The sequence below is a fragment of the Mustela erminea genome, chromosome 10 (genome assembly GCF_009829155.1).
Source record: "Mustela erminea isolate mMusErm1 chromosome 10, mMusErm1.Pri, whole genome shotgun sequence".
Lineage (NCBI taxonomy): Eukaryota > Metazoa > Chordata > Mammalia > Carnivora > Mustelidae > Mustela > Mustela erminea.
Window position 1 is genome coordinate 15,951,180 of NC_045623.1, and position 131,824 is coordinate 16,083,003.

Here is a 131,824-nt window from a genome sequence, read left to right on the forward strand (position 1 = left end):
GACGCTTCCTTGTGAAGTCAGCGATGACACACAGCATAGTCTGCCTGCGGTCCCCTGCCTGGGACGTCACCCCTTCCAGTTCTGTAACTAATGGGACACCTGACTAAAATACAAGACTCCACCTGGAGCCTTAAATCCCCCAGACACGATGATGGGTGTGGAACCCCCACCAACCACCCTACAAGACACGGCCCACTCTCACCATCCAGCAGAAGGAAAGCAGAGGCCCAGGTGGCTTCAGCGGCCACCTCAGGCTCCCGGGCTCCCAGGTGGGAAGGGCTGGAGGGCAGCTGGCTCTCTTGCCAGGGCTGGGCTCCTCCTGCTGGCCTCTTTCCTCCCCTGCCCTCCAGCAGACCCTGTCCCTTCCAGATCACAGACATCCCCCAGTTGCAGAGGGAACTTCCTGGCTTCTCAGGGTTCGCCACACAGGGAACCCCAGCAGAACAGAGGCCTCAGAATGTGCCCATGCAGCCTGCAGGGGAGGCCAGACCTCACCCAGTGACTCAGCAAAACCTGTATGAAGGGGGAGAGGCTGGGAGCATGAAGTCAGGCCAGGCCACACTCTCAATTACTCCTCTTAAAGGTGAAGGTCCAACTGACTGGCCTGACTGAACCCAATGTCATGGGCACCAACTACCTCGTCCCCCGTCCTGTTGCAGCCAGTGGGGCATGTGGCTCTCAGGGGTGTCTGAGCACCATCGTCCCAGCACACCATAAGCCCAGTGAATTCTAAAGTGTTTGAAGATCCTGGCACTGCCTAGACCCAGGGGCCACAGAGTGTAGCCCACAGCCATCCTCTGTCCCTCCTGCTAGCTATTCCTGGAGCTTTGGCATCAAGCCCAAGGCCAGTCACCCAGAGAAGAACCAGCCCAAAAAGCGCATCTCTTGCTGAGGAATGCAGAAGACAAACATACTGCAGGCTGAAACTCCCGTTGGACAAATGCCTCCGGCCCCACATCGCTCACAAAGCACAGTCTGCTGCCCTCCAACGAGGAACGAAGGGACCAGTGCCATCAGCTGAGGTCCAGCCCCTGCTCCTTCAGCACCCACCCAGCCCCACACACCACACATGGCTGGGTGTTCCTTGAGTTCTCTGTGTGCTCTGAGCCCCGGAACGGTGGTTCCAGGCCCGGGTCGCCTGGCGTCCCCACTGTGCCGGACACAGAGGCTCACACCCGGGAGAAGATCTGATCGGCCAACAGGACTGGAAAGAAATGGCCTGCCCCATCCCTGACCCAGGATCTCAGCTCATGGGAAAGAAGGGCATGGACACAGGGAGGTAAGGAAGGGGCCCGGCACAGAAGCCTCAAGACAGACTCCCTCCATAGGGGCCCCACCTAGACACTCACAGCCGAGGACCAACAACATTCCTGGGGATGTCAGGGCATCCCCAAACGGGGATCGGACTGCTGAAAGCTTCCCGGGGATACCTAGGAAATGCCTTCTGTGCCCTTCTATGTACTGTCATCCCTACCACAGCTCTGCTCTCCTAATGCCAGCTCCACGCACAACCCTGAGCATTGGCTACGTCCCTAGGGTCCTGATCTCTGTGACCCAGACCTGAATGGACCCATGGTGTACAGGTCCAGGAAAGGGAGAGCCGCTCTCTGGTGTCTACAGCAAGCAGTCACTACCGGGGAGCCCAGGATAGCCGGCCCTGCCTCTGCGACCCTGACACATGACTTCTCCTTTCTGCCTCAGTGCTCTAATCTGTACTGTACGGCAGGTAACATATCTGCTGTGTAAGAATGCCATCAAGATTTCACTTCACACACTCTATGTCAGCTGTGAGCCAGATCCTGGTGTAAGCAAACCCTCAGTAAATGCTACTTGGTGTGGGGCATCTGGGAGCTCAGGAGGCTTGGCGTCCAGACTCTGCTTCACTGGAGGGTCTGCTTGAGGCTTTAATATCCCTCTCGCTCAGCCCCCTGTACCCCTCTATCTCTCTCAAATAAATAAATCTTCTTTAACGTGCTACTTATTCTTTGTTTTCGCTGTAAGGTAGGAAAGTATTAGAGAAAAGAGAGGACGGAAGACCTGTCATCAGTGAGGAGGCTCAGGGAATCACCTCAACTCGGGCCATGAACTCCTTCAGGTTCGGGAATGCTTCCAATGACTTCGGCTCAAATATTCGGTGCAGGTCAAGGATGTCATAAGCCAGGAAATCCACATAAGTGAGCTAAAGAAAAGCAAAGAACAGTGAGCACCTAACCTTGAACCTGGGGAAAACCATAGCTTCCCACCCCCCCAAAGCCTTCCCCTTACCTTCTCCCCAGCAAACCAAGGCCTCGTCCCCAGAAACTGTGAGTAGAGCTTCATCTTGTCAGGGAGGCCCTCCAGGTACCCAGGCTTCAGTTTCTCCTGAGGCACAGAACAGCCATCACCACCCTCAGACTCAGACTCCCATGGCAGAGAGGCAGGTGTCCCCCGGGTTGTGCCTGACCCCCAGCTGCCAGAGGTGAGCGGCCCTGGCCCCCCTCTGGAGGGGGCATCATTGCCCAGGTGATGATTTCTCCAAACTGTGTTCAGCAGATCCTACTGAGTCCCACCTCCCACCTGTGGGAGGCTGTGGGAAGGCAGAGAACCCCACCTTGCTGTCCCTAGATCTGTCACCACTCATCTCCAAGAGGCAATGAAGTAATCAGTTGAAATGGCCTGGGGAAACAAGTCCCCAGTTCTGCCTGCTGTGGGGCAGATAGGAGCGGCCCTTGAACAGTCCCTGGAAAGGTGTGGAGTTTGAGAGACAGAGAAGAGGGAGGTACAAAGCCATATCTCCCTGCTCTGCTTGCTGGCCAGTTGTGCTCAGGCCCGGGGCTGTCAGGAAGACAGCGCTGAGCGAACAAGCAACTGTCCAGTAACTGAATTTCCAACCAAGCTGGAATGCTTCCAGAGATTTGGGCTCCAATACGGGGAGCAGTTGGACTCTTCTTAAGATTAGCAAGAACTGAGGCAGAGTTTCATCCCATGCATTGTCACTGCAGTGACAGTATAGGGACTGGCTTGGGGGAAAAGTAGCTGCACGGGGTTCAAATGGCAAATAGATACAAAGTTGAGGGGACACAAGAGTCCAGTGTCCTGTCCAAAGCCTGTCCATCCCAGCTCCCAGGGATGGGACTCACAAAGTCAGGGCTATAGCAGACCCTGGCCAGCTCATTGGAGGTGTCCATAGCTTGGTTCTCCAAAATGTCCACACGAATCTTCTCCTCTTCTGTCTCCCCACCTACAGCCAACACAACAGACACTCACTCTCAGCATCCCAGCCAGGCAGGCCCAGGGGCACCCCACCTTTCCCCGCATCCCCACCCCAGCCCACTCACATAGGTTGTGTTTGCGGGCAATGTAGCGAAGGATGGCGTTGCTCTGGGTGATCTTGTGAGCCCCATCAATTAAGTAGGGCAGCTATAAGGACAACACGGGCAGGTGGGTAGGCCACGGGCTCCCCGGCACCCCCTCCCTTAAGAAAGGGGAGACACGAAACCTGGCACTCACACGGCCTGCCCGTGCTAGCCGCTTAATCAATCCATTGTAAAATGGAGGAATGAGCTGGAACAGAGACCATGGGGGACAGGCAGGGACAAGAACCAGGAAGCAGAGAAGCTAGCAGAAGCCGGTAAATCGGGTCACCTCGGAGCTGGGAAAGCAGGCAGTGTAGACACCCTTCTCACTTGCCCCACATCGTCACCACCCCCTGCACCTACATTGGGGAAGTCCAGGCCCAGCTTGAATTTTTCATTCAGCCACTGGCTTCTGTCATAGTCCGGAGCTGTGGTGGAGAAGATGGAGTGAAACAAACCCCCCCAGAGCCCACTCTCATTGGGCCTGGGGAGGGGGTTGGGGGTTGGAGGCCGCCCACCAAGGATAGTGGTCAAGCTCTCCAAAAGGGGAATCTGAGACACTAAATCTCACAGTCTGGGTTTGGGGGCAAAGAAGGCTTAAAAGGCTCTGGAACCTGCGTGAGTAAGCTTACAGAATGTTTATGCAAGCCCTAAAAGGAACCCATCCCAAACCCCATACAGGGGGTCCAGCAATGCCCTCTCATGTCCTGCCTCTTAAGGCCAGCTGCACCTGGAAGGAGTTAGGGAAAGGGCAGGCCCTGCTCCAGCTGGGGGAGGGCGGCAGAGGGAGCTGCAGGTGGCCAGGGCATGGGGTTCAGGGGACCAGAACAGCAGGAATAGGGCAAAAGTCAGACTGCAAGGTGGATGCTATTACCGTCCCCCATGGTGTACTTCTTCTCCTCGTAGGGTGAGTCTGTGTACTCCAGGAGCAGGCGGATCGCGTGAGCAAGCTGCCAGAGATGCCCAAGGTCAGAGATGGAAGTCCTGACTCGGTGCCTTTAACAGCTGCAGGTACCCTCCCAGACGCCAGGGCCCCCACCCGCGAGCATGCGCACATACATTCATCCGCACCGCCTCCTCATCTCCCTGCTGCCTTCCCCCACCCCACGCCCCCCCCACCCCCTCCACCCCCCCACCCCGCCACACACACACAGGGGATTCAGAAACTGGCCCACCTGAGAAGGACAGACCGCTGGAAAGGACTGAACTGCAGCCAGTCCTGAGCAGGAACATTCTGGTTGTATTGGTGTCTACCGCACAGCACTTCCTGCCCCCGTTCATCTCCTTCCCACCCAGCCCCGCGGCTCCCTCGCTCACCCCGCGGATGTCCCAATAACCCAAGATCACGGCCATGGTCTGCAAGCGCTTGGCGGTCTCAGCGTAATGCCTAGGCCGAACTAGGCTGGAATTTCATCGGGGGCGGGGCCTAGTTGCGCCCCTAAGCCCCGCCTGTGCCGTGCCCCGCCCCGGCCAGCCTCCACCACCCGAGGCTCTGGGCGCAAGAGCTGTGCCAAGAGACACGCTCCATCCGCCGCCACCGGGCGGATGCAGGAGGGGCGTAGTGAGGAATGACCTCCTGGCCTCGGGCGCCCCGGATTACCCGACAGCCCGCGGCTCCCTGTCCTGTACGAAGCTCTCTCTCCAGGTCTGGGAGCTGGCGGGGCGCTCGGAGGCGAGCCTGAATCACAGAAAGCGCACACTCTTCTCCCTGGGCATCACTCCGCCTCGCCCCTATGCTGCCCAGATCTCAGGGATGAGGGGAGCCTCTGGCTGCCAAAATAAAGCCAAAGAGTGGTGTCCTTCAAACCGGGAGTATAAAGCAGCGCCTGTCCCGGGAAGCACAGGTCTCAGGCCAGTCTGAAAATTCCTCCCAGGATGAGCCCCAGAGAACACACTATCGGTGGTGGGTGGGAACTACCGCCCAGGATGAGGGCCAGAGAAATGGAACCCTGGTCTCAGTGTTTCCTTCGGGGCCTGCGGAGCCTCAGCCCTTCGGTCACATGGCTGAGACCCTTTAGCTCAAGCGGAAATGAATCAATGACCCTTGAGACTGAAGTTGTGAATGGAAATCCAGAACCAGTCCTAGCCAAGGGCAGGGTTAGGAGGTGCAGTCCCAGAGATGCCCTGCCAGTCAGCAGGATGTCCCTACATGGCCAGGACAGTGACACGGAGTTGATGGTGTCACACACAGAATGTGACTGAAGGGGAAAGGGGATTCCTCTGCCTGGCCAGTCACCCATCCTGCCACAGAGGGGGGTGGCCTGCAGGAGGGTGGAGGTCTCCCCACAGGATCACAGTCTGGCTGGCCCCCAGCAGACCCTCAGTCCTCTAGTGCACGCATTCTGGCCTGACCCTCGCTTCCCATCCATGTGTGCTTTTCTGTGGCTCAGGGAGGCTCAGGTGGCCTCTCAGGTTCTTCTGTGATCTGTGATCTGTGACAACAATGTCCTACTGGCCAACTTTCTTCCCTGAAGGCAGGAGACTATTTCAAACTAGGCGAGTAGGGCAGAGCTTGGCCCGTGGTTCATTTCCCTTTGTATAAAGGATATTGCAAGGCTTCGTGGATGTGTGAAAACATCCACACAGGCTTGGATGGGAGGGTTCTCTAGAATCTTAAAAGGATTTAGGTGAGGGAGGTCTATCCCAGAGAGGTTGGGCTGCACGGATCCAGGCCCCTCCTGTTAGGTAAACAGGTTGCTATGCTCTTGATTTGCCCCTTTGTTGAAAGTCCTAACCCTGCTAGCTCTTCACTCAACAAACATTTCAGTACCTCTACATGCTGGACTCTATGTTTGATTCTGAGAATGAAAGAAAAAATTCCAACCCTCAAGAACCTGTGCTTTAGAACCGTGCTAGGCATGGGTTATCTACCAACCACATGTGGGCAACTGGTGCAACTGACAAACTCAGCTTTTCATTTCATTTCATTTTAATGAGTTTAATTTTTAAAACTGATACTCTGGGGCTTCTGGGTGGCTCATAGGGTTAAGCCTCTGTCTTTGGCTCAGGTCATGATCTCAGGTCCTATGATCAAGGCCCTCACTGGGCTCTCTACTCAGCAGGGAACCACTCCCCGACCCCACCCCACCCCCTGCCTGCCTCTCTGCCTACTTGTGATCTGTCACATAAATAAATAAAATCTTTAAAAATAAAATAAAATAAAACTGATGCTCCATTTGGGTATAAAAAGCATTAAGGTGTGTTTGGGACATGCTGGGTATGTGAATCAATTTTTTTCAAGTGTAAATATTTTGAAATCTAGACACAGGTCAAATATTTCCAGTGAAAATTTAGGGTCCAATTTGAGATATGCTCTAAGTATAAAGTAGACATCACATTTCAAAGACTTAAGGGTGGGGGGAGGGGAGAAGCTTGTAAAATATTTCATTAATGATTTTTAAATTGATTTACATGTAGAAATTATAATATTTTGGATATATAGGGTTAAACAAAATATAATACTAAAGTTACTTTTTTTTCTCTTTGTACTTGTTAATGTGGCTATTAGAACACTTAAAATTACACAGATAGCCAGAATATTTCCACTAGATGGTGTTGGTCTAGAGCAAGAGGAGGTCGACAAGGAGCCACCTGGTATGGCAGTGCTGGGAGGTGGTCCTGGATCCCACAAAAAGGATTTTCCTCAGGGTCTCCCGACACAGCAGGCGGGTATCAAATGCCAAAGCTCAGCTCTGTTAAAGCCATCCTCTGAGGGGCCCCAAAAGTGTAGTCTGGGTTCAGAAGGAGAATTTCATGTCATGTGTACCTTACCACAACTTTTTAAGTGTGGTCTGAAGACTCGCTCTCTGAAAGGCAGTTTTTGTTTGCTTTTTTTTTAATGTATCTTCTTTTTTTTTTTTTTTAAGATTTGTTATTTATTTATTTGACAGAGAGATTACAAGTAGGCAGAGAGAGAGGCGGAAGCAGGCTCCCTTTTGTGGGACTTGACCCCTGAGGCTCTCGGACATCTCTACAAACAGAACCAGCAGAAGGGATTAAGACCCCCTGGCTTGGGGTGGCTTAATCCCCCTGGGTGGCTCAGTCGGTTGAGTAGATCAGGTCATGGTCCCAGGGTCCTGGGATGGAGCCCTGTAAAGGGCTCCCTGCTCAACGGAGAGCCTGGTTTTCCCTCTCCCTCTGCCTGCCTGTGCTCTCTATCTCTCTGTCAAACGGATAAAGAAAAAATAAATAAATAAATAAAGACACACACACACACACACACACACACACACACACACCGCTACTACAGATGGCTCTTACAAAAGGAATTCAAATACCTGTGTGTCCCTTCCCAGAGTATTTATTATAGATCTTTTTTTTAAAAAAAGATTTTATTTATTTATTTGACAGAGAGAGATTACAAGTAGGCAGAGAGAGAGGAGGAAGCAGGCTCCAGAGCCCGATGCGGGACTCAATCCCAGGACCCTGAGATCATGACCTGAGCCGAAGGCAGCGGCTTAACCCACTGAGCCACCCAGGCGCCCTATTATAGATCTTTGACAAAGAAAGAACTTCAGGTATTTTCAGTCCCCTTGCTTTTGGGGGCTCCCATCAGAGAAGCAGGAGAAAGCTATGGGTCTGGGGCAGGAAGAAGGAAGGGAATCTTGACTGGCTGTCACCTACAGGTGACACAGGGCCCATCCTGAGGAAGGGACTAGGTCCTCTGCCTCAGCCAGCTGCCCACGGGGTTCCAGGGAGGCCTGGAAAGAGATAACTGGCATTCCTCAAAGCCCTGCGGATGGATGGAGCCAGCCGCGGATTGCCCATGCGCATGAAGAATGGCTTCTTGGCGGGGGTGGGGGGGTGGGGGGGGTGGGGGGGTGGGGGGGTGGGGGGGTGGGGTGGTGTCAGCAGGGCAGAGCGGCCAGTGAAGGGTGGCAGTCCTTATTGCAGTGGATCCTAAAACCCTTCCTTAGAAGGATGTTGCAAAGGATAGTGCCTTGAAACATGTCATTGGATTTTTCCCTTGTGGATATGTTTGGTATTCGTTACATTTCGTGGGAGCAGGAAACGTTCTTCTAAGGGGTTATTCCTGGAACAGGTGGCTTTCCCCAAGCCACTGGTTCACTTTTTCACTTTTATTTTTTCCAGGCACAGAATTACCCAGCAAATTGTACTTCACTCTCGCCCTGAGTTCTAGGCAAGTCATAGCCAAATTCTGTCATCTGGAAAGAAAACAGGATCTCATGATGTTCATTCTGGGTAAATTTGGGCCCTGACTCACTGCTGTTTCTTGTCTCTTTACTTCATTTTTCCCCCGATTCACTCACTTTCTACAATTTTGTATATCTTTTTATAAGACTCTTGAGGGAAAAAAAAAAAAAAGAATGAGAGAGAGCAAGACCAGAGTAGGAGAGAGACAGTCATGGGCATCTGAGAAGTGTACTTATTGTAAAAGAAAGCAACGGCCTGAACAGTCACCATCAGACACAGCATTGCTTTACTATCTGGGCCGAGAATTTTATTTTTTATTTTTTGTAAGGATTTTATTTATTTATTTGACAGACAGAGATCACAAGTAGGCAGAGAGACAGGCAGAAGCAGGCTCCTTGCTGAGCAGAAAGCCCAATGCGGGGGCTGGATCCCAGGACCCTAAATTCATGACCTGAGTGGAAGGCAGAGGCTTAACCCACTGAGCCACCCAGGCACCCCAAGGGCTGAGAATTTTAAATGACCATGATGGACACTGTCACTGCCCTCCAACAAAAGACCATGAGAAATGCAGAGAAGTAGGAAGTTGGCTTTATTGGTCCTTGAAGCCAAGGAGAACGCGCAGAAAACCAGAGTATCTCAAGAAGAGAGTGTGAGAAGAACCTCATCAGAAGATCTGGGTTCTGCTTGGATGATGTGAGGAAGGGTCCCAGGAAGCGGGGTGGTGGGGGGCTGTCAGAGAGTTGGGGAGAGTTCTATGGTTGGGTGTCTTGTCACAGTGCACTTTTGTTTGTGATTAGGTAAAATCATAAAGTGGTCTTGTTTTGTTTTTTTGTGGTCTCAGAGTAACTGGGATGACTTGTCCAGTAGAGGAATAGAATGAAGAGGTACAAATTCCAGGTATCAAAAAATATGTCACGGAAATAAAAAGTACAGTATAGGGAATACGGTCAGGAACGTTGTAATAATGTATGGTGACGATTGGTACCTATGCTTCTCATGCTGAGCATTTCCCGATGTATATTAAATGTCAGGTCACTATGTTGTATGACTGAGAGTAATGTAATATTGTATGTGGACTATACTTTAATTTTTAAAAATAAATAAGCAAACAAGAGAAGAACAGGCTCCTATTGGATCTGAGCAGCTTGCAACGACACCGAGGTCTACTATTGGATCTGAGCAGCTTGCAACGACACCGAGGTCTACACTCCATGCACACTCTTCTGAGATAGCAGGGGCTACTTTCTTTGTTTCTCAGTTTCCCACCCCACCTTTGGGCCAATGACAAAGTCAGACCCCAAGACATTAATTTATGAAATCCAGATTTCTCCCAATGCTGACATTTTCCTAAGGTCAGAAGAGTGTGCATGGAGCATGGTTTATAGTTAAACCAGAGCTCATTTTTTCCTTCTCCCTCAATTATAGGATGAGTGGTTGAACTGTCAGTGTGACAGTGGCTGTGCAGTAGCATTGAAGGGCATGAGGCATTGGACAACTGTAAAATCAGCTATTAACAGAAACAAAATGACTATTGGTCCTAACAATAGGTCTCCAAGCCAAAAGGCACAGTGCTGATTTCCTTTTCAAGGAAGCAAAGGAATTAAGTTATCCTCTTTTTAATAGGATTGATGTGATTCGGTTTTGAATTGACATAATGTTAATCTCGATCCAAAGTCTTGAGCAGAAGCTGTCCACTTCTGAATCAGCATCTTCTAGAAGGTTCCTAAGAATCTCAGTTTAAGATTTCCAATAGAATGGACGTGCAGTCCTCAGGAGGAAGTGTTGTCTATCTTTTGAGCTGGTAAATATTAACCTGAGGATCAATACTTTGCAATTCTGATGTTGGGTCAGTTAATAGGATACTAAGATCCTCGAAGCTCAAGGGCAGTTTAACTCAGGTGTCTTTTCCAGAACAGGAAATCTCCTGCTGTTGATCACAGGTGAGTGGTTTGGAAAGGTAGCTCAGACCTGTTAATGATAAAGCTAGAGGTATTGTCTGAGTCCCTTGTAGAACAGAATCGTGTTTCAATCAAATCCTGTAATAGGCTAGAATCTGAGATTGGTGGGGCTGGATTTTCAAACACATGAACCAACCTTTTATTGATTTATAAGAGTATAACCTTGAGTCCCAGTGGGGGTTGATCTTATACACATTAAAACTAATGGTAGTATTTTAGGCCGTGGAATTTAAGGAAACTTTGTTAAGTTCAGCTTTTAGGATTCCATTAGTTCTATTTTTCCTAGGACTATGGATGACAAGAATAGCAAAAGTTTTGAGATAAAAGGCAAACTTTATAGAGTTTCTTAATACCAGTACCAGTAAAATGAGTTTGTCATTACTAGAGAGACAAATGGAAATTTCCCGGGGTGGGAGACAAAATCAAGCAAAAAAAAAAAAAAAAAAAAAAAAAAAAAAAAATTTGTTTTTTCTCCAGTTAGTATCATAGCTCCCTGGTAAGAAAAATCTGTAATCTTCTGTGAGAAGAAAATAGAAAATAACCCAAACATATTTATAATCCATTGCTAGAGGAACTATACAAAGTCCATCTGCAAGTATGAAGGGCTCTCAAGACTTCGGTTCTTGTCCACATCCTACCTTGACATGATATTTTAAGACATTGTCAGCAGTGTGACATGTCTTAAAAATATCCTTGGCAATACTTTATAGTACGCCACTGATGTTGGTTTAACATTGTTGCTGGTGTATTTCTGCTATTATGAATAATACTGTGAAGCATCTTTACAAAACTCCAAGGTGGCTCACTTGTTAAGCATCTGCCTTTGGCTCAGGTCATGATCCCAGGGTCTTGAGATCAAGCCCTGCATCGGGCTCCCTGCTCAGCAGGAAGCCTTCTTCTCCCTCTCCCACTCCCCGTGCTTCTGTTCCCTCTCTTGCTGTGTCTCTCTCCGTCAAATAAATAAATCACATCTTAAAAAATATATATTTGGTGCTACACAACAGCCATTGCAAGAGCACAAAATTCATCACTATGCAACTTTTCCCACTTCTGAATTTTTCCATTTTCCAATTTTCCAAATCAGGGATTTATCTATGACAGTAAAAAATAGCCCCTTTGTTGGGGCGTCTGGGTGGTTCAGTCAGTGGAACATCTGACTCTTGATCTCAGCTCAGGTCTTGATCTCAGGGTTGTGAGTTCAAGCCCCACACTGGGTTCCATACTGGGTGTGGAACCTACTTGAATAAAAAAAATTTTTTTTTTAATCACTGAGAGAGTGGATCTTAAATGTCACCAGGGGACACCTAGATGCCTCAGTCAGTTAAGTGTCTAACTCTTGATTTGGGCTCAGGTCATGATCTCAGGGTCATGAGATTAAGCCCCATGTCAGGCTCCACTCTCAGCATGAAGACTGCTTCTCCTTCTCCTTCCCATCCTCCCCTTCTCTCTCTTTCTCTCTCTCTCTCTCTCACACTTGCTCTCAAATTTAAAAAAAAGTTCTCAGCACACACAGAAGAAATGGTAGCTCTGTGAGATGATGGAGGTGTTCATTTCCCTTATTGTGGCAACTGTTTCACAATCTATATCTGTATCAAACCGTCAGGTTGTACACCTTAAAGTCCCACAATGCTATACACCTGTTTTATCTCAGTGAAGCTGGAGGGAAGGATCACAAGAAGGTCTCAGAACCATGGGCAGGAGGAAGAGGGGGAATCTGGAGGCAGCTTCTTACCCTGGCCTGAGTTCAAATCCTGACTTTGCCCTTTACCATCTGGGGCATCTGGGGCGAGTTACTAAATCTCCATGCACCTGCATCTCCTCTTCAGAGTACCGTAGTACTTGCATGTCTCATACAGTTTGTTCATTCTCCAGATTTTTACCGAGCATCTAATTAATGTGCTCGGTACTCTTGTGAAATTCAACAGTGACCAAAACAGACAAAAGTTCAGATTTGACAGAGCTTTCATTCAATGGGAGTTGTTCGGGAGATTAAATCTGCTAAGACACAAGAAGCCCTTAGAAGCAGCGCCTTGTACGCAGTAAATGTTCAATAAATGGGCACCACCTTCGCCCATGCCTGGCTCTGCTGGCCTCTAGCTGCGGGGCTCCCAGCAGCTGTCAGCATATTTGGTCGTATGGGTTCCCATCCAAGGTCCCTCAAGACTCTGTTGTTCTTTGAGAACTGATCCCACATTTGGCTGTGGACCTTCCACCTAATATCTCTGAGAACAACACAGCCTCTGCCCTAACCAAGGGCTCAACTCCTCAAACCCGCAAAGGCTGGAAATGGTCTTATTCCTGCTTTTTGCCTGAGGGCACAGAAACCTAGCACCGCTCCTCAGCACCCTCCTTCCCCTGGCCTCTGCTCCTGGACACCTTGAGGAGTGATAACTTCCCAGCAGCCAATTTAAGTGTGACCAAGTTGTTTAGGAAAGGGCACTGTCCCTCTTGAAAGAAGGGGCCCGTTTGCATTTACTAATAATCCCAGCCGACAGTTCTTGAATGCCCGTCACATGTCTACTATACACACTTTCTCACTGAACTTTCTTTGAATGACATATTTCTTCCCCCATTTTATGGGTGAGGAAGCTGAGGCCCAGAGAAATGAACTAACCTGCCTAAGGACACACAGTAAGTCACCAAGGAACTTCTGGGACTGGCTTTACTCAGGACATCACACTGCCTACCAAAGGTTGCAGGGTGAAACGACGGGACAGAGGATCCAACGACGATCCAAGGCTGCTTCCAAACCCAGTGGGAGCTGACACTAGGCAGACTTGGCAAATAACCTAAGAGGCCCTCATATGCCCAGCACAGCAGATGTTTCTTAGATGGCTTTGTGCCTTTGTATTCATTATCGGCAAGAATCTCAACTTCTCCGGGGTGCCTGGGTGGCTCGGTTAAGCCTCTGCTTTTGGCTCTGGTCATGATCTCAGGGTCCTGGGATCAAGCCCCACATCAGGCTACCTGCTCAGTGGGGAGCCTGCTTCCCCCTCTCTCTCTGCCTGCCTCTCTGTCTACTTGTGATCTCTCTCTCTGTCAATAAATAAACAAAATCTTTAAGAAAAAAAAAAAAAAAGAAACTCAACTTCCCAAGGCCAGATCTTATAAACACTTCAAGTGGTGTAAGCATAGCAACAGTTGTGTCAGAGAGAGAGACCATAAGTCAGAATGAATGTGCTGGAAAGCTTCAGAGCAGTGCACCAGGGGTCAAAAACTTCACTGAGTTGCAAGAGGCCCCTTGCATTAAACCTCTGGGCTTTTGGACAACATGAGAAGATCAGTGGCATTCTGAATACAAACAAATACAAAGCAAGTATGCAGAGGAAGGATGGGACCAGGCACGCAAGGTAATGAGCTGGGTCTGGCAGGAGCACAAAGCAGGATATAGGCTGGGCCAGGACGCTGGCCATGTTCTTGCATGCATTCAGGAGGTCTGACCAGGAGCAGGGGAGAAGCAGTGGTCTCCAGGCAGCAATGCTGGTTGTGGTGCCAGTGGTGTGGTTCAGGATGCTCTGTCCCTGGTGGAGCATCAGGGGTTGGGGACCACCCCAGAGGAGGGGCTGAGAGAGAGCTTGGGTCTCATTGGGCAAACTGAGACTCCAGGCTGACCGCAGCCTGGCTGAGAAGAGCCCTATAAACACGGCGGCTCATGCCAAAGAGGTTGGGAGGGAAGGAAAAGCTGTGGCTTCCTGGCATGGAGGGGTCAGGACACCTCTCCCACCCCCAGGTGGAACCTTCAGCTAGGAGGCCAACCCCCACCCACCACCTGCTGGGTGGGAACCTTCTCAGGTGGGGCCTGCCTCTCGCACTGGCGGACTCTGAAGGCAGAGGCAAGGCTACTGGTGCCGTAGCTGGGGGTGGCTGGGCCCAGAAATGTCTGCTCTCCCGTCTGAGCTCACCTCCTTCACCACAGAAGATGCAGTAACCCCTTTACTCTGGAGGGGGTGCAGGCTAGAGAAGGACAGGAGAGGATCCGGGGTGTGTGGGGGGGGGTCGTCTGGCTTCGGGTAAACTACGCAAGATGGCTGGGGAAGCCTGACACATCCCACGTTTAGTAGGCGGCGCGGTTACCAGGAGGATGCAAGTTTAAGTCAGTCCTCTGGAAGACCCAAGTCGTCTCCCCTTTCCTGGGCAGGACGGCTCCCAGCAGCGCCCCCTGGTGGCCGAACGTGCAGCTTCCCGGCGGGGAAAGGCCCCGCTTCAGCCCTGCAGACCGGGAACCCGGCAGGCCCAGCACTGACAGCCCCGCCTCTCTGTTCTCCGCGCCCCGACCTGCGGCACCGCTCTATGAAGGGGCGCACCTGGGTCCGCACGACGGGGACAGCCCTTTAGGCGTCACCTCGAGACTGCCACTCTTTAGGTTTTCGAGTTCTCTACTCAGGTCCGTAAGCCTCACCATCGCCCCCCAACCCCGCACCCCGGGGTTGGCTCGGAGACGCGGCCTCCCTGGTGAGACCCTAGTAAGTGGCATTAGAAAGACAGTGGCTGTCCTTTATTGACTAGCTGAAGGCGAGCCCCTCCACTCATGTTCAGCTCCCATGAGACGGAGAGTAGCACCAGCCTTTTTTCACCCGTAAGAAAACGGAGACTGCTTGTTTGTCCTGGCTTGTTTTCTGTTGAGGTGAAATTCTAATAAGGTCACATTAAACATTGCAAAGCGTGCAATTCAGTGGCTGTCAATGCATGCACTGTGTTGTGCAAACATCTCTAGTTCCAAAACATTATTATCACCCCAAAAGGACCGCCATACCCATTAAGCAGTGAGCCGTCCCCCATCATTCCCCTTCCTCAGACCCTGGCAGCCCCCAGCCTGCACTTTGTCTCTTTGAATTTACGCATTCTGGTAATTTCACATAAACAGAGTCATCTCGCTGACCTTTTGTGTTCAGCTTCTTGCCCTTGGTGTTAACCCACGGTGTGGTCTGTGTGAGACCTTCCTTTTGTGGCAAATGATGTTCCATTGTATGGTTATACTGCATTTTATCCATTCATCTGTTGATGGGCACTTGGGATCTTTTCACTTTTATGTTATTGTAAACAGGGCTGCTATGAACAGCATACCTGTTTATTTATTTATTTGAATAACAATTCTCAATTCTTTGGGCTCTATCTTAGGAGTGGTATTGTGGGCTCAGGTGGTAATTCTATGTCTCACTTTTTAAATTTTATTTTATTTTATTTATTTGACAGAGAGAGAGATCACAAGTAGACAGAGAGGCAGGCACAGTGGGGGAGAGAAGCAGGCTCCCTGCCAAGCAGAGAGCCCGATGTGGGGCTGGATCGCAGGACCCTGAGATCATGACCTGAGCTGAAGGCAGAGGCTTAACCAACTAAGCCACCTAGGCACCCCTATGTCTCATTTCTTGAGAAGCCATTGAACCGTTGTCCACAGTGGCTGCCCCATTTCACGTTCCCACCAGCAGTGGATAATAAGGGTTGCAATTTCTCCATGTCCTTGCTGACCCTTGTTATTTTTTCTGTATCTTTTTTTTTTTTTAATTATAGCCATCTGAGTGTTTGTGAAGCTGTACTGAGGCTGATTTTTTTTAAGTGAATCGACTTAATATTTAAAGATTTTATTTATTTATTTATTTATTTATTTATTTGACAGAGATCACAAATAGGCAGAGAGGCAGGCAGAGAGAGAGGAGGAAGTAGGCTCCCTGCTGAGCAGAGAGCCCGACACGGGGCTTGATCCCAGGATCCTGGGATCATGACCTGAGCCGAAGGCAGAGGCTTTAACCCACTGAGCCAAACAGGCACCCCAAATCGACTTAATATTTAAAGAAAACTACTGGGGTACTTGGGTGGCTCAGTCGGTTAAGCATCTGCCTTTGGCTCAGGTCATGGTCGCAGGGTCCTGGGATCAAGCTCCACATCAGCTCCCTACTCAGCAAGGAGTGTGCTTCGCCCTCTGCCCCTCCCCCTTGGCTTGTGCTCTCTCTCTCTCTCTCTCATTCACTCTCTTTCTCTCAAATAAGTAAATATTTTTTGTTAAAAAGATCCTTTAAAAATAAAATAAAACAAAGGAAACTATTAAGAAGAATAATAGCATGGCATATGTGGAGAGGACAGCTAAGACTGGCAAACACAAAGCCTGTGGTTTGGAGGTATAAAAACAAATGCATGCCAATGTGTCACTCTTCTGTGGCCCACATTGCCTCCCCTCCAGCAACCAAAACCAGACCCAACCCTGATTCTGCAAGAGGTGAGCCTCAAGGTGAGCAGGTTGAGGCAAATCTCTTCTAGGTCAGAGAGCCTTCCTTGTGTCTCCCATCCTAAACCTGCCAAGCCCATACCATCTCCACAGGCTCTGCTACGGTCCTGTGCACCGGAACACCCAGATTTGGGTCCCTGGCACTCCCAGGTCAGGTCTGTGGGCTAGCCCCACGCTGACCTCTCCCCACAATTTTGGTTTCTAATGTCTTACTAGAATAGAGAGTACAGAAGTTCAAAGTCTGCAACTTGATATATTTTCACAAATTCAACACTCTGGACAACCACCTCCCAGACAGAAACAGAACATTATCAATACCCCTCCTCCCCCAGACATCCCCAGAGGTTTGTACTAGGCTTAACCCACCAAGCCACCCAGGCGCCCCTGATCTGAGGATTAAATCAGGTCTTATCTGCATATGTAATTTCTCAATAAATGTTAGCTGTTGTTACTACCCTTCATGGCTCAATTCAGGGCCCCAAACTCCCTGCCAGTGCCATTCCCTGACCATCCATGGGGAGCAAAGTGGAGTGGGGCTCAGGATCTTGAATAGTAAAACCGAAGGGCCAGAGTGTACGCCTCCAGCCTTGTCCAGAAGAAACCATGTCCACATCAGCTGGCCCCTGAGCAGCTCTCCTGCAGGAGTCCTGGCTTAGCCTAAACCATAGCTTTCACTAGGAAGATTCATACGTGAGCCAGCCTGTCTACTGGGTTGGCAGAGTGGGGCCCCACAGGTGCCCACCGCATGAGTTAGTGGGTGTGGGTGTCTGGAGAGGGTGCCCCAGACCCAGAAGCTTCAGAATGCAGAAGCCAAAGCTGTCCTCACGGAGGTCTCACTACCACCACCCCATGGACAAATTGATACTGCAAAGGGCTACCAGTCAGGAGCAAGTTCAAGAAGCTGAAATCCAGCCTATATTCTGCTCACCAAGGATCTGGTCCTGGCTCAGCTACAACCACCGGAGGGAAGGACGACCTTTTTCCTACCCAAACATACCAGCAGTTCTGTGAGCTGTCAGGGTTATGTCTGCCCAGAGGGTCCACGGTTTCCTTACTCAAAGGCAACACTTGGGTGAGCATCCATCCTGGATTTCTGCATGACCCTGGTGCCCAAGCAGTCACGCAAGCTGCCTGGTGCAAAGCGACAGGACATGGCACAGGGGGAGGGAGAGAGCCATGCACCTGGATTATTCATGGCGGGGGCTCCAACGCCCGGCAGGCCACCCTCGGGGAGCCTTGGCATGATACGGCCACTCCCACAGCAGTACTGAGCCCCCGGACAACTCTGTGGGCCCTGAGCCCAGTTCCGCTACAGAACAGGATTGGGGTGACGCGGAGGGAACTGTAGCTTCTCCTAATGTATAAGCTTCTGCGGGATGCTGCTGGGAATCCCAGGCCCAACTCGGGGACCTCCTCTACGGGCAGGGGCAAGTGCCAGTGGCCTCGATGGAAACACAGCTGTATGCACAGCCTCAGGCTGCTGGTGCCCAGGGACTTGAGGACCAGGCTGCCACCTCTGTCAGGCAGGATATGCACTGATAAGAGCCCCTGCATGATCAGGGAGCGAAAGTAGACTGTTCTCTGCTCACCGAGCTGTGCTCCCCCGCATGAGGCTGTGTTGACCCAAGGAAGGGGCATCTTGTTCTAAACACACAAAGGCACCCTATAAGCCAGAATGTCTCTCCCTGGGGCACAAGGAGAGGGTGCAGCGCCAACCAGGGTGTTCAAAATCCTGGTTCCAAGTCACTGCTCGCTGACCTTTGGAAAAAAATCCTATGCTTGGTGCTTTGATTCCCCTATCACAAGCTGGAAAGTAGCTTTCCTGGTCCGGGGTACATCTTCTGTGAGCTGAGTTAGTGGAAGTCTGTTCCTGGGGACTGGTTATCTCTGGACGCTGTGACAGATTCAGCATCTGAGCTGCAGGACCACCCGCCCCCGGCAGCCTCTTGAACCCCATCTCCATCTTGACCTCTGCTATCCTCCCACAGCCCTTGGTGAGGACTGCAGAGGAGTCTCCCCTCCCTTCTCCACCCCTTTTCCCACCCTGCCTGGGCACCAGCCTCCCTCCCAAGCAAATGTCTTTCCAGACTCTGCGATATGAGGATAATGGATAATCTCCATTATCCACCATGGATATCTAACTTTTTAGAAAATTTCTGCTTGGACTCCATTTTATTTCAAAATAATTTTGGGCTGCTGGCAGGAGTAAGCATACCCCTGTCTAACTCATAAGACTCTTGCAAAAATTAAAACATGGAAAATAATCAAACACAATACAGGTGGGATGTTGTTGCTGTTTCTCTCCAAAAGGACTTAGCCCATGCGTCTCTGGCGCCCCAATGGTAACTCTTTAACTTTCCAAGTCCTCCGGGCTGAACTCAGGTATGATGTATGATTGTCTCCTCCCCCACTGGCTTCCACTGTGGCTTTGAAAGTTCCACCAATGCACGGAGGGTTTTCTATGTGCTGGTCAAGTCTGCTAAGAGTTTTAAATGCAGTATTGCATATCAACTCAGTAGACCCTTGTGTCCCTATTTTTTTTTTAAGATTTTATTTATTTGAGAGAGAGTATGTGTGCATGAGCGGGGAGAAGGGCAGAGGGAGAGATCAGACTCCCCACTGAGCAGGGGGCTCCATCCCAGGACCCCTAGATCATGACCTGAGCCACCCAGAAGCCCCACACCCATTGCGTAGATAAGAGAACTGAAGCTCAGAATCCCTGTAATTTATCCAAGATCTCACAGGTAACGAGTGAAAGAGCTGTAACCCGAAATGGTGATTTTTATCCCAGGGAACACGGACTCAGAGGCCTCGCTGGCAGTGTGTGGATTGGGTTAGGGGTAAGGCTTGTGGCAACTGGAGAGCACCCCACCACCTGGGGGCATTCACGTTGCCAAGCTTCTGCCACCCTTGGATCAAGCACTAGTCCTTACTGCCTCCCCGCAAAAGCTGCTCTCCAGGCCCACTGCAACCGCTCAGGGCCTCATCACCCACACCTGGGAGGCTGGAGGAGCCTTCTCCATGGCCTTTCTGCCTCCAGCCTCTGCTCCCCAGAGCCAGACCCCATCCTTTCCCGGAGACCCCAATCCTACAGAGTCCCAGGACTTTGCACCCAGACGGTTCTGGGTTCAGATGTCAGCTCTGCTATTTGCTAGTTTGGTCCGCTGGGGCAAGGCGCTTCACCTCCTCGGCCCTAGGTCTTCTCTAGGAGGAGCTCCATGATGAGGGCCAGCGGGCGGCCCACAGGTACACTAAATGCATGTGTAATTGTGAAGAGTTCAGCCCCGTGGCAGCCCAGCAACTGTTTGCCTCGCTGGTGGACACACAAAGCAGCAGACAGCTTGGTACTCTCTCCCTTTCCTATGTCGCTGCCAAAGCTGGGAAGTCAGGGAGGACTGGGGGACCTGCCCAGCTCGTAAATGGAACACGCAGGTTCCAAACCCAGGGCGGTTTCTTGTCTGCAAGATGCAGATGGAAACTCCAGCTGCACGTGGTCTGGCGTCTCCCTGGAGAAGACAGGTGGCAGGAGCAGGTGCTGGGACACCGTGCGGCCTAACTGGGAGGCAGGAAGGCCAAGGGGCCTTCAGCGGAAGTCAAGCTCCTCCCCAGACCCCAAGCAGGCCTTCGAGGTAGGGATGTTCTCAGCCCTTTACAGACCCTGCATCTGATTCTCAGACCCACCCCCCACCCATCACAGCAAACTAAAATGCACCCGAATCCCTCATCAGATAGAATACTTCTTTGCTTTTTTTTTTAATTATTATTTTTTTAATTATTTTTTATAAACATATATTTTTACCCCAGGTCTATGAATCGCCAGGTTTACACACTTCACAGCACTCACCATAGCACATACCCTCCCCAATGTCCATAACCCCAACTCCCTCCCCCCTACTTCTTTGCTTTAAAAGTAAAAGGGCTTTTATAAATTTACTTTTGAAAATACTTCTTGACTATGAGTAAGTCATTTAATTTACTCTTGGCTGTGATTTCTCTTCAATCATCCTGCATCTCCTGGAACTCTTGCCAAAAATCCAACTTACAGATTGTTTTCAAATATAATGACATATATATGGATACCAAACTTAAGCGATATTAAAATTGACATGCTACTTTCTGAAAGAATTTGAATAAACCTTCACCATGCAGTCTACTTAATATTTTGTAGCCCCCAAATCTTTTCTTTCAGGGCTCTAGACATTTCCCAGGCCTTGGCAAGCCCGCCCGGGGCCCTGGGGAGGATGGCTTTGCTCTCCGAGCAGAGCAGGCACAGTTGGAGCCCTCCAGACCAGCAGGCTGCCCCCACAGGAATACCCACCCTTGACTGTTCAGGACATCCTAATCTGGACAACCTTATTCTCATCTTGATAACAAAATAATTAGCCAAACGTTCGGTTAAATGTGATTTAATACTTAAACCGTCATTGGCGTTTCAGAGAAATGAATTTACAAATGAGGCAATACTTTGATGGGGCAAATGTTGTGACGTTGTTGTTGGAAATTAGGATGACTGTCATCCTAACCAAACCCTACCACTTCCCTCTCCTGTGGGGGGTATAGCCAGGACCCTTCCCTCCTCCCACAACCCCCACCCACCCACCCAGAAAGGGCCACTGGGAAAGTGAAAGCTTTGTGACAGACCAGGAACAGCCCCCCAGTGTAGACGTCATTGAGGACTGGCCCTGCAAGGCAGACTGGATGACATGGGTATTGCACTCTGGGACTTTTATCATCATCATCATCATCATCATCATCATCATCATTACTTTGGTGGGGGCCTTTTAAAGCAGACCAGTTTTTCAGTTTTGTTTTTTATATGCCCATGATGCAGCTCAAACTCATGACCCCGAGACCAAGAGTTGCATGGTCTACTGGCTTAGCCAGCCAGGGGCACCTAAAGCAGATCAGTTGTTTGTGTTTCAAGATTTATTTATTTATTTAAGAGCAAGAGAGTGCCCCTGCACCTATGCATGCACAGGCGGTGGGGGTGGGGTGGAGGGAGAGACAGAATCTTAAGCAGATTCTCCTCTCAGAGAATGTCCTCTCACTGCGGAGGAGCGGCGGGTGCCTCCCTCACAGAGGCGTCCGCACACACCTGTGAAGCAGGGTCTGAGGACAGGCAGGACATGACTCCAAGAAAAGGGAAGAGGGGAAGGAGGTGGCAGAACCACATGGGAGGCTTTGGGGAGGTAGAGGGCAAGGAAAGGACTTTAAGCTCGGTTTATAGATTTTCATTCATTTCTATTGATAAGCAATAAAATATATATATAAAATGTTTTATTATATATATATATATATATATATATATATATATATATACACACATATAATATATCTTGGACATGGTCATCTCATTCATGGGTATCTAGACTGGGGGAATATCCATAAAGCCTGTAAAGATAATACTAGCTACTACGTATTGAGCACTTATTATCTTATATCCAGAGATAGGATTGACTGAATGAATCCAAAATCATCCCATGAGGACAGTGCTATTATTATCCCCATGAAATGGGTGAAGACCTAGAGAGAGGCAGGGAAAGGGGAAGTAACTCAACCAATGTCACACAGCCAGAGAGCAGTGAAGCCAAAATGCAACCCCTGGCAGTCTGATTCCAGAGTGCACCATTAGCCATGACATTAGGCCAAGGCCATTCTTAACAAAGAGTCATGATGGTAAATGATGGTGAGGCTTACCATGGAACAGCATACAGTAATTAAAACGTATACAGGCATACCTCATTTTATTGTGTTTTGCTTTATCGCACATGTAAAAATACTGGGTTTTTTAACAAACTAAAGGTTTGTGGTGACCCTGCCTCAAGCAAGTCTATCTGTGCCGTTTTCCCAAAAGCTTTTGCTCACTTGTGTCTCTGTGTCACACTTTGGTACCTCTCACAAATTTTCGAACTTTTTTTTTGAGAGAGAAAGAGAGAGAGCAAGCACAGCAGTTTGCGGGGGTGGGCAGAGGGGTAGGGTGGGAGAATCTTCAGCAGGCTCTATGCTCACTATGGAGCCCAACACGGGGCTTGATCTCATGACCCCAAGATCACAACCTGAGCTGAAATTAAGAGTTGGATACTTACCCGATTGCACCACCCAGGCGCCCCTAAATTTTTTCATTATTTGTCACAGGGCTCTGTGACCAGGGATCTTTTCTGTCACTGTTGTAACTGCTTGGGGGCTTCCTAAACCACACCCATAGAAGATGGCAAACTTAACATGTGTTCGGACTCCTCCAACCACCAGGCTTTCCCATTGCTCTTCCTTTCCCTGAGACACAACAATAGTGAAATCAGCCAGTTAACACCCCTACCTACAAGAGCCTCTAAATGTTCAAGTGAAAGGAAGAGCTGCATGTCTCACACTTTAAATCAAAAAGCTAGAAATGATTAAGTTTAGTGAGCAGGCGTGTCCAAAGCCAAGACAGGCCGAAAGCTAGGCCTCTTAGGCCAACTAGCAAGTTGTGTGTGCAAAGGAAAGTTCCTGAAGGAAATAAAGACTGCTGCTACAGTGAGCCCATGAATGATGAGAACAAAATGGCCTTAAGAAAAAAGAAAAAAAAAAAAAGCAAGCGAGCAAGCAAAACAGGCTTATTGCCAATATGGAAAAATTTTTAGTGATCTGGATAGAAAGATCAAACCAGCCACAACATTCCCTTCAGCCAAAGGGTCTTCTTTGGGGCTCATGCAGCTGGTGACTTCCCCTGGAAGCCAATGCTCATTTCTCATTCCAAAGGCCCTAGGGACCTTGAGAATAAGGCGTAATCCACTCTGCCTGTGCTCTATCAGTGGAACAACAAAGCCTGGATGATAGCACATCTGTTTACAACATGGTTTACTGAATATTTTAAGCCCACTGTTGAGACCTGCTGCTCAGGGGAAAAAGGGGGATTCCTTTCATATGACTGCTCACTGACAATGCACTTGCTCACCCAGGAGCTCTTATGGAGACAAGCACAGAGATTCAAGCAGTCTTCACACCTGCTGACCCAGGGACAGGGCAGTCATTTCCATCATCAAATCCTACTATTTAAGAATTGCATCTCATAAGGCTGTAGCTGCCGTAGCCAGTGATTCCCCTGATGGACCTGCACAAAGTACACTGAGAAGCTTCTGGAAAGGACTCCCTCTTCTAGAGGCCGTGAAGACTATTTGTGAATTATGGGAAGAGGTCAAAATAACCACATGAACAGGAGTCTGGAAGAAGCTGAATCCAGCCCTCATGGATGACTTTGAGGGGTTCTGGACTTCAGTGGGGGAAGCAACGGCAGATGCGGTGGAAACGGCAAGGGGGCTGGAATCAGAAGTGGAGCCCGAAGATCAGCCTGAATGGCTGCGATTGCGTGATCAGACACGAAGAGCGGCTGCTTAGGAATGAGCAAAGAAAGTGGTTTCTTGAGATGGAATCTACTCCGATGAAGATGCTGTGAAGACTGTTGAACTGACAACAGAGGATTTAGAATAGCACAAAAACTTAGTTGATAAAGGAGCAGCCGGGGAAGGGGGCCTGGGTGGCTGAGCTAAGCGACCAACTCTTAGTATTGGCTCAGGTCATGATCTCACAGTTGTGAGATCAAGCCTTGCATGGGACTCCAGGCTCCGTGTGGAATTGCCTGGAGATTCTCTCCCTCTCTGCCCCTGCCCCTGCTCGCACTCTTTCTCTCAATAAATAAATAAATAAAATCTTTTTTAGGGGCACCTAGGTGGCTCAGTCAGTTAAGCTCTGCCTCCAGCTCAGGTTGTGATCCCAGGGTCCTGGGATTTAGTCCCACATCAGCTCCCTGCTCAGCAGAGCATCTTCTTCTCCCTTTCCCTCTCCCTGTCTCCCTGTTTGTGCTTTCTCTGTCAAATAAATAAAATCTTTAAAAGAAATAAAATACTTTTTAAAAAAGCAGCAAGGGGTGCTTGGGTGGTTCAGTGGGTTAGGCCTCTGACTTTTAGCTCAGGTCATGATCTCGGAGGTCCTGAGATCGAGCCCCGCATCGGGCTCTTGCTCAGCAGGAAGCCTGCTTTTCCCTCAATCTCTGCCTGCCTGTCTGCCTACTTGTGATCTCTCTCTCTGTGTCAAATAAATAAATACAATCTTTAAAAAAAATTTAAAAATACAAAATAAAAAATCAGCAAGGTTTGAGAGGACTGACTCCCAATTCTGAGAGATGTTCACCTGGGGGTATAATGCTATCAAACAGTAGTCTTGCTACAAAGACATGGAGAGAAACTGAGGCGCCTGGGTGGCTCAGTGGGTTAAAGCCTCTGCCTTCAGCTCAGGTCATGATCCCAGAGTCCTGGGATCGAGCCCCACATCGGGCTCTCTGCTCAGCAGGGAGCCTGCTTTCTCCTCTCTCTGCCTCCCTCTCTGCCTACTTGTGAACTCTGTCAAATACATAAATAAAATCTTAAAAAAAAAAGTGGGAGAAATTGTTTGTGAAAGGGCGTCAATTAATGTGGCAAACTTCATTGTTGTCTTAGCCAAAGAAATTGCCACAGCCACCCAAGCCTACAGCGGCTACCATCCTGATGGGTCAGCAACCACCACGTCCAGGCAAGACCCTCCACACGTCCAGGCAACACCCTCCACCAACAAAAAGATTACAACTTGCTGAGAAGTTCAGGTAATGGTAAGCATTTTTTAGCAATGAAGGTTTCTTTTTTTAATTAAGGTATGCATCGTTTTTTTATATATATACCATTTTATTTTTTACATATTTTATACATAGGCTACATTTTAGAGAGAACGCTATTGCACACTGGAGAGACTGTGGTGTAGTGTAAACGTAAGTTTTATACATACTGGGAAACCAAAAATTAATTCTACTCACTTTATCGTGATATTCGCTTCCTTGCAGTAGTCTGGAATCTCCCTGAGATATGCCTGTATTTATAAAGGATATATATTTTTAAAAGATTTTATTTATTTATTTGACAGACAGAGATCACTAGTAGGTAGAGAGGCAAGCAGAGGGGGTGGGGAGAAGCAGGCTCCCTGCCGAGCAGAAAGCCCAATGCAGGGCTCAATCCCGGGACCCTGAGATCATGACCAGAGCCAAAGGTGGAGACTTAACCAACTGAGCCACCCAGGTGACCCTATAAAGGTTATTTTAATGAAACGTGGAAGGACTTACATTAAAGTATTTTAGGAACATGAAGTTATACATATATGATCTCAACTCAAAAATGCCCTCTTAGAAAAGAGCTGAAAGGAATATATACATATGTATTTAATATATACATATATATATAAAGGGGCACCTGGGTGGCTTAGTCAGAAGACTCTTGATTTCATCTCAGGTCATGATCTCAGGGTCATGAGACCGAGCCCGTCAGGCTCCACACCAGGCATGGAGCCTGCTTAAGATTCTCTCCCTTTCCCATTTTGACAGGATCCCTACATGTGCTCTTTCTCTAAAGATCCACACATGTGCTCTTTCTCTAAAGAAAAAATATATAAATAAAAATAAAATAAAATATGTAAACATATTGCAGACATGCCAATGATCAGCAAATAGTTGTTGAAACTGGTAGACTGTGAGCGGGCTTTTTTCTTCTTCCCATTTTTCTATAGTTTCCAAATTCCTCTAAATGAAAGTTATTTTCTTTTCAGATAGGAAAAACTATTATGGCCTTACTGTTGTAAAATTATTTGCTCTCAGTAAATGTTTAAAAGAGCAATTCTTGAGAAACTAAAAAACCAGAAACAAGTCATTTTTTAAGAAGAGAGAGAAGTTGCTAAGGAACTCTTCAACATTGGTCCTATTCTGAGGGTTAGGCCTCAGCACACACTGAGAATGTTACAAAGCATGAGAACATGTTATATGGAAAAGTCACATTCCTTGAGCAGACAAGGCCTGGGGTTGGGGTGGGGAGCCCAGGGCCCTGAGCCCCCGCCTTCTGCTCCAGGACAGCCAGCATGGGACAATCTCTGGCTAGGCATTCTGCTCTCATGTGCAGCTTTATCATCTGGAAATGGCTAGAACGAATTAATAAATGAGGCCTTCTGGAGCAGGCCAGAGCCCTGGTTCCTGGTTCTGGCCAGGCACAAGCCTGGTGGCTGGTGGCCGGTGGCCCTCAGGAGGCAGGGGTAGCAGGAGAGCTTCTGCCCAGAGACGCCTGGTGAGTCTGCCAGGGAGAGACGGGGCTGGGGCCCAGCAAGCTGACGGGAGGAGAGGAAGCCAGCCTCCTGCTCCCTCACTGGGCCCTCGGTTACTCCCACTCCTGTCCCAGGGCTGAGTGCTTCTGAAGCGCCAGCCCTTCTAGCTCTCACTCAGCTGCTGTAGACTTCTCTGTCACCGACCCGAGACCCTGCTCGGCACAGTCCACATTCCACTTTCCCCCTTACTTGGGCAGCACATTCCAGCAACCTCTGTGCCCACTCAAGGAGGTAACCCGGAGACTGCACGTAAAATGTGGACTGGAGCCAAGTCATTTAAGCCTGGATCCCAAAGACAGAGGCCTGCTCCCACCCCTGTAAGATCATGTGCGGGGGAGCCCGCAGATGGCCACGCCACACCTTCCCCCTGAGGAATCAGCATCCCTGAGGGTAGGACCTGGGAACGGCATTTTAAACAAGTCCCCCAGAAGAGCCTCCTGTCCCAAGTTTGAGAACCACTGGCCTCAAGTCTGCTTGTGAGTGCGGATTCCCACATTGACCCCGTGGTCCCGAGAGGCTGGAAGTAAGAAGTAGGAGACGGAGGGGATACCAGTCCTCCAACTGGAATGACAGGAATGTGCCCCAGACCCGGAACCAAGTGCCCACTTCAGAGGGGGCAGGCTGGACGAAGGCCTGGGGCAGCAGCTGTGTCCCCAGTAGGCCTCACCTGCCACCCAGCTTCCTTAGTCCGTTTCCATGGGCACACACACACACACCAGTCAGCACAGTCGCTCCCCTTGGGACCTGCCGTCTCTGGATCCATGATGCTCCTGGATCCTCCCTCCGCCACCATGCCCAGGGCTCTCCCTCTCTGAACAGAGATCCCACCTGCCTCATTACTTAAATAATCTTTATTTCTCATGCACTAGGAAAGATGGGATTGTATGAAACACTGCATTTCACAGCAAAGGCCTCGGTCCAAAACACAATGCAGAGGGCCAGGTGGATTCAGATCTGGTCAAAAACTCTGGGGACTGTCGTGGGACTCCCACCCCCAGGGCTGGTGACAGATGCAGGACCCTCCACCTGCAGTGGCCCCAGAGACAACAGAGGGCAGCTGCCCCCTCCCACAGAGGCACAGGAAGCTGACACCAGAGGAGCATGTGGACCAGAGAAAGGACAGAAAAGACTGCTAGGCAGTGACGTGGGGGAGGTGGTGGTCCAGTGCCTCCGAGGCCCCAGTCCAGGCTGCCAGGGGTGTGACTGAGACTTCCGCCCAGCCGTGCTCGCTAGAGCTGCCTGAGCGCCACAGATGCCCTGGCAGATCTGCTCGGGCCCCACCCGCCTGGCTCTTCAGCCACACACATGAGACAACATCTGCCCAGGAGGGACCCCAAAGGCTGGAGGGGCCAGCCCCCTCAACCATCCCAAGCCCCTGTGGACACCGAGACGCCCACAGGACAGCCAGGCTTCAGAAGTTCCTGGGACAGGGCCACGGGCAGGGCAGCCAGCAAACCTGGGCCATCAAGTCCCATCTGAGTCAAAACAAGGGCAAAGCAGACTCTGTGCCCCACCTTCCCGGAGGTGGCACAGGGACACACACAGGTTGGAGACATGCAGGACAGAACAAAAAAGAACAGACACATGCAGACACAACAGCGGGGAGAGAGGGGAAGAGAAAACGTGGTTGAGGTGCTGAGAAGTGGGGGACACGGCAGGCTGGGCTCACTGAGGCCCTGGGCTTGTCGTGACCCCGCTCTCCTCGGGGATGGTCTCCAGCATCTCACTCTGGACTGCCTGTGTGATGAGCGCCAACTCCTGGCACAGAGTCTCATAGCGGTAGCCCACTCGGATGTCCGGCACGTTGGTGCGGCGGATATCATTGCCCTCAGGGCCCTCCTTGGTATAGTTGGGTCCCAGCCAGTGGCTCTTCACCTGCAGTGGGCAGGGCTGTCAGGCAGGGCCACAGCCCCGAACCACCCCAGGGCCAGCCCCCCAGGGACCTTCCCAAGCGCACAGGGGAGGAAAGGGCCGGCACCAGGCTCCAGGTGGGGGGGGTAGTACCTTGTGGGAGAAGCCGCTCATGAGCACGCTGTTCCGGGCCAGCTCACACATGTCGCAGGAGCTGAGCTTCCACACCTGGGTGGCGATGCTGTACTCTTCCATCAGTGGCTCCTGCGCAGGCCAGGTGCCCTCAGGAGGGTGCAGCCGGGCCTGCCACCCAGTCCCCGCCCACCTGTCCTTGCACCACCCCCTTCTGGGCCGGATCCGCCACAGCCACAAGATGTGCCACACTCCACCAGCGGGGGGCAGCACCAGCCCCCAGACCCAGGGACCCGCGTGCCCTTAGCATCCAACTGACCACCTCCCAGGCTCTGACCTTGGTGAAGTGGAACTGCAGGGGATCATCGGTGGACAGAGAGACCATGAGACCACGGGACAGGTACTCGGGTAGCGGGTTCCGGTGGTAGCTGAGGAAAAGACTGTTGTTGCTGAGTGGAGACATGGCGATGCCAATCTGGGCCAGGTAATACAGGTACTGCAGCACTGGGGCCTGGGCAGGCAATAGTGGGGGAGGGTCCGTCAGGCGGCCTCAGGTGGGCAGGACACTGGTTCTGGAGGGTACAGGCTGCAGGAGGAGGGGTTGGGGAGCCTGGGCTGGGCCTGACGTGTAGAGGGTCATTTACAGCCAAGATCTGAACAAGGCCCACGGTTTAGAAGCTGGGGTGTGCAGGGGGCCAAACTGGGGGTTTGGCGAGGAGGAAGATCAGTTGCTCTGTTCAAGAGACTTGAAGGGTTGAAAGGAAGGTGAGTGACCGGGAGGAGAGGCTGGGGGAGCAGACCCTGACCTTGCGCAGAAGCAGCCCGTGAGAAATGTTCTCGGCCAGCATGAAGGCCGACACCAGGTGGTGGATGGGCCCAGCTTCCCCACAGTGTGGCCTCAGCACAAACGTGTGAAAGCCCCTCTGCCTGGGGGTTAGAGAAAGCGTGTTAGTGCCCAAGCCCAGGTTCCCAGGCCCCAACCCGGTGACCCTGTGGACCTGGGACAAAGGGCCAGGGGCAGATTCTAGGCTGTGAGGGCTGAGACCGGAAAGAACTCACTGGGTCCAGGAGTGGGGGCATGGGTGGGTCAGGGCTCCGGTGGCCCCAGGGCAGGGGGAGCAGATGCCGCACTGGCAGGACGGGCACCTGCGCAGGTGGTTCAGCGTGGCCATGTTGGCAAAGGTGTAGTACAGGTAGTAGGCGTAGGGTGGGTTGTCCTCCTCCACCCACGCTTCGGGGAGAGGGCTCTCCAGGTTGAAGACGTGATTCTCGGGCTTAGACTCATCATCCACGCTGTCAAAGCCATCCACCTGGCATGGGAGCCGGGGGTCAGGCCCAGAACTGCAGCTCCCCCAACCGAGGCAGGCCCCCTTCCTCTCCCCTGACCCGTGCAGCCCCCTCACGTGCTCCAAGAACAGGTGCAGCTCCGGGTGGCTGGCAGGGTGCACGGTGGCCTCGAAGAGCGGCAGGAAGATGTTCTCCAGCATCTCCTGGAAGTTGGCCAGCTGGCCCTTGGTACGGTACACGTCACTGCAGGCAAGACAGATGCATGCAGGATGTGTGGGTCAGTCAGCATGGGAGCCTGGCCTGCACTCACAGAAGCACTTCCGCACAACACCAGGTGGGCCAGGCTGGGCGGACCACGAGCGGAACCAGGGGGCTCCCCTTCCACTCTGATGTGGCTTGGCAGGGAGGCCCTGCCATCCCAGGCAGGCAGGAGGCAAGTGCCATCCCCCTGAACTCTGCCTCCGCATGCTCCCTCCCGCCCCAAAGGACACTCACAAGAGGCGGGGCACTTGCACGAGCCAGCGCACGTTGGGAGAGTGGACTCGGTGCTTCACAGCCCAGCATGCCAGCTTGTCCCACTCATCCCTCGAGCGCCCATAGATGGAGAGCCGCAGCTCTGCGTTCTGGTATTTGCTCTCCTCCAGATCTGACATCACCTCCTGAAAGACATGCAGGGGATAAGGAAAAACCGCCCCGCTTATCCACTCATGACACCGGGCTGCTGTGCAGTCAGGTGAAGGGCTGCCCAAGTCTCATGCTGCCCCTGCCCACGGGCCTGGGCGGTCCCTCCTCCTCACCTTGATAATGTGGGCAAAGTACTTTCCAGAAACCCTGTTGTCGGTCTTGATGAAGATCTCTCGGAGGACAGACTCCCCAATGGGGTTGTATTTGGCATTGAACTTGTCAAATCGATGGAAGGTGTTCCTGTCCTGGGGAAGAGGGGCAGGCCCAGGTCACCCGTGCCCCCTGGCCACACTCTGACCCAGCCCCTCAGCCCTGGGCCACCAGGACAGACCGCGTGCATGTCCAGCGTGTCCACACTCAGGTCATATGCAGTGAGATTCATGCTCTCAAAGACCTCCCGCAGCGTCTGCTCTCGGCCCTGCTCCACGTGCACGATCTCCTCCAGATGTCGCTTCATCGCACGCTTGATGAAACGCAGCAGGTGCTTCTGGTTCATGCAGGACGAGGCATGGATGTGTGTGTCCACCTGGGGTGCAACAGCGGGGGGATGGCCACTGGGTTCCCTGGAGTCCAGTCTACCAAGGGAGGCCGGGTGGGGGTGCAGGACCAGGCCTGCGGGGGAGGCCCCACCTTGCGGATGTTGTAGAAATCCCGGTGTGGCACCTTCTTCTGGGCGGCCAGCTCCTTCATCTCATTGAGCAGCACATGCATCTGGAACTTGGAGCTCAGGTATTGGAGCCGGCGATAGCAGAAGGACTTTCTGGGGAGGGACAGAATGCAGCTGAGGCTCTGGGCCACGTATGGCAGGGGAGAGGGTGGGGAGAGCACTGAGGCTGCGCACGGGGCAATGGGTGGGGGGAAAGTCTGGGTTGGTAACTGGGAAAGGGTGTGAGGGGACGGCAGGTGTGTGCGGCAGGGCTGGGGTGGTACGGTCCAGGCTAGAAGGAAGCGGAGAGTCTGGGCCTGGCAGGAACTCACATGGGGCCATTGATGATCAGAGCCATAAGCACATTGACGTCTGCCACAAATTCCTGCAGGTCAGGGTACGGCAGCTCCACCTCCAGGCAGCTGGCAGGTGTGGGGAGCTCGGGTGAGGGAGCAAGTTGTGCCCTGTGGGCCCTCCCCAGCCAGTGCAGCCCCCACACAGCTCCCCCCCAGCACTCCCCACACCCGCTTACTGCTCATCGGGTTCCCTGCGGGTGTAGACATGCACCACGCCCTGCACCATGCGCAGACCCAAGCCCAGGTCCCCAGGCATGGTGCTTGGCTCACAGTACTCATAGGGGTGCTGCTCCAGCGCGGGGGGGTGCACCGGGGCATCTGCGGGGCAGGGAGGGAAGAGTTAGGGCTCTTCCGGGCCATCAGCTGCCCTGCCCAGAGGCCCCATAGAGCGGGAGATCTCCTGCCCCTGCCTCCACCCACCGGGAGCCAAGAGGCTGGCATGAGCCTGGTGGGAGGGCAGGGAGTGAGAAGCAGGCGGGGTGGAGTTTCCCAGGGAGTTGGGGACATAGGGGTGCTTGGAGCAGGGCAGGGAGGGGGGCTCCCACCAGCGGACACAGGAGTGTCGGGGCCCTGCTCATAGGTCCGTGTCTCCAGAGGCTTCTCAGCCAGCTGCTGCAGGTACCGGCGGGTGGTGGGGCAGAAACTCTGCAGCGAGAGGGCCATGTACTTCTCCCGGATGAAAAGAGCCCGCACCACGCTCTTGGCTGCATCCAGCAGGTCTGTGAATGGCACCTAGAGACAAGGACCCTGTGGTCACTCTCCCTGCTCTCAGACTCAGACCAGGCTCACCCTTGCCTCCTCCCCGAAGCCTTGACCCTGGAAAAGAGTGCATCCGCTAGCTCCCAGCCACAGACCGCTCGCCCCTCCTGCTTTTGGGAAGAGAAATGCCCTCTCTGAGCCACACCCAGCTCCGAGGCTGGGGCAGCCCACTGGGACACATGGGGATGACAGGGGTAGAGAGACCCAAGGCCCTGCCCACACTGACCCCACACTTCTCCTCGCCGGAGATGGTGACCCGCTGAAATTCCCGCTCTAGCACCACCTCTCGCTCTCGCAGGCCCCGGTCACCTTGCCCCTCACCCTGCTCCTTGTAGAGCCTAAAGGGGTGAGCACAAAGGAGGGGGGCTAGAGCCCGCAGCAGGAGAGGCCCCAGCCCCACATCCCCACATCCCTCTGCGCCCCTCCACCCTCCTCACTGGAAGTCTGAAGTACTATCTGTCTTCAGGAAATCTTGCTTGGCCCGAAGAAGGATGTCTGGCTCCAGCCTAAAAGGGAGAGGCACAAGAGGTCAGGCCAATGACAAGGGATGCCCTGGCTCTCAGGTCCCTGCCCGGTGCTGGCTGCTGTGCACGTGTTGTTCCTCAAGGCTCCCACGTTATAAACGAGAAAGCACACCCCAAAACTGAGTGACATGTTCTAGGCCACACAGGTGGGTACCACACAGAACCAGGACCCAAGAGCTGTACTCCAAAGCCTGTGCTTCAGACCACTGCTCTATGCTCCCTCCTTAGTGGGTCCCTGAGGGAGGACAGAGTGGGAAAGGGACAGGAGTAGGAAAGGGACAGAGACGGGGCTCTGAAGGTGTCCCAGTGGAGACAGAGGGACACTGGGCAGACTTCCCTCCATGCCATGGCTGCCTGCCGGACTGTAGGGCTGGGGCCTTACTTGACATCCTGGCTGATCTGCCTCTCCAGGCGCTGCCTCCGCTCCTCCAGCTGCTCAATGGGGCTCTCCTCCGGAAACTCGTATGGGGCGCTGCGGAGCTCACTCTCAGCCAGGGAGCGGCTGAACAGCTCCTGGTGGGAGGGAAGGCAGGGTCAGTATGCCAGGCCCTCCCTTGCAGCATCTAGGGCTGGGGTGAGCGCAGCAGGAGCTGGAGGCACCTGGGGGAGGCTAGGGGTCAGGGCACAGCCAAGCGTGGAGTAAGGGGATGGCTGAGATGGAGGGGGGTGGGGAGCAGAGACAGGACACGGGGACAGCAGTGGAGGGACATAGGGTGCGGTGCCAGGTGATACCTCGGCGATCTCCTTGCATTTGCCATCCATGGACGTGCGCAGGTCAAGTGGGAAGTGCTTGAGGCAGGGGGCAGGGCCTGGCAGGGATCGGGCCGACTGCAGCGGAGGGGCCCCCAGCCCACCCCGAGCCTCTGTGGAGACATCGATGCCAGGGTCAAAGGGTGGAGGGCAGGGCCTGGGTACACCAGAAGCCCAGGGCCCCCATGCACCCCAGGCCTTTCCCAGAGAGAGGCCAGAGCCTGCAAAGTGGGCCGTGCCTCCTCAGAGGCCGAGGAGTGAGCCTGCCTGTGGCTCCCAGAGGACCTCACCTTCACCTTCTGGCACGGGGCCCCTCACCCATTCCAGGCTCAGGCATGGGGGTTCCTGAGGCAGCCTCTAGAGCTAGAGGATTCACTCACTCCGGGAGTAAGAATCCGAATTCTGCACTACGAAGTGCTGCCTCAGTGAGCAGGCGACCTCCTACAGGTAGGCACACACGTACACGTATGCAAACGCATACACACACACACACACACACACTCCCCACGTGCTCATGAAGGACCCAGTGGCTGAGCCAGCAGTCCCCAGTCCACAGCTCCCAGGGCAGGCAGGCAGGCCGGCCCTGATCAGACCTGCTTCTGGACCCAGTGACCCTCCTCCCAGAAACCCAGGGTCCAGTGCCCGACATCCCAGACCTTCAGAGCATAGGCAACATACAGCTGCCACTCAGCTCTGACCTGGGCACCAGAACCCAAGGGAAGAGGACAGGAAGCGGAGGGCCTGGATGGCAGCAGGAACCCTACCTCCTCCCCAGGGGCGTGCCCTCTCCCCCAGGACCCTGGGGCTGCCAAGATGCAGCCTGGCCCCAGCTGGCCCCTCCCACTGCTGGCTGCCCCTCCAAAGGGAGCTGCCACAAACAGTCTGCGCCACTCAGAGGCCCCAGGATCTGGGCCGGAGGCCCCAGGGAGGGCCCGGGGAAGGGAGGATCAGAAGCCAGGGCCTCTCCACAAGGAAGGCTGAACTCCTCAGCTGTACCACCAGGACGCAGGCACTAAAGGCCCTGAAGCTGCTAGTCTGGGGGCTGCCTGAGCTCCCAGGCAACTCAGACCTTCCCTGGGCTATCAGCCCACCCTCCCTACCCCCGCAAAGCTCTCCACACCAAACTCGGCTCTCCCAGCCTGCTCGGAAGGGGACTGCCTTCCAGCACCCTCCTTTCCCCATCTTAGGGATGGACTGGAGGTTCTGCCCAGGTAGCGTGCCTTTAAGTCTGTGGGCTCACTTCACGATCCTCCAGAGTTGGGTCCAGAGGCTGGACAAAGGGAAGCAGAGGTGCCTGCCCTAGAACCAGGACCCAGCCCCCGCTCTCCCTGGTGCCAGCCTGGGTCCTACCTACAGAGTTCGGGCAGCTCCAGCCAGCAGCCCTGGGCCCCTCGCCCGCCCGCCGCCTTGCTGAGTGGAGCAGTAGCCAGTCCCCCAGGACAGCTCAGGGGCCGGCACGGGCTGTACCAAGTGCTGCTGCATGCAGGGGAGACCCTAGGATGACAGAGAGCAGGGGGCTAGGGAGGCCCAGGGGAACCAGAAATCAAGGGAAGGAGCATCAGAGTTGGGAAATAAAAACCAGCTCAGAAAGGAACGGCTTTAACCTGTAAGATAAAAAGGCCCAGTAAAAAGGCCTGGCCTACAGGGGAGCCCCCAGGGGGGCGCAGCAGGATAGGCTGATACAGGGAGGGTCAGGGCTGAGCCTCCCACCCTCTGGAACAGTGAGCAGGTAGGGTCAGGGTGGCCCAGGGGTAGGGGGGGAGAAGGGGAGGTCAGCAGCCCTCATCTCTGCACATAACAGCCCCAGGCCAGCCTTGTTTTGCTCACCAATGTCCCCTGTGTCCCTGTCTGTGGGGTCCCTGGGGACAGACAAAGCCTCTTCCAGGGAGAGAAGCTGGCAGGCAGTGAGGGAAGTGACTCAATAGAGGTAGGGACCAGGTACTGAGCTTCTCTGCTGCCGATGGGGCCTGATCCATGGCTCCCCAGACCTCCAGTCTCCTTTCGAAGCCTATCACTGGGAACAAACTGTCCAGGAGGAAAAGTGTGGGAGATAAAGGACTAGAATCTGGAGGACTTGAGTCTGACTCAGTTCCCACTTACTAGCCTGTCTCTGCCTCCCGGAGCCTTCAAGTCCTGTCTATAAAGGGGCGATAAGCAGAGCCAGCCCCATCTATATCCACCAACCGCCTTAAGGCTCACAGAGATACAGCTCTGCAAGTGTTGTGTAAAACACCATTATCTGCGATTGTGAACTCCTGGGACCCTCCAAAACACCTACCACATACAGTCCAACCTACCAGGGAGACCTACTCGGGCCCAGTGCGGGCCAGCACAACCAAACCGTGAAGGACAGGAAAGAGAACGGAACTTGACGGGAGAAGAGACTGGGGGGAGGTAGGGGGACACTATCTAGTCCTTGGAAGAGGGCAGAGTAGGAAGAAGAAAGAAAGATGGGCACCTGCTCCATACCCAGAGTATAAGACAGAGTCCCAGGTCCTTGCCTGCCCAAGAACCCTGACCTTACACAACTCCTCCCTCCTAGCCCCCAGCAGGAGAGGCCGCCCACAGACTTCCAGGGCAGCAGAAGCTGAACTGAAGGTCCTAATCTCACCCTCCCGTCTGAGCAGGGTGGCCCAGGATGTCAACAGAAACACTGGAGTGAGGAGGACAGGTTCCGGCGGCCAGAACCCTTCCTCCAGGCTGCAGGTCTCCGCACAGGGTTCACTAGAGGTAAGAGGCTCCATGCTCTGAGCCCAGGCCTAGAAGACCCAGCTTCCTGCCTACTGGTCCCTTCCCCAGAGCCTGTGCACTGCAACACACATACACACTCACACACACACACACACACACACACACACACACACACACACACAAGTAGTCCACCAAAAGCCAGAGGGAACTGCTTCCACCAACCAAGATCTTGCCTCCTCATCTACCCTCTGACCAGGAGTCCCTCACTCCCTGCCAGGACTGCCTCAGTCGAGAGGCAGAGACATGCCCAAGGCTTCAACCCCTAAGTCTCAGATGCTCCCACTGAGTGACCACCCAAAGATTACAGATCTAGCCCCAGGGGACACACTCTCTGGAGGGCCAAGACCTAGGCACGGAAAACACAGACCCTCAGAACAGCCCTGACCCCTGGGCAGGATTTTCAATGGCATAAGAAAATACAGGGGATGGATGGTCAGGCTATAGGTACAGATAGCTGCTGAGGGGAGGCGGGGGAAGACGCTGGCTTGACCTGGTCACCAAAATGGGGGGGTGGAGGTGTCCTTCCTTAGCCACAAAGCCTGGGGGCAGCAGATGATAGGTAGATATCCCTCAGCTAGCAGACTCAGGCAGACTCAGGAGATGGACACAGCCACACCACGCTGCCTGCTCCGAATGGTGCAGAGATGCCTCCCAAAGCAGGAGCCAAACCAAAGAGTACAGGAGCACACAAGCAGGCAGTGGCCCCAGCCAGAACCCCCGAAACAGGCCTGGCCCAAGGACACCCCGTACTTCTGAGGAAGTCCACAGGAAAACCAGGAATGGGCCAACAGCAAATGATGGATATGGTTGAGCCCCCAGCCCCCAGGATGCCCAGTAGCAATGAGTGTGCCTGAATATCAGAGCCCCCTCCCCAGGAACGGGATTCCAGATCTAGGGTCCTAGAAAGAACTAACCACTAAGCCCGAGCCTGCCCGGTAAAGACACAGCCGCCAGCAGTGTGGCCAGCCCACAAAGCAGCCAGTCCCACACATCACCCTCTCCATTCACACACGCTCCACATGCACACGGTCTGAGCACATCCGCACGCTGACACGTGTGCAAACACACCTCTTGCTGCACCCACACCTGTGCCCACTCCTTGTTACCGAGGGCAGCACCCCCAACACAGAAGCTGTCACCTTCCACCCCACCTTCCAAGCCAGCTGTCCCTCGGACGGAGGACAAGGAGGGGCATAACCCCAGAGGGGGTGCAGATGCAGCCCCTCCCACACACACATACAGGACCAGTGGCTTGGGCTAGCGGTGGTCGCGTAGAGCCCGCGCCCTAGGCTAGGAAGCCCACACTCACCTGGTACTGCGGAGGAGGCCTGCAAGCTGACCCGCTTCTTAAAGGGATATTTGGCCTTGGGATTGCCGGGGCCAGATGGGTTGGATGCCATGGCTCCAGCCGCGGAGATGGCGGGGGGAGTCCGAGCCGCTCCAGCTGGGCCCGGCTCTGCCACATCCAACCCCTTCCTCCGCCCCGCCCCCAGCGGGAGTGACTGATGCAGGAAGCAGAAGCCCCGCAGGCGGAAGAGGCCCTGGCCACGATTTCTGATGTTGTCTAGGCAACCTCGGGGAGGGGGGCCTCCATCCCCGCCTCTTATCCCCTCCCTTCCCTCCTCAGACCCTGGAGTGACGCGACTGTTGCTAGCTGGGCCTGGGGGGCGGAGGTGGAGGGTGGAGGTTAGCAAACAAGATGGGGAAGGGCCAGCCCCCAGCACTCCACTGACCCCTTCAGGAGCCCTTGCCCCTTGCCAGGGCTCTGGGGCACAGGAGTCAAAGTCCGGGCTAGCTGGTCCAGCCAGCATAGGAGAAAAAAATAGTAATAAATAGAAATCCAGCCCGAGCTCCCCCAAACTCAGAACACACTGTCTCAGAGCAAGCGTTCTCCGTGAAAACCCAGCCCCTCTGGGGCACAGTCCCTTTTTCTCTTCTCTATCAGACGCCCAGCCCCAGGAGTAGTCCAGCTCTGGGAGGATGGGGGTAGAACTGAGAATCCCGGCCCAGCAGGGAGGAGCCTGTCTTGGGAAAATTCCACTGACCGGCAGAAGCTACCTTCTAGGACGGCAGGGAGGCCAAGAGGCAGGGGCTTCTGGTTGGGGGGGTGGGGGGCGGCGGCTAGGAAAGAGACACCAACAACTTCAGACTTTTCTGTCTTTTCGCACTCAGGCTCTGCTCTCCCAGGCCCGCCCCAGGAGGAGACGCCACCTTCCCTAGGTCTGCTGGCTGTGCTGAGACCCCCACCCGCTTGTCATCCAGGCCATGCACTTCTCCGTCCCAGAGACCCTACCCCCAACAGACGCGCACATACACTCACCTGAGGCCATGCTGCCCGAGCCCGCAGGGGTACCGGGGAGGCTGCCCGCCAGGGTCTGCCCAGCCGGGAAGCGGAGGTCGCAAAGGAGGGGAGGAGGGCTGGGACCCAGATCCTGGCCAAGTCCCTCCGAGGTCCCCTGCCCCCGGCACGGATATGGAAGAAGGAAGGCAGTCTTTAAAAAATGCCCGGAGGCGGGAGGTGGGCCCCGGTAGACCTCGGCCGCTGCTGCACCGACCCTTCGCGAAGACCCGGGAGTTCCGACCCCCAGCTCTCTGCTCAAGAGGCGAGCAGGCCACGTGCTTCCCAGAGAGCAGGACCCGGAACTCGTCTGAGCTTCTCTCCACACTCTCTGGGTGTTCGGGATCGGACTACCGAGGCTGGACTGCGGGGGAGTCACGCAACAGGTGCGACCCCACCAAAGCCTTGTTAGAGCCAAGGAGCTTCTCCGACGCCTGAGGCCCCGCCAGATCCGAGGCCCCGCCCCCGCCGGGCAGGCCCCGCCCCCGCCGCGTTCCGCTTCCCCGCGCCACGTGGGCAGCCGCCACTCCGCAGTTGGCCCGGCCAGGTCTTGGGCAAGTCATGTGCGTCAGCTTCCTCATCCGTGAAATGGGGTGGTGTAATCGCACTCAAGGGAGTTACTGGGAGCATTGTTAAGCACATTTTCGTGGTGCCTGCCATAAAGTCGGTGGCTAGTAAAAGATAACTAGTAGTATCTCAAGATTAAATCACTTTTAGAAGTCCTACCCCGGTATTCTCACTCTAGTTCGTCCGTTTTCTTCTGGCAGGCATAGATAAAGAGGGTGTGCCCTACAACTCTGGCTCCCCTTCCCGCATTTACTTCTATATTTATTGGTTAAAAGCTTAGACTCTGAAGACAGAATGCATGGGTTCAATTCCATACTCCTCCACCTACTTTGTGATTGATGTTGGTAAAGTTACTGGTCTCTGCTCTATTTCATCGGAAAATGACTGTGTGAGACCCTGCTTTGTATTGTGGTGGTTAAGATAAATGAGTTAATGTAAGTCAAGTCCTTAGAACAGTGCCTGGCCTGTAGTTACTATTCAGTTAATGTCTTATCCAGCTATGTCCTTGGCCTTGGTTCCCTGTTGACAACCTCACACGGTAATGATTCTCCTCGCAGCCTATAAAGAAGTGCAGTTTGGGCTGTTTGGGGGGACTGCAGACACTCCACCCAGCTAGCACTCCACTTCCAAGTGACAGAGAATCCTACCTAAAGGGAACTTGAGGGGGGTGTTCCTAAGACCACTGGTATCTTCAGTGTGTTAGCAGCAATTAGTCTTTTTCCTACTTCTCCCCCTTGTGGGAGCCCTTTGTCCCCCACACCCAGCTGTACTAATGCTGTTTGTCCAGCTCCTCCCAGTTCTCACCACCCCCACAGCCAGATTCCTTCCCAAACTCTTGCCTCCTCCACCTCTCCCCAGGCTGGATTCTGGACCCTGAACCCTATTATCCCTGTATATCTGGTTTCACTTCTATTGATCTCTGCCTGCTGCTTCTCACCATGGGCAAGCTCAAAAAACCACCGTGTCCACAGACCTGGGCGTGGGGGAGTTCACCTCACAAAGAAGCAACACAAGAAGGGAAATTCCATGTTTATCCATAAAATTAACAAAGATTAAGGGGGGAAGGTCCTAATGCAGGCAAGGGGGTCATGAGATGGGACACACACATACTACTGGTGGGCACCACAAGCAATGTAACCTGTCTGAAGGCCATTTGGTAATACATAATCAAATGTCTTTAAAGAGTTCATTATTACTTGACCCTGTAATTCCACTTTCAGAAAATTGTGCTGAAAAGAGCTGTCAGAAAAATATGCACGAATTTGTTCATCACTGCAATGTTTATCACATAGAAACATTAAGGTCCAACAACAGGGGGATGTTTCAGTTTTGTCAGATGCACGCAGTAAAATAAAAGCATTAAAAATTGTTCTTGGAGAACTTCTTAATGAGGCGGATATTTATAATGTAAGGCTTGGTTTAAAAAAATGAACGTAAAAATCTGTACATACAGTATGGCCCTAAATATGTGACATATATGCATAGAAAACAAACCACCAGAAGGTTTACAAGTGGTTATCTGTAGGCAGTAGAATGGGGAATTATATTTATTTCCTTCTTTATACTCATCTGCATTTAAAAAATTGTCTACAATGCATATCCATTACTTTTATAATCAAGGGCATAGAAAACAACAAATCTGTAATAGCCTCCACACCCCACCCCCAACAGACTCTCCTGGGTCTTAACCCCAGAATAAATTGGTCTTGGGATCTTTAGGAATTTTGAAGCCATTATGCCCTCAACAATGAGTAACAAAATAAATCTCAAAATTAAAAATCAAGCAGCAGGTAACCATGTAGAATGTCATCTATATTCTGACAAAATGCAAATTTTGACATAGTTTTAAGGGGTGGTATCTTGTATTGGGCTAGGTCTCATTAGGATTCCCCCTTGATTCAGACCTACCTACCTAATCAGCCCATAGGTGGCAATCCCTGCCCTCCTCCTCACACAGGCAAACCGGTTCACTAGTCCCTTTGTGCTCCTCCCCAGTCCCACTGCAACACACCCTTCACCTGGTAACCCTCCCCTATTTCCAGGCCATTTGGTACGCCATCCCTGCTTGGAAGTGTGCGCTGATTACAGCTAAGCATCGATTTCCCCACCTACACAACACCAGAAAAAATCTCAGCGGGGTTCACGGTCTAAGAAGAACAGTTTGGGCAATGAGGAGTGAGTCATCCCCCTTGGCCTCCAGCTTCTTAATGTTGTCTTTGAGCCTCTGGGATCTTCCCTAGCTCTAACTCGGCTTCCTCCTCTCCTACCCTATTCACCAGATGGTTCCTTTTAAATGGCCCTCCCTGAGCCCTAGGCCCCCACTTAATTCTCTGATAAATGCTTCTCTTAGACTCTGGCCTGCAGCCCAATGTGACCTCAGCTTCCCCCCAGGCCAGACCACTCTCTGCCGACACTGGGCTTGGGAGGGAATGCCTGCAGCCTCACACCTGTCCTTGGCCAGAACAGTGCCTCAAAGCATCCCCTATGCCCATATCCTTCTCAAACCAAGCTGCTCAGCTCTTATTTCTCAGCTTGCCCAGACAGCCCTGTCACCCCTGACCCCAGTCCCCAAACACTGTTTATAGCACCATGCAGCTGCACCCAGCTGTACTTGTTTTTGTCTTCAAACGGTTTTAGCCACACCCTGCCCTGCCACTCCAGGCCCTCACTGCCTAGCCCCAATGCTGCCCCTACACCATCCTCAACTGGCCGACATATTCCATTTCGTCTTTCCTGAGCAGTCTGCACCTCAGACCTCCACGCCTTCTCTCATGCTTTCCTCTCCCCAAAATGCCTTACCCCTATTTCTATGTTCTGCTTCTCTAATCAAAGTCTGTTCATTTAGTCACTTCCTCCTTTCTTCTACAGAATTTTTCAGTCTGACAGTTAAATATGTTTATAATTTTCTTGCCTATCAGGGGTGGAGGCTGGGTTTTAAACAGCTCTGAATTCTCCAGCAAAGCGTTCCTTTCATTAAACTGTTTCTCTGTGAATTTACCTCTCCTCTTCCTTTGGACTGGAAGGTCCTGAAGGCAGTTCCTCATTCATGTGCTCCTAAGCCCCGCCAGGACAAGGCTTTACCCACAGTCCCCACCACTGAGGGTAAGACAGATCCTGAGATCTCCCCTTAGCCCAAGAAACAAGACAAAACTTATTGGGAAATGGTGAGTCTTTTTCCACTCATTTGGTTATCAGGCTGTTAACCAGGACTCCTGAACTGTAGCTGATCCTAGCTTGTTTATTAAGATGACAATCCTCTTTCTGTGCTTCTAAATGCGAATAGCACCTACATGCTTTACCTACTCCACTAGGACACTGAATTCAAATTAATAAAGTAGAACAGCCACAGGAAAGGCACAGGAGCTGACGATGGGAGGTAGGAGGTCACTGGCACCAGGATGGGTCAGCACAATTAGAGGCCAGGCATGGGTCAGGAGCTCCCTTACCAGCTTAGTAGTGGGAATGGGAACCCAGCCAACTAGGAAACAAGGAGAAGCAGCACATAAGTTTGCAAGGGTGGTAGCTGAAAAAGAAATAGCTCAAACATTTTCCCTATGCGTGAAACAAGTTCATGGTTCTTTTCAAAATGCAATCACTACTGTTAGCAAGCTTATGCATTTGTCTTTTATGTCCAAGTGTTCTTTTACTGGCTGCTTATATGGGGGTAGTAGAAAGATCCCCTGATGTATCTGTTTATTAAGCTTACCTGACCTTGAACAAGTTACTTAACCCTCAAGCCACTGTAAACTGGTGACAGAGTACTTACCTTGAAGTTAGCATTAGAATGAACTGATAGGAGCCACACAACTTGTCTAGCACAGTTCCTGGCAGTCCCCTGCTCCGAACAGAGAAGATTTCAGCACAGCTCTGGCCTGGGTATAGGTTATCAATATTGTGGGTAAGCTAGGGCAGGGTTAGAGAGGTATAATTACTGAAACTTTATAGCCGAGATTCCAAGACAGTCACAATTTCAAAGACACTCTCCTGTTTTCTCTTAAGTCAAGGAGCATTTGCCAAGTTTTGACTGGGAAAACATGATCGCTATGGAAGGCACCTTGGCGGCTACCTACTTCTCCATCAGCCCTGAGTGTCTGGGCTCCAGGCCCAGAGCTTCTCATCCAGATACTCAGATATGCAACTGAAAGGCGGTGGAAGGAGGCAGATGCTCGTGCTCAGCAGGGGCTCAGGGAACCTAGTAGGTAGGAGCCCCAGGTGCTACCTCCCACTTTTTCCGGCCCAGTGGACAGGCCACTGCAGCACATTTCCACACTAAAAGAAAAGAACACGTTAAACCCTTCAAACTCAAGTTAAATCCTCAAGCCCTTGGCTGCACATTAGAATCACCTGGGGGAAATTTGGAAATCTTCACGCCTGGATTGTGTTCCAGGCCAACGAGATCAGGTTTTTTTCCAAACTTGCCACATGATAATCACCTATATTACCTATTTTAAAAGAGTTTCTCAGGCTCTGGAATTAGCACCATTACCAGAAAATAATGATTCTAAAACACACCCCTTTAAAAATATACAGGATACGTTAACATCTTTGAAATCTGAGTGATCTTCCAGCCAGTGATATCTAAGATTTGATGATACACAGAAACCAGCATCTCAGATGATCCTCGTAATCAGGCAGGTTTGAGGGAAAAACAGTTCCCTAATACTTTCTAGGGCAGCACTTCCTGAATTTTAACATCCTTAGAGTCACCTGCAATTCTGTTACAACGCTGGTTCTGAATCAGAAGGTCTAGGTTGAGGCGTGAGATCCTACATTTCTAAGAAGCTCCCAGATGAACTGTGCTAGGCCTTGCGCCAAATTTTGGGGCCACATTCTTAAGTATCTCCTTCTGAGGAGGTTCCACCAGCAACTCATTTAATTAAACTGAAATAACAGGCATAAAGAAATATGACCCATGGAAGGAGTCTCGGATAGGTCCGAGAGGCAACTGCGGGACTGCACTCTAGCATTTCCCCCCAGGAAGGGGCAGCAGGGATGAGGGCCAGAGGGAGGGCCATCCCAACCTTTGCAAAGCCGGAGGCTAGAGTCCAGTTTCCCAAGGAAGCAGACCCCCAGTCTAAACAGCAGCAGAAGCTCACTCGCCAAGTGAAGGTGGCCTCAGGTGGCTTTAGTGGGTTGACAGGAAGAAGCCTCATTCTGTCTACACATACCCTTTATCTTTCCTTCGGTCACCAAACCTTTACTGAGGGTCCACTGATAAACCACCAAGTCAGAAGGATTCAAAGATGAATCACATCTGGTCCCTGACCTCCAGGGGAAGGAATTCAGCCCAGGGGGAACCCAAGTGCAACGCAAAACACAGTATGAAGTGGTAAGCGCTAGTATCGGAAGCACGAAGAGAGAGAGATGAGCCAACATAAAGAACAATATGCTAATAGCTTCCTGGTGCAGCAGCCACAGGTGGAGCTGGAAGAAACATTTCTAATCTTTCCACAAAGGGCATCACCCTAAACAAAACTCCTTGCCAGGACCAGCCTGGTATGATGGAGAGGGAGCTTTGATGCCTTGAAGCCTTTAAAACCAAGACTCTTACAATCTGGAGCCTCAGGATGGGCAGAGTTTCCTGCATTTATGCCTCTAATCTCTAGCACTAAAATGCAAATGAATCCAAGGAAGTAAGAGACTTTTAGGGGACCAGCCCCTCCAAAGAATGGGGCAGCCGTGATCTCATTCCAGAGAGCTTCAGTACCTGCCACCTATCCTCCTGTGCCAGAATCCCGCAGATCATTTTCCTAGTACAGAATCCCAAGTCCTTGCCCTTTGTCATACTGAGCTCTTAATTGGCTTTGACCCATCACACTGCTAGATATAAAGGCTACAATCCCTAGACTAAGTAGATCTCCAGCAGGGTAGGGAGTCTTAGCCAAGACAGGCCAGGCACAAAACCCTAGAGCCCGCTCTCTCACCTAGCTCCCTATAGGACCAGCTTTTTAGAAGGACTACAACGAAACAGATACTCAATCCCAAGTTACTTTTTCCTTATCTTCCGTCTCATATAGGAGACTCTAGAGAAGAAGCATAAAGGCCAGAAGCAGCAGCCGAGAAGACAGCAGAAAGATGGGGAGTGGAGCCAGTGCTGAGGACAAAGAACTAGCCAAGAGGTCCAAGGAGCTAGAAAAGAAGCTGCAGGAGGATGCTGACAAGGAAGCCAAGACCGTCAAGCTGCTATTGCTGGGTGAGCGAGATGGGAAGCTGAGCGAGGGAAGGAGAAGGTACTGCTCCTTCCTGCTTATCCTGGATGGTTGGTGGCTTCTAGCCCACCCCACGGGGAGGAGGGACAGCAGGTCATTTTTCTTCTCCCCAGCCAGTCTCAGGCTAGAGGATCAGGGCTCTAGGGCTGAGCGCAGCCACCCCAAGGAGATGCAGAATGCCAAAGCTACCCTGGAATTGTTCTGCTCTTCCTTGAATCAGGATTGTGCAAGGGCCGGGACAGAGCCATTAATCTCCAAATCTAAATATAATACCTCACAGCTTGGCAAATACAGTGAATCCTGGGCTTGCAGACAGTTACCCAATCTACAGTCAGAGAGCTCTGAGTCAAGGACTCAGGAGAGGAGAGTGGACTCAGAAGTCCCACCATATAATCAGTGCCGTGTAGTCCTGGGGATAGGCCCACTGATGCTTGCCAAGTAAACTGGTTCCTTCTCCTTGCTTCCAGTACACAATTTGTATAAATTTTAGAACCAGGGAGCCCTGAGGGAGGAGGAACAGAATCTTTTTCTAGGGCAGTCCTTTCCTAGCTTTCTATTCAGGAGTTGCCTTGAGAGTCCCTGCCAGATCGTAAGTTTATCAACCCGATGAGCTCCTAAGCAGATCACAGGTCTGTGCTGAAAAAAGAAAAGCACTTCTGTTGGTCAGTCAGAGAAGCTGGTCACAGCCATAAATAGAACCAAGACAATGAAGAGTTTGGGACACCTGGCTTAAGGGGGAAACCTCCAGTAGTAGGACAGAGGTAAGTTAGAGCAGGCAGCATTTGTGCAACAGGACATAGCTGGCTGGGTTGTTTTGAAGCCCATGAGGAGCCAGGGAACCAGAGCCCCAGGCCATGGCATCTCCCCTTCCCCAGCTGCTCTGTGAGCATACCGCTGTACGCTGGAACAAGATTCCAAGGAGCCCAAGAAGCTACAGAAGGGGAAAGAGATGGCAAGGCCACTGAGAGATCTTTTAAGCCTAAGCAGCTTTCTTCCACATTCAGGATAAGCAGCTTAGAGGGAAGAGGCGCAGGCTAAGTGGGAGGTGGTTAACCCATCAGGGCCACGCAAACTGGGGAAGAGGGTTGAAGGGTGTATGGAGGGGGAACAGAGTGCAAATGGGAGGACACTAGGACACTAGAACATTTTAGCCAATAAAGGAAAAAGCATGATGATGAAAAAAATGGTATTTCAGTGAAGTTATAAAGCTTTCTGCAATCCTGCCCCAAGATCACTCTCTTGAGTAAAAATAGGCAGAGGAGAAATGTGTTAAAGGAATTCCCCTGAATCTATCAGTGGTTCTCAGTGAGATTTTGCCACCACTCCCTCTACCTCCCCCGGACACTGGGAAATGTCTGAGACATTTTTAGTTGTCACAGCGGAAGAGAAGAGTGCTACTGGCCTCTTAGCAGGTAGTGGCCAGGAATGCTGCTAAACACCCTAAAATGCACAGGACAGTCTCCACAAAAAAGAATTGCTCAGCCCAAAATGTCAGCAGTGCAGAGACTGAGAAACTCTGCTCTACATCCAGACTGAATGACCCGAGCTCAAGGCTGGCAGAAATTGAGGGCAGCAGTCATCCCTTTGTGCTCTCCCCTAACAAGACTCACAAGCAAGTCCTAGCTTGGACTTCTCACAGGCCACCTACTGGAGGGTTGGGGAGAACTGGTGGAAAACTGAAGCATAAGAATTTCTCCCTGCAGGTGCTGGAGAGTCAGGAAAGAGCACTATCGTCAAACAGATGAAGTGAGTAGGAACAAAGCCCCAGAAGACAGAGGTAGAGTGAAGAATTCAACAGAGGCATGGAGGACGAAGGGCTCCTTGGCCTCAAGAAACCCATATGTAAAGGATATAAAGAACCTGATTCCCAATGCCCCTCATCTGCATGCCTTTCCCCTCTCACTCTCCACTTTGGGACAGCAATAGGCATGAGATCGGGTTCTTGTGACCCTTTAAATCCTTCCAGATTCGCAATCCCTTAGATCTGGTTACTCAGGTCCAACTAAGAGATGGGTGTCTATCTACTCCTTGCAGGATCATCCATCAAGACGGCTATACGCCAGAGGAATGCCTGGAGTATAAGTCCATCATCTATGGGAATGTGCTGCAGTCCATCCTGGCTATCATCCGTGCCATGTCCACACTGGGTATTGACTATGCTGAACCAAGCTGTGCGGTACGTGGTTAACAATATGTGGTTAAGGGTGGGAGGAAAGGCTAATGAGAAGAAATAGCAGCCAACAAGCTATGAGGAAACATGAGTCAAAAAAGAGTTTCATGTAACTAAATCTCATTTACTGAGCTTCCAGTCTTTTTACTTCAGTCTTGGAGAAGTATGCAATCCCTACCTTTAAAATAAATTACAAAAATCTGCTCTCAGCTTCCTCCGCCTTTTTGTCTTATTTTACCATTTAAATTCTTCTCCTTGGGCTCCTTGCCCTGGCCATGGAACTTTTATAAGCTAAATCTCTAGTCCCAGTTTTGGCTTTTTCCAAGATTTGAATTATTGAAAGAAGGTGATGGTTTCCTGTCTCCCGTGTGGTCTATTTCACGGTCAATCTGGTCTTTAAACATCCAACCTCCCTGTAGCAGAGGATCCACATTTGTGGTGGTACCCTTTTGGACAAAGGCTAGAAGATAGAAACACCACAGAGGAAGCTCCTGGAACCTAGGTTTTCCCATAGGCATCCCAGGATGGGATAAATTGCCACTCTTTATATTCCCGAAGCACACTCAAAATTAATTAGTGTTTTCTTAGCATCTTCACTGGACGCTATCTCCATCTTGGGCTTTGGTAGCAAGGCAAAATGCTCTCCTTTCAGCAGTACTCCCAGGAGCCTCCTGGAAAGCCATTACTCCTGCGCCATTCTCAGCCAGGTCTCTGCCTTACAGGATACTGGGCGACAGCTCAACAACCTGGCTGACTCCACGGAGGAGGGCACCATGCCTCCAGAGCTGGTGGAAGTCATCAGGAAGTTGTGGAAGGACGGTGGGGTGCAAGCCTGCTTTGACCGAGCTGCAGAATACCAACTCAATGATTCAGCATCTTAGTAAGACTGAATGGGGATGGGGTGGGATGAGGTGTAAGCAACCAGGACTTCCAGGAGAAATCACACCCAGCCTAAAATTTCATGCTCAAAGCTGGAGTCCAAAGGACTGAATTCAGTCTGGATACCTGTTTTGCTTAGGCTTGAGCAGTGTTCTACTATGCTTTGAATGTGATGCCCTTAGAGATACGCCACCATAGTCGTCACCACTCTAATGCTTTACACTGGCTCACTGCAGCATACAGAGCTGAAGACACCCAGAATCCAAAACAAAGGTGCTCTGTTTAGTAGCATTCAGACTGCTGTCCTCTTCATCAATTCATACACATAGCGTCTCCTTTCAAAACCATGAATGTGAAGACAGACCTGCAGTTCTGCCATGGGCTCTCCCTGGAGGCACTTGATTCATGATGGCCTTTCCAGGGTGCCATTTTCTAGCTGGTAACATTAATGTCACCTAGACTCAGGCCACTTACCAGAAGCGAATGCCTCATTCACCCATACATAGTATCTTATGCCAGGGTGCCAGGGCATGGAACACAGAAACTTCCAGGGGCAACCAAAGGAAGTTGGTCAGGGATTAAAAAGAACCAACTTTGCAAAGCTGGTTCGAAAATGATAAGGTACACATCAGTCATACCTCTAATGGCATGGAATCTATCATAGATGGGCATGAACTTTGCAGTCAAACAGACCTGGATTTAATCCTTGTTCTGTCACCTAGTTCTGTAACACGGTTCTCATTTGCCTTTCACAGAGCACTGACTCACCAAGGCCCAGGCACTGCTCGGTGCATGACGTACACAGTCTCATTTGACCTGTATAGTAAGCCTTTGAGGTGGAGACTACTTTGTATTGGTCCCATTTACAGATGAAGAACTGAGGTTCAGAGAAGTTAATTAACTTACCCAAGTCCTATAGATAAACAGCAAAGGCTGGATTTGAATCCAGGTCTATTTCACAAAGTTGAAGGCTTTTTACAATACACCACAATGTCTCTTGACCTTGGCCCCAATCATTTAACTCTTCTTAATTTTTCCTTTATCTGTAAAATGGGATATGAAACTTAAAGGTGTGAGGTTAAATGAGAATTTAAATGTGCGAATGCCCCACACGCAGTAAGCACTGTTAATTTTCCTTCACTTCTGTCATCTCACTCCATATTTGCCTTCTTCCTGTCTTTTAAGATTTTTTATAATAACTGTCAAACATATATGAAAGCAGAATAATATAACGAATCACCTGGCTTCCACTGTTAACTCACAGCCACTCTTGTTTCACCTCCATCTCCTACTGGATTACTCTGAAGGGAGTACCACATATTCCAACATCCTAAAAATTTCATTATGCATCTCAAAAAAAAGACTTAAAGAACATAATCATCACACACCTAAATATTTAATAATTCCTTAATGTCATCAAATACCCAAGTAAGTGCTCATTTAAGTTTCCTAGTTATCTCAAAGGTTTGCTTCCCAACTTGATTCAGGATATAAATAAGGTCTCATGCTAGGCACTGAATCACATCTCTTAATGTCTCTGAAGTCCCTTTTAGTCTACTCCTGAGTCTTGATGGAAATTTTGGCACCCATTTAAACCACCAAATCTCACTGAGGGTCTAGAAAACCTTGAAGTCAGGCAAAACTTAAGGAAATGTTATCTAACTTGACTTATGTGATAGAACCCCTGCCTCAACTGGGCATGCCTCTCAGCCCAACCCACACTCCCTTTTGTAAGGACACATGAAGTTTGAAGGAATGAACCTGAGGTTTAACAGTATGGATTCTAGTCCTGGTTCTATCACCAAGTTAGCTGTATAACTTTGGGTAAGACCCTTTACCTTTCTTGGCCTTGGCTGTGCAAAGTTTATGTCAATTCTAAGCTCTTTTCCCTAGCTACCTGAACCAATTAGACCGGATTACAGCCCCTGACTACCTCCCTAATGAGCAAGATGTGCTTCGATCCAGAGTCAAAACCACAGGCATCATTGAGACCAAGTTTTCTGTCAAAGACTTGAACTTCAGGTAAGTCCACAGTTCCCTGGGGCACCACAGATAAAACACATGGTTCCAAGTACACTTCAGATACCAAAAAAGGGCAAAAAGACATGTTTCTTGGCCTTCACTAAAGCCCCATCTGAAGGACCTCCCTATTTCTCCCCCTTTCCCATCTCATTGCCAACTGGCCCCAAAGTGGCCACCTCTCTGGGGTAAACACCAAGTCCATGTGCTGTTTTTTCCCCTCAGGATGTTTGATGTGGGAGGGCAAAGATCAGAGAGAAAGAAGTGGATCCACTGCTTCGAGGGAGTCACCTGCATCATTTTCTGTGCGGCCCTCAGTGCCTATGATATGGTGCTAGTGGAAGATGATGAAGTAGTAAGTGGCCTTTGCACAAAGCAGCTTTCATAGTTCCCCAGCAACCCTTCCTCTAAGCTTTGCGTCACCAATTCTTCAACTTGGATGATTTCAAGACACTCTAGCAGTCCTCCAGCAGCCAAATCAATGTCTCAGGCAAACAATTCTAGAAAAACCTCTTTTCCAGGCTCTAGGTTAGCACTTTAGAACTCCAGATTTATTGGGAGTGAGCCTGGTCTCAGATCAGCCACCCAAGAATCACCTGGACATCAGACAGCTCACAAAAGGAATTGAGAATTAAAGAGACAAGGGATCACAATGGGCTTGGTAAAGCACGGGAGTTACACTTAAGACTCTCCCAGGCTGCATATGGAAATAAAGGATAGGAGATGAAAATGAACAAGCAGAAAGACAATGTATGATGTGTATCTTTGTGAAACATGACAGAGGGGTTGGACTACTCATCTCATTTGCAAGCCTAAATATGTACTGTCAACAGGACTAAGGAGAGACTGGCAAACCAGGTTTCTCATGTGCCATTTAAGCTGGCAGCTGGAGGATGCCACCTCACCTGAGGGTGAGTCTCTTGAGCCTACAGATTTTAACAGAGGCTCTGCAGGTCCATGGTCTGCCCAGCCTAGTTACCTCTGGAGTTTGAGACAGAGGATATCACTGCATGGAAATGCTAATGGAGGCTCACAGCTTATGGATATCAGACAAAGCACCTATACTCCTATTCCTTGCTCCAGTTCTTCTCCCTTCTCCTTAGCAGAGTTCAAGTTCACATGAGAGCTCTATGAGTATCTTCTGTGCAAATTGATTTTTCAAGATCTCCTCCATCTCTAACCCTGAAGTCTATGAGGTTTTAAGGGGTTCTGCAGGAGTATTAGCAATGATAAAAGGCCACAAAAAGTAGATTTGTTTTCTTTCCTCATTAGATGAAAAGACTGAGCCCAAGCCAACTAATAGCATACTTCAAATCCTAAAGATCTGCTCCCTGAAAACAGGCTGGTCTAGGGAACTGGAAACATCTAGACTGCGCAGATACACAGCACAACTTCTCAAAGTGGCACTCAGAGGAGGAAACAGGCAGAAGCGCTGGTGGTGTGGCATAGAGAAATTCTCTAGCCCTCACCATTTGACACCAAGGCAATAATCCCTATTATGTTCCTGCCCAAACTGAGATCCAGTACTCTATAATAGAAGCCTATCAAAATCATCCTGAGGGGTGGGAAAAAAAAGTCATGGGAGACACAAACAGGCACATGAAAACTCAGGCCTAGCTTCAATTGTGTATCCACTGCACCTACGGGCGTTGAAGTCCCTGGCAATGCCCTGGCAGCCTAAGCTCAGCATAACATTGATTGTACAACTCTACGTCACCCACTGCCATGGACACTACATACACGATCTCATCAGACCTCTAGAATAACCCTGATAGGGAAACTGAAACTCAGAAAAGCTCAGTAATCTGCCCCAAGTCACATGGCTATGCCAGAACAATTAGAAGGGCAGCTACATCATCTGGGCTCTATCCCACCACATCAAAAGGAGATAAACTCTTCCTCTTACATTTGGAGCACTAGTTTCTCCAAGGGGAACAGGAACAGGAAGGAGAAAATATACCTGTCAGCTCAATCTGAAATCTCTGATGGTGTTTCCTCCTCCTAGAATCGCATGCATGAGTCACTGCACCTCTTCAACAGCATATGTAACCACAAGTTCTTTGCGGCTACTTCCATTGTCCTCTTTCTCAACAAGAAGGACCTCTTTGAGGAAAAAATCAAGAAAGTCCATCTCAGTATTTGTTTTCCAGAGTATGATGGTAAGTATCAAGGGCTGGAGACAAGGGTAACGATTTCTTCTTAATGACTGGTGATCACCTGGTTTCCTATACCAAGGAGACACGAAGGAACCTGTCTTTAAGGAGTACTAAGTCTAACTCCTTTGCTTTCCTGGGCTGATGATCCCTTACCCCTTTAACTCAGTTCTTATGTGCCTTGTGATATCCGAGTGATCCCTGGATGTCTAATCTGAGAAACTTGGGTATTCAGTCGCAGGTTTAAATTCAGATGTCCCTGGAACAGAACAGATGTTAGATACAGGAGAGCCGCCAACTGTTCAAATGATACCTACCAGAAATCAAGGGTGGAGACACCCTCTCCTCAATTTCATTGTCCAACTCAAGTGATAAATACTGGAGTGCAATAAAGGAGAGGACCCTCCCTCTAAAAATAGGCCCCCAAGTGCAGCTGTCCAACACATTTCATGGATCAAATTGGTCACCTAAAAATGTAAGCAGTTATGAAGGGTTAATTTATCCCACTTCTTCACTATTTTTTCTGGGAAACCAGGAAACAACTCTTATGAAGATGCAGGGAATTACATCAAGAGTCAGTTCCTTGACCTCAACATGCGAAAAGATGTCAAAGAAATCTACAGTCACATGACCTGTGCTACAGACACACAGAATGTCAAATTTGTATTTGACGCAGTTACAGATATTATCATCAAAGAAAACCTCAAGGACTGCGGGCTCTTCTAATTCTCATTTCTCTTCATGTACACATTCCCTAAACGGGCTTGGAATTTGGCTAATTTCAAGCAGAAAAGCATAGATCAACATACCACGGCATGAAGAGTGAATTCAGTCTCCTTTAGAGATGGACTTATACATGATCGCAACTGTGTCCTGTTCCTTTCAAATTGGGATAGCTAGTGCAGTTTAAAGAGCACAATGCCGGAGTCAGGAGACCCAGGAGCCAGAACTGGTTCTTTTACTACAAGGTATAAATATTTCATTTCTCTGAGCCCTGAGTCACTCATCTATAAAATAAAGATAACTTCTCCACCACTTCACAGGGTTATTCTAATGATCACAAACATAAACTGAATGTAAAGAGCATAAAAGCTATGTGGTTAGAATCACAGAAAAAAATCTATATAAAAGCAGTCACTTAAGAAATTCAAGATCAAGTTTTTAGATGAACTATCCCAAGGAAAGCAGCAAACCTTCCCCATATTCTGCAAAAGAAAACAATTAAAAACAAGACCTCAATAAACCTACCACCATTTTTTACAAACAGACTTAGCTTAGCTCAGAGATCTGAATTACTGGACTGGAGATAGGAGTTTCTAAGGCACATGTCCAAAATTAACCATCTTTATTAAGCAGACTATCCCTCTGCAGCCACTCCCCCCCACCCCCCACAACTGCCATTATCACTGTAACTGTCTCAGATATACAAGACACTTTTTTAAAAAGTAGGCTCCAGGGGCACTTGGGTGGCTCAGTGGGTTAAGCCTCTGCCTTCAGCTCAGGTCATGATCTCAGGGTCCTGGGATCAAGCCCCACATCGGGCTCTCTGCTCAGCGGGGAGCCTGCTTCCCCCTCTCTGTCTACCTTTCTGCCTACTTGTGATTTCTGTCTGTCAAATAAATAAATTAAATCTTTAAAATAAATAAAGTAGGCTCCATGCCCAGCGTGGAGTCCAGTGTGGGGTTTGAACTCACAACCCTGGGATTGAGACTTGAGCGGAGATCAAGAGTTGGACGCTTAACCAACTGAGCCACCAGGTGCCCCTCTGGTATACAAGACACTTTCTGAATAAACTTGGAAGACTTCAGCACACTCCCACTTAGAGTACTAATGATTTTATTGCTACCACTTACTGGTCACAGAATTTTTTTTGTAAGTGTATTTATTTAAGCAATCTCTGCACTGAACGTGGGTCTTGAACTCACGACCCTGAGAAGAAAAGCTGCATGCTCTACCGACTAAGCCAGTCAGATGTCCCTCAATCACAGAATTTAAGGTAAGCAAAGCCAAAATTTCCATTTCAACTGCTATTGTTTCAGAACCAAAAAAAGCAGCCGATCTTGCTTTAGGCACTGAAAATCTCTGCAGTTGAATCCATGTGATGCCTGGCTGCAAACAACATCTCCCCATACAGAACAACAAGTAAATTATTTCTTTGAACCTCTCTGAGGGGAAACGAAGCTTGCATTTATCTTGACAGGAGGTGGTGAAGTCAAGTACAGATTTAGCATTTACAACTACTAGTGAGGAAAGCTCTTGGCATCCAAGACTTAGTATATAAAAGAAAGTGTCAATTAAAATGAAACTGCTCCTTGCCAGAAACACATATTCACACTTAGGCTGCTACTAGCAATATTGATACTAGAGAGCCATATGAGCTTGAAATACACTGAAGAATAAATTTGGGGCTGTTAAAATTGGATTCATTTAATAGTCTTTCTGATTCCATGAAAAGAAATCAACTTGAGAAATTACCAGAGAAATAAGGGAAAGTGACTATTGCTGGTTAAAAAACTTCACCAAAGAAAAAACCTGGGCAATACTTCATGCATCCAAGAGCTGTTCGGGGACTACATTCCAAATGGCATATTCCTACTATACTAACCTGTTTGTTTTAACTCAATATACAGGGGTTATGATTCTTTTTTTGTATCATGGATCCCTCTAACAGTCCAATGAAACCTATGGCCCTCTTCTCAGAGTATTTAAAAATGCAAATTTGGAGTATTAAAAGGGAAACCAACATGATAGGAATATAGTTCTGTCTTCCAAGCCCTGAAGCCCCAGGTTAAGAATCCTTACTATGGCTAAGATCTTGTCTATTCAGGCCCCAAATTTAATGTATTTAACTTATTCCATCTTCAATTAGAGTAGCCCAACCTCACCACAAATTGCACCAGACTGTTTGCTTCTTTCATTATCTTTTCCTTGATCTCTGACTCCAAGCAGGACTTGGGTTATAGGCCAAACTATAAGAGCCCAACCGTCTACGTGGCTATGGATGTTCATGTAGGACCAACCCTCTAGTCCCAGCATGAAAACAGAGCCAGTGGGCCTCATCTTCTGGTATTCTACTCACTTCACTATCTTTATATTTTTGCTTCATTTTAAATTTACACTACAATGCTGAATCTTATGCATCCTCAGAAATCTTTTTTGTAATAAGGTAGGTCAGAACCAGTTAAACCCTACTTTCACAAACTGTGATCTTTATTCTTTTTTTTAAAGATTTTATTTATTTATTTGAGAGAGAGACAGTGAGAAAGAGCATGAGCAAGGAGAAGGTCAGAGGGAGAAGCAGACTCCCCATGGAGCTGGGAGCCCGATGCGGGACTCGATCCCGGAACTCCGGGATCATGACCTGAGCCGAAGGCAGTCGTCCAACCAACTGAGCCACCCAGGCGTCCCTGTGATCTTTATTCTTAAAATGAGCAAACTTCTAGAATTTTAAAATAGTCTAGGCACTGGACTATTCACTAGCAATTTATGGGTAAGAAACTGAGGTCCAGAGATGTGGAATGTCTTCATCAAGATCAAACTGCTAGAAGTAGAACTAGAATTCCAAAACAGGTCTTCTGAATCCCAAGCCAGTGTTCTCTATATGCAACACGCTACTGAAAGCCCACCATATACTATAACGTCAAAGTCAATTTTCTTATTTCCCTAAGCTCCTCCCACTCCCAACCAAATTCTTGGTTATTTTTAAATTACGCCATCCTAAATCATAGCTATTTAACAGTATCATCTCCAAACTGAATACAAATCAGCCTCAAATCTGAATGTGAATTTAGCATAAAACAAAAATATAAATAGCTTTATTTGTTGAAGGTGTAATTAATGATCTGTTCATATCCTTAGAGGGCAGAGATCTGAATGCAGTTCCTTTGCAGTGCGCTGGACACTGATGTCAGTAAGCCAAATGTGAATTAGGTTCCATTTCTTGTGAATCTGATGACAGTTGCTTTTCTTTTTCTACAAAAATACAGTATGATTAACTCAAAAGGACAAATGTATGATTCCACTTATAAGAAGTATCACAGTAGTCAAATTTATAAAGACAAAGTAGAGTGATGGTTACCACGGCTGGGAAGAGGGAATATGGGGAGTTAGTGTTTAATGGATACAGAGCTGTAGTCTGAGACGATGAAAAAAGTTCTGGAGATGGATGGTGGCGATGGCTGTACCACACAGTGAATGTTCTTCAGACCACTGAACTATGTACTTGAAAATGATTAAGATGGTACAGTTTATGTTATGTGTGATTTACCACAATAAAAAAATAGTGGAAAAAACACAATATAATTGGTAATGTGCATTTATATGTTCTATGGGCAAAAGCAGCACAAAAATCCAGTCTTAAAAGCAATATAAAAGACACATTTACTTGTAACAATTCCTACTCTGATAAAAAAAATTGACTTCCATGTACCCCAAACAGTTCCAATCAGGGCAGTCCCATCCCCTGGAGAAGAAATAACAGCATTCAAAACCCGCTCTACAATTGGAGATGTGCCGTAGACCAAAGTGTGCCGGCCATGCTGGGTGGAGAAGGTGGTGAAGGGTGAAGAGCTCTTACCTCCCACTGCCCTCTCTACCCGGCACAGCCCCCGGAGCACAGATTCCAGGAGGACTTCAGTGTTGGCCCAGGGCCCCAGCCTCTGGTGTTCCTGCTAGGTAAAAACATGAAGACATTTCTGTGAGGTCCAACAGACAGTGCAGACAGCAGAAGGGGGACGTTTCTGCTTTTCTGGCCATGAAAAGCAAGCACTAGTATGAACAGAAATGAAGAAGTGGATTTAAACACAAAACGAAGTGAAGACCTTTCTTTTCACCCCGCTTAACAAATTTTAGAGCAATTTATAGTTGAACTTCATTTCAGGCATTCAAAACGAATATGGGAAAAGTAACGCTGAGAAGAAAACCGGCTACACTGAATACATCTGCTGGTATCACCTTAAAAGATTACTTATTTTGCAGTACAGTACGTCTTGAGTGTCATTAAGAATATTTACAAAGCACTTTTAAATATATTATTTCAACTGTATCACACCCACAGTACATTATGGCTGGAAGGAATAATTTAGTCTACCTTTAGGTAACAAATAAGGATTTAAGACAAAGATTTCATAGCTGGTTGAAGCAGAGAAAAGACCAGAGCCGGGTGTGACAAACAGCTCTCTCTCTAAGATTTCGAGAGGTCTCAGGACCTTTATCCTCCATAAGCAAAAATGGAAAGTTAAAAAAAAAAAAAAAACAGTTAATTTCTTGTGATTTGAATTATGTCTGCTGGCAACCTTACATTTCAACAAGCCTCTAGGTAAAAGTTTGGATAACCAAAAGGAATATGGGGGTGGGGGACGGGGGGTTAGTAGAGGATAGGTGAGAGATAAATCACATTTTACAGAATATTCCACCTGTCAAAGGTCTTACATCTGGATGCTGATATATGAGATGGTGTATCCCAGCAGCATATTTTCTAATACTGAATTATTTCTGCTACCTTATAGATTCCCATTAGATTTCAGGGCAACATTAGCAGCAAGCATACAAAGACTTTTCTATTTGACTCCTCAATCATTCCCCTTCCCTACTCCTTCCCCAGCCTTGTCTCAAAAAGATTTCCCAGTCTATAATCTAGAGCTAAGCTTTGCTCTTTATCTACCAACTGTAAATGAATATTCATGTTATTACATATATATAGCTAGACCTCTATCATGGGATTTTATCTTTGATGTTTCTTTCAATTTTCACTGAATAAATGCAGTAACATAAATGAAACAAATGTTTGGAAACTCCAAGTCTCTTGTTTTGTCTTAATTTTGTATAAAAACTAAATACTCTGTAACAAAAGTGTAGGAATATTCTTTGACTAAACAGTTCTCTTACTAATTTTTTTTGTGACCAGCACTCCAAGTCATGTACAAATGGTACAAAAGCTGCTTCTTATTTATTGGCAAATAAAAAATACCTCAGTTGTTTACTAGTGACTTTTAAAGTTATATGTCTACTATTTATGCTGATCTTTTTGTAAAAATGTTATTTATTCATTTTAGAGGGGCAGAAAGGAGGGAGGGAGAATCTCAAGCAGAGTCTGAGCAGGGCTTGATCTCTCAACCCTGAGACCATAACCTGAGCTGAAACCAAGAGTCAGATGCTTAACTGACTGAGCCACCCAAGGACCCCATTTGTGTTGATCTTTAACATAAGGTCCTATTCAGTTATTGGCAAATGTTGCCCCAGTTAGCTCTATCAGAACCGCAGAGGAGTTTATTTAAAAATACATGTTCTCAGGACCTGTCTCCAACATCTTAATTTAGTAGAGTTTAGCCAGGGAATCTGTATATGTAAATTTTGTACTTCAGGTATCTACTATTATAACCTTCTAGATTAGCTTTAATTCCTAAGAAGACTTGAGTCAAGCCAGGTATGTAAGCTTGACATAGTATCAGGAAAAAAACTAGCCTGTCCTGACTTGTTCTAGAGTATGCTCTCCTAGCAGAAGTAATTCATAAAAGTTATGAGAAAATGCTGGGGGTGGGCGGGGGGGGAGTAGTTAAAAACTAAACAAAGATAAAAAAAATAAAGATCCAGACCATCCAGGAAGTTTGTTCCCCGGTGCCTCACCTAAATCTTCTATTTCCTGAGGGTTGAAGCAAGACCAACTTTTAATTTCAGGCCTCAAAGTAGCCTGGTACGCTCTTGTGCTTAGACAGCCATAAAGCTACGTGGAAAGCTGTGGCTGGTCCAGGTCAGAGCTCTACTTGTATGTACTATGAAGCCTGAAGAACACAAAAATGACCCGGCAGTACTGGGAAACTGAAATAACTTTGTTCTTAAATTCAGTGTAAGATATGAAGGAATTCATGAATAATAAGAGTGAAGAAAATCAGTGCTCTTTTAGGTATGTTTAAATGAGTAGAGGACTGTGGTTTTTTCAACATCTGGAAGGGGAAAAAGATCAACCAAAGGGAGGTTTTTAATTAGAGGGAAAGAGTAACTTTACCTTATATGTAACTGCTAATACAGCGACCAGCTCTGCAACAGGATGCTCCAGAACCAGGCTAAACAAATGCATACATACATGAAGTAACTAGTCAGGCTAGGCAAGGATTTCCAAAGAAAGTCACAGCTATGTATAGGAGAACAGTGGCCAGGATATAAGACTATAAGGTGGGCAAATGAATTAGAAGAACCAGCAGTTATTTTTAAATGCTCTAAATAATGTGCATGTAATAAAACACAAACAACACATAAGAGAGTAAGAAACAAGGCAAGAAGATACTTTTTTTAAAATTTGGTCCACCTATTCTTAGAGTACAGCACCTTGTAAAAAAAATAACAATCCATTACTGGAAATAATAATAAAACGATCCACTGAACTAGAGATTTAGAATTCAAACTATCAAGATGAAATGTCATCCCAAGATCCACTTTGAATAACTGTAAAGGTTTTTTGTTTTTTTGTTGTTTTTTTAAGATTTTATTTATTTGACAAAGAGAGAGAGAGTGAAAGAGGGAACACAAGCAGGGGGAGAGGGGAAGAAGCAGGCTTCTCGCTGGCCAGGGAGCCGGAGGGATGCAGGGTGCCTGATGCAATGCGGAGCTCAAGGCTCCATCCCAGGACCCTAGGACCATGACCTGAGCAAAAGACAGACACTTAACCGACTGAGCCATCCAGGTGCCCCAAAAGTTTTTGGAATGTTCATGTCAGGAGGTGCAATCTGTTCGAAGTATGAATTTGTATGGTTGGGGAGGACTGGCCATTAAGGAGAATACTTCCTCTTTACACAGAGCCTAATGAATGGCATTTTTTTTTACAGCCCAAGGTTTTAATCAGGTGAAGATGTGACTGTCAACAAAATAAAGCTATTGCTTGCAGTTCTTCCTACTAGAGTCTATTTACTGTTCTTTATTCATTAAAATTTAATTTTCTTGTATGTGCTGGTTTCTTAGATGGTCCAAAGCCTGGCCACATGAATACTGAAATGCGGTCCATCACAAACCTCCAGCATTCTCCACAGAAAAGATACAGGGCAACTTTTAGTTTCATTGATTACAAGTATCAATCCTTTTTCTCCAGGCTAGTACACATGATGTTTCACCCCCACACTCTGGCTCTGCTATTAGAAAAGATCTTTATTTCAAAATAACAACAGTGATTTGCAAAGCAATGATCAGAATCACCTTTTAAAAATTATATATCACTAGCCCACCGGCCAAGAGTTAATCACTGAGATGGATCCTGATTCTGACTTAAGGCATATTTGAAAACCACTGACTTGATGAATTGTGTGCCTGTGTCCTCAAGGAATGTGTATTTAAATAAGTTACATGGAATGGTAGGGTAGGAGGTGATCTTTAGAACAAACGTAAATGGTATAAAAGCAGAAAAGTGGAGAACTACCATTTTTCATTAACAGAAAAGCTAAAAAATGAACATATCAGACAGACATATTTGAATGAAAATACAAAGTGCATTTCAAAGTATAATTAAAAAAGTATAATTAACTTAGATTATTTGTTATTTTGGATCATCAACAATATCATCCCATTAGCTCTGACTGTAGAAAAACTAGTTAAAACAATTTTCCACCAATTCTCATTTCCAGATGATCCTGTATCACAGAATACAGTGAGGAAAAGATATATTCAAAATGTACATGGACTATCAACTTATGTGGGCATAAGTTAATCATCACCAATTGAAGCTGATCGTTTTCTTTTAGATCCAGTTTTCCCAACCCTAAAAAAAAAAAACTGTTCAGATAATAACAGTTATACCATCTGCATAGTTATACTTTTCCAAAAAGAGTAAGAAAAAAATTCCAATAAAGGCACTGAACTGCTGTCACTTGCTTTTCTGAACCAGCTTTGATGATCACCAATCTTTTTGTTTTGTTTTAAACTAGTAAAAGATTACATCAAAAAATGACACAGAATCCAATCCAAAAAGACTGGACCCCAAAAGGCACTGCTCAATCTGTTGATCTGGAATGCTCAAAATGCATTCTCTTTATCTGCCTTCCCCCAAAGGCCCACTCAGTATTTAAGGACATTTGCTGTACATTATACAAAAGGACCTGCAGGCTGAGGTGAATAAAGCTCTCCACAAAACCAAAATGTAAACCTGGAAAATGGATTATGACTGCATGTCACTTACACAGATAGGACATAAGACCCTCAGTCAGACCAAGCTTCAACAATACCACTACACCAGAAGACTAGCCCTTCAGGGAACCCTCTACCTAAACCCATTCTTAGACAAAGGCCAAAGCACATTCAGTGGGGACAAAAAGAAACAGAAGAAAATATTTCCAGAAAGAACTAGTTACAAACAGGAACAAACCTGGACTCTTTACTCACCATTTTAATACTGCTGCCAACTATTACAGATTAAAATCTGTACACACAACATTGTGGAAAAAGTCCCAAAATGCAATAGTTTCGGCAAAAGAAGGTACTGACTAAGGATTACTACAATTAACATTGCTACAATAAAAACAATGGCAAACAGGGATTTGGCACCACATTTACAAAGTAAAAGCATGCATTGTTAATACACTTTAGATGTTTCCCAACAGAAAAGGCCATGGAAGATGGAAAACAAGGGGCATCTTTTTTTACAGAACTCCCTATGACTGAGACAAACAAGCAAGAACCAAAGTGGTCAATTTAGTAAATCTGTAGCAGCAAAGTCACTGTTTCTGTTTGGAATTTAGCAATTCGCATTTCTAATCAACAGCTGCCCTGGCTGTGTCTGTATCCAAGAAGCTAACTTTACATACTACATCAACATTTACCTAATGATTTGGTAATCAGCATAAACCAGGTTAACCTTACACCATAAGCTTAAACAAAAGTTAGAGAGCTAGAGTCTTATTACAGAACTCTCCAATGTAATTACCATTTAGAAACCATAATGGTACTTTGAACAGGAGAGTAACGTAAATTTCATCCAAAAAAGCTACAATCATAGCCCCAATAACCGTAAAGAATTAAGTAATTATGGAAATATTATGTTCTGACCATACCAAAAGTTAAAAACAAAGAGTTCCTACTAAGAGGAAAATTTTTAAGATGATCTGGCCACATCGTGTGCATAGTTAAGATTGTGTTTTAATAAAGATTCTTTTGCAAACAAATAAAATTTAGTCACGTTATTCTCTCGATGAAAAAAAAAAAAACAAATCTTTAAAAATGAACTACTGGTGGTCTGTTAAGGAAAAAAAGAATAAGCTACATATTAAAGTTCTGGAATGCAGCACCTCAACTTCACATCAGCCCTAAACATTTGAGATTATGAAATCCAAGTGATGTCTTGATGATCAAATCATACTTTACAGCTGTTCCAATTCCAATGTCTGACTTTAGCATCTCGTGTCAATTAAGAGTTCCCTAATACAGAAGATTGTGCTAAAGAGTGCTAAGATTCTGCATGCTGCTGCCATTCCCTGGTCCCGTTCATGCTTGTAGCTGCCCAATGAGACAGCAAAAGAAGTCTGGTCTCAACACTCCACACTGTAATAACTAGAAAAGAAGAACATCCTTAATTAGAAAAGTTTACAGTCAAGAGACATCATTATAGCACTAGAACTAAAATGTCTGAAGTTTTACCTTTTATTAACATCCACCTCTTTTCAGTAAAGTCCACATTCCTTTAAGTTGTTTTTAATGATGACATCTGTAACAGCATCAAAAACAAACTGCACATTCTTGGTGTCTGTGGCACAGGTGAAGTGGGTATAGATCTCCTTGGTATCTTTTCTTCTGTTCAGATCTTCAAACTGGCACTGAATATAAGCAGCTGCTTCTTCATATGTATTGGAACCTGAAGCAGACACCCAATATTCTCAGTTCAAATCATTACAGCTGCCTGAATGTAACTATGTCAGGCCATCACCACTTACTTATATAAAGAGAGGGATTATGACCCAAAGGAATATAAGACAGATTTACTTCTGTAATCACTAGGTTTTTCTCTAATCATTAGATTTTTCTTGAAAGCAGACACCAAAAAAATAACCAAAATCATCACACAAAAAGATCTAGGGAAACAAAACTTTTTCTTTTTCCCCTTCCATTTAGATATTTCAACTAAAAAACCTAGAATGCATAAAAGGAAATTAGAAAAGCAGGAAGATGAACTGCTAGAACACAACTGTTGAAAAGGTCAGAGAGACCACGCTCCTTGGAATGATCTTGAAATAAAACAATTCAAAAGAATTAAAATGCTTCTTTTCAAAAGCATATCAATTTTAAAGGGCTTAGCTTCTGAGCCTTATGGCAATATGATGAAAAGTACTAGTAAACTAGTATGATGAAAGGTACTAGTAAACTAGTACCTACTAGTACTAGTAAACTAATATGATGAAAGGTACTAGTAAACTAGTACATGTAAAAGGGAAAGGGGCCTGAATTATACACTTTAAAATGTGTTTTTATAAAAATAAGTAAAATGTGTTTTTGTGACATATAAATTATTTCTCAATGGAGCTGTCATTTTTTAAAAGGTGCAGGATCTCAAAAGTAAACCTTACTTTCAACATTTGTAATTAACACTCTTAACCACAAGCTTCCTACACCATCTCATCTACCTGTGAACCTTGAGAATAGCCCTAGAAATTGACTACAGAACCAGGAAACCTTGAAAAATTAAACACACAAGACTTTATTCCTGTGAACTAGAGGCTGTTTTCAACAAATAACATCTATGAAGTTAAGTGACACTAAGCATGACAACAAATACCAAGCACTAAGTGGTTAAAAAAAAAAAAAAAACTAAACAAAGAAAAGCTTAAGAAAGAAAGGATGTTATTTAAACAGAATACTTAGAATAATAAAGGAAGATAGCTTGGTAGGTGCCTGAAATAGGTTTTTTGAGATCTGAGAAATTCCGTAAATTCAAGAAGAGCTCTGAAAAGAGAATTGTGTCTGGTAGGAAGAGATAACTGATACTTGGGCAATGAGGACTGTGGGAATGAAGTCAATGGAAGGCAGGCTTGGAAGGTGTTCCCCCCAACCTCGTCCCCCAAAAAAGGATATGACATTGAGGGCTCTTTGCTATGTGAAAGATTCCCAGGTAGAACACTGTCAATCCTGTTACTTAAGTTTTCTCTCCACTTTAAAACCTGGCTACTTTCTATGAACTCACCTAACGCTCACCTCCCTCCCAATCCTGGCCACATTTCCAACTTCCCTGAGAAAACAAAGGCCAGGGGGCTTAAACTACATCTCAACTCTTGAGCCTACCACCTCACTTATAAGTCACCTATATCCCCCACACATTTGTACCTATGGTCTTAGAGTGGTCTTCCTGGAAGTTTCAAAATTTAACTCCTCTACCAAGATTCTTTTAAGCTGAAGTGAAATTTATGTAACATACAGTAAGACATTTTAATGTGTACAATACAGTGGCATTTAGTATATTCACAATGTTATGCAACCAGCACCTTTCTCTAGTTTTAAAACTTTTTCATCAACTAGAAAAACACCCCATTACTATTAAGTAATCATTCCTCATTCCCCTCATTCTAACCACCCCCCCGTCCTGGTAACCACTAACCAACCTGCTTTCTGTCTCTACGGATTTGCCCATTTGGGGTATATCATATAAAAGTGATCACACAAATGTGACCTTTTGTGTTTGGCTTCTTTCACCTCACATACATTTACGAGGTTCATACAAGCAGGAACATGCATCAGGACTTCGTTCCTTTTTATAGCTGAGTGATATTCCATTGTATGGAATTCCATCTGCTTACAAATCTTGCTCCACCAATTATATCCACTTTTCACAACTTCTCTTTTGCTACAAAAACTTACCACTAAGCCGATGAACATTCTTCAATCTTTCCTTCCTCTGTAATCCAAGTTGCTTAAGAGCAGGCTACACTGGGTTCATTTCTCTACTTCCCATTCAGTAACTCACAACCCTGGCTCTATGCTCACGGACAACCGCTCTCAGTAACACTCGTGATCTCCTTGATTGCTAATTCCAGAGGCCATTTTCCAATGTGTATCTTACTTTATTTGTCTGCACACAACATTGCTGACAACCCCTCACTTCTAAATTTCTTAGTTTTTGATACTTTGGCTTTCTTGATTTTTCTCTTTGCATCCAGCAAAAACCTTTCTTTCTCTCCTGCCAACAGAGTCTGCTATTTCTCTCTCATTCTGCAACATCAGGCATCGTCGTCATCTCATCCATTTCCATGTTGTATTTATACAACATCTCAGATGAACACATGTAACCGTCAACATCCCACCAAACGCCAAGGCCACGTATATATCTGCCTATTAGATACTCCACCTGGATGGTCAAAAGATGCATCGAAATCATCAAAAAATGCTTCGAAATTTCTAAATATCAATTGAGATCACAGCACCAGCAGCCAACCAAAGCAGAACTCTGGTAGTACTCTTCCCACTTCCTTACCCTAGCTGTACTCTTTCACTTTATTACAGAAAGCTTTACAGCATCTGCTCAGCTAACAAGAATTCTCCTTCCCAGAGTTGGGAATACCCAACTCTGACCTAAAAGTTATAGTGGTGCAACACTGGCATTCATATTTGTGTCCCTGACTTTGACTGACTGGGCTAAGGATTTTTGCTGGCCTTAACCCTGGCCAGAATCTCTCTCCTAGGAATTTAAACTTGGGTCCAACCAGTTTCAGCATAGCCTGGTCTTTCTTTTTAAGATTTTACTTCTAAGTAACCTCTACACCCAATGTGGGGCTCAAACTTAACAATAAAGAGATCAAGAGTCACATGCTCTACATGACTACTGACTAAGCCAACCAGGTGCCCCCTACCCTGGGCCTTTTTTTTTTTTTTTTAAGATTTTATCTATTTATTTGACAGACAGAGATCACAAGTAGGCAGAGACAGGCAGAGAGAGGAGGACGCAGGCTCCCCGCTGAGCAGAGAGCCCGAAGCAGGGTCCTGGGCCTGAAGGCAGAAGCTTAACCCACTGAGCCACCCAGGCGCCCCAACCCTGGACTTTTAAATGCAGCAGAGATACTGTGGGAGGCCCATCTTGTGTCACATAAACTGAATAGCATAGAAAGCTGTTAAGCAGAGAGAGAATGAAGAAGATGCACAGAGGAAGGGAGAAAAAAGAGGAGGAGAAAGAAGTGCTTCCAGGGTCTTTGACAGCTTTCTATTCCCTAGTTCTAAACTCATTTCTTTTAAAGGTTTTATTTAATTATTTGACAGAGAGAGGCAGTGAGAGAGGGAACAGAAGCAGGGGGAGTGGGAGAGGGAGAAGCAGGGAGCCCGACATGGGGCTCGATCCCAGAGTCCTGGGATTAAGACCCCACCCATATCTTAAGATATGTCTGCATTCTTGCCCTTCCCTTCTAGGATATATCCCAGTATCTTCACACCCATGCCAAAAAGTTTTTTTTGCATCCTAAGAGACTCCTTACTAATTCAACTCCCTTACTATCTATCTTTATTGCCATTTATAGCATATCCTTCTAAAGCACAGCTTCCATTACCTCAGGGACCCCAATCAAAATCCTTCAATAGTTCCCCATTATCTCAGCATCAGATACAAGGCTCTCCATGAGCATCCCCGCCCACCACACTAGACTCCTTCCTACCACGTTAAGCTCTGGTAATATCAAATTCCTTCTACGTTCCAAACATATCATGTAATTTTTTTTTTAAACAATTTCATTTTTAAAAACAATGAGGAGGGGGCGCCTGGGTGGCTCAGTGGGTTAAGAAGCCGCTGCCTTCGGCTCAGGTCATGATCTCAGGGTCCTGGGATCAAGTCCCGCATTGGGCTCTCTACTCGGCAGGGAGCCTGCGTCCCTCCCTCTCTCTGTCTGCCTCTCTGTCTACTTCTGATCTCTCTCTGTCAAATAAATAAATAAAATCTTTTAAAAAATATTTTTTTTAAATAAAAATAAAAACAATGAGGGGCCTAAACTCGTGACCCTGAGATCAAGAACTGAGCTGAAATCAAGAGTCAGACACTCAACTAACTGAGCAACCCATGCATCCCTCATGTCATTATTTTTTTTTACCTCTGTATTTTCATATATGCTATTCCTTCTTCCTAAAATGCTTTTAATCCTATTTACCTGGTGGTTTCTAATTCATACTCTCATTATCTCACTACGAGTGTCATTTCCTCTAGAAAAAAGAGGACACTGAACCCACAGTAGTAACCCCTTCTTCTGCTAGTGAACATTTCCGACTATAATGAAATTCTTTGTTTCCCTCTTTCTACAGCTTGTGTCTTAAGTGCAATGACTGCATCTTATCCTTGCACTTTTTTGAACATACACAGACCAAATTTTGATCTTTATCTTTTTTCTCTCTTCCTCAAAAAATGAGGAGGACAGAAATACAAAATAAACACAATAAACTCAATTATGTATGGAATAGCACTTTGGACTTCAGGGGCCTTAATCACATGCTTAACGTTAATACCACTACCAGCGAACAATCTCCATAAGGATATACATGCACTGTTCAAAATAAAAGGCAGGTGTAGGAATGTCACTAAAGTATTCATCTAGGATGTATACCTCCAACAAATTCGTTCATGATCCCTTACCCGTGTATTCTGGATAACAGATAGTTAATGGACTCCTCTTTATTTTTTCCTCAAAAAGGTCTTTCTTGTTGAGGAAGAGGATGATTGAAGTGTCTGTAAACCATTTGTTGTTACAAATGCTGTCAAACAGTTTCATGCTTTCATGCATTCGGTTCTGAGGGGGGAAAAAAAGGGTGTCAATAGCAAAAAGTAAAAGTGAATGAACTTGTTAATGAAAAAAAAACAAAAAACAAAACAGACCAACAAGTTTTAGAAGCACTGATTGGCACGGATGGAAATAAGCTAGACAGATACCACAAAAGCTAAGTCGGTCCTCATTTTCCTAATTCTTAGAGGCTGAGAGCTGGGAAGAGACTGGCTAACAAGAGAACCTAACCCTGCCCACATACATAGCCAATACGTTGTCCTATCTCTTAAGAATTAGTAGGGCGCGGATCAGTATTTTAAAAATCTAACTCATAGGGGAAAAAAATAAGGAATCAAGATTTGGTTCAATGAACAAATGGATACACAAATGGATATACAAAATCTTACACAAAATCTTCTCCCGGCTACATGAACCAGGCTTTTTACCAGAAGATCCAACATACCATCTCCTCATCCTCAGCCAGAACAAGGTCATAATCACTGAGGGCCACACAGAAGATAATTGCTGTCACTCCCTCAAAACAGTGAATCCACTTTTTTCGTTCTGATCTTTGGCCACCTACATCAAACATCCTGAGTAAAGGGAAAGAATGCACAAACTCAGCAAGGTCACAAATTAACACCTCTCCCTAAACTGAAATGGTTAGGGAACCTCCCACTATTGCATATTCAAAACCCCATTTACAATATAAAAGACAAACAAGAAGCAGATACAATATAGTGAATCTAATACTCTGTGGTACTCTGTGGTTAAAAGTAAAAGAAAACAACATGTAAAAATAAAATCTAGGAATAATTAAAATTCTCATTTTAAATAACTAGTTGCACCTTCTCTCTATCAAAGCTTGTATCAGGTGTGCCAAAAGTCAGCAGAATAAGCATTGAAATGGATTAAAGGGCGGGGGCGGGGGGAAGACAGGAAAAACGAAGAGCTGAATAACACAACTTAAGGTCATAAAAAGAATACTAACTAATATTTATGGTTTACCATGATGCCAGACATGATCCTAAACACCAAAAGTACACTAACTCATTTGACCCTCACAACTCTCCTGTAAGTATAATTATTTCCAGGGCACAGATGAAGAAACTGAGGCACAGGTATGTTAAGTACCTAAAGGCACACTACTAACAAAGGGGGACTGGGGCTTTGAAACCAAGCACTCTAACTCCAGCCCCAGGCTCTTAGCCATAACACCACTCTACCCCTCCAAATGCTTTACCTCTTCAGTTAAAGAGAACTATGAAAAAATACAAATCTCCAACTTGCATTGTGCTTCCAAAAAGTTTGTTTTCCTTAATTTTTAACTTTCTTTCTTTTTTCTTTCTTTCTTTTTTTTTTAATTAAGGTATGGTTGAGATATATTTTCCTTACTTTAGGGAAAAAATATTTTAGAGATTAATTATGGGGGAAAAGTAAATTATATTTCAGGGTAGGACTCTAAGAACCCAATTATCTAAAAACAAAACATAACCAGTATTTTCCAACTCTACATCTTACTTGAACCTAATTCATAACAACAAAGCCTCAGCTGTTCACAAACTTTATGTTCCAATCCAGATTAGTTTTAGTCCACCACTCCTGTCTGGGGGGCTTCCTGGATATCCTGCCTCAATTGCTGTACTTCTGTCAACAGTCTTCATCTACCGCCTACAATAAAAGGAACACATGCAGTGCTTTTTTTCTTAGCTGGTACCAGCATCTGAGGAGGCATGCATACAAATGAGTAGATACTCTGAAGACAGACGTGACGAGGACAAAATTTTAAAAGGTAAACTTTGCCAAGCGGTTTAGTATGTCAGATCTAAAGTGACTCGAGGTCTATTTCCAAAGAATTTTTCCCTGGAGACTGAGAGAAATAAGACATAACTGAGTAATTTCTCAATGTATGCTTGAAAGAGAACAGTCATCTCATCTCTTTATGACCCAGCCTTTTCTTTTGGTTGATCTAGCAGGGTTTTTTTCAGCCTTTGGTCATGACACCTGGAATGATGCAGTCACAAGCTGGCTTTAATACACGGTCCTATTATATGTTTTAGGAAAGCAAACATCATATATATCACTACAGAAGTCTTTCAAGGGGAGACAGACACGCTGGTACACCAATAATTTCAGTTCAACCCTCCATTTTCTTTTACAAAGTTCATAAAACTGGTAGAATACTGTGACATCCCCGAGGTGGACTTTTAGCACATTTAACATTTACAATATAATTCACTAACAGATCAACATTTTATAAACATTACCTCATAACCGAGAGGCAAGTAAGCAATTACACAATGCCTTGCATATAGTAGATGCTCAATTAATGTTTGAATGAATGGATAGTGGTTCTGCCTAGAGAGAAGAGGAAAAGGAAGAAGTGATAGTACTTCATAACAAGGTATCTACATACCCACAATAAAGCTGGTGCAGCACTTTAACTACATCTGGCTGTTGATCCTGACATAAGAAGACCAGTAGGATTTACCCAACTAAAGATCAATCCATGAGAACATCAATAAGAATGCTTCCCACACTAAATAAAGCTCACCACATTTAATTATAAATGGATTACAAATCTTACGGTACACAAAAAGACATCTCATTCTTATGGTGCAAGGGTGATAAATCCATATAACCTTTGCTACTCTAATTAAATAAATTCATCAGTGCTAAAGATAAGCAGCTCTTCTATTCTACAAATATTTAGCTGAACTGCTATTTTCCTGCACCATGTTTCTGACCTATTTTGGTTTACTAAGATTTCAAGACCTCGAGTGGTATCTAGAAATACCTAAACTTTGTGTGGATTTCACAAATCCTGTGAAGCAACTATTTTCAGAGAGAAGAACACAGAGAAGCTCTCAGCTAGAAGTTACCTCTGCATGCAACAGTGCTGAGTGAAACAGACCACATATGAACATAAGGAGGCAGCTGGAACAAACATCATATATTGAAGAGGAAAGTTTACTCCCAATCTCAAAGGTCACAAAAGCAGAAAGCAGGAAACAAAAAGACAGTTCTAATATTTACAAAAGACCATTAATGCAAAGACAAGCTGAAGTCTATATTAGAATGACCTATGCTAATAAGAAAGTCCTTTGTATTTTGTACTAGAATTTTCTCTCTCTAAAACAACCACCTGTTATATCTCGTACTTCCCCAAAATACCTCTATCGCCGTATCAATTTTCCATTCTATACTATAGTAAGAACTTAGCTGTAATTGTGCACGAATCAGTCCAAGAGCCATGACAATATTAGCTCCATTCCATTAAACCTAAATGTGCTTCAGGAAGGATCGACACACTGGTAAGCAAAGCATTTCTATTGTAATATCAAAATGGCAGAACAAAGCAACATCACTAAGTATCTATCCCTAGTATTGTTGTTACCCTTCTAAACAACAAACATTCAATACCTGTTTTGATGATTCCAACAAAAAAGCAGCTGAAAAGAATAAAATTAAAAATAAAATAAATTGATAACTATTGATATTTACAATTTAATTTTGAATTTAAATTCCTCCAAATGGACAAAAGTATCCGATGCTATTTTGGACAAAGAAGAAAGGTGTGGGCCCCCATTCAGTTAAAACATTCAAATACTGACTAATGAATATGATGGTAGGTTTTTAAACCGAAGAATATTGCCTAGAGAAATTTTACCCTGATTAAGAGATACAAACTAAAGGAAAGATATTTGTCTTTCACACATCTAGCAAAAGGCTAATGACTTACTTGAAGTACAGGTCTTTGAAAGTGAAATGCGTTTCCACAATGCCTGTGGTCTTTACTCTTGTCCGCAGGACATCTTGCTGAGTTGGAATGTAGTTGGTTTGGGATATTCTATCCAAATCATTTAGGTAACTGAATAAAACACGTATTTGTTACTATCTGGGGAAGTCAACCATATATACAGCAAATCAACAGACTAAACTAGTTCCTTGCCAAAAGTGGATTCTGAACCTGTCATTAAAGTGGCAAAGCAAAAATCAGAGCTTCAGTATCACAGAAATGATAATGAGAAAAATATGAACCTAACATAGGACAATTAAAGTAGGTTCTATATATGCTACACAAAAGTGGTTTTAATTCTACCAAAATTAAGCTGTCATGGCCAATTAAAAGCAAACAAATATGGAAATGTTATTATTATAAAAAGATTTCTGGGGTGCCTGGCTGGCTTAGTCAGTAGAGCATGTGACTCTATCTCCAGGTTGTGAGTTTAAGCCCCATGTTGGGTGTAAATATTACTTAAAAATAAAGAATCTTGGGGGGAAAAAAAAATCTTGGAGAAAAAAAGAAGATTCCTGAGACTTAATGCTAAATACTGAATCAACAGTGTATTGCACAGCACAAAAACCAAACGAAAAGCCCTCAGACATTTAAAGTTAATGGGTCATTTGTATGTTCTGATATTTGATAGGACATTTGACAATGTTGTTTGAATTACTAAAATTAAAATTAAGAACTATGTTCATTAGGAATGACTATTTCCTGTTTTCATTCATAAAACAGAAAAGTTGTGCATTGGTATTTATTTTTAAAAAGATTTTATTTATTTATTTGACAAACAGAGATCATAAGTAGGCAGAGAGGACAACAGAGAGAGAGGGGGAAGCAGGCTCCCTGCTAAGCAGAGAGCCCAATTCGGGGCTTGATCCCAGGACCCTGAGATCATGACCCGAGCCAAAGGCAGATACTTAACCCACTGAGCCATCCAGGCGCCCCAAGTTGTGTTTTTTTTAAATCTAAGTCAAAAACAAATTGTAAACACTTCCAAAGAAATTTAATTTATTCAGTGGAAGAACTAAAAGACTGCTTCAAAGCTAAGTTAATTTTTTTTAAAGCTCAACTAATTTTTGGTAACTTCAGGACTCCTACTAAAGATTTTTTGGTCAGAAAACTGAAGAACAGGTTGCACTATTCTAAGTGCAATCATTAACAAGCTTCTATAAAACTACTTAGTTTTATAACTAAAGTGGTGGTACTTACCACCATTAATGTTAAGGAGTGAGTCAAGCCTTGATCAAACATTATGGAAAAACCCTATATAAAATCACATGTTCTCTGGTATAGTTACAGGATTCAGAGCTTAATGAATGTATGAAATAAAGTAACAATACACCTTTCATGATTATTGGGAGAGTAACTGAAACTACCAACATATGCAACTAAAAAATATTTTAAAATGTGGGCAAGAATACTGAAATGTTTCTCAAGTTAATTTTTCATTCAAGAATAACTAAGTTTTTCAAATATAAATTAACTCCTTCCTATTACAACTTAAACAATAATGAAGGGGTAGGATATAGAATATTGTTGAAAATACCTTAACGCCTAAAAGTGTCCCCAATTAGTACAGATATAGATACACGGACTTACCAAGTCCCCAAAAGGCTCATTAAAAAGTACATTTTGAATATAGGTCTTTATAAATAAACATGTTGTAAAAGGAGCAAAATAGGATAGCATGTAAAGCTTTGCTCAAGTATTAATTACAAATTCTCTCAAACTATGTTAACACTTAAGAGAATTTCCTTGACAAACAGATGCTTTGACTTCCTTCCAAGACTCAACATTCTCTTTCTGTACAAAGTCTACTATTGTGATCTGGCAAAAGAGATGTTAGTGGTGACTGGTACCAAAGACATCCACAGTGCAGCCCAGCCACAGAGCTGGGTGCATAAAAAAGAATATCACAATTCTAATTTCCCTTACAAGTTGGAAATTAATGCAAAGTTCTTATGTAGAGGGAACAGCACTGGAGGAGATCCAGGATCCAGCTCCAAAAGATTTCTCTCCTCTTTCACTCACTTATTATAAATAATAACCACAGAGCTACTTTTCATGGTGCCAATTCTCCCATTTGCATTCCAAGAGGCAATGTTTTACTCCGAGTCATACAAATTGATCAGGGGCCATATAACCCTAAACTGAAACCATCTTTACAAGGGATGCTATAGAGTTCTAAGAGCATCTGTTACTTAAATGTTTTGTTAAGGACAGAGCCTAAACTTTCTTAGGGCCACCCAATTATTTCCTGTTATGGAAAAATTACTTACTATGAAGCAGAATCATTGAGCTGATACTCCCTGGATCTGCTGAAGCAAGCTTGCACCCCACCGTCTCGCCATAACCGTTTAATCACTCCTGCTAGTTCTGGAGTCATGACTCCTTCTTCAGCACTGCCAGCCAAAACAAATAATTGCCGGGCATCATCCTGAAGAAAGGAGTTAAGAAAGAGAGACAAATGATTCTCCACTTCTTAAAGACTTGACTAGAGTCTCTCCAAACACAAGCACATTATATGTTTCATTATTTTAACAGAAGTATTACAGAGACCTTTCCAGGCAGGGCAGTCCGAGAGAAGCACAATGAAGTCGTTCCCCCTACTCACTGCACTGTAGTTAGAAGTGCAGAGCTGAGCTGAGGAATGATTTTGGTCCCCCTACCACATACCACCATCTCTTAAAAAGATCTCTTCTGAATGGCCTACAGATCTCTATCCTGCTTACTCATGATTTTTTTAAAAGATTTTATTTATTTATCTGACACAGAGGGAAGAGGGGGCAGGCAGAGGAAGAGGGAGGAGCAGGCTCCCCGCAGAGCAGGAAGCCTAACATGGGGCAATCCCAGAACCCTGGGATCATGACCTGAGCCAAAGGCAGATGCTTAACTAAGCCACCCATGCGCCCCTACTCATGATTTTTTGACAGAAAAACTGATAGGTTTTTCTGATAGGCATATGTAACACATTCCCATTCTGTCAAAGGAAGCCTACAATAAAAAGAGAAATGAAAAAACTAGCCTATAAGAAGTAAAATCTAAACACGTCAGAGGGAGTAAAATATTAATCGAGTTTAAGGAAAAAATACTCTCTTCTCCCCTCTTCAGTTCAGACAGAGGAACAGGAAGAAGAGGAGACTGAGTTATTTAAGAAGCCTGGAAGCCTAATGAGGGAAATAAATCCCTCAGGAAAAAATTCAGTTTCTAGATTCCCCAAAAAATGAAAGTCCAGGGGCACCTGGGTGGCTCAGCGGGTTAAAGCCTCTGCCTTAGGCTCGGGCCACGATCCCAGGGTCCTGGGATCGAGCCCCGCATCGGGCTCTCTGCTCCACAGGAAGTCTGCTTCCTTCTCTCTGCCTGCCTCTCTGCCTACTTGTGATTTCTGTCTGTCAAATAAATAAATAAAATCTTAAAAAATAATAATAATAATAAAAGTCCTGTAAATAAGGGGAGGAGGAAGACAGTAAGAGGAAAAGAAAGTTACAAAGAGATTTGATCAAAACTCATGAGTCATAAAGCTCGTAAGTGGCTAGTTTTTAAATCTAAAACATGAGCTATAAAGAGGACAGAAAAGGGCTATGCAAACTCTGATAATTCTGCTTTATTCTACCCACCCTTACTTGTCAGGTAGTTTAAAAATAAACCCAGGTCCCAAAGAATGAAAAGAAAAAGGAAAGATGAAAGGGAAGGGAAGGGGTAGTGCTCTTAAAAAGGGAGTCCTGAGAGCTCCCTTCTCCTTCTGCCATGTGAGGACACAGTGAGAAGCCTACAAATGATCAGGGCCCTCACCTGACCATGCTAGCACTCTGACCTCAGACTTCCAACCCCAAGAAGTGGACACAATAAACGTCTGTTGTTTATGATCTACTAAGTCTGTGGTATTTTGTTACAGCAGCACAACTGGACAAGGACAGAAAATGTCAATTGTATTGGTGACAAAGTAGTGTGAGGACCCAAACATTAAATAACAACAAATTTGACAAGGGAAAGAAAAGAAAGGAGGGATGATCAAGAGATATAAAGAGGACAGACAGTGAGAAATAAAGAAAGAAGAAATGAAAAGGCGGCATAAATAACTGAGATGAAGAAAAAGCCAACAAACAGAAGGAAGGGACTAAATGCAGTGGCATGGACCAGTTTCTGGATCAGGTGAACACAAAAGAGACGCAGAGTTAGGTGACAGGGAGGCATGAGGAAAGGGAGGAAAATAACACTGGAGAGAGCTTGGTGGGAGTGGGGTGCAGAGGGAAGAAAGAAAAAGAAGGAAACAAAAGCAGCAGGTAAAGAAATGATGGAAAGATGTAAGACAGAAATGCACTGCTTATTCTTAGATTCCTTATCCTATTTCTCCCTCTCAGAGGCTTAGAAAAATAAAGTCTCTAATTGTGATGCAGCACCTTTTTTTTTTTTTTAACAAAAACATAAAAGTCATGCCTCACACATTTCCTTGTCCCCTCTTCTGCTGCTCTTCTCTCCAATCATTTTATATTTACATTTTACAATTTCACATTTTATGTTTACCCCACCTCCTCTCTTCCCTTATTTCACTTCTAGGATTCTTAGCCGAATACCATCCAATTATAACCACTCTTGTATGATTTCTCCCAGCAACAATTTCCCCACTTGTTTACTGAATATTAATCTGCATTAATAATAGCTTGTTAATTGATAAATTAAAAGCAGCTATGAGTTCCTAAGCTACCTCACAGACACATGGGCTTTGCCTTCCCAGACAGCCTCCCCAAGTCACTTCCTTTTATTGTCCATAGCACCTACGAACAGCATCCTGAACACAGCTGATGACTCCCTTAGTTCTAGGAAATTGTTCTATACATCCCCAGCCTTCTCTTAGGAGTATGCTGGAGATACAATAGATCTCTTGCCTTCATTTTGGCCCTCCCCCTGCTGCATCAAACATCCTAATTTATAAACAAGAACTTCATGGCATACTAAGTATTATAATTAATGAACACAACTTTTAAATATCTGACATGTACAAGAATTATCCTAGGACATGATATAACCCAACTGCGTAGGTTATTGTCCAATGTAGTACAGGGATATGGTATTTCTGAGTACCTAAAAACTGTCCTTAAAATTTTGACTTAGGGACGCCTGGGTGGCTCAGTGGGTTAAAGCCTCTGCCTTCAGCTCAGGTCATGATCCCAGGGTCCTGGGATCGAGCCCCGCATCGGGCTCTCTGCTCAGTTGGGAGCCTGCTTCCTCCTCTCTCTAACTGCCTCTCTGCCTACTTGTAATCTCTGTCAAATAAATAAATAAAATATATTTTAAAAAATTTTTGACTTAGTGTTCATGTCCTTTTTCTTTTTCTTTTTTTTTTTTTAAAGATTTTGTTTTTTTATTTGACAGACAGAGATCACAAGTAGCCAGAGAGGTAGGCAGAGAGAGAGGAGGAAGCAGGCTCCCTACTGAGCGGAGAGCCCAATGCAGGGCTCGATCCTAGGACCCTGAGATCATGACCTGAGCTGAAGGCAGAGGCTTAACCCACTGAGTCACCCAGGAGCTCCAGTGTTCATGTCCTTTTCAAGTATATTTTAGGAGACTGAAATGTGCCTTTTATCTTTACACCACAGAAAGCAGAGCTATCTCTTTTAGATTATTTCAATTTACTAGCATTTACTACTACTAAATAAGACTGTGCTATAATAGAGTGAATAAAAAATGGCTGTCACAGAAACCTACAGGATATCCACACAATCCCATTTCCTTGACTCCTCTTTGTGGTGGTAATCGAGTATCTCCTAAAGCAGATGGCTAATACTTTTCGAATGAGCACACAGTACCTGGCTACATCTTAGCTTGTTATTTAAATTTATTTCCCTAAAAGATGAAACAAATTCTGCTTAACCCACCTACTAAAAGAAAGTTAAGTGAAGAAGAAATGAGAAACACTTACTGCTCTGGCAGCTTCCCCAAAATCAATCTTTAGCCGTCCCATAGCTCTTATGATTGCGATGATGGACTGTATAGTATTGCTGTAGACAACTACTTTATATTGTTTACATTCTTCCTCTGAATAGCCATCCTCATGAATGATTCTTTAAAAAGAAAACCACAAATCATTACCATGGACCTAAAAAAAAAAGATACTATGGACTTTCATGCATTATGAGGAAATGTGGTTTTATAAAATGCCATGTTCCAACTTACTTCATCTGTTTCACAATGGTACTTTTACCAGATTCTCCAGCACCTGAAAGAAAAGAAAACCAGACTTTGAACTCACTTGTAATCAAACACAAAGTATGAAATCAACATGAGTGATAATCCTAGATTAATGGAAACCACAGGTCCTAGGGAAAACTTTAAGTGAGGCTTTCTAATAAGAAAAATTACTAAGCTTTCCCTAATAGAGTTTTTTACTTTAACATAATTTAGCAGCCAAATATAATTCACTAAAAGTAGCCCAGAACTTACTTGATTTTGTGCAAAGTAGGTATGCTCAAGGAGATATGGCAACATAAACACCTCTAGGAACTCATCTTCTATGTGAAATATATCATGATACAGAAACTGAACATAGGCAAAAGTGAAATGGCTCATTTTTTGCCTATTCACTTTAATTAATTACTCTGTCAATATCCATGGATCTGAGGAATGTTCCAAGAGCAATCCTCTCAGTCATGTGACAAGAGTTCAAAATAGAAGCAGAGAAAGCACTGTCCCCACTGCTTTTTCACTGCATATGCTCTCAAGACCATATTTCCTGGTCCTTCAACTGGAATCACCTTAATGATCACCAACTGTCAGGTCAGCCCTTGGAACTCCTTGACATTTCACCTGCATTTCCCCAGTCAATTCACTTTCCATCTTCCAAGATGACTATTTCACACCACTTCCTCTCCCTCTCTCAAACCTTACAAACTCCTTCTCGCTTCTGACTCTCACCTGATGACCTGTCTCTCTTTTTTAGAAAAATTAAAGCACTCGAAAACCAAATCTACCAATCTATCTGTAGTCCCCCCCCCCCAATAATATTCTCTACCTTCAACAATGGATGAAGAGTCACTGCCAGTCTCTAAAACTAATCCCTCCAGTTGTGCCTTAAACTACCAGATTTTACCTACTCAAGGTCTTGGATACTGTAACTATCCCAAGTCACTCATATGTGAAGCTTTCTCTTCCCACTGGGGAACTCTCATCAGTATAAGCTTGCTTGCTGCATTATCTTGCATTTTAAATCAACACACACCCCCCACTCCAACCTTCCCTCGACTCCACACATATTCCTCTACCACTCTATTTTTCTCTCCTTCTCTTTGCAGAAAACTCCTGAGTTGTCTATACTCATGTTCTCCAATTCTGTACCTCCAATTCTCTCCTTAACCCACTCCAATCAGATATTCTTATCCACCACTCTCACTGAAACCACTTCTCATGGTCACCAACAAATTCCATTTTAACAAACCCACTGATCAATTCCAGGTCCTCATCTTACTCGACCTCTTGAGCAGAATTTGTCCAATGATAACTTCTTCCCTGGAAATGTTTCCTTCAGTAGGCAAGCTTCCAGACCCCACAACTTCCTGGTCAGTACCCCTACCTTACCCCTCAGTCTCCTCCCTCCTGTCTCTGAATCTTAAAGGTTCTACTATTTGAGCACTCCTTCATTGGGCCCTTTTCTCTACCTACATCCATGCCCTAGCTCATCTCATCTAATCTCCTGGTCTCAAACACCATTCATAAACTGATAATAATAGTATCTATTGTGTACTACATGCCAGATGCTGTTCTAAGCACTCTGCTTTTATTAATTCATTTAATCCTCACAATAAGGTGAGGCAAACACTTATTTCCATTTTATAGGTGAGCTAAATGAAGCCAAGAGATGACAAAGTTAACTTGTCCACCATTAAAGTCAGTAAGTGACAATGCTGAAATTTGTATTCACACAGTTTGGCTCCAAAGTTGTTGTATACTGCCTCGACACTAATGATTTCCAAATTTATCATCTCTCACCTTGGCACCAGAGTCATATATCTAACCACCTACCTGATAAATCTCATTAGATTTCTAAGAGGCATCTCAAACTTAAAATTCCCCAAATTGAGCTACTGTTTCCCTGTGCTTACCCCCAAACATGAACTGTTCCTCCCTGTTCTCTCACCTCAGTAAATACCAGCACTCACCCAGTTGCTCAAGCCAAAAATGGTAGGTCACATGTAACTAATACATGCCACAAATGGAATGTGGCACCAGTACCAATATGTGTATCAAATATTAATGAAGCTTAATTTTTTTCCCTCAATACTGCATATACATTTTTTTAATTTATTTTTGGTTAAGAATCCATGTTATGGATTTTTATTTTATTTTTTCAGTGTTCCAAGATTCATTGTTTATGCACCACACCCAGTGCTCCTTTTAATACATGCCCTCCTTAATACCCACCACCAGGCCCTCCCAACTCCCCCAGCTTAATTTAAAAAATAAAAATAAAAAAAGTATAAATATACTGGTAACATTTTTTCTTGTACCACATGGACCATCATGAATACACTGGAAACCACAAGCCTAGATCACTGTTAAAGCTTCCTAAATGGTCCACCACTTGAGACCTTGCCTTTCCTAGCTAGTTTTCTACTCAGTAGCTGCGCTGAACTTTGTTTTTAAAATTAAAAAAAAAAAAAAAAAAAAATCAAATCATGTCACAACTCTGCCCCCAGGTTTGGACTACACAGGTCCACTTAACACATGACTTTTTCTTTTCTTTTTCTTTTTCAATAAACACAGTAAAGTATTGTAATATTTTCTTCGTAAGTTTCTTTTCTCTAGCTTACTTTATTGTAAGAATGCAATATATGATGCATATAACAAACAAAATACATCCTGACTATATTATGGCAGGACTTCCCATCAACAGCAGGTTATTAAATTTTGGGGAGTCAAAATGTTTTACAAAACATTTTTCAGTATGTGGGGTGTGGAGGTGTTGGCACCTCTAACTCCATGTTGTATCTCAACTGTACACTCAAAATAAAACCCATAGGCAATAAGGTCAAACATGCTCTGGCCCCTGCGTATCACTTCACCCTCAATTCCTATCATTCTCAACTTCATTCTCTCTGCTCCTGTCAGACCAGTTTTCTTGCCTTTCTTCCAACATACCAAACTGGTTCTCAGTGAGCTAGATCCTAATTCATGCCCTTTGCCATTTACTATTCCCTCTGCTTGGAGTAACTTTTTTTTTTTTTTTTAATAGAGGTTTCAATTTTTATTTTTTTAAATTATTTTATTTTTTTATAAACATATAATGTATTATTAGCCCCAGAGGTACAGGTCTGCGAATCGCCAGGTTTACACACTTCACAGCACTCACCATAGCACATACCCTCCCCAATGTCCAAACCACCCCCACCCTCTCCCTACACCCCTTCCCCAGCAACCCTCGTTTGTTTTGTGACATTAAGAGTCTCTTTTGGTTTGTCTCCCTCCCGATCCCATCTTGTTTCATTTATTCTTTTCCTACCCCCCTAACCCACCCGGAGTAACTTTCTGTAACACTTTATTCTTCCCTCAAAAGAGCCTTCCCTGACTAATCTAAATAGTCCCCACCCCATCATACTCTCTCCCCACTCTAGGTTATATTTTTTCAAAGCATTTATCACTTCTTCACATTAAAATCTGTTCATTTTCTATCTCACTAAAATATAAACCCCGTAATGGTTTATTCTTCCTTGTATTCCCAGGGCCTAGAACTGGGCGTGACATAAATTGGCTAGGCAAGAAAGTATTGTTGAACAGATATATTACTAAAGCTTAATAAGCATGATCCTTTACTAAATATTTCTCAACACTACCAATCCAAACTGTTAGTTAAAATAAAATTCAAATAATTTAAGAATTCCAGGCATCTACATTTTTACAGACTCAAAAAGGAATTGACTTTATCTCTGCTCTTAAAAATAATAATAATAATAAATCTAATAATAAATAGGGGTAGCACTAATTATTTATGTTAACTAACAAACAAAGAACTTTTTAATGATACTGCTAGAAAGAAGTGCTTTCTCCAGAGGTGACTGGGGAGCTCAGTCCATTGAGTAGCCAACTCTCGATTTCGGCTCAGGTCATGAGGACTGAGCCCTGTGTCCTGTTGGGCTCTGTGCTCAGTAAGGAATCTTCTTGAGGATTCTCTCTTCCCCACTTCTGCTTTTCTGCCTGCATGCCTACTCACTCTCTAATAAATCTTTTTTAAAAAGTGGTTTCTGCCATGTTACCTACAAAAAAAAATAAAAATAATAATTCAATTCTGAAGAGAATATAAAAGCATACCCGCTATATTTGAAATACTAGTTTAAGACACAACATTCCCAGATGATCCCACGTTAGCACCAGTTATTAAATTTACTACGAAAAGCAGAGGTCAATGAACTAATGTTCACATTCTTTTACATATTGAAAACAGGATTTCTACCATTTATGTTGGACTGAATGAAACAATCAATGAGTCTATTACTCTCTGAATCAATTTCTAGGGGCACCTGGGTGGTTCAGTGGGTTAAAGCCTCTGCCTTCGGCTCAGGTCATGATCCCAGGGTCCTGGGATAGAGCCCCAGAGAATCAGGTTCTCTGCTCAGTGGGGAGCCTGCTTCCCTTCCTCTCTCTCTGCCTACGTCTCTGCCTACTTGTGATCTCTGTCAAATAAATAAATAAAACTTTTAAAAAATTTTTAAAAAGAATCAATTTCTACCCATTTCATTAAGTTAATCCTATAAAGGTGCTGATTTTAAAGAAGTATGTTGCCCTGCCTCTCTCAAGTTTTTTCAAGGTTCCCTGATGTCCCTTTGTCCTTTTCTTTACTATCAAACTACATATATCCACCCAAGGTTTTACTAGGCATCCAGTTTCACCTCTTAAAGGCACCTCTTACTGAATACAAAACTAAATACAAGATTTATCTTATTGGGCATTCCAGGACATTTTACAGAAATAAAGAATGAATGGGGGGCGGGGAGAGCTGCTTTATACCTAGTCTTTGACCCATGCAGCTTCCAGATCATCACGAAGTGCTACCATCTTACCTTTCTTCCAAGTACGAAATCTAAGAATCATCTGGAACCCACTCACTCTTCTCGCCTTACATCAAGCTGTAATGAAATCTCTCTTCTTATGCATTTCTCAAATTAATCCTTTCTATTCTTCACATGGCTGAGCTTGACACTGCACCTACTGTATGTTACTGCTCTAATTTTTTGAAACTTCCAGCTCAAAGCCCCTCTTCTCATCATTTCCAAATGGCACTAATAATTGTCTAACATTTTCTATAACCCTTTATTATTAGGTCTGAACGCTTCATTTTTTTAATTGTTTTTTTTTATTAACTGGAATTCAAAGGAACTGCAAAGATACAACCTATGGCTTGGAGAGGCAGGAACTGATGATGACTTCAGGCAGGAGGGAAGGAAATGGGCAGGGGACAGGATTTACAGAGGATAGGGTCTGAAAGGTCCCAACAACAGGAGGGAATGGAATCAGTTCGACTTAGAAGACTCATCCTTAAAACAATATATATCTAAATGACATCTTACATAAAGAGGAAGAAAGGATAAAGGAGGAAGCTATAGAGATTTTTGAGAGAAAAGGGGAAGAAATAGCCAAGTTAGATGGTCTTCTCAATAAAAGAGGGCAGGTAATCTGCAGAGGATAAAAGGGTAGAATTAATTTAGAAAATTTTTTTTTTTTTTTGAAGATTTTATTTATTTATTTGACAGAGAGAGAGACAGCGGAAGAATGAACACAAGCAGGGAGAGTGCGAGAGGGAAAAGCAGGCTTCCCACTGAGCAGGGAGCCTGATGTGGGGCTTAATCCCAGGACCCTGGGATCATGACCTGAGCTGAAGGCAGACACTTTATGACTGAGCCACCTAGGCACCCCTAGAAAAATCTTATTAACAATCAAATAGGGGCACCTGGGGGGCTCAGCTGGTTAAGTGTCTGCTTCCGGCTCAGGTCATAATCCCAGAACCCTGGGGTGGTTCCTTGCTCAACCGGGGAGCCTGCTTCTTCCTCTCCCTCTGCCATTCCCCATGCTTACACTTGCTTGCTTGCTCTCTCTCTCCCTCTGTGAAATAAATAAATAAAATCTTTAAAAAAAAAATCAAATAGAATGAGTAAGAAGTATGTGTGCAGGTAAGTATGATCACCAACAAGGTCTGATGAAAAATAATTCACTAGTACATAATCTAGTGTAAAATCATATTTACCTAAAAACGTCTTAAATTTTATTTTTAAGGAGCTACTGGACAGCAGACACCAACATGTGTTCTCCCTACTTCTTCCTGCAATATATACTACATTACAGGTATGAAAAACAAGAGATGTTTATAATGTCTTTGTAAAATTTTTATAGGTCAGTGAACTGCTAATCTAAGTAAATCATCATGAGTAAACATATTCAACTTACATACATACTGATGTTATTTTTTTAAAGATTTTACTTATCCATTTTTACAGGAGAGAGAGAGTGAGCGTGTGCATGACCAGGGAGAGGGGCAGAGGGAGAAGCAGACTCCCCACTGAGCTGGGAGCCCGATACAGGACTTGATCTCAGAACTCAGGAATCCTGACTTGAGCCAAAAGCAGAAGCTTACCAACTGAACCACGCAGGGGTCCCGTAACACTGATTTTAAAAACTGATGCCAGGCATGCCTGGGTGGCTCAGTCGGTTAAGCATCTGCCTTCAGCTCAGGTCATGATCCTGCAGTCCCAGGATGGAGCCCAGCGTGGGGCTCCCCGCTCAGTGGGGAGTCTGCTTATCCCTCTCCTGCACCCCGCATTCCAGCTCTTGTTCTCTCCTCTCTCTCTCAAATAAATCTTTAATAAATAAAATACACAGAAATTAACATGAATAGATGGTTGATACGCAGAAACATGGTGTCACCTGGTATCTTCTCTTTTTGCCTCTTTCGCTTCAATTAAAAGAAAACTTAAAGCCAGTCCAAGAAACTACATTATGCTTTTACCCTCCCTGCCTTCCAAGCACAATGAACTTACTTATCTGTAAAACAAGGGTCAACTCGAGATGCTTAGAACAGTACCCGCTGTAGTAAATATTCAATAAATGTTACCTAGCTATTATTCATGAATGCTGATTTCACTGGAATACCACTCAGTAATGTTAAGTCCCCAAAAGTTTAACTTAATAAAACCTCTTTATAGATACTGAGGTTGGTTTGGTTCAAATTCCCAGCAGAAGTGATATAACTACTTATCAGCTAGTTCACAATAATAAACCCTAGATGAAGTCTGGATTCACATGCTAAAACAGCAATTTAGACCGTAAATGCCACAGCAAACTATGTCAAACCATTAACCATTTTCTCTACCCCACCATGAGGAACAAAAACAGTCTCTTCCTTAAATATATTTTAAGCCCTTAGACACTCCTAACTACTTCTACCTCCTCTCCCACATTCTCACCCATCTGTACTCCTTACAGCTTTTCTTTGAATGTTCCTCAAAGTTTTCTGTACCACTATCATGAGTACTTGTGGTTATTCCAGGAGCAACTGAAACATCTTTCCTTTTAAATACTCCTTTGTTTCTGTGGAGAGATCCTGAAATTTCTAAAAGCACACATTATAACTAGGACATAGCCCTCTTTCTGGAGGTCTGCATAGCTACGTCCCAATATGGCACTATTTTTAGATAACACTCTAGCTAGTGCTAGACCAAGGCACTCTTCTTGGTCTCTCCAGAGCCCACCCATTAGCAGAATTACAATTGGGAAAAACATCACGGAGCAAATTTTTTAAAAAGGTGTTTTTTTTGTTTGTTTGTTTGTTTGTTTTAAACAAACACGTCTCTTGTATGTGCCTGGAACTGCAGGACACAAATACAATTAAGTTAAGGAATGTGTGGTCACATGGTGCAGTTAGATCTATCTGTGAAATCAGCAAGTTTCCATAGCCTAAAATATCAAAATAATCGCTTTACCTAGGCCACTGTCCCTCTTAAGTGTGCCAAGCCTCTACTTATGAACATCCCTGAAACCTCATTCAACTCAAACTTCCAACTCCTTGCCAAAACCATCTTCATTCCCTCTTAAGGGAGATATTACTCCTGATGGCTGACACCAAGTCTTACCTTTCTGCAGAAGTCCTAGAGATTAACTTCTAAAACTAAGTCCTAAACTGTCCTTCCCAGCCTCTTTTTATCTCTAGCCAGGTCTGGCTACTCTAAAAAAAATTATTTGACTATCTTTCCAGATCCTAATCTTGCTTTTCATAAGCTAATTGGTTTTCTTGATTTTTACTAAAATGATAATTAAACTCTTTCTAGTATGACCTGAAAACCCTTCCACATCTGTGTACTTCTTCCTCAAAGGCATGCTGACAAGGCTCAACCTGGCCCTTTAGCTAGTGTCAAACACCACAACACTAATACTTGGTCAAATTACTGTAATTACTTGGGTTTGTACCTGTTTATGACTCCATTAGTCCTAAACTCAAAAAAGCACACTCCTCGAAAGCACAAAACAATGCCTTCTTTTTGTTTCTACTACCCCCCCCATATCTAGGACAGAGTAGGCACATAATAACTGTGGGATGAACAGCTTGAGTTTCTATGAGATTCCGTAGTTGCCTAATCACATTTTGTAAATGCCAGCTGCCATGAATGGAATTTTCAATGTGGGCAGTTAACAGAAACAGAAGATTTCCATTCCTCTGCTATCTTTATTCAGCGCCACACCCCTTCCTGGCAGAGGTCTTCAACTCTCACCCCACAACTACACCTGACAATACAGTCGAACTCACTCACAAGCTCTATTCTCCTTATTCCCCTCTAAACCTCTCAAACCCTACACCCCAGCTCCCTTGCACCCACCATCCAGTTCAGTGAAATAAACTGCTACAAATCTGTCCTGAACATCCTATATCCCAACACCTAAAAGAGTGCATGAAACATACTACTCAAATACTTGTTCAGTGAATGAATAAATGAATAAATATATTAAAGGTAAAAGCAGTACATTGAGATTGGGACAGAGATAATGGGTCTCTACTGTGAAAAAGATTTTTTTCCTTTAGAGAGGGAGAGTGGAGGAGCAGGAAAGAGAAGGGAAGCAGGAAGAGAAAATCTCAAGCAGCCTCCTAGCCCAGCATGGAGTTGGATCTAGGACTGGATCTCACAACCCTGATATTAGGACCTGAGCCCAAATCAACAGCTTTATAGGCTGAGCCACCCAGGTGCCCCTGAAAAAGAGTTTTCTGGGAAGCAATCACATACCAACAGCCAAAAAGACTTAAGCACATATAAGAAGTTTTTGATAAAACTTAACTGATACAGGGGTGCCTGGGTGGTTCAGTCGGTTAAGCGTTTTACTTCAGCTCAGGTCGTGATCTTGGGTTCCTGAGATCAAGCTCTGTGTGGGCTCTGTGGTTAGCCAGGAGTCTGCTTCTCCCTCTGTCCCTCCCCCAGCTAGTGCTCTGGCTCTTTCTCTTTCTTTCTCTCGCTCCCTAATAAACAAAATCTTAAAAAGAAAACAAAAAACACCTTAACTGATATATTAAACATAACTTCAGAATATATGCCTGCCCATAACCCCTGGAGAAACCCCTCCTTAGCCTCCTCAGTAGGCAATCCCCCACATAACTGAGTCACGCCTCTCTCTGTGACTAGATAGGGGTAAACACCTGACACAGAAACCACTCAGTCATAGGCTGACAGAGGACCTACATCCTGTGTGTCCAAGCTCCAAAAGATGAGTAAAACCAATCAGATTATCTGAGGACTCTGCCCTAGAAGATACAGAAAAAGTCATCCTGAACTTCGAGATCACAATATGTGAAATCCTAGACTAAAGCAGCTCACTTTGCACATAGCTCTCCTCAAAATGTTATCACTTGAGGATATGAAAAAGGTAACTTAAGTGTCACTAAAGATCATGTGTTCTCTTGGGGGCAACTGGCCAATTAGAGGGAGAGTGGGATTTCTTCTTCACTTTTGTGATATATAAAAAGAATGCTTAAGGGAGCAGTTATTTGTGAGCAAGAAGAGGAATTATCCTCTGGCTGCCTCAATGTTCTAATTTTGGCCTCTGGTGAGTAAGTTTCCTTTTATTTCTTTAAAAGCAGGGCACCAAATAGCCATTTTGGTGCTAACGCTAAATTATATGGTATGTACATTGTACATGACTGAAACTATTTTTGCAAAGGTGTATTTCTTTCTAGCTCTGCCTCAAAATTTTCTTGTGATAGAAATGTAAAATACTCAGTTTTAAACCATACAAATAAATTTTTATATTTAATGGAGTGTCCTCCAAAGTTAATTGTAATGTTACATCCATTCACCAAAACCAATATATCCCTAAATTTTACACTTGAAAATGTTAGAATTATATCCCTACCTAAGTTTCCCAAACAATGATGCAGCATACAGCACTTTTCTACACATCTGTTCAATCGAATGCAAATACCACATTTTAAAAATTCACAAATAACAAACCATTATAATCTGAGTTGCCAGATCATAAGGATTCCTACAATTTCAATTTCCCTTACCATATAAATGTTCATCAGTGCTGTAAGTCAAAACCCAAAAGTTTGGGATTCACACATGTATTTACTTTTACTAACCTTTTGTTACAGCATAAATTAGCAGTGAAATGAGGGAGGAGAATGCAAAGTCCCTAAATGATTTGCCCCAAATTATATCTATATTTATTTCTAGCTATAAAATAAAATATGGTTTTAAAGACTAAAAGTTCAAAAGAACACTCTCCAAATCCCCTGCACACCTTTCCAGCCTTATCTCCCACACTCCTCCTATACTAACCCTTTATCCCAGGCAAATCTAACTATTTGCTCACTCATACTTCTGAGCCTTTGTACATATTATTCCCTCTGTCTGGATGCACTTCCCTCTTGTCTTTGTCTTAAGAGTTCCTATTTGTCCCTTAAGGTCCATGTCAGATATCACCTCCTCTGGGAGTATTTCCCTGACATGTTTCTTCATCCTCCTCCCCAAATCAGCTACTCCTTCTGTAACTACATTCCATACATATTAACCATTGTTTACTCCTGTATCTCCACAACTTTAACTGCTTAAGAGTTGTTTTTTTTTTTTTAAGATTTTATTTATTTATTTATTTGGCAGAGAGAGAGAGAGAGCGAGCAACACAGCGAGAGAGGGAGTACAAGCAGAGAGGAGAAGCTGGCTTTCCGCCCAGCAGAGAGCCCAATGCAGGGCTCGATCCCAGCACCCTGGGATCATGACCTGAGCCAAAGGCAGTTGCCTAACGACTGAGCCAGCCAGGCACCCCTATCTGCTTAAGAGTTTTGTCTATTTCTCAATTATCTCCAGGCTAAGAAAGTACCTGTGCACATAAAAGAGGATCAGAGATACCAAATCATAAATAAGTTAATAAATGAGCCTCCCTGGAGATACTGCCAACACTGAAAACCAAAAAGCTCAATAAAAAGGAGCCCTGACTAAATGCAATGCAGCATCCCCCATTGGGTCCTGAAGCAGAAAAAGAACATTAGTGGAAAAACTGCTGAAACCCAATAAAGTATGTAGTTTGGTTAACATTAATGCACCAATATTGTGCAAGGTTGAGAAATGTACCATAGCTATGTAAGATGTCAACATTAAGGGAAACCAGGTGAAGAGTATACAGGTACTCTATGTACTTACATCTCTGCAACTTTTCTATAAATGTGTAATTATTCCATAATAAAAAGTTAATTAAAAAACTTGTAAGGGTGCTTAGCTGGCTCCGTTGGTTAAGAGTCTGCCTTTGGCTCAGGTCATTATCCCAGGGGGCCTGGGATCAAGCCCCATGCGGAGCAGGAAGCCTGGTTCTCCCTCTCCCTCTGCTGCTCCTCCTGCTTGTGCTCTCCGTTAAATAAATAAATAAAATCTTTGAAAACAAAACACACACACACACAAACTTGTAAGTACTCTAGAAAAACTCAAAAAACTATAAATATTGATGAAGATGTGAATGTGGATTTTAGTTATTTTAGTTATTACCATAGTAACAAAAATGAAAGGGTAAGAAATATATTTCTTATAAGATGAAAATATAAGATATATTTATAATATAGAAGATATAGAAAATAAAAATAAATATTATACATTTATATAGATATAACATAGATAATACAATAAAGATATTGTATAAAAATATCTTTATATAAGATAAAAAATTAAAACAACAATAAAAACCCAAAACAAACAAAAAAAAGCAGAGGAGAGGGGGTGGCTGGGTAACCTAGTCGGTTAAGCGTCTGCTGGCTCAGGTCAAGGTTCTGGGATACAGCCCTGAGTGGTGGGCTTCCCTGCTCAGCCGGGGAGTCTGCTTTTCCCTCTGGACCCCCTACCCTGTGCTCTCGCACATGCTCTCCCACAAATAAATAAATAAAATTTAAAAAAAAAAAAAAAAAAAGCAGAGGAAGGAAGGAAATTAGTTTTTAACCACCTGAAATTAACTAAAGTATGTGAGGATTTATTAATGCTAAGAAACGGTGAAAGAGATTTGTATCACTAACCTGAAGTCATTCAATGTTTATTTTCAAAAATAACTAACTCAACACTGAAATAACTGCCATGGAAAGTTTAGGACTGCATTATCCTAACACATACATCAGAACCACTTTACCTATATAAATCATGGTAGTGATTATATCATTACATCAAACAGAACCCTGTTTTGAAGTTATCAGTTCTGATGTTCTAACTTCATGAAACAGAGGGGGAAACCTTCCATCAAAAGCATGTCACTCTAAAACAATCCTATAATTTACATCTGTAAAATATAATTTCCAAGATCCTGGGAAAAATCCATTTCCATACAACATTCTCCATTTAATAAAAAAGTATAAAAACTAAGGATATCAATACATGACTAAAACAGAAATCCAGGGGCGCCTGGGTGGCTCAGTGGATTAAGCCGCTGCCTTCGGCTCAGGTCATGACTTCAGTGTCCTGGGATCGAGCCCCACATCGGGCTCTTTGCTCAGCGGGAGCCTGCTTCTCTCTCTCTCTCTGCCTGACTCTCCGCCTACTTGTGATTTCTCTCTCTGTCAAATAAATAAACAAAAATCTTTAAAAAATAAAAAAATAAATAAATAAAACAGAAATCCAAATTCATTATACAATCTCCATAATAAGCTCTTAAAGTTCAAGTGATTACTATTTTGATTTTAAAATTCAACTACCAAAGGAAATTACAAGATGACAAGAAGCAAGCTACCTTTCTAATTAGCTTTAAAGAAGTCTGATTTATATGGTCCCCATGTCACCAGAGTAGTAACTATTAATATCAGACCACATAAATAAAAGCAGGAGAGGGGCACCTGGGTGACTCAGCTGACTAAGGGTCTGCCTTTGGCTGGGGTCATGATCCTGGGATTGAGCCCTGCCTCTGACTGACTCCCTGTTCAGTGGGGAGTCTGCTTCTCCTTCTCCCTTTGCCCACTACCAAATAAATAAATAAATAAAGTCTAAAAAAAAAAAATAAGGGCAGGAGATACAAGCACAATTTCAATACAAGAGGGTAGGGACACCTCCGTGGCTCAGCTGGTTAAGCCTCTGCCTATGGCTCAGTCATGATCCTGGGATAGAGACCCACATAGAGCTCCTTGCTCAGCAGGGAGCCTGCTTCTCCCTCTGCCTGCCACTCCCTCTGCTTGTTCTCTCACACAAATAAATGAATAAAATCTTTATAAATAAATAAATAAGTATGTTTTAATCATGGTGAGACTTCCCTGACTATACAGCAGTAGATTTACATGAGCAACTAGAAAAACTTTAGAATACTATCTATTTCAAAATTAAGCAACAAAATTTTTCTAGATATAAAACACTAACAATGATCCCAAAAACTCAAAGTCTTTTTGTATGAATATTAGAAACATTTACCCATTTGTGAATTACACTTGGTAACAAAAAAAAGTCCCTAACAGCAAAATAGTAATGGAACAATGAACACACTAATATCTCCACTAGCCCTTAACAAATCTCTTAAACTTTTTTTTTTTAAGATTTTATTTATTTATCAGAGTGAGAGACAGCAAAGCAGGGGGAACAGCAGGCAGAGCAGGCAGAGGGAGAAGCAGGCTCCCGGCCAAGTGAGGAGCCCAATGCAGAACTTGATCCCAGAACCCTAGGATCATGACCTGAGCTGAAGGCAGCCACTTAACCGTCTGAGCCACCCAGGCATCCCACAAATCTCTTCAACTTTTAAGTATCTTCCAAGTCCAACTTGAAAATCAAAGGAAATCCACTAAAGACTATACCCTCCTGAAATTTGTTTCTAAGATTACCAGGCCATTATTCAGGTACAAGTCAAACAAATTTGGTTTTCTGGTTCTTCTTTGTTTGGTTTGTATCGGATATATTCATTTCTGTTACAACTTACTAATACCAAGACATGAAAAATAGGTTACTTCATCTACATAGAGAACTGTATCAAAACTGGGGCAATTAAACAGTGCTCCAAAGACAATGTTACTCAGCTCAAGCAGCTTCAATTACATGTATGATACAGATGACTGCTAAGCAGGTAACAGATAGCCTGGAGAGATAAAGGCTTAAAGGTAACTCTAACTTTCTAAACACTGAAAACAGAATTTTACCAAAATGAAGACAGTTAAAACTGGAGGGAAAATCAAACACTACAACAGTTTCTTCTCTTTATATTCTCTTAAACATTTACATTATGTGCACTTTACAAATTTGTGTCTTTAAGGTTTTCCTAAACAGCATTATTACATTAAACTAATTTCAGTCAAATTCAAGAACAAGAGAAATACCACCACAAAAATTACTTAAGGTTTAAGTGAATTAGAGGATCCTAATTCTTTGAACACAACTTAATTTCTGACATACTACCACCAAAAATATCATAGAGAACAAAGCATTAATCTCATTTTGCCTAATAATGTTTTCTCAAGATCTGCTAAGGGGAATTATCAAGAAATAAAATCTGAAGATAGCACAGGAGTAAACCATTCAATAACTTACAAAACTAAATTATAGTACTTAATTCTTTTTAATATCACAAGAGTGATATTTATTAAAACTCCTTGAAAACCTTTGAAAAGAATATATTATTTGAAAAAAATCATTTGTCTGAAACACCCTTGAAAAAAGTAGCTAAAATGAAAAGCTTTCACAGACATGATCATAATAACAGAAGTTACCTATACTCAATACTTATTGCTAAACATTTTACATATATTATCCTATCGCATATTATAAAACAGACATCACCCCCACCTTATATATGTGAAAATAAGATTCACTGGCTAAGTTATATGCTCTGGGTCTCACACCTAGTAAATGAAGGTGAGAACTGAATTCATTTCTATGTGACTCTGAAAGCAAGTACTCTTATCCATTCATTATACCAGTGCTTCCCAACTTTTGTCACATGAATGGCACACACTGAAAATGATAGTATTTCTAAGGCTTACTAAAGTAAGCTGGAAGGGCTTGGAAAAAATAATATGTATTTTCTTCATATCATAAAATTATGACATGAAAAAATACGAAGTATATAGATGATAATAAATACTAATTGGCATAAACCTTCCTAGTATTTGCAACTGCCATGTTTCCAAAGTTTAAAGAAGAAATCATACTAAAAAATGTTCAAATATCATTTCAACTGTTGCAAAATTTCAAAAAGTTATGAAAATTATATAAAATTTCAAAACTATAGGGGCGCCTGGGTGGCTCAGTCGATTAAGCAGATGATTAAGTGTCTGCCTTCAGCTCAGGTCATGATTCCAGGGTCCTCAGATTGAGCCCTGCATCCCCTGGGGAGCCTGCTTCTCCCTCTCCTTTTGCAGCTCCCCCTGTTTGTGTGTTCTCAAGCTCTCTGTCAAATAAATAAATAAAAACCTTAAAAATTTTAAAATAAAAAAATGAAATTTCAAAACTATAAAAAAATTTACAAACAGCACACTTGTATACCATCCTATATACTGCACTCCAGTTGGGAAGCTTTGCATAATATAATTTTGTCTTCCTACATAATATTGTTATTAAACATTAATTTGACATTATCAAGAACACACCAAGAAACTTCCCAAGAACACACCTAAAGGAAATTCAAATCAAAGGTAATCAAAAAACTGTAACACTTAGGTATTCCTTAACTAATAGAGCCCACCCTGGCTTCTTAATTTGAATTTCTATAGTACCTATAATCTGTAACATTATTTTTGATTTAATAATAACAATAATAGCGAGGTGCCTGGGTGGCTCAGAGGGTTAAGCCTCTGCCTTCAGCTCAGGTCATGGTCTCAGGGTCCTGGGATTGAGCCCCGCATCACATCAGGCTCTCTGCTCAGCGGGAAGCCTACTGACCCCTCTCTCTCTGCCTCCCTCTCTGCCTACTTGTGATCTCTGTCAAATAAATACATAAAATCTTTTTTAAAAAATAAATAAATAATAGCAATAATAGCTAATATTCACTGAGCTAATCCTATGTGCCAGGCTGTATTCCACTTTAAATTATTATCATATCAATCCTCATAGCATTCCTATAGTGCCTCTATTTTCTCTATTTTAAAGATGAGAAAATGGAGCAGAGCAAAACTGACTAAGTAACTTTCCCAAGGCTACAGCAGGTAAATGGGAATTGGAATTTAAAATAGTCTGACTTTATAGCTCTTGTTGTTATCACTATACTAAACTACATCCCTCCAAAAAAAAAAAATTAAAAACCCCAGTAGTATCTAATGAACACCTGTTAGGTGAGAGGAAAAACACAGGTAACTGAATATACCTCCACTTAGACTAAGTTTGACAGTTTCAAAGTGATGAAGTAAAAATGACTTGCATGTGCATCAAAGGAGGTATTCTACAGCAAAAAAAAAAAAAAGTTATCCATATACTTGATGAGTGTGTTCTGCTTAAAGAAAATAAGGGATGACTTTAACTTCTGTGCATTATGATATGGTTCAAGCAAAAACATCTGTGTCTGCAACTATTTATATCTGTTAACTTAACTTGCTCAAGAATATTAAAAAATCTTACTTAAAACAATGAAATTGGTAAAAATTAAAAGCAAATGTTTTAGTACTTTGATTTTTACTTACTGCTTTTGCAGTTTGCTAAGTCATCATGTGTTTTATTTTGTTTTTAATTAAATACACTTTTTATAAAATCCCGAATAAAGATTTTTCCAGACATTTGCCTGCCTAAATTCTGCCTGCCAAATCCTGCCATTTGGAAGAAAGCCTCAGTTTATAACTGTATTACAATAGGCTAATGTCCTGAGGGGATCTCTGATGGGCTAACGTAAAACAAGGCAAGATGAAAATACACCTTTAATTTCATAACCAATCAATCAATACAGACAACATTAATGCCTTGAGTATTATGGCTTATGTTAAACATCTGAAAGAGCCCAAGGAGCAATCTCCAACATTAAGTGGTTTACACTAGTAAATATTTAAGAAGCATCTACTATGTGCCACGGACCATGTTCATGCACAAATGATACCTGTTAAACAGAGAGTGGCAGTCTAGAATTACAATTTGAATCCATGTGTTATGAAAGGTCAGATAGTCAAACCAAAAGCTCAAGCTCCAATGCATAACTTTCCCCCTATATCTGAAGAGCTGTTCCTAGGGCTTCTGCAATCTACAATCCACTAAATATGTCAATATGAAGATACTGGCATGGGGATCCAGCACAACCTGGAATACAAAATAACCCTTGGTTTATGGTGGTGCATTCTGTTCTCCAGAGCTTTATACCATGAAATTTGGCACTTCTCCTAAAGCAACTTCTTTTTCTCAAAAATTGTTTTTAAAAGTTCTATTGAAAAAAAAAAAAAAGAGGTTCTATTGCTTACAGAAACCATTACTCCTACTTATTCTTCTCTAACAGAACTGTAGAAAATACTCATAGTAAAGAAACTGTGACTTAACTAATTGGTATGCTGATGCCAGGGTACTTTATATGATTTACTGAGGCTCTAGAAACCAGTTTCAAAAATGTTTAAACTAATCGTGCTGAGTAAAATGCATCTGACTGTACCTAAAAGCTGCTCAAAACGAATGTCAGGTGAAATAAACAGTAATTTTCTGAAGCCAATGTTTTTAGTTTGGAGAGACAGCTCACCAGAAGTCTGTCACAGCTTTTTTAATGTACCAGATTTCATAATTTATTCTAAGGTAACTCCATTCCCACTGTCCATCATACTTAGCAACTATTCAGCAACTCTCAGTATGTAATCTATTGTCCACTACATCTTTTGCCACAAACCTCAAACCATCCAGTCCTTAAATTTCCTCAGCTCATACCACCTCCCCTTTTATAAAAACAAGGGAAGGAGTTATAAAACCTCAAGAGAGCAAAAATGATAGAAGGTGGAAAAGGATAGACAGCCTCTGCACCCAAGCTCTTTTCCTTTATACCTGAGACTTGTAAATTATCTCAACCACACACCTTCATGTTCCTGGTTAATCCAAGGTTCCTCCACTTACAAACAGTTCAAAATGCCCACTTGCTAATAGACGACAGGGTCCTTACGTGACCACTCTGTACCTGCCCCTCCATTTACATTAATCATTCAAGCATCCCAACTTCATCCAAGAGTATCACCATGTTCTAAACTCGTAATCCATTATACAAGCCCCACACACTCTAACCCCTTGCAAAACCTTCCCTAATATCGGCTCTTCCTTTACCAGCGTTTCGCGTATTCCTAATACAGTCTCACTGTCCTCCTGCCCCGTACTCCCAAACTCTCTACACTAAAGGCCAAATCCAGCTCGGAGTCACACCCTCTCTCCAGCCCAATTCCTACAATCCTAAACCCCACCCCCTCATCACGCCCTCCCAGGCCTAAACCACCAACCCAACACCCCGCCCCGCGGCCGTCACGCCCTCCCCATCCCTTCGGGGTCCTTTCAGCCGGCCGGGACTGACTCCCTCCACCCCCCGCTCCCGCAAGGGCTCCCAAGTGCCTAGGCCCTCCGGTTCACCCCGCCAGCTGCCCCCCCTCAGCCCCTCACCGAGTAGCAGCAGCTTCACTTCTTTGGCCGCTTTCTCTCCGTCCTCCCGCAAGTTGCGGTCGATCATCTTGCTCCGCTCCACCGCCGCCTTGTCCTCGGCGCTCAACGTGCAGCCCATGGCGGCGGCCGGGAGAGGGGACCGAGCCCGGGCTCACTCAAAACCGCGAAGTCTGCGGCTCGGCTGACTGAGACAGCGTCTACTGCTGGGCGGCGGCCCTCTCCGTCGGCTACTTGAGCGCCCGAAGGAACCGGATATCCGGCGTTTACGACACTTCCGGCAACGCCCCAAGGCGGTTGCTGCTCAAAACTCTTTGCTGGGGTAGAGGAGGAGTGACGGAAGGCGGAAGTACGGGGAGAGCACCGGTGAGTCCGAGCGGAGTAGCGGTGTCTTGTGGAGTACCTGGTACGCGCGGCTCGACTTTAGTGCCTCTTTTCGTTTTCGGCTGCCTTATTTGAGTTAATGTAGAAAAAGCAGGGACTGGCTTCCCCAGTTGGTGGCGCCTTCCTGAGGTCACACAGCAGGCTTTGGAAGAGGGGTGGGGATTCCCAGATACGAGTCCACAGCGCGCACAGGAATTTATGCTGGGAATTTCTCACTGGCCAGAAAAGCCCCCTTGATCTCTGGCTGTGGAGACCCGAAGCCCCTTCCCAAGTGTACAACACTCTGTCGGGGTTGTCTTAACCCGATCTACAGGATGAAAACAAACAGCAGAGCCTAGGGCCGGCCACGCCTCACATCTTGAGATCTGTAAGGCTGACCACGCCTAGGACCTTAGCATCCCCTTCTCCCCTCCCCTTTGTCCTCCCGTTTCTTGCTCTCAGGATGTATCCAGGTCCTTGTGCCGTTACCTACGAATTGCCTAGCGACTGTGTTGACAGAGGGCCACCTGAAATTGCTAAATGTTCTATTACCTGAAAGGTAAGCGTGTAGTTCTCCACAAGATGTCCGTGATACCTTTCTACAATATAAGCCACTTTAGCGCGGATAAATGACTGATTCCGCGTTAGGTGCTTCGGACTTCTACCAAGATCAGTTAACCTCTGGCCCACACCCCAAAACAAACCAGTGCCTCCTGTGAATCTCCCTACTGAAATTTCCTGTTGTGGTACTACCCGAAAAGCGAGGGTCTAGTAAATTTGTCTGTCAGCTCTAGCATCACCTGAAAATAAACCTCCATGAAAAAGCCCCAGTCTCTGAGCCTTTTCATTCATAATCCTGGGTACTACCCATGTCAGTGGCCATGAATTACCTTTACTGCCAAATAGCTGCACAAATACTATCACCATACATTCCAGAGAGGAGAACTCTTGTTGTCCCCCAAACCGTTCCCTGAGATTACAAACTATTTCCCTAATAGAATCTAAACCTTAGCATATAAGGTCCAAACAGAAAGGTCTATATTATGACAATTCATTAATTAGGGATTTCTTGAGAGCCACCGTAAACAACTTCATCCACTATAACTTCATAATGCCAGTTCTTGAAAGTTTGAAAAGCCTCCTACTCATTCCCAAATGACTGTTAGAATAAAAAGGATGGCTTTGCCATAATCAATACTTGTGGGGGAATAGGGCAAGAGGAAAGGGTAGAACCAATATTTATTGAGTACCTATTTGCCAGGTATGGCTAGGTGCTTCCACATGGTCATCTCTTTTAATCCTCACAACAACCCTGTGAGGTAGGTAATGTTACCCCTGTTTTTACAGATGAAGAAATAGGCTCAGAGAAATTAAGCATCTTTCCCAAGTTCACACAGTGAAAAGTAGATGTCTGCCTCCAAATTCAGCCCTTTTCTACCATGCCACTGGGGAGACCTGGGGAGACCTGACAACAGAAAGTTTTCATCTAGGCTTGGAAGTTACCCCAACACCACCCAGGTGCAGGAAAAGTAACTGACGGGTCAGATGTCTCAACCTGTTGATTCTTGAGCCCACTAGAGAGGTCATATTTTGTCCAGCAAGAGCTTTCACAGCCAAGAACTACACAGCAAACTTTACAAGGGTCCCTGGTGATTGGAAAACAACTGGAAGATGGTCATGGCAGGAAAACCTGTTTGGGAGAATTGTCAACATAATAGAAATTTTTATTTCCTTCATGATCCACTCAGGGAAAAATAAGTGGCAAATGAACCAGCCTATGTCAAATTCTGTAATAAACACCAGTGAGTTCAGTGTCAGGAAATACAAGCCTGAGTTAGAGTTATCCTTGCACTTAAAATTTTCTTTTTTGATGTATGTGAAGGAAGGGCTGGAGGGCAAGGCAAAGGAGAAGACAAAATAAATTAACAAAATGGCTGCCAGACAATGTTTCCTGTTCTCCCCTCTCCTCACTCCCTCTCCCCACCCCCAACTCCCCCATGCAAGCTCCTTTCCTGTTTCCACTGGACTCACACTGCCACCTGCTGGCGATGCTTAAGGCCTACTAGCTGATCCCTGATGTTTGAAGAGAACCCCTTATCTACAAGTGAGATGTCTCCCTTCTGAGTTTATCTTAAAAGGGAGGAGAGTGAGAAGAGCATGTTTTTCAATCACGAAGGATTCTCCTTGGTAGATGTACTATCTAAGGGATTTCTTCAGTGTAATAGGTTCTAGACTAAAGTAAGTTTGGTGGTAGGAAGACAGAAACCTGTAAATTCTCCTACATCTAAAGGGGGAAAGCTGTTTGCCCAGTTTCTTAATAAATTCTTTTCTGCAGCTAGAATTTCATTTACAACCCTCACACGTTCCACAATCCACAGGAAGCTTCCATGTATGTATCTTGCTGCAGTGGACTGAGCTCCAATGTATTCTCCAATATATTTCTCAAACATTCTTTAATGCTTTACCGGATATAAGTGCTCTGTAAAAATACAAGGTACCTGATAAAATTAGACTATGAACTCCTCAAAGGCAGTGACTGTGTGGGTCCCAGAGAATACTAGGTATTCAACTATTATGCACTGAATTGAACTGAAATAGTAAATGTTGATATCAGAATAACTTTTTATAATAAAAAGTATTTATTGGCCATTCAAAGGGGAAACTATCCCACTCCCACCAGCCCGTCTTCCCTTTAATGTTCAGTGAGCCAGGAATTTGTTCAAATACAGATCAAAGCACCCTCTTGTCCTGCCTCAACCCTTGAATGTTACTTGATCCAACTGAGGGAAGTGGATAGACAAGTAGTCCCAGATGGGTGTCCTGTCCAGTTTGCAACTATTCCCCCTCCCTTGCAAATACCACCACTGATACCAACCAACAAGTTCCTACAGTCTCAATTAGTGAACATCTGAACCCAACTCTCGGGCCCTCTCTCCAACCCAGGGCTGCAGATAGGAGAGAGACTTAAGTCTTTGTCACTGAAGCTAATTTTGAGAGCGATGGATGGGAGTAGGAAGCATTTAATGGACCATGGAAACCCCACCCTTCCCATTCCCAACCTTAGTCTCTTGTACCCGATAGTCCAGGGGGCTGGAGGTGGGTCACTGCCATGAGGAGAGAGATCAAGGAGGCCAATCCTAGGAAGAAAAAAAATTTACAGTATTATTGGTCAAGATGATTTTCTGGCTTCTCTGTATGCATCCACCTTAGCAATTCAAACACTAACCCCCACCTTCAGCCACTCAAACCCCAATCTCTCCACTTCTTCATTCTAAAAAATAAGGATAAAGAAGCCATTCTTGTTGTATCCTTGCCTTTGCTGAGATCAAGCTGGAAGCTTGATCTCCCATGTGCAGGAGAGAGACAGCAAAATAGAACAGAAGGGCTGTTCCCAGAGGGTGGGACAGAGCTGCAGTCAGCTTTTCTGCCTTCTCCTCTTTGTACCCTGCCTGCTATTTCCCCTTGCTTCTGGCCAAACTTAGGAAAGGAATATACCCAGCTGGCCCTCTCCGTTTAAGGAAACCTCAGTTCTAAAACTAGAAAAAGATCCATTAACTCAAATGGAAACACTTAGCTGTACTTCGTTTAGTTCTTTTTAACCTAGCAAGGAAAGGAGAAGACACAGGTCATTTTCTTACCTTGCTTGAATACAATTACTGCCCTGTACAATTACACTGAAAAATGAAATACCCTAAGGGATTCCCAGGATAACTCCAAACCCGGCCTGCTGCTCTATATCCTCCAACCCCTACCCTTGGAGAGTTTCCCTGCTTCTGAGGCATGGAAAATTCACTGGTTGAAAGGCATCATCTCACCTTCGTGACCCTTTATTCTCATTACCATCTCACCAGGTTCCCTCCCCCAGTAGTCAAGGATCATAGCCATGTCCAAGGCTTTTGCCACACGTTCATCCTCTCTGTTGGCATTGTTCCTGACCCAGAAAACACTAAGCAAAAGCTGTGTGTAGAGACCCCAGCCCCAGCCCCTGCTAGCTGGGAATAGGTAATCCCACAAGGTGGGATTCACTTCAGTGAATAACTTCAGTTATAAGTGGCCCCAGCCCCATCTCCCTCCAAGTGGCTAGAAGCCCATCATGATTCCAGTCGAGGTGAGGGGGCGGGACGGAGGTAGCTGTCCGACATGATGATGTCGCTGGTGAGTTGTTGCTCCAGGAACTCAGAGGTCTCTTCAGCTATCTGGCCTGGAATTCGAAAGTCCACAGCAGGTGTCTCCTGCTTGGGGCTGGGGAGGGGTCGGGAAACCCAGGACTCCGTGGGACAGCCTGTACCCTGAAGGAACTGCAGAAAGTTCTCTTCAATGGAGCCCTCCCGGCTTGGTAGCCTCAGCTCCTCCTCTGGAGCCGGCTTGAAGAAGCAGACAAACTGCTTGCTGAGCTCCCCTCGGATCTGCCGGTTGAGACATCCATAAAAGAACGGGTTGGAAGTGAAGCAGAAGTAGCCTATCCAGGTCACGACATTCTCCACCTGCCCAGTCGAAATGGGCTGAGCACTCAGGGCAATGTAGAGGTGGAAAGAAAAGTAGGGCAACCAACAGAGCAGGAACTGTCCCCCCACAGCCAGGAGGACCACTGCAGCCTTCCCTCCCCCGAACGTCCGGTGTGGGGTGGTCTGGGGGGCCCCCGAGCTGGTGACCATAGTGGAGCGGCTGCTGAGAGACTCAGAGCGTTGCCGGGGTGTCTCCATCCACGTGGGCAGCGGTCCATGCTGCATGGCTGCCACTCGGGCTACTCGGAACATGCTGCAGTAGACCACAAGGATGAGGAGCAGAGGCAACAGGAAGTAAAGGACAGCAAAGACCACCACGAAAAGCTGGCAGTAGGCACTGCGGCTCCATTGGAGTGAGCAGCCTGGGGGGACGCTGAGAGCTCCCTCCTCCCGGGAGGCCCTTCCCAACACTGGCACAGAAGCCATGGCCAAGGCTTTCACCCACACGCCCACCAATACAGAGGCCACCAGCCCCAGCGTCATGCGCACCTCATAGCGCATGGGATGGACAACATAATAGTAGCGTTCCACATTGATGGCCGACACGGAGAGAATGGCCAGGCTGACGAAGCATATGCTCAGGAACAAATAGAGGCGGCAGGCGACCTCCCCGAAGAGGTCATGGTCAAAGAGGGCAGAACTGGAGAGCATGGCCAGGGGCATGAGGGTCAGGGCGGCCAGCAGGTCCACCAGGCAGAGGTGGAAGACGAAGACAAATTTTCGGAGGGCGGGTGTCTTGGCGATAACAGCCATCACAGCAGCATTGCCAGCCACAGCGATCAAGTCCAGCAGGAGCATGAAGAAAAGGGCTACAGATTCCGAGGCCACGTCCCGCAGCCCCACCTCTGGGACCCCACTGGCAGTAGAGGGACCTGGGGTTTGAGGGACCTTCCCCAGAGTGGAAGAGTTCCCTGATGACTGGGGGATGGGAGAGGACTCCATGGGGCCGAAAGAGGACACCCAGGGCACCTCCTGTCACAGGCCCATCCCCCATCCTAGTCCAGTGACCCTGGGATGGCCAGCCCAGGCCCAGGCTTAACAGGCTTGCCAATTTTGTGTGGGGGGATGAGGGGAGAGGGTGCCTCCTGCTGGAGCCTCCTGGACAGGCTCTAATCGCCAGCCTTCCAGGCCTGGCTGTGCAGGTAATAGAACGGAAGGCTCAGAAGCTCATCTCTGCTTCCTGGCTCTGGTCTGCCTTTGGTGACCTGGAAGAAGCAGGAGACATGAGAGATGCCGGAGCCTCACTCACTCAGCACTCCACCTTCTGACTGGTCGCCGGTTCCTTTTTCTTTTCCTTTCCTCTATTCTCCATGCCCTTTTCCTCTCTCAGGGACTGTTATCCAGAGATTCTAAATCCTCTGTCTCCCTCTCCTAGGGTCCCGCTGAGCTTCAGGATAGTGCCCCAGTTTTCAAGTTGCTTATGTAAATTTCCTGATTTCTTGTCTCTCAGAATGGCAGGAGCTGTTGGGGCATAGAAGGGACATGAGATCCGGTTTCCAGTCCCAGGTCTGGGAATTACTGTGACTCTTTAGGATTTCAGTTTCCTCATGAAGGCATCTGTAAAAGGAAGGGAATAACGGCCACTTCATGACTGTTTGGAGGATCCTGTGAGACTTCATAACAATACCACCCATAAGCGCTAACATTTATAAAGGTGGTTTCCAAATGCCCAACCCTGTTCTAAGCACTGTATGTAAATAAGCTCATTCAAATCCTCACACAATCTCTGAGGCAGGTATTACTCTCATCCCCATTTTGCAGTTGGTGAAACTGAGGCCCAGAGAGGTCAAGTAACTTCCAAAGGCGGCAAGGTCTGGGTATGTACCCAAGAGCTCCGGCTTCAGGATCAGTACTCCAGCCCACCTGACCATGCCCTCCACAGCAGCTGGAATGCAGTAGGCATTCAGTAAATAGTTGTTGGATCTGAACCGTCTCTAAAAATGTCTGTCAGTGCTCTGGGAAGAGATCACCTGAAAGGGGGGAGGACTGTACTTTAGTCTCCTGTGATATCACCAGCCCCAAGACAAAGAGCTGCCATCTGGGGAAGGAGACTGGGATGTCAGCCATCCAGTCTCCACTGCCCCCAAAAGCCGGAAGGGCATAGGTCACTTGAAAGCTGCCCTTCTTCACCCACTCATCAGCCTCGCAAGGCCACTGTGCTCCTGCATGTGGGAGAGGAAATGCTCCTAACCTCCTACTCCCTGGGTCTGGATATCTCTGCTCATTGGAGCAGATCCCTGGCCTAGAGTCCTCTTGGCCCTGGACTGTTAGCACACTCCAAAGCAAGGACGAAGAAGTAGGTGTCTGGGGGGGCGGGGATAAGAGTGGGGAGGAAATGGGTGACCACAAAGCAGAGAAGACAACTGGAAGGAATAGGGAGGGGAAGAAGTCTGGGGTTTCAGCATCTCTCATTTCTCCTGACCAAATGACAGATCAAATGTTCTATGTGTCTCATTATCCATATTAAGTTTGCATATAATTGAAATAATAATGAAATTAAAAATTATTTTCATTTCCATATCCGATTCTTGCAGTCCAGTTTCTCCCAGTATGATGTGTGATGGTATGCAAATTTGAGGCAAACTGTGGGCATGCCAAGTCTGATGGGCTGTCTGTAGACAAGTCACAAGTTTCCTGGATCATGGTATCCTCGTCTGTAAAAATGGGAAGGTTGAACTGGACGACCTCCAAGATTCCCATATCAGACAACATTTGATGACTCTTGAGTTCCTGGGCTACCAAGGGCCTGGTGGTTACTCGGTTTAAAAACCCACACCTCTCTGACTACAATAAAGTGAACCACGTGCGGCAGACCATCCCTGTTCCCTCCCCATTGTGACAGCCTTAAAATCACCCTTGGGTTTGGGCATTACCACTAGCTATGCACTAATTTAACTTCAAGCCTGCCATGAGTGCAGTAGGTGCTCAATATAGCTTTGTGAGTTGTATCAAATTCAAACTGGTCTGTTGAGTCCCTGCCCCTTCGTACCAGCTTCAAACATACTCAGTAGGTCAGCTGTGTGCCAGCCAGGGGACTCTGCTCTGGAAAGGGTAACCTGGTCTCCAGGTGCCACCCTAACTTTGGACAATTGCCTAGGGATGTGCCTCTCCCTGGGGATAACAAGAAGCTTGTTTCACAGTTAAAATGGCCACATAGACTCGGGATCTACAGAGAAGGTGAAGAGAGGGCTCAAAAGTGGAGACATCAGCTGCTCATAAGACAGTCTGCCAGGAAAACGCCAGAAAGCTACGGGAGGGGAGGCATCTTTGCCCCTTACTCTTCATGCTGTGGCTTCCTCGTCCCTTCCAGCTGGGAATGGGGCCCAGAAGACGTGGCTCTGAGGCCCTGGGAGCTAAAGGAGTAAAGGCCCTCTGTGTCTGCATGGACATCAAGAGTCTGCCAGCTAGGCCCTCCCAGGGTCCCAGACTGAGGGAAGCAGACATGGTTTCCACGTGGAGATGGAGAGGCTACTGTGCAGCCATGATAAAGCCCTAGACAAGAAAGCACTGGACATTTCTCATTTCCAGAGCCCCCTTGGCCTGGCCAGGATCTCTACCCTGACTCCTAAATTCCAGGATTCCCATTTCCGTCATAACAGATGGACCAACATTCCTCCTCCCCAGCACTCCCTCACTGACGGATGGGGGTTAAGGAGGGGAGGACTGTACATCATGGTGTCAGGGGGGAAGCCCAGAGAGCCTCACTCCACTCCTAGCTCACATCATCATGCCTTCTCAAACGCTCTTGTCTTTCACACTGCTTCCTGCCAGCAAGCCCTCCCTTACCTCCAGGACCTCCCAGTACCTAGCAGGCATTGCCCCCACAGGGGCTCAGGTCTCGCCCCCTAGCCAGGGCATGGTCAAGTTACAAATATCCTTGTGTCAGGATGCAAGATGTGCATAAGTGCCCAGCCCAAGGCCAAAGAGGTGTCATTGGGATTCGCATGCACCTGTTCCCCAAATACGGAGAGCTTCCATCCCAGGAACCTGAGCACGGCCTTCCTTCAGACAAGAGCATGGCCCTTCTCAGCCAGGGGAGATCTCCAGGGGGCAACCACACCTCTCCCCAGTAGAGTTGCCCACACCCAGGATGCAGAGTTGCCCATCAGCCTACATACCAAGGGACCTGTTCCTAGGATGCGGGGGACCCATTTCTATGACATGGAGTAAGACAGATGGGGAACCCTGCCTGTCTGTAGGATGTGGGTACTCCGTCTGGCAGGAGATCAACCCCCATCTCTAGGCTTCAGAGGTGCCCACACCCCAGTACTGCCTTTGAGATACCTGGGAGCCCATCCCTCAATGAAATTGCCCACCATAAGGTAGGGTGGGCTGGTCCTTGGGACACAGAGCTACCCTCCTGCAGAGTACCTCAGCGCAACCCAGCAGGCCCTGGGACTGGTCCCATTCCTGGCCTAGTCGGCAACTCCTACCTTTGCTGAGCAGCTCCCGGCTCCCATGTGATAGCTCCTCTCAGCTGATGCTTCTCCAGGGCTGCTGAAGCCTGAACCACTGCAGTGAGCGGTGAGAGGCAGCCGGCAGAGCGGCATGCTCAGGGAGCTTCTGGGTCCTAATGGCCTCCTGCTTCCCACCCAGCCCCTTGGAGCCACTGAAACAAGGAGTCGGGCACCAGTGCCCCTGCGGCTGACGCTCGGGGTGGTTCCAACCACTCTCAACGTCTCTGGGGGTGCTGGAGTGGCATGTCAAAACCCTCATGGGGCCAGGTGACTGTGGTCAGGAGAGAACTTCCTGGCCCTCCTAATGAAGTATAAAAGGTACTTAGGATCAGAAAATCTAGGTTTAAGTCCTGGCTCTGGCACTTACTAGCTGTATGAACCTGGGCAAGTCACTTCCCATTTCTGACTTTGGTTTCTTATCTGTCCAAAGAAAATATAGGCTAGACAATCCTGAGGCTCCTGACAGCCCTGCCATTGTATGATTTTGTGTGACGTCAGAACAAAGATGCTCTTGCAGCAGGCCAGTCAGTGGAGACACAGAGTACTAGGGTTAGGCCTGGCTCGGGCTAAGGTCCCAGGGGCTGACTCCTTGGACAGCTGCCAAATGTGTACAGTGGACAAGTTCAAGAGCAGCATTCAGGCTTGGAGGGGAGCTAAAAGACTCGTCCTAACCCTGCCTTTGTCCCCCAGAAATCACATTACTATTGTTTTCTTAGATTGTATGATTATTTGGTGTGGACTGTGAGAACTGATGGAGATGGGGGCGGGGAATCTAACATCCCCACGAGCCTCCACAGGTGCTGCCACCACAGACTGTTCCCTGAAGACAGACCGGGCACCAGGAACTTGGGAAGGCTCAGATCACTCTGGATCTGTAGGACAGGACTGAGCTGCGGAACACTATCTGTAGAGGGCCCAAGGCCACATGACAAGGCTTTGGGGGTGAGATGGAGGGGCATGGCTTCCCACCATGAAACCCTCAGTTCCCCCAGCTATGTGACTGACACCCAACGACGGGAGCCTAACATTGCAGAGCTGTAAGATACCCTACAGGCCAGAGCATCTGAGTCTCTCTGAGACTCAGAGAGGTGAAGGAGTTGTCCAAAGCCATGCACAGCAGAACCATGAGCCTCAGCCAGGAATTCGGGTATGATACCTACTCCAGAGCCCTCTGCCCTGAGACTTGCCCATCCACAAACTCTTTCTGCCTCCAAAAGGGAAGGAAGACCAGACCCAACCCAAAGAACCATGAGAACAATGACTTACCCAGAAAACCCAGAAAGGGCAAGGTGGCTTCCCCGGCCGCAAGTCAACCGCGAGGAGGCTACTGACCAGCCCAGAGGCAAAGCAGTGATCACCAGTATCCCCCAAAAGACTTTCCCCAGATCACACAGATAGGAAGTGCCAGAGCCAATATTTAGACCCAGGCCTGTTTGAAGCCAAAGTATTTACTCCTTCCTCCATGCCCCCAGGACCTCTTTGGAGACCTGTCATGAGCCTCTGGGCTGAAACCCTAAAGCCTATTCCATAGAAGTAGCCATTGGCCTTCCAGGAAATAGCCAAAACCAAAACATACACCTTAGTATGGGGAAATCAAATGAAAATACCAAATGTAAACCTGTAGACAGTAAAATGTTTTTATTAACCCCTGTGCTGACATGTTGGCAAGATTATCTTGAGATCCGTCAAACCCTCTTGAGTCAGGTAAAGCCTGATTAGCACCCATATGCTTCCTGCAGGGGCCCGGCCAATGGTCCCCTTCCAAGGACCGAGAAAGAGCTAGAGCAGACATAGACTCACCAGCACTATAGAAAGAGAGAGAACACTATAGAGGAGCACTGGATTGGGAAGAAAACCTTGATTCTAGTTGGGCTCTACTCCATTGGTTGGTGGTAAGGCCTTGGCTGGTGAGTTGGCCATCTGTCCCTTAGTTTTTCTATCTACCTTAGTTTTACTCTCTCTAAAATGGGCAACACTTCCTTCACACACACACACACAAACAGCTTATTAAATAGGGATATGAAGCCTGCAATATAAACATAGCCTTCTTTTCAGGCCTGGGGAAGCTAGTACAGTTTACCCTGGCTGGCCAGGCAATGGGCATGGTAGCCGGAGAGCCAAGCCTCCAGGTCCTGAGGCTCTTCCCAGAGAGCTGTTAGGAAAGGTGGTTCATCGAGGCCGCGGATCCTGGAGCATCCTCTCAGTTGCTGGAAGCCATTTTGGCTTGGGAGTGTGGAGAGAGGGGAAACTGTCTGTCCTGGCCCAGGGGTAAGTGGCTCAGTCAGGTAAGCATCCAACTCTTGCTTTTGGCTCAGGTCATGATCTCACAATCCTGGGATAGAGCCCCGTGGGGCTCTGTGCTCAGTGGGGAGTCTGCTTGAGGATTTTTCTCTCTCCCTCTCCCTCTACCCCTCCTTATGCTTGTTTTCTCTCGCTCTCGCTCTCAAATAAATAAATCTTTTAAGGAAATAAGAATAACAGTGATGATGATGATGATGGTGATGATACTAGTTTGGGGGCACCCCGTCTGGGGAGGCATTGCTGACGCCGTATCTCATCAAATGATCTCAGTCAGGGTTTGGGGCTGCTGTTGACACTCCATCCCCGGTCCACCCAGGTGATCCCTCCCTTCAGAGTTTAACGTGAAGGAGGATGTGGGAAGATGGAGGTGGAGAAACTGGGGTGGCCCCACAACCCACATTAGAGATCCATCACCCCGCAAGCAGCACGCATGCCCCGGAGTGGACTCCTGTCCCATTGGGGGCAATGGCACCACCTCTCATCAGTATCATGGTGCGTCCCTTGGGGCTGAGTTCCGATTTCTCCATTCCAGACTTGCTCCTCGGGGCAGCACTGTCCTGCCCTTGCCAATCCACACCTCTTGACCTGGTCACGTCCACCCCCAGCCACTATTTCCTACACCCTCAAGAGGAGATCAGGAAGCTAACCAAGTTTCTCTCATCCATCCATCCACTTACTAAGTAACTATCTATCGAATGCCTTTTACACACCCACAGCATCCTCCTGGGAGCCCCTCACCTGCTTAGTGGCACCCACTCCCCTATTCTGTTGTCTCTGCCTCCATCAAAACCTGCTCTCAGGGGGCGCCTGGGTGGCTCAGTGGGTTAAGGCCTCTGCCTTCGGCTCAGGTCATGATCCCAGGGTCCTGGGATTGAGCCCCACATCGGGCTCTCTGCTCAGCGGGGAGCCTGTTTCCTCCTCTCTCTCTCTCTCTCTCTCTCTCTCTGCCTGCCTCTCTGCCTACTTGTGATCTCTGCCTGTCAAATAAATAAATAAAATCTTTAAAAAAAAAAAAAAAAAAAAAAAACCTGTTCTCAGGAAGGAGGCAGATAAATCCGCTCACACTGATAGCAGTTAATGTGTTCTCTTTTCCAGGGATATTAACAGTGTAACAGGGAACAAAGGAAAGAAGCTGAATGCTGGGATTCCAGCATCCACCAGGGGTGTCCCTGAGATCCCACAACACAGATTGTCCATTCAACCGCCTGCTTCCCCAGCCTGGGCTTGCCCCCCAGGATGCCAGCATCACATCCTCTCTGCACCCCCACATAACCACATGGACATCCAGCTCTCCCCACGCGACAGCAGGCTCACAGCTGGGACCTCCCCACTGCAGCTTCCGGCTGCCCAGAGCGCCTGTGCCAACACCAGCCATGCCTGCTCCCCAGGCCCCCACCCCTGCGCCCAACATGTGGGGACCGGGCTGAGGGGGCTGTTGAGGAAAGCAGAGGTGAGAGCCTTTCCATTCCCTTTATTCCCCCACAGTCTGGCCTACACCCCCTGCCAGGAGCCAAGATCCAACGGTATATTCAGCCTGCAGCTGCCACTGGTCATGTGAGCCCATTGCTAGGTTACGGGGACCCAAAAATAAATCCTTCCCAACCAGATTAGAAACTGGGGGCCTTGGATGAACCAGGCTCAAAAGAGTGGCAGGAACACCCACAGTGCATGTGCAGGCTAGGCCTGTTATGAGACTGGGGAACCTTCCGCATACAGCACCCCCTTCATCCATCAGCTGGAGCTCAATGCTGGACCCCCAAAGAAAAATTATAGAGAGTTCCAGGGTCCTTGTTGATTACACAGTGAATCAGTCTATGGTGGGGGGGAGTTCTTCCTCACTAACAGTCAGGGACTCCTTGGGCAATACCCTTCTCCCTCTTCTTCCCAGCCAACTTCCCCACCATCTGACTACCCCTCGCCACACCCCACTCCACCGCCAGGGCCCTTGCAAGGCACCATGAACCATTGACCCTGTGGCTTGTGAAGCCGTCTGTATCAGTTGTCCTTTTCCAGACTTAGAAGGGGAGATCCTCCAGGGCACACAGTCCTGGGCACTTTCACAGAATTTTATGACAATCTGCTGAGTTCATTTTAGTCACTCCATTCAAAAATGTGGAAAGCGAGGCTCAGAGAGGTTAAGTAACTTTCTCAGAGCCACACAGTCAAGCAGCTGGGCTTCAAATCCCAGATCTATATTTGCTGAGTCTGGGGAGGTGGCAAGGACGAGGACAGGGAAGCACACAACAAAGGAAGGAAACGCCCTGAAAACCTTGCCCTGCGCTCTGATTACGGGATGCTTTACTCGCTCTGAATTGGGCACACAGTCTTCTGCTGCCCCGACCTCTGCATCGTCTGAGTCAGGCCGCAGCTTTGGGCTGTGTCACCTTCTCTGGGGCTGCCCAGGACCTAGTCAGGGTCATTTCCAGTGCTTGGGCCTGGAAGGGAGGCATATGCAACTCCCCATCGATCAGCACCCCTCTACTCCGGAACCTTGACTGGAGTCAGGCTTGCAGAACTCAAAGGGTCATAGGAGGTCAGGTACCTATTTTACGATGAGGAGGCCTGGAGAGGAGAAGCAACTTGCCCAAGGTCACCCAGCTGACCAGCGAAGGAGACCAGAATTCAAGCCTCTGGATTCCTGCTCCCTTTTTTGCCTGTCATTAGGGCAGACAGCTGGGGTCCACCAGACCTGAGGCTGGGGTCAACCTGTGGTCCCCTTTTACTTGGTGCTCTTCTTTAACCCACTGCATCTCCAAGGCCCGCCTAGCCCCCTCTTCTCTTCAGCAAAGTGCTCCTCTTCAGCAATGTTCTGAGGGTGCCCAGAACCCCCAATCACTTCCCTATACAGGTCCTTGCCTTCCCATTTCGCCCACTCCGATAGTCTCCTAAAGCTCAGGAGCACCCCATTCCCACCTCTTTCAGCTCCCAGCAGCCCAGACGGCAAACTCCATTTCACCCAATATAAGAAGTGTTTATTGAGCATCTACTGTGCACAAAGCTCCGTGTAGGGGGTGCGAGGAAGGGGTACAAAAATGAAGGGGATACAATCCCTGCCCTTTTGGTGCTTACAATGTAGGATGGGGATAAAGCAGGCTATAGGCTTCCAGGGAGACTCCAAGTGCTGGTGGAGATTTAAAGGGAAAAAAGTGAACCCACTCCCACAGGAAATCTGGGCAGCCTTCATGAAGGAAGCGCATGGGTCTTAAAGGAGGGGTAGGATTTTAACTGGTGGTAAATGAAGGGCATTGAGGAAGAGGAGAATCAAGGAGGAAGGAGCTGGTCTGGAAAAAAACATGGAGACAAGCAAGTTTAGGGAGTATCAGGGCACTGTTACTTGCCCAGTTTGACTGAAAAAATACCCCACATGTTGGGAAGAAGGGAGAACAGACAGGTAGGTTGGCCAGGCTGCGGGGAAGCCAGTCTAAAAAGCCAACACAGCAAAACTGTTTTGAGCAGGGAACCGAAGGGCCTCAGACGTGCTATCCTTCTGTCTTTTTGTTGAGTCAGTCAATAAGTATTTACTGAACTCAAAAGTTCCAGAGTGAGGGGTTGAACTCCAGGCTGGGAATTTTCCTTATCCTTCAGGCCTGGAGGGAGGAGGGAAAACAAACAAGTCACCAAGGACATTGTGTCGGTGAGCATACAACCCAGTCATCTCAGAGGAGAGGGGAGGTCAGAGATGAAGCAGTGAGATCCTAGGACACTCGTGCCCCCCGAGGTGGGGCTCTCAGAACAACCTGTGTGTCCACTCTATGGGGAGGAGGTGGAGGGTGGAGAGAGAAGGTAATCTGAGTGCTTGGAACGTCTCCCCTCTGGATTCATGATGTCATAAAGCTGCCCAGCCTGATCTGCAGAGACACCCCGGACCACCCAGCTGCTCATCCCTGTGCAGGAATGAGGTCCTCTGCTCTGGCCTAAGAACAAAGAGCGGGGCTGGGTTCCCCAACTTGGGCTCCACAGAGCACAGCAACAGTGCCTGGTCTCTGACTTGGAGGTGGCAGTGGGGCGGTGCCCCTGATCTACATTTCTGGGACAGTCCCATCTAAGCGAGGGGTCCTCGCTTAGGACCACTCCATGGAACCCTCAGGCAGCCCGATCCTTCCTTCTGCAGGCTGGACACTGCTGGGCACAGAGATACTGTGGCCTCTTTCCCAGACATTCTCTTTTTCTACAGGGCCCTTCCCATGGATTCCTGATCCACCTAAATGCAGGACCCTCCCCCACAGTGGACTCTTTTGCCCCTCAGTCTAATGAAGGGCCAGGACTGCTCAGGGATTCAGAGAGATGGCTTCGAAGTGGCCCTGGGGCACAGGGGTGCTCATGGTCAGCCTGAGGACCCTATTAGAGAACGGTGTGTGAAAGCTCAGTCTCTCAATGGCCTGGCCTGGAAGGGTAACTCTGTAGGGTCTAAATCCTCCCATCACTGGGGCAGGAGTCCTTGGAGAGGGAGGGCCTACCTGGTTTGGGGAAAGAAACCATTCCCCAGGCTGCCCTGACAGCCAGAAGCCACAAGAGGGCAGTGTTGGCTACAGAGACTGAAATTCTCCAGGGAACAGGCTGCTTCTTGGAAGCCCCTACCCTTTTTGTCTCTCCTGGGGAACTTGCTGTCCTGGCCGCACGGACCTGTTCACCTCTTTGACTTCCCATAGTGTCTTCTGGGAGGTCCAAACAAGAAGGCCAAGCCCCCAGGAGAAAATCCATCCTACTCCTAGAAGGGGCTTAGGAAGAGATGGACAGCTTGGCATCTGGGAAGGAGCCCTGAACTTGAAGTCCAGAGACAGCCTCTGCATAAGTGAGCAGTGCACTTGGGGTTGCTGCTCTCCTAATTTCTCAGAGCCTCAGTTTCAATTGAGGGCTCGGGATAGGCTTGTAGATTCCCTAAGGTCCTTTGCAGCTCTAGATTTTGAGTCTGAGTCAGCGGCTGTCCTTGAGAGGCATCTCTAGCCAGGGCCCTGACAGCTTGAATGATTCAGGGCCCCAGGGGCAGGGGCCAGGTGCAGGAAATAGCAGTGGGCACTTCTACTTTCCACAAACCAGGTCATTCCACCGGGAATCACAGTCAGGAAGAAATGCACTGCTGGGACTGGGAAGGAGCCCCAGAAAGAGCTCCCCTCTAAGCGACTCCAGCGGACTGATTTGTATATGACTGTCAATAGGAGAAAGGCTGGAGGTGGCCTGAAGGATGTCACCTGCTAGGCTCCGGCTACCCAAAAAGCCTGGGGCCACGTTGGGCTGCCTAAAGTGGAGATGGGAGAAAGCCTAGATCCCTCGCTCCCAGGCCTTTGTGCCCTGGACTCCCCAGCAGTCATCCCCCCGCCCCATTGCTCTGACCCCTGCTTCCAGCTCCCTGCCCATACCCTCATCCCCAGGAAGCAGCACCCAGAGCCTGGATTCCAGGGGAAGGTCCTCACCCAGGCCCAGACAAGTCTCTTTGACCCCAGCCATTCACATGAGGCCTGTAATTTCACACCAGGCCCCTGGACACATGGGCCAGCACCTACCCTGATGGGGCATCTGATCTGGCTCCTGGGGCCCAGCTCTACCCAGCACAAGGTGTGTCCTGCTTCTTGGATCGCAGCCCCTTTCTTCCCCATGGCCCCATTTCTTCCTTTCCTGTCTCTTCTTTGGCTTCCCTCTTCCAATCTCCCTCAAGAATTTGCTCTCTCCAAGTCCTGGGCCGTCTTCACCATGGGCCTCTGCTGCCCACCTCTCTGTTTCTTTGCCTCAGTGAACACCTTTCCCTTTCCAGCTCTCTCCACCCTCACGTCCTCCTCTGCAGTGCGCACATTGAGAATCCGATCCATCCTTCTCTGGACTGAGGGTATAAATAGCAGAGGGAGGCCGGGCCGGGAGCCAAACTTGCTCGCAGCCTCTTCCTTACAGTCCCAGTGTTGGGCATCCAGGATCAGGGCTGGGGAGGGACCCAGGCAGGGGCAAGGGGTCGGAGGGTTGGGATTGAAGGCCACTGTACAGAGTGACAGACACAGATGGAGGGGTGTGATGGCACCCTGGGAATCCAGGGCTTCCCCTGCAGCCCAGGCTCTCCCCACTAGCCTCTCCACCACTGGCATGGTGACTGAGTCCCTGCTTCTACTGCTAGAGAAGGAGCTCTGGTCAGGAGACTCCCTGGGGCCACTGGAGGGCCCTGCCCCCTCCTCCAGGGCGCAGATGCATGGGCCCAGGTGGCTTCCAGCAGCCAGCAGCTGGGGACCAGAGTGGAAGTGGTCCCCTCAGGAAACAGACTGCACTCTCACCCCAACCAGCTCCCCGGCCTAATTAGACACCGGAACGGGCATTGATCGTCCCTGAGCTCATTATGTCACAGCTGGGGAACAGCTGGCCAGTTTTTTCCAGGCCATTAGCTGCACCATGAAGTGAAGAGAGGGAGGGGGGCGCGTAGGCATGATCAATACCCCGTCTGTCTGGGGGGGGGGGGGACGCAGCCCGTAGCAGTCTCCTTCGGCACTCGCTGGCATGTGTGTCTCTCCAGGCCCGGGCTGCCAGGAGCTGAGCTCCTTGGAATGCTCCTACAGAAGCCCAGCTCCTTCCAGCCTGGGGTAACCAACCCGTGGCTCCCGAGCTGACCCTGACCAGGCCCACTGGTACCCTCGAAGTCTCCTCCTCAGGGCATTAATGAGGTAGGAGAGAGGTTCGGGTTACCCATGTCAGTCTCAGAGGAGACCTTCAAAGTCCAGCTTCTCTCCACCCCCACAGCAAGATGACACCACCTGCAGCTGCTTCTGCTGGCCCCAGGCCCACCTCTCCATGCCTCTGGGCTCAGCGGGGTCTGGTTTCCTGTGGGGTAGGGAGATGGCAGGGGAGACTCTGATCCTTAGGGGATGGGGGTGGGGTGGGGGGAGGAGGGAGCAAAGAGGTGATCGTTCTCCTTCTCTTTCCCTCTCCTCTTGGACCGGGGAAGCAGGTCAGCTAGGCAGCACCCAAGCTGGAGGAAAACTATCCCCACGGCCTGACCCCAGGAGGCCCACTGTCAGAGGCGAGTTCGGGGTGAAGGGAACTGGCTTTTTATTTATGGAGTCATAAAGTGTCAAGGCTGGAGGAGACCTCCAAAATATCCTGAGCTACCCTCCAGAGGGAGGAAGCAAGCTCTAATATGCATTAAGCTCTCCTCTGCCTGGCTGACTATGGTCAAGGGCTGCTAGTTCTCTTTGTTCCTCTCGGGCTTGTTCTGTACTGAGCTCTAACCTACCCCGAGGTCTCTCGGGCACATGTCCTCAGGGAACACATGGAAGCTTCACTCACCAGCAGAGTCCTGAAGACTGTCGGACTCCAGACTCTCCTCCCCCCTGCCTCCATCCCTGCCCCCAGCCCCACCACGGGGGTAGGGGGCTGGGGGGTGGGGAGCCCCAATTGTGGGAAGTCCTGTTGGGTCCAGATACAGAGTTCCTGGGCAGTTTCCCTGCCCTGCTGAACAGAGGCCCCGACATGCTCTCTGCACCCCAGATGTAACATGGTAGCCTTGGTTTCCAGAATCAGCAGTTGATAGAGCATAAGAGTGAGAAGTTCTGATTTCCAGACTTCCTGCTGGCCGCGCTCCAGCCCTGAAGAGCCTGCAGACTGATAATAATAAAAAGTACAGAAAAGGCAAAAGGGCCCTTAAAATGTACTCCTCGTGTTACAGATGGAAAAACTGTGCCCCAGTGAGGAGAAGTGAAGCTTCACTGGTTAAGGCAAATCCAAGACAGGTTTGCCAATGACCAGATGGTTGGCTGGTCCCATCTCACCCCAGGACCTCAGCTCTAGGTTCCAAAAGCCACTGATCAAAGTCTAGTGGGTCACCCTTAACCCATCCGGCATGTCCCAACAAACCCAACAAATCTGTCTCTAACACACCCAGAGTGCATCCTCTTTCTCAGGGCTCTCAGAACACAGAGGTGACCTGGGGTCCAACAGAATGCTCCTTGATCACCCATTGCTACCAGAAGTAGCCCCTTCTCCGCCGAGCCTCCATCAGGTCAGGAGCTGCTGCTCCAGGGATCAAGCCAAAACTAGCCAGGCTTTGCTGTGTCTGATGTTCATCTGTCCGTCTGTCCATCGGTCTGGGTCCAAACAGCGCTTAGGGCAGAGGGAGGCTAGTGATAACAGGGGTCCCCTGGAACTTCCTCCAGCCTGATTCACTGGGATGGAGTGAATTAGAAGAAATTAAGCATTGCTCCTTCTGCTGACATTGTGAGGAAGGAAAGGGACTATAGGAACTAGAAGAAGATGCAGAAGCTGGCCTGGGTATCAGAAAGGATGCTAGATGAGCTCTTGGGGACAGCTTCCCCAAGCCACTAGCAGGATAGCCTCATCCTCACTCTCTTCTCTCGTGGCTCCAGACAGGGAGTGACATCCATAAGCAGCAGGTGCAAAGACCCCCAAAACCCTGTGTTTTTCCCAAGACTATGTGGGTGAAGGGGGTGGCAGGATGGGCTGGAGAGGAACTCCAGCAAAGAAGACTTTGTAGTGGACCACTGTGGAAGCAAGTTTGCTGTGAGTAGAGCAAGAGAAAAGCAGTGCACCAAGGTCAGCGAAGGGTCATGGAAAGGTAGTGAGAGAGGAGCCAGGGACAGACCATCTGTAGTCAGAGTGTCACAGGAAGGAGGGCCATCGTTAAAGTCCTGGCTTGAGGTCCCACTGGTGTCGTTTATTAGCTCTGTGGACTGGGGCCAGTCCTGGCCTCTCGGACTGTCAGCTTTCCCTGATCTGTGAAAAGGTACAGGGAACAATGAGAAGCGTGGGTTGCTGCTCTAAGGCCCTCACGAGGAAGGTCAGTGGTATTGCCATCAATGGTCCCCTTTCCTAGGTGCCTCTGTTCTCAGTCCATTAGAAGAGCAATCTTTTTAATGTCATGATGGTAACCAAGTGAATAAGTGAAAGAGATGTCAGGCCCCAAGGGGGAGTTTTGCAAGCCTCAGTCGTAGTTTGCTGAGAGAAAGCAGATACCACTAATGATTACATTTGGTAACATTTTTATAACTTTCGAAGGATGGTTCCATGTACTATTATTTAAGCCACATGGCATTTTTGAGAGGCACATACAATCATCTGAGGCTTGGAGAGGTGGAGCGCCCCGTTTTTCCAGATCACTCAACTACTAGGTGACAAGCTCAGTCATTTATCCCAAATCCTGTGTGCTTTCAATAACACTATTGCTTCTCTCCTCCCGTGAACTTCCACCCCCACCCAGGGTCTCTCCTGCCTCAGACCAAAGGCACACATGTTCTTCCTGCTATACTCCTGCCCTATACCACATACTACTACAGCCTATGATGTTTTTAACTTTTGATTTTGAAATAATTTCAAACTTATAGAAAAGCAGCAAGAAGGGTACCAAGAACTCCTCCATGCCTTTCGTTGAGTTCCTTGATTTATGTTTCCTTTTTACGCTTCCTTCATTGCTAGTACGACTCACACCTCCCCTCCTGCTGTCTCTGCCCCTCCTTTCACGTACATACGTATGTAATTTCTGAACCACTTGAGGGTGAGTTGCAGGTATGGTGCCCCATTAGCTCTTTTTTTTTTTTTTTAAGAAAAGATTTTACTTATTTATTTGACAGAGAGAGAGAGAGATCACAAGTAGGCAGAGAGGCAGGCAGAGAGGGGGGAAGCAGACTCGATCCCAAGACCCTGAGATAATGACCTGAGTCAAAGGCAGAGGCTTAATCCACCGAGCCACCCAGGTGCCCCACCCCATTAGCTCTTAACTCTTCAGTATATATTTCTTAAAAACAAAGACATTCTCCCACATAACCACAGTACAACAATTACAATCAGGAAACTAACACCAAGACAAAACTCCCATCTATTCCAGAGAACCCCATCCAAACTATCACTTGGCATTCTAATTTAAGATAGTGCCTTCCCTTCTGCCCATTTATTTACTTGTATCTATATTAATTCATCTGTTTCCATGCATTGAGTTACAACCTAATGATAAAATTATTTATTTTGACACTTCGGTTGTCCCAGTCTTGGCCAGTAGGTAACCCTTCTATATATTTTTGACAGGTTCCCATCATTCTGTGAGCACATCCTTACTTTGTAGCACAAACAGATGTTCCAGGCTCATCTAGTACTTTCCAGGCTGATCAGTCCTGGTTCTTTGTAGTGGAAAATGATATTTAGAAGCCAAGATCTGGGTGCTTGGTGTCCTCACTGCTTTTGGGTTATCACTGTCTCTAGGACCTCATAGCAGACTAGACATTTATTTCTAGCAGAGCTAGAAATAAGGAAAGAGGACAGGAAAGGCACACTTATAGTTTTTTTTTTTTAAAGGATTAGATTTATTGAAGAGCTTGTCTTCATCACACATTGAAATCAACTCCACATTCATTCATATAACCTAAAGATAGCTGTTTCAATAACAGACCACTTTTAATGTGTTCAATCAAGTTATGGGCCAATATTTATGAAGTTATTTCTGGATGAATCTGAAAAACAGATTATAACATGTGTGCATTCATTCTGCATCTCTAAAGCTCTCTCACAATCTGTTTTATATCCATGTTAACTTAGGGAGATGATAATACAGAAGCCCCTTGCCCTTACTGATAAGTTTGGAAACAAAACTTCAAAGAAGGTGTGTTTACCAAACCATTTTCTTTTACCTTTTGCGTGCCTTGCTTGACTACATTTCCTAGCCTTCCCTGTGGTCAGAGGTGGTCACATGACTGAGTTCCAGCAAGTGGAATGTGGGCAAAATTGATGAACCCCGCTTCCAGACCAGGCCCATAAAACCTTCCACACAACTCTGCATGCTCCCTGTCTCTCCCCCCATCTGCTGACTGAATACAGGGAATCCAGTGGAGGATTCCAAAGCCTGTAGCAGGTAGAAGAGCCACAGGATGAACAGTGCTGGGTACCTGAACCACCACATCAACTGAAGGCCATCAACTGCACAGTGGTATTAAATTGTCACAGGAGTGAGAATGTCCACTTCTATTGTGATGAGCCACCAAGACTTGGGGGTTGTAAGTTACATCAGCTGGGTCACCCTAACCAATACAGAAAGTAAACGAGTGGTCCAAATTTACCCTTTAGAAGCAATGAAGCTGGCTGATTCAGTTGCAGAATGATCTCAGGGTTGTAAGTTCCAGCCCCACATTGAGTATACAGATCACTTAAAAATAAAATCTTTGGTGGGGGTGGAAAGCAATGAAGTATAACGTTCAATGAAACCTTCTGATCCCTACCTGAGGGTTCTTCCCATCAGATATGGCCAAGCATGCACTTGACACCTCAAGACATTGTAACTCTATCTTTTAGAATCTCTCACTATTCTAAAAGTTACATTTTCCTCCTTTGCCCAAGTATATTACTAGCACCCCCACCCCACCCACTCCTCCCTTTTCTTTCCCCAAGGGAACTGTGGCCCAGAGTAGCACCCCCACCCCACCCACTCCTCCCTTTTCTTTCCCCAAGGGAACTGTGGCCCAGAGTTTGCTCTTTCATGGGTTTACCTTTATCAGATGGAAACATCTGGTTTGTCTAACACCTGATCTCTGGCAGAGAGCATCTTATTGACCCCGTAGAGCTGAGTATTCCCAGTGAAAGGGACAGCCCTTTTAAATTTCCTATAAGCAGATTCTGTGGTTGGTGTGGAGGTAGGGAGGTCTGGTAGTCTTGGGATGAACCAAAATCCCTGGGGTGCAAGTTGATTTCTTCCTCTGAACACAGTAGGCCAGCAGTAGTATGGGTCACCTCCACATCCTGCTTTTCACAGGCTGATAATTGCTGGTTCAGCAAGTTAGCCCAGCCCAGGCTGCTAGAAATTTAAACTTTCCCAGAAAGGATGTTCCTCACCCCTCTCCTTTAGGCAAGACGTGTTTTCAAGTTTTGAGAGAGTGAGAGAAGTCGGGTAAAGTGGTGCAGGGAAGGTGGGGAACGATGCAGTTTTACAGGGAAAGGAAAACTCAGCCTGGAAATGTGGACACAAGAGACATCAGGAGATTTCCTAATATCACGGTCCAAATTACAGAGTCAGAGTCACACAGGCCTATTTCTGAGTTAGCCAAAGCCCCGAAGGTCGCCTCACCTTCCATTCATAGAGAGGGAATCAAGGACCAGAGTGATGAAGGAGCCCATCCAAGGTCACAGAGGTAGTCAGGGCTAGGACTAGACCCCAGACCTTTCAAGTCCCAGATCAGCGCTCTTTGCACTTTTCTTCTCTGCTTGCCTGTCTGATGGGAGCCTCTCAGTTCTAATGGTTGGAGAGCAGATGTAATTAGGATACTAAGTGCTGAAGAGTGTGTTCCCTAAGGACCTATCTTTCCATGACCTTGGCCAACCCCCAAGCCTCCCTGAAAGCCTTTCCCAGCTTCTCCCATCACCCACCAGGGTCTGACACAAACAGTCTTTCTGGGGTGAGTCTCTCAATTCCAAGGTGAAGCGGGAGTGGGAACATCTCTACTTAGAACTCCAGAGTGTCTGGGAAGGGAAAGTCTCCAGACTGGAAAGGCATGGAAATTTCCCTGAACCCAGAAGCCTGCTTGGAATAGTATCAGCAGCCGCATCTCCACTCCAGCCTGGCCTTGTTAGTGAGGCAAGCCACAGTCAGGAGATAATTAGCTTGCTGTTATTTATTCCCCACACTAATCAGCAGCCCACTGCTTGCACAGTGGAGAGGGCTCCCGCCCTCAGCGCTCTGGGGGTTCTCAGGGACCTTTAGTTACCAGCCAGGAAACAAGTAGCAGACAAAGGGCTGGGGAGAGGGGGAGAGGGAGGAGGAGCCCTGACCACAGGACTGGGGAACCGCAGGCTTCCGCAGGGCACACACTCTCCCTGGGGAGAGGCAGACCTGGGATCACCAGGAGCCCCAGGCAGTGCGACACCCCTCTCCGTTTTGTTCTTGGGTTTGGGCTCTGGTCAATAAAGGGCGGCTGGCCTTCAACTCCGTGTTCTGCCTCACTGCAGTCAAATTGCCTTTTTCCAAGGCAACTTTCGAAAAAAAAAATAAAAGATGACATTTATAAAAGCCTGCTGAGTGGTGACCTTGGTGGGAGGGAGAGAGGGCGGGTATACTGTCCTTGGAAGCAGGCAAAGAAAATAAAAACCCAGAGGGAAGGAAATGCTGTCAAACCTCAAAGTTTTTGGAACAATCACGAGAGAGATGGCTGTAGGTTTGAGGACAGACGCTGTGTGCTCATTGGCACCAGCTCCTGCCTCCCTCCTCCTCCTTACCAGCACATTCTCACCTACAGTCCCAGTCTTTCCAGCCCAAAGAGGAGACCAAAGCTGCTCCATTCAAATAACAATCTGCTGGGTAGGGCTCAGACTATGACTTGATAACTTCCCGAGGTACCGAACCTTTGACCAGTAGCAGTTGCACAGTGTCTCTATAGGACAGTCTAGGAGGCTGCCATGAGGTTGGAAGGTGGGGAGTAAGGGGAGGTGAAAGGTTTGTCCTGAAGCTATGTTTGCGTAGCAGCACGCTGGGATTGTTTTCCATATATTTTACATCTGTTTGGAATGGTGTAGATAAAGCCTTTCCACATCTTTTCTTGTCCCCAGTTGCCACACAGAGGACTTAGGGGGCATCTGGTCAACCTCTGCCCTTACGAAGGAGTCCTCACCAGTTCGCTTAATTCTGTCCTCTGGCCTCCTACCTTTTTATACATGGGCTCATATGTCGCCTGTAACCATGTATTGTGACCACTTGTGTCTCAGTTTCCTTCACCAAACCCTGACACTTGAGAACAGAGACAGTTTCTTATGTGTCTACCTCAGTATTGCATTTTTCTATTCCTAAACACTCACAGGAGTTTTTGCTATATGTGAATGAGGTGTGTGTGACTGAATGGATGAACACACACATGAAAGGACGTCTGTGCGGAGTAGTCATCCTTCCCCTGCTTGAATGTTTCCTGTGATGAGGAGATCATTACCTCAAGATGGAAATAATCCATTACGAGACATTTGAAATGTCAGAGGATGTTTCTGCCCATGGGATGGAAATCTGCTTTTCTGACACTTCTACCCGGTAGCACAGTTCTTCCCTTTAGAGGCCCAGAAGAGGTCCTCCACCTAGGATTCCACAGATGAGCTTCTTGAGATCCCTGTTCCCAAGAAATATGTGTAAAATTGTGTGTGTGTGTACCCTTGTGCTTAGGGAAGGGAATCCATTTGTTTCACAAAGGAGTCTGTATCACCAAATTTTACAGCCACTCTGCATTTGCTTACTCCCTCTTCCCCATGAAAATGTACACTAGACAAATCAAGTGGCCTCAAAATGCTTGCTTTTGTAGACTTTTCCCTCCTTACTTTTCCAAAGAAAGCAGATCCCCCAGTTGTTATGTGTCCTGAACAAAATTAACTCGCTACTCTAACCTCAGATGATTGAATGGGCGTCAACTCACATACTCAAGTTGACCACGTATGGGTGGGGCACACAGGAGGCCAAAGGAAAGGGCTTGATAGGAATTCTGCTCAAAAGTGTTCTCCATATTGATGGCAGCAATCAGACTCATTTAAAGCCTTTTACAGGGGATATACGCATCCTACTGGTACCCACAGAAGGTGGGTACATCTGCAGTAACAAACCTCTTTCTGCCTTCTTTTTTTTTTTTAATTTTATTTATTTATTTGACAGTCAGAGATCACAAGTAGGCAGAGAGGCAGGCAGAGAGAGAGGGGGAAGCATGCTCCCCACTGAGCAGATAGCCAAGTGTGGGGCTCAATCCCAGGAGCCTGGGATCATGACCTGAGCCGAAGGCAGAGGCTTAACCCACTGAGCCACCCAGGCGCCCCTCCCTAGTTACAATAAACCTCTCTGTGGGGGGTCCTACAAACAACCTGTCTTCTAAAAACTATGAGGTATGACTCTTTGTGGAACCCTCCGACTTTTCAAAGTGGTTATTATGACTTCCTCCCAAAGTAGAAGGTCTCATTGTTAAGCCATCCCTCATATATGAGCTACCAAAGAATTTATATCCATTCTCATTCAATCCTCAGGAAACTCCTGTAATAGTGGTTCTCAAATTTGGGGGTACCAAGAATCACTGGGCTTCATCTTACATAGATTTCCCAAGCCCCCATCCCCAGAGGTTCTAAGCAAGTCTGAGGTGGGCCTTGAAATACTCTTTTTCATCAGGTTCCTTGGAGATTCTGAGGCAAGCAGTCTGAGGTCCACAAAAGGTGACCACTGCCCTAAAGGGTAATGTTTCCAAAGTGTCCTGATGATCAAAATGATTCCCAGACTCCTCTCATGAGATTTCCCGTTCCATGGATCAGAGGCTCTGGAATCTGTACCTTTTATAGGGCAGGTATTACAGCTTCCATTCTGTATGAGAAACCCGAGGCCCAGAGTAACTGATCCACAGCCATTACAACTAGTTGATGACAGGGGTGAGACTAGAACCCAGCTCTCTTAACACTCAGTCCAATGCTCTTTCTACTGGGCTACAAAGGTCATACCGCCTACCTAGAGTCCTGACTGTAAGAGGAAATTGATAGATGTTTGCTAAATTGAATCGAACCCACATACATACATTCAGGGTACTAGAAGGAAGAAAGGATTTCTAAAGCCTATTTGTATCCCACTCCACCCAGCCTCCCCCCAAGGCAGACCTAGGGGTTCAACAGATGTTTGTGAGAGAATGCCTGATGATAGGATTACTGGGCTATAGACCATGCCATCAGCTACCTCTGGCTGTGCTCCAGACTGTAAAGGAGCTGTCCAGAACTGAACTTGATACTCAGCTATGGTCTGACATGGAGCTTCTTTGCGGTTTTAAAGGAACTGCTGCCTGTTCTGGGAAGCTGGACCTTGCCCTTCCTGCTGGTCTGGTGTGCTCTCGCCCAACTAATAGGAACTGACTGTTCTATTGCGGACCCTGGGCCCTTCTCAGCTGCCTCAGTTTCCAGCATAGCTTTCTATTCATGGAATTCTGCTAGGCCTCTTGGGACACCTGGGTAGCTCAGTTGGTTAAGCATCCAATTGTTGCCCAGGTCATGATCCCAGGATCCTGGGATGGAGTACCGCATCAGGCTCCTTGCTCAGTGGGGAGTTTGCTTCTCCCTCTGCCTGCTGCTTCCCCTGCTTGTGCTCCCTGTCTCTCTCTCTCTCTCTCTCTCTCAAATAAATAAATAAAATCTTAAAGAAAAGAAAAGAAAGAAAGAAAGAATCCTGAACAAGGACAAAGTATGCAGCCCACTCCTACCCCCTCACATTTATAGAGTGCCTACTGCATGTTAAAGGCCTTATTAGGTGCATGAACTCAATGAATCCCCACAATAACCCCATTAGGCAGGTCTTCTTATTGTGCCCATAAGTAATAGCTCAAGTTGCAGAGTAAGTGGCAGAACTAGAACATGATCCCAAGAAGCCTGGCTCCAGAGACTGTACTCTTAACCACAAAGCCACATGCCCTCTCCAGGTTAACTCAGCCCTGGTGTGAACCAGCTTGTGAAGTTGACTGCTAAGGTGTCTTCTAGGCCTGGTGGTCTAAATTTCTGTCATTATGGGTAAGGGGCCAGACTGTCTAACATTATGATTATTAGCCTTGGAATCAGCTAAGAATAGTTTATGAGGTTGAAGAGTGAAACTTCAAGTATAAACGAATAGCTAGGGGCACCTGGGTGGCTCAGTCATTAAGCATCTGCCTTCAACTCAGGTCATGATCCCATGATCCTGGGATCGAGCCTCTAATCGGGCTCCCAGCTTGGCGGGAAGCCTGCTTCTCCCTCTCCCATGCTTCCTGCTTGCGTTCCCTCTCTCGCTGTCTCTCTCCGTCAAATAACAAACAAACAAATAAATGAATAGCTGAAGACTCAAAATGCATGATTAAAGGAAAAAGATTAACGCAGAGACTTAGTCAAATGGCCTTAGGTAAGGGGAAAAAGTTAACAGTAAACTTAACATTTTGTTTATAATCCTTCCCCAAATTACAAAAGCACTGACTTCCTAAACTAGAATATTAACTTCCCAAATGTATACAAACTAATCAAGGATTCCTATGATAAGAACTTGCTATTAAGTCTCACATTAGTTAGAATTTAATTTTAGGTATAAAGCCTTTAGTAATCCAAGAAGAGGACCTCAGCTACAGGAAAATGAAATATTTCCAGACTGATCACAAAACTTGCTTTTTTTTTTTTTTAAAGATTTTATTTATTTATTTGAGAGCAAGAGAGAGACAGTGAAGAGAGCTGGAGAATGAGCAGGCAGAGAATGAGCAGGCAGAGGCAGAGGGAGAAGCAGGATCCCCGCTGAGCAGAACCCTGGGATCATGACCTGAGCAGAAGGCTTAACCGACTGAGCCACCCAGGCGCCCCTGATGACAATACGTGTTAATGAAAAATGTCCTAAACTCCCTTTGGAGGACCTCCTGGTTACCCAGGTCCACATGGCAGGAACTCTGGGGGAATCTTATTTATAACACTGCCCTGAAACGAAGTCTTCCATCCCTGGGGCAACTGGTCAGCTGCAGGGTGAAGGTGGTGGTGGAACCCCGCCCCTGAAGGCTGAGATAACATTTTGTACCAGGAATTTATTTGTCAGAAATATTTCAAAGACACATCTACCTGCTGACTCAGTGCTGGGTTATTTAGAGACATCCATATGTGAGTGTCAAAAGTCAAGAGAATGTTGGTGATTTAGCCATCAGGCATGATCACTTGCCTACTGAAGGAGAATAACCCTGACCAAGAGCATGAGCTGTAAATTGAACAAACTGCCCTTGGATTTATTTGACAAGCCTGAAAAGCCCAGGACCCTGAAAGGGGTCTATGGCACACCTCCACCGGCACCAATCATTCCTCCCCTGCCTAGAGTTAACACCCATATCCTTGGGGTTTCTCCAGATCAAGTGGAGCTTCGAGGCACGTGGGCAGGGTTGAGGGGGAAAAGGGTAAGGAGTAGGAAAAAAAGGGAGTCAGATGTCAGTTGTCCAAAAAGAGGAAACACTCGGTTCCTGGGAAGTAAATAATGGGTGGGCACACTAAGGGGCAGATTAAGAGGTTAAAAGCATCAGTGAAATGAGTGGGTGGGCTGGGAGGATGGCAATAGGAATCCTCCAAACTGAGCACCTTCAGGGACAAACCAAAAAGGGAAACCTCGGTGAACTGCTAGCTATAGATACAGAAAGGGCTCAATGCAAAGCTAAGAGCTTACAATTTTGCCCTTTAAGCAATACTTCACAAAGGGACCCCTCCCAGAAATAGCTTAATTTTAGAGCCCCCTCTTTTTGGAGACCCTCCAAGAATTACAAAAATGGTGCTGATAGTAGTAACACCACTGCGGTTCTCCACAAAGTATAAGAATGTTTAAAATTTTTTAAAAAGATTTTTTATTTATTCATTTGAGAGAGAGAGAGCAAGAGCATGGGTGAGGGGAGGGTCAGAGGGAGAGGGACAAACAGACTCCCTGCTGAGCAGAGAGCCCGATGAGGGACCCGATCCCAGGACCCTGGGATCATGACCTGAGCCAAAGGCAGATGCTTAACTGACTGAGCCACCCAGGCACCCCAAAAATGTTTACAATTTAAAATTTTTTTAAGTTTAAATCTTTTTTTTAAATTTGTAAATATTTTTAAATTATAAACAATAAACCAGTGAAGAAGATCTTGTAAATCACCTTGAATGTATGCTCCAAACAGGCAATACCCGAGAATGTGGGAACAGGGCAGATAACTGGGCAAGGTAATTTATACACATGTTGACAGCAAGACCAAGGGATCTCCTGACTCTAATGGGAAAAAACTAGGATTTTTTAAAAAGGTAATATCTACAAATGATAAAGCACTTTCACGAATGTTGACTCATTTGATCCCTAAAATAACCCTATGAAGTAAGCTCAAGTGCTGTTATTGTTCCCATTTTACAGATAATGGAATGAGATTTAGTAGAATAAAGTGAAATACCCAAAGTCACACAACTAGTATAGAGCTATGATTTGTCGGAGCCCAGATCCTATGCTTAGCCTTACTTCCACATCAGGCACTAAGACTAACATATAATAAATGCACTAATTTAGTGCAATTATTTACTAATGTTAATTCAACAAACACATTTTGAGTGCCTACTACTAGCCAACCCAGGGCAAATCCCTGATATCACGGAGCTTACAATCTAATGGAGTTTACAATGCAATCCTTTTTTTTTTTTTTTAAGATTTTATTTATTTAACAGTGAGAAAGTGAGAGTGTGCACACAAATGGGGGAGGAGCAGCAGAGTGAGAGGGAGAAGCAGGCTCCCCACTGAGCAAGGAGCCCAGTGTCTGACTGGGCTTGATCCCAGGACCCTGAGATGAAGACCTGAGCAGAAGGCAAATGCTTAACCAATTGAGCCACCCAGGCGCCCCCTCGTGGAGTCTTTAGAATGGAGTCAAAGGTAGCTTCTTAATAGGGTGCCCTCCACCAGTATTCTCCACTTCTGATTCTGCTGGCCAGTACTATTTATTGAGAAAAGAAAAAACTACTTCTAGTATAGAAAGAAGTAATTCATCGAGTCTCATAACCTGGTAGACCTATCCAACCTCTTTTGCTCAAATACTGAGCTGCCCAAACAATCTTCCAAATTTTATTTAGCAACACTAGGTTAAACCATTCCAGCAAGAGGAAATAAATACCCACTATAAATAACCTGTTTATCCTACCAAGGTCTTCTTTTGGTTGCGAATTAATAGATAGTTATTCTGGTCTAGAAAGCAGCTGTGGGAGAGTTAGCATCAGTCAGTCCTCAGGGCCAGTGCCATCCAGTGGAACTTTTCGTGATTCTGTTCAATAGGGTAGCTAGCCACATGTGGCTATTGAACATTTGAAATGCATGGAGGGAAACTGAAGAGGCGATTTGCAACGTTATTTAATTTTAATTAATTCAAATGACCACATGTTGCTAGTGCCTCTGGATTTGAACACCACAGCTCTAGATCCTTGCTTCTCAAAGTGTGGTCTGCACCGTCTTACTAGGTTACTAGAAATACAGACTCTCAGGTCCCACCCTAGCCCTCTAGATTCAGAAACTTATGTTAACCAGACCCACAGGTGCTCCGTATGCACATTAAAGTTTGAAAATGGGGGGCGCCTGGGTGGCTCAGTGGGTTAAGCCGCTGCCTTCGGCTCAGGTCATGATCTCAGGGTCCTAGGATCGAGCCCCGCATCGGGCTCTCTGCTCAGCAGGGAGCCTGCTTCCTCCTCTCTCTCTCTGCCTGCCTCTCTGCCTGCTTGTGATCTCTGTCAAATAAATAAATAAATAAAATCTTAAAAAAAAAAAAAAAGTTTGAAAATGGCAGGGTTACTTCTGGCTGAGCTGAAAAATAAAAGGATTGACTGAAGACCGTATTTGTGGTAACCTCTCCAAATTGCAGACACCCACACTTGAGACTGGTGTCCAGCATCAAGGGCCTGCTTTCTTTTCTTTTCCTTTTTCTTTCTTTCTTTCTTTCTTTCTTTCTTTCTTTCTTTCTTTCTTTCTTTCTCTCTTTCTTTTTTTAAGATTTTCTGTATTTATTTCAAACAGAGAGAGAGTAACAAGAGGTGGGAAGGAGCAGAAGGAGAGGGAAAGAAACCGACTCCACTGCTGAGAGGGAGCCCCACATGGCTGGAACCAAGGGCCCTGGGATCATGGCCTGAGCCAAAAGGCTGACATGTAAACAGCTGAGACACCCAGGTACCCCTAGGGGCCTTCTTTCTTTGTATCTTCCTCTCCTTCATTCCTTAAACAGAAAGGGGGAAAGGGAAAGAAACATGGAATATGGGGTCCAAGGAAAGTTAGTGTTGGATAGGGGGTGGGAGATGGGATGGGAAGAGCATGTGATTCTCAGGGATACATATACAAAATAAATGATGAACTTCCCTTGATAATTACTGAATATGGATGACGGATATATGAGAGTTCATTGTACTATTTTCTCTGCTTCTGTATAACTTGGAAATTTTCAAAATTAAAAAATAGATGTGATTTCAAAGATGATGGGTGTGGGGGCACCCGGGTGGCTCAGTTGGTTATTAAACATCTGTCTGGGGGCACCTGGGTGGCTCAGTGGGTTGAAGCCTCTGCCTTTAGCTAGGGTCATGATCCCAGGGTCCTGGGATCAAGCCCTGCATCGGGCTCTCTGCTCAGCGGGGAGCCTGCTTCCTCCTCTCTGCCTACCTCTCTGCCTACTTGTGATCTCTGTCAAATAAATAAATAAAATCTTAAAAAAAAAAAAAATCTGTCTGCCTTTGGCTCAGGTCATGATCCCAGCGCCCTGGGGTCAAGCCCAGCATCAGGCTCCCTGCTTGGTGGGAAGCCTGCCCCCCTGCTTGTGTTCTCTTGCTGTCTCTCTGTCAAATAAATAAATAAAATCTTTAAAAAAAAAAAAAAAAAAAAGATGGTGTGTGTCCTAACCTCCAAGATGGCCCCAGTGAGCCTACCCTTCTAGTATTCATGTCTTTGTGTAGTCTTTCATATTGAATCAGGGCTGGTCCGTGAGACCAAAGTGGAAAGAGCAGGCATGACACTAGAGAGGTAGTGATTTCTGCCTTGCTCTCTCTTGGATCTCTAGCTCTAAAGGAAGTCAGCTACCATGCTGGGAGGACACTCAAGCAGACTTGTGGAGAGGCCTTTAATAGGAGCCAAGACCTCCTGCCAACAGCCAGCGGTGAGAGCAAGCCACGTGAGCAAGCTTCTGTGGAGTTGGTTTTCTTTTCTTTTCTTTCTTTTTTTTTAAAGACTTTATTTATTTATTTGACAGACAGAGATCCAAGTAGGCAGAGAGGCAGGCAGAGAGGGGATGGGGAAGCAGGCTCCCTGCAGAGCAGAGAGCCCGATGCGATGCAGGGCTCAATCCCAGGACCCTGGGATCGTGACCTGAGCCGAAGGCAGAGGCTTTAACCCACTGAGCCACCCAGACGCCCCTGGAGTTGATTTTCTAGCCCCAGTCAAGCCTTCCAATACGGCTGCAACTGCCTGAGAGATCTCCAAGCCAGAAGAGGCTGCCAAGCTACACCCAAATCTCTGACCAAAGGAAACTGTAAAAGGCACTCAATGCATATGATTGTATTAAGCCACTGAGTTTTGCAGTAATTAGTTACGCAGCAATAGAGTACTGAAGCAACTTCATCTCAGCATTTCCTACTCCTTGAATATCCTCTCCGCCTTATCACTAATGCCTCAAATGAATAGGACAAAACCTTTCACACAATGCGTAAACATGCTAATACCCCTTGAAGAGATAATACATTCACTTAAATTCAAAGTAAAACATATGTGACAGATATAAATTCTTTCTTTTTTTTAAAAAAAGATTTTATTTATTTATTTGACACAGAGAGAGAGAGATCACAAGTAGGCAGAGAGGCAGGCAGAGAGAGAGGGGGAAACAGGCTCCCCGCTGAGCAGAGAGTCCGATGGGGGGCTAGATCCCAGGACCCTGAAATCATGACCTGTGCCGAAGGCAGAGGTTTAACCCACTGAGCAATCCAGGCGCCCCTAAATTCTTTCTTTTTAAAACTTAGCAAGCTAATAATGTATTGAGACATTCACTTCAGTCTCGCTCCTGCTGTTGTAAGAGACTGGAAAGAATAAAAAGGTAATTTCTCCCTCAGGGTCTACCATCCCAAGAACAGCTATAGTCTTGAGTTATAAGGTCTAAGATTTTCTTACATCTCCCTCACTTCATGCCCAGCGCGTGCACCCCCCACCCCCCGACACACACATACTGGTTAATAGCTTCTTGATGCTAAGAAGCACCAGGGTGGTTCAGTTGGTTAAGCAGGGGTCATGACCTCAGAGTCCTAGGATCAACCTTGGGTTCCAGGCCCACTGGGGAGTCTGCTTCTCCCTCTGCCCCTCCACCCCACTCATGCACTCTCTCCCTCTCCCTCTCTCTAAAATAAATT

At 46.4% G+C, this 131,824-nt stretch overlaps 5 protein-coding genes and 2 long non-coding RNA genes across 10 annotated transcripts in view; 2 read left to right on the forward strand and 5 right to left on the reverse strand.

Moving 5' to 3' along the window:
- The window catches only part of LOC116567294 (glutathione S-transferase Mu 1), a 5,300-nt gene extending 537 nt beyond the window's left edge, over positions 1-4,763 (reverse strand). Inside the window, exons 1-7 of the mRNA XM_032302288.1 lie at positions 4,653-4,763; positions 4,210-4,285; positions 3,699-3,763; positions 3,318-3,399; positions 3,120-3,220; positions 2,266-2,361; positions 2,069-2,179 (exon numbers count right to left, since the gene is read on the reverse strand). Of these exons, the coding sequence (XP_032158179.1) occupies positions 2,069-2,179; positions 2,266-2,361; positions 3,120-3,220; positions 3,318-3,399; positions 3,699-3,763; positions 4,210-4,285; positions 4,653-4,688 (567 nt within the window). The 5' untranslated portion in view covers positions 4,689-4,763. The remainder of the gene's footprint in view (positions 1-2,068; positions 2,180-2,265; positions 2,362-3,119; positions 3,221-3,317; positions 3,400-3,698; positions 3,764-4,209; positions 4,286-4,652) is intronic.
- A 22,885-nt stretch (positions 4,764-27,648) lies between these two features.
- Positions 27,649-39,368, reverse strand: AMPD2 (adenosine monophosphate deaminase 2). 4 transcript variants are annotated; one of them, XM_032303606.1, is made up of 18 exons: positions 38,877-39,368; positions 33,788-33,918; positions 33,438-33,568; positions 32,969-33,037; positions 32,758-32,869; positions 32,318-32,504; positions 31,949-32,090; positions 31,749-31,838; positions 31,401-31,530; positions 31,102-31,296; positions 30,884-31,015; positions 30,582-30,745; positions 30,203-30,329; positions 29,946-30,109; positions 29,606-29,726; positions 29,137-29,310; positions 28,821-28,931; positions 27,649-28,691 (listed from the first exon to the last, which is right to left on the reverse strand). In XM_032303606.1, exons 1-18 carry the CDS (start codon positions 38,884-38,886, stop codon positions 28,482-28,484), a joined length of 2,400 nt encoding a protein of 799 aa, XP_032159497.1. In that variant the 5' UTR covers positions 38,887-39,368; the 3' UTR covers positions 27,649-28,481. The 4 variants fall into 4 exon arrangements, with proteins under 4 accessions (XP_032159497.1, XP_032159495.1, XP_032159496.1 ...); XM_032303604.1 differs by lacking the exon at positions 38,877-39,368 and adding an exon at positions 37,866-38,747; XM_032303605.1 differs by lacking the exons at positions 33,788-33,918; positions 38,877-39,368 and adding an exon at positions 37,866-38,093.
- Positions 39,369-45,481: 6,113 nt separating this feature from the next.
- GNAT2 (G protein subunit alpha transducin 2) lies at positions 45,482-53,916 on the forward strand. The gene is made up of 8 exons (XM_032303611.1): positions 45,482-45,654; positions 47,374-47,416; positions 47,705-47,846; positions 48,563-48,720; positions 50,613-50,741; positions 50,964-51,093; positions 52,744-52,897; positions 53,427-53,916. The coding sequence occupies exons 1-8, from the start codon at positions 45,537-45,539 to the stop codon at positions 53,615-53,617; spliced, it is 1,065 nt and encodes a 354-aa protein (XP_032159502.1). The 5' UTR covers positions 45,482-45,536; the 3' UTR covers positions 53,618-53,916.
- A 2,757-nt stretch (positions 53,917-56,673) lies between these two features.
- Positions 56,674-58,989, reverse strand: LOC116568110. The gene is made up of 2 exons (XR_004276508.1): positions 57,468-58,989; positions 56,674-56,863 (listed from the first exon to the last, which is right to left on the reverse strand). It is a non-coding gene; the product is annotated as an uncharacterized LOC116568110 (long non-coding RNA).
- A 2,295-nt stretch (positions 58,990-61,284) lies between these two features.
- Positions 61,285-97,622, reverse strand: GNAI3 (G protein subunit alpha i3). The gene is made up of 9 exons (XM_032303610.1): positions 97,384-97,622; positions 78,551-78,593; positions 78,297-78,438; positions 74,656-74,813; positions 72,329-72,457; positions 69,050-69,179; positions 68,460-68,613; positions 63,506-63,719; positions 61,285-63,418 (listed from the first exon to the last, which is right to left on the reverse strand). The coding sequence occupies exons 1-8, from the start codon at positions 97,499-97,501 to the stop codon at positions 63,529-63,531; spliced, it is 1,065 nt and encodes a 354-aa protein (XP_032159501.1). The 5' UTR covers positions 97,502-97,622; the 3' UTR covers positions 61,285-63,418; positions 63,506-63,528.
- A 77-nt stretch (positions 97,623-97,699) lies between these two features.
- On the forward strand, positions 97,700-98,569 carry LOC116568109. The gene is made up of 2 exons (XR_004276507.1): positions 97,700-97,786; positions 98,206-98,569. It is a non-coding gene; the product is annotated as an uncharacterized LOC116568109 (long non-coding RNA).
- An 867-nt stretch (positions 98,570-99,436) lies between these two features.
- On the reverse strand, positions 99,437-106,900 carry GPR61 (G protein-coupled receptor 61). The gene is made up of 3 exons (XM_032303608.1): positions 106,682-106,900; positions 101,559-103,805; positions 99,437-100,880 (listed from the first exon to the last, which is right to left on the reverse strand). The coding sequence occupies exon 2, from the start codon at positions 103,188-103,190 to the stop codon at positions 101,835-101,837; it is 1,356 nt and encodes a 451-aa protein (XP_032159499.1). The 5' UTR covers positions 103,191-103,805; positions 106,682-106,900; the 3' UTR covers positions 99,437-100,880; positions 101,559-101,834.
- Positions 106,901-131,824: the final 24,924 nt, after the last annotated feature.

Bases quoted from the DNA above. Each gene is read 5' to 3' on its own strand.
- GNAT2 (XM_032303611.1), top strand. From the start codon at position 45,537: ATGGGGAGTGGAGCCAGTGCTGAGGACAAAGAACTAGCCAAGAGGTCC. The intron at 47,847-48,562 runs GTACGTGGTTAA...TCTGCCTTACAG, and splicing joins ATGCTGAACCAAGCTGTGCG to GATACTGGGCGACAGCTCAA. The intron at 52,898-53,426 runs GTAAGTATCAAG...CTGGGAAACCAG, and splicing joins TTGTTTTCCAGAGTATGATG to GAAACAACTCTTATGAAGAT.
- GPR61 (XM_032303608.1), bottom strand. From the start codon at position 103,190: ATGGAGTCCTCTCCCATCCCCCAGTCATCAGGGAACTCTTCCACTCTG.
- GNAI3 (XM_032303610.1), bottom strand. From the start codon at position 97,501: ATGGGCTGCACGTTGAGCGCCGAGGACAAGGCGGCGGTGGAGCGGAGC. The intron at 78,594-97,383 runs GTGAGGGGCTGA...CTTTTCTTTCAG, and splicing joins AGTGAAGCTGCTGCTACTCG to GTGCTGGAGAATCTGGTAAA. The intron at 78,439-78,550 runs GTAAGTTGGAAC...TTCTTTTTAAAG, and splicing joins ACCATTGTGAAACAGATGAA to AATCATTCATGAGGATGGCT.
- AMPD2 (XM_032303604.1), bottom strand. From the start codon at position 38,367: ATGCTGGCTGGACCAGCTAGCCCGGACTTTGACTCCTGTGCCCCAGAG. The intron at 33,569-33,787 runs GTATCACCTGGC...CCCTCCCACCAG, and splicing joins AATGCAAGGAGATCGCCGAG to GAGCTGTTCAGCCGCTCCCT. The intron at 28,692-28,820 runs GTACTACCCCCC...TGCCCACTGCAG, and splicing joins TGAGCGGCTTCTCCCACAAG to GTGAAGAGCCACTGGCTGGG.